This window comes from Halichoerus grypus, chromosome 13 (genome assembly GCF_964656455.1).
Source record: "Halichoerus grypus chromosome 13, mHalGry1.hap1.1, whole genome shotgun sequence".
NCBI lineage: Eukaryota > Metazoa > Chordata > Mammalia > Carnivora > Phocidae > Halichoerus > Halichoerus grypus.
Genome location: NC_135724.1, coordinates 94,790,822 through 94,924,939, shown reverse-complemented (window position 1 = coordinate 94,924,939; position 134,118 = coordinate 94,790,822). Strand labels below are relative to the sequence as shown.

At 60.4% G+C, this 134,118-nt stretch overlaps 1 protein-coding gene and 1 long non-coding RNA gene across 2 annotated transcripts; both read left to right on the top strand.

Moving 5' to 3' along the window:
• The first annotated feature begins 48,484 nt into the window (after positions 1–48,484).
• On the top strand, positions 48,485–128,372 carry GALNT9 (polypeptide N-acetylgalactosaminyltransferase 9). The gene is made up of 11 exons (XM_036108753.2): positions 48,485–48,829; positions 74,744–74,924; positions 89,826–89,992; positions 91,723–91,897; positions 95,489–95,686; positions 101,508–101,625; positions 118,904–119,089; positions 121,839–121,976; positions 122,861–122,956; positions 124,898–125,065; positions 127,423–128,372. Exons 1-11 carry the CDS (start codon positions 48,589–48,591, stop codon positions 127,567–127,569), a joined length of 1,815 nt encoding a protein of 604 aa, XP_035964646.1. The 5' UTR covers positions 48,485–48,588; the 3' UTR covers positions 127,570–128,372.
• LOC144379959 (uncharacterized) lies at positions 108,982–110,890 on the top strand. The gene is made up of 2 exons (XR_013443570.1): positions 108,982–109,057; positions 110,664–110,890. It is a non-coding gene; the product is annotated as an uncharacterized LOC144379959 (long non-coding RNA).
• Positions 128,373–134,118: the final 5,746 nt, after the last annotated feature.

The window sequence follows — 134,118 nt, the reverse complement described above, 5'->3', positions numbered from 1 at the left end:
TTCTCCAGGAGACGCACCTGCTGTGGGGAGAGCCACGCTCCTTGTCCAGGAGACGCACCTGCTGGGGGGAGAGCCACGCTCCTTGTCCAGGAGACGCATCTGCTGTGGGGAGAGCCACGCTCCTTGTCCAGGAGACGCACCTGCTGTGGGGAGAGCCACGCTCCTTGTCCAGGTGACGCTCCTGCTGTGGGGAGAGCCACGCTCCTTCTCCAGGAGACGCACCTGCTGTGGGGAGAGCCACGCTCCTTGTCCAGGAGACGCACCTGCTGGGGGGAGAGCCACGCTCCTTGTCCAGGTGACGCACCTGCTGGGGGGAGAGCTGTAGCCCACTGCAGCTCTTTGGAGGCCCAGCAGGAGTCGTGGGCCCGGTGAAGGCCCCCTCCTCTTGGGTGTGGGGGACTGACTGAGTCACTCCTGAAAGACAGAGGAGGAGCCTTAGCCCTGGGGTCAAGGTCACTTTGGCAGCATGCACCCAAGGTGCCCCGAGGAGAAGGTGCTTCACCTCTGTAGGATGTCCCCAAACCCACACCCCCAGAGAATCCCGAGAAAGCATCAGAGTGACCCAGACAGACTGAGGGCAGTCTGGAAACACCTGACCAGTGCTGCTCGAAGCTGTCGAGGTGAGGGCCGGGCACGAGCCTGAGCCTGGATGGGAGGGGGTGCGCGGGGCCCCGGGCACGGGGCGGGCGCGGACAAGCAGGCTCTTGTCCAGGGAATGCAGTTACTGTGGCCACTCGTTGTTTTGACCGTGGACTGTGGGAGGTGAGGGATGAGCCGACCCACAGACAGGGAGGGTGTCCAGGGGAGCCTGGCGCGCGCCCCCGAGCCCTGTGGGACCACATGTGCCCACTAGATGGCAGCAGCGCCCTGCAGCCTGGACCACCCTCCCGCCCCGGAGGTGCCCGGAGGTCAGGGCCGGCGGGGCTGGGGCGCTGGCCTTCCTCCAGGCGGACATGTGGGGTCGACAGCTATGAAGGGCACCTGGAGGGCAGCGGAGGGCCACCTCCTAAGGAAGCCTGCGCTCTTCAGGGTCAGCACTGCCTGCCACGCTCTCTCCGTCTCTGTCCAGTCTCTCTCTTTCCGTCTCTCTGTCACTGTCTCCCTGTCTCTCTGTTTCTGTCTGTCTCCCTGTCTCTCTCTCCCTGTCTCTTTCTGTTTCTGTCTCTCTGTCACTGTCTCCCTGTCTCCTTATGTCTCTCTGCCTGTCTCTGTCTCTCTGTCTCTATCTCTGTCTCTTTATCTCTCCCTCCCGGTCTCTCTGTCTCTCCAGGTCTCTCTCTGTCTCTCTGTCTCTGTCTATCTCTGTCTCTGTATCTCTCCCTCCCGGCCTCTCTGTCTCTGTATCTCTCCCTCCCGGCCTCTGTGTCTCTGTCTCTCTGTCTCTGTCTTTCCTGGTGTCTCTGTGTCTCTGTCTCTGTATCTCTGTCTCTCTGTCTCCCTGTCTCTCTCTCCCTGTCTTTGTCTGTCTCGCTTTCTCTTCTGAGCTCCCGGCCCCTCTTCCAGACCTGGGTCACTCTGTCTGGGTTCAAGCCCGTCCCCCCGTTTTGGGTCAATGACCGGCCTTCCCATGCATCAGGGCCCTCATCTCCGCACGGGGTGGGAGTGGCCTCTGAGGGCAGGGCTGTTGGAAGCGTCAGACAAGTCGCTGTCGACGAGTGCTTGGGGCCTGGCCTGCGCTGTCCGCATCCATGTCAAGTCACCAAACGACATCCAGACCCACTCCCTCCGTTACGGTGGGGGGTGCTGCCCCTGTGCCCCCGGGTCCCGGGTCTGTGTCTCCAAGTGCACGCTGGGATGCATGAGCACTGCCCTCAGCGCTCCTCCAAAGTCCTCCTTGTCTGGATGAGAAACCGGGGCCTAGCGGGGGATGCCTGGCCCAGGCTCCTCGCTCCCGGTGCTGGACGCTGGAGGCCCCGGGCAGCCGGCCCTCATCCCACGGGCTTCGGCTGAAGGCCCTTGAAGGCAGAGGGCCTGGCGTCCAGCACCCAGCCCAGGGGCCGTGGCCTCAGGGTCGGAAATCCCTGGGGTCCTCGTGCGCGTGCCAGAGTATCTTTGGGACACCTCTGATTTCTCCCTAAAATATTTACTACGCAGCCCTACTGGGAGCACACGTGTGATCGGCCCGATGCCCCCGGCCTCCAGCCTGATGCCCCCCGACCTCCGCCTGATGCCCCCGTGACCTCCACCCAACCTCCAGCCTGATGCCCCCCGACCTCCGCCTGATGCCCCCTGACCCCCCTGACCTCTGGCCAGATGCTCCCCGACCTCCGCCTGATGCCCCCCGACCTCCGCCTGATGCCCCTGTGACCTCCACCCAACCTCCAGCCTGATGCCCCCTGACCCCCCCGACCTCTGGCCAGATGCTCCCCGACCTCCGCCTGATGCCCCCCCGACCTCCACCCAACCTCCAGCCTCATGCCCCCTGACCCCCCCGACCTCTGGCCAGATGCTCCCCGACCTCCGTCTGATGCCCCCACGACCTCCACCCAACCTCCAGCCTGATGCCCCCGACCCCCCGACCTCTGGCCAGATGCTCCCCGACCTCGGGCTGACAAAGCCAGCCAGCAAAGCCCAGGTCCCGGCCGACGGCCTTCCCGGCAGAGCTGAGAGCCTCGTCCACACCAGCCTCCCACAGAGCTGGGCGCCCCAACCTGACCTGGAGGCAGAGGACTGTGGGCGCCGCTTTCGTTTTGTTTGTAATCAAAGCTGCTGTTCTAGAGTTGCGGCCCTCTTCCCTCATGTGGGCCGCAGATTACCTTAAAGTGGAGTTTTTCCCCTGAGGATTCACTTGATTTGCTGTGCTGTGTGTGTAGGTATGTGTGTGTGTGTATTTACCACGTGCACACGTGTGTGTACATGCACGCACATGTACAAGCATGTGCACACATGTACACACGCGTGTGCTCACCGGGGCACGTGCACGTGTGTGCATGCATGCGTGCCTGTGTGTTTGGGGACCGCAGGGGGAGCCATGACCTAATTCTGGGATCTGGGTTGGGAGAGAACCCGATGTGCCCCATGCATCCTGAAGAGCTGCCCACCTCCTCTGCGGCCCTTGCTCATGTCAGGGCACCCGCTGCCCCTCCCCCAGGACACCACCTGTCCCCACATGACCCCTCCTCCTCGGCACTTTCCCTGAGCCCGCACTGTCCCGAGGTGGCGGTCTACGGACAGGGGAGCTGGTGGGTGTGGCAGGGGTCCCGCAAACCCTTGGTGATGCCAATCATGCACGCGAGTGTCCGGCATTCCAGGACGGTGGAACCCATGTGCATGGGAGCAGGGGGGCGGTTTGCGGGGAGGCTTGTCCAGCTCTCCTGCTCCCAGCCCAGAAGTGTGGGTGGCACGTCTCCTGCCGCATGTGCTCTCCCCGGGCGATGAGCACAGCCCGTCTCCCGGACTCGCGGGTTGGGGACTGACGCCCAGGAGCGACACGGCAGGGCAGGCGGCACCCTCCTGCTCACCCGGCTGAGGCCCGCCCTCCGCGCTGCCTGGGTCCACCCTCATTTCCCTTGTGCCGTCGGCAGCGGGGACGGTCCTGCCGGCTGAGCGGTGGAGCCCCAGCGCTGCACTTTGGGGCCTAGGCTGTCGGCGGGTTTGCGCCCTGAGAGCGCTGGCGGGCTGAGAGCCTTGGGCGCGCCTGTCCCCCTGGGGCGGGAGGGGGCCGGGCCTGCCAGGGCCGGTGCTCCGGTGCCCGTCCGCGGCCGTGCACCTGACGCGGGGCGGTCCGAGCGCACCGCGCTTCTGTAATCCACAAGGGACAGGAGTACAACTCAGACTAGCTTAGGAAAAAGGCAGTAAGAGCCCACCTTGCTGGCACAGGTCACTGAAGCCTGGGCTTCCCCACGACGGGTTCCAGGCACGCCCATGATGTCAGGATCTGCCACTCTTTTCCTGGGCTGGTTTCCTTCTCCAGAGAACCTTGAAGGGGGGTGCGGTTGGCTCCCAGCCCCCCAGACAGACACCCCATCAGGCTACAGCTCAGCAGAAGGAGCTCCTTGTTCCCCGAGAGTTCCGGGACATCTGCAAGGGGCCCGGACGGCGGTCCTGTCCATCTCCAAATCAACACTGTGACTTTGATTGGCCTGGCCTGGATTGAGGGGCCACCCTGAGCCTCGGGGTAAGACTGGCCTGGACCCAGGGAGCTGGGGCTACAAGGGGGGGGGATACTGGGCAGTCAGGGAGCAGAGCTGGGCACAAGAAGCCCACTGTCCCCTGGATGCACCTGGGCTTAGCATCAGGCCACCCGGGGAGCCCGGCCCGCCACACGGGGAGAGCTTTGTCAAAGACAGGGAAACAAAATAGTCTGTGGTCTGAACTTCATGTTTTCCACCCAGTGAATAACAATTAGCTAATTCACCTAGAAGAACTTGTCTTCTTGGTGAAGAAGGGCTGCCTGGGGAAAGAGAGGGCTCCCTCAGTTACAGGGCTGGGCGTGAGAAAGGATGCAGAAAGGATTGTCACCCAAATGGCATCCGAGGACTTGGGGGCTGGAAGGGGCTGGATCCCCATCTGCTGGGGGTCTGGCTGGGCTTGGAGAAGACACACTTTACACTTTTGTGGGTTTTCTCTCTCTGGGTTTTCAAGCACCTTCCTGCCCACATGTGCAGAGATCTCCTTCAGAGTCTGGCCTGTGGTGGTCTGAATGTTCGTGCCCACCCAAAGTCATACATTGAATCCAAATGTCCAGGGGTGATGGCATTTGGAGGTGGGGTCTTGGGGAGGTGATGAGGCCTTGAGGGTGAGGGCCCTGCGCATGGGACTGGAGCCCTTTTAAAAGGTCACAGTGAGAGGTCCCGGCTGGGAGCCCGGAAGAGGGCCTTCTCCGACCGTGATCATGCTGGCCCCCGGTCTTGGACTGTCTGTCCTCCAGAACTGTGAGGAATCAGCGTCTGTCTATGAGCTCCCCCCGCCCCGCCCCGGTCTGTGGTGTGTTACAGGACAGACCAACACATGGTGTGAGCTTGCGTTCTGCGTCATGAACAGGGACGGCTCCGTTTTCGGACATGGCTGTGGGGCAGGGTCTCCAATACTCCTCTCCCCTCCTCTGACTTCAGCGGGGCGCCTGGCCACCGGGATAGGCACAGAAGTCCCAGCCTCCCCCCAGCTAGGTGTGGCCAGGTGACTCAGCTCGAGCCCAGTGGTTCCGGGTGGGGTCGAGCTCCTCCTGTCCCCCCTCCTCTTGCAGCCTGCGAGTAGGCGCGGTGGCAAAGCCCTCGGGATTCTGCTGCCTCCGACACCACCTGGGGGAGCCAGGGCCCTCGGGCGACTCTCCGAGTGGACAGCACGCAGCAGCCCTGGGCCTTGACCTCTGCTCTGCTGCTCAAGGTCGTGCCACCTGCAGCCCAGCCCAGGTGGGAGTGACTCTGACAGCCGAGCCCCCACGGGGACAGCTGAGCCAGCAGGCCTTGGCGACTGTCCCCACCCGGCCCTTGCACTCAGGACGCGGACGCCATGGTCTGGTGACAACCTGCACCCCTCCACTGTGATTTTGGGGAGGGCGTGCCCGTGGGGGGCTCCCCTCTGGTCACAGCTGGTGGGTTTTCTTCACCCTAAATTTACATCCTTACATTGAAGTTGATGCCACTTTCTTTTCTCTTTCATTGAAAAGGGGGCTTATTTGGATAATGTGTTTCACTCTGAAATAACAAAAGGCAAAACCCAGGGAATAAAGACATAAGGAGCCAGTTAAGAAGGAGGATTTCTCGGGAGCAGAACTGGTGCCGGGAGCCTCTGACCATGTCCTTTGGCTGCTCTGATGGTCTCTCCTGAGCTTTTGGGAAAGAAATTTGTCGTGCGTTTTCCCCACGCCCAGGGGCTGCCGTTCCCGTATGTGACATTGTGCTGGGGGGGGCTCACGGGGAGGGGCAGGGCTGAACAGGGGACCCGGGACCCCCACTTTTTCCAGTCTGTTGTGATTTTCAGTTATTTTCGCCTCAACAAGGGGACTGGCCTCTCTTGAGAGAAGCCAGCAGCCTTCAGCGCGCCCCCTTCTCAGGCCTCCGGGGCGCTGGGGGGGGGGTTTGGCAGAGACAACGGGGCAGGACTCACCTCCAGGGCGGAGTGCCTGGCGCCCACAGCCGCCGACTGCTCCTGGGCCCTTCCTGCCCCGCCTCTGCTCCTTCGTGACTGCTCGCCGGCCTCGGCCAAGTCACCGCACATCTGTGGGCAGGGATTATCGTGTCCCGGGGGACAGCGAGCCTCTGTGGGGGCAGCATCTGGTGTTTGCAGCCTGCCGGGTGATGGTTCAGGCCTGGGCTGGGAGCAGTCCCCGAAGCCACGGAGCCAGAGGGGCCGCCAGAGGGGCCACCGGCCTCCCTGTGCCCTTTGTCTGCTGGAAGGCCGGCCAGCCCTGCCTCTCAAGGGGAGAGGTGCCCCAGAACTTTCCGGCACACAGCCTCCCTCGACTCAGGACGGGGTTCCATCCTGATAAACCTACCGTGAGTTGGAAATGCATCTGACACACGTAACCTCCGGGACATCGCCGCTGGGCTGGCCCGCCGTAGACACACCGGGCAGGAGCACGGATGTTCGCCTGCCGCTGGGCACTCATGACACAAGCCTAGTTTCTAATAGAGTGGACCAGCTCCCGTCACTTGTTGGACACTGTGCTGAAAGCGACAAGCGAATGGCTGTCGGGGTATCACTGTGGACCCTGCTGACCGTGCGGCCGGGCCCAGCATTCCCGGGGCGGGGCGGGGGTGCTGGGATGCAGACGGCACGCCTGGGACCAGATCCAAATTCAAAATTCCGGTACGGTTCCTACTGGACGTGGGTCACTCTTGCACCATCATAAAGTTGAAAAGTCACAGGTCGAACCACCGTAAGTTGGAGACCATCTGTATTTTGAGGCTCCCCTACCCCCAGGTTGACCATCTGTGAGGCCATCCCCAGTTGGCCAGGCCACCGTGGTCTGTCCCACGTTTCCGGAGAAATCCCACTGGGCCAGCCCAGGGCGTCAGCCACGGGGACCCAGTCCAGCAGGGCTGGCTTCCCGTGGGGGCACGTGGCCAGCCCCCCAGTCACGTGGCTCAGGGATAGCTCAGGGCCGGGACCACATGGCCCAAGAGAGCGAGCCCCGAAGGGGAACGGGCAGTGTCTGGGCAGGGTGACCCCGGGCCCCCACGGCCGGGCGGAGGACACCACCACAGACATGTTGCTGCTGTGGGCGTTGGGTGCAGCTCTCGAGCTGACCTCCGGAAGACGGCTTCTGTGCGAGGGCCCTGCTCTGCCTCAGTTTCCCACCCGCACTTGCTCAAGATCGCATGCATTAAGGATGGATTCGGACCCGTTTACCATCAGGCTGTCTGAACATTCGGACGAGAAGCCCCGGGAGGCATTTGTGGCGGCAAGGGCCCGCGGATCGGGGCGCGGTCCCTGCTGCGTGTTGGAGCCAGGCCAGCATCCCTGGGCCCTCCCTCGGGCAGATGTCCTGTCCTGGCCTGGGATGGACCGCTGGACAAACCCAAACCCCTTGGAGGCTTTAGTCAGCACAGGCCAGGAGCTGGGAGCCCCAGGCCGACCCCTGAGGACCTGCTGACAGGCGGGCCTAGATGCACCAGCTGTTGGGTGGCAAGCAGGCCGTGGGCAAATGCGTCCTGGGAGGCGTGCCTCCCTTGGATGGCTGCGCCTCACGGCGCCTCGTGCTCCAGGCTGAGCGCAGGCTCGGCCGGAGTCCTCCTGGGCATGGAGAGGGCACGCTGGGGGCCGGTCCCCAGAGACCGGTCAGCTCGGCAGGAGGGAAAATGTTCGTACGGAGACGGGAGACGGTGGCTTGTGGAGGTAGCGAAGCCCCTCCGATAATTACAGTTGCACTCGAGACATTTGGGACTGGAGGTTCATCTCCATCTGGGAACGCCGAGAGCAAGCCAGACTGATGTCCCGGGTGACCCCGGGGACGCTCGCCTCTCTTGCGCACGTAGGTGGAGCTGTGGGCAGGTGAGGTGGCCCTGTGTTAGGGGGTGATGGTTTGTATGGGATGAAGGTGGTGGGTGGAGCTGGTGGCTGTGCTCAGGGGTGGCCTTGAGCCCCCCCTGTCCTCTCTGAAGCCTCCCGCTGTGTTGGGCTGCTGGCACGTGGGTGTGGCAGAGCCCCCCAGCGCCGTCTGCAGCCGGCTTCCTGTGGGAGTAGCCCCTCTGTGAATTCCTCATGTTGGCAAGGCACCCCCACTGGTAGTGCGGTGGTTGGACCCTTCGGGGGAAGAGGCTCCCTCCTCGCTGTCCTGATCCAAGGTCATCCCTCTCCTGCCAGGGAGGCTGGGTCGCGTGGCCCCTGTGTCCTGTGAGGAGGTGCGGGGCCACGGTGGCGCGGTCCCATCTCCTATCGCACCTGTCTGCAGGTCGGTTACGGTCGGTGCTGCCTGGGAGGGGGTATGGGTGGGAGGGGTTACGGGGGTGCACAGGCTCTGGGTTTGGGACAGGGTCGGAGTTCAGGTACAGGGACTGGCTTTCTTGAAGAGAAAGCCTGAGAAAACTGTCTGAATAGAGACAAGTCCCAGGAGACCATGAAAGTGAAAGGTAAGAATTTAATGCATGTTATAAAAATCACAAATTCCTCAGCCCAAGTACCCCAGCAAATCCACAAGAGGGAGGAGCATTTCTTACAATCAATACAATATGCATGATACATCCAAGCTGCCTTTGGAGAAAAAGTGCTTTGCCATTGGCCTAGTTTGGGGTGCAGGCTGCCCTTGTACGTGGGAGGATGTTCCCGGTCTGTGGGCTGAGGGGTTCACTGTGCAAGAGGGCTTGCCCTGCACCCCATCCCCCATCCCCCATCCCAGGCTAGTCCTGCACCCCATCCCCCATCCCCCATCCCAGGCTAGCCCTGCACCCCATCCCCCATCCCAGTCTAGCTCTGCACCCCATCTCCCATCCCAAGCTAGCCCTGCACCCCATCCCCCATCCCAGTCTAGCTCTGCACCCCATCTCCCATCCCCGGCTAGCTCTGTACCCCATCCCCCATCCCCCATCCCAGGCTAGCTCTGCACCCCATCCCCCATCCCAGGCTAGCCCTGCACCCCATCCCCCATCCCCCCATCCCAGGCTAGCTCTGTATCCCATCCCCCATCCCAGGCTAGCTCTGTACCCCATCCCCCATCCCCCATCCCAGGCTAGCCCTGCACCCCATCCCCCATCCCCCATCCCAGGCTAGCCCTGTACCCCATCCCCCATCCCCCATCCCAGGCTAGCTCTGCACCCCATCTCCCATCCCAGGCTAGCTCTGTACCCCATCCCCCATCCCCCATCCCAGGCTAGCTCTGCACCCCATATCTCTGAGCTGTGGGCTAGCCTTGTACCGACCGCACTGTCAGGGTCAGGGGGCGGCTGTGTCCATCTCCCACGTGAGGTCCCCAGGGAGATGTTCTGCTGAGGCTCCTCTCACGGCCCCTGATCATGGCCAGGCGGAGTTCTCACTCTGTGCGGTGGGGCTGCCCATTGCCCTCCCCCGTCCTGGACAAAGTCGGGGTTCTATTTGTCAGAAGGAGGGCCGTGGCCACCACGGGAAATGCCACGTTTTCTCCCACCGACAGCACTGTTCACGGATCCTGGACGCTGCCCTCCATCGTCGATGTGTTTCCGTCCTTCCTCCTGCTCAGTCAGGGTCCCGAGGACACGGCCCTGTGCCCGGCTGTCCCACGTGTAGCGGGCCTCACGCCACCTCCACGGGCAGGGATGGCCACGTCTCTGACACTTTGCAGTGCTCACTTCGGAGGGGCCGCCTCCTGCCTCTCCGTCCCCTGCTGCCCCTAGTGTGGCCCCGTGACCTCCGGTCGCTGTCTTCCTGCACCACCATGGGGGGCGGGGTGCGTTCCTTCAGACTCACGGGCCCTCAGCGTCCCCCATCCCGCATCATGGACCCAACCCTGCTCAGCTGCCCAGTCGCAGCTCAAACATCAACTCCTCCTGGAAGCTTTGCGCCCCCCTCTGCCCCCCTAGACTTGTGCCGCCAACGGATTTCAACCCGCCATGCACTCAGTGAATTGTTGAACCGCTGTCCCTCGCCTCCAGACCGGGATTTGTGCGCCCTGCGTCCCCGCTCATGGTGCGGCGCGGGGCCCTGACCATCGGTGGGCACCCAGCCCCCAGGGTCTTCTCTGGCCGCACACGGGGCTGCGCCCCATGGGGCTGGGCGTGCCCGGGGCTGTCGCCGACATTTGCCGACTCTGAGGTTTTTGCCGTCTTCCGGAAGAGTCTCTCTGTTCCTGACCTACTTTGTTGGAAGAAGAGGCTAAACTATACTCACCGAGTAAAAACACCAGGAGAAGGAAAGAAAAAATATGTATCTGTCAAGGACAGTAGTCAGAGTGGGTAATGGCTGACCCCTTAACCACCTCTGTAAGGGCCCCTCTCTGAGCGCAGTCACCTTCTGGGGTGACTTTGGGGGGGCACGGTCGGGTCCTCCGTGCCTCCCTTCCCGAGAAAGCCTCCTGTACTGGGTCTGAGTGTGTTCGGGATGCGGCCACAGAAGGCCACAGACTGGCTCATCAACCAGGAGCCGTGCGGGGCCCGGACAGTCTCCCTCACAGCCTCGGGCGGATCTGGGGCCTAGGGCCTCTGGGCTGTGAGAGAATAAACCCCCAACGGGCCACCTAACGGGGAGCGTCCATACAGGGCTCCGGCCGAACAAGAGACACACCCTTGCTGCCTCCAAGCTGAGCAGACAGGCTGGACTCTGGGGCCTCAGCCGCTAACCTGCTCCGAGAACAAAACAACTTACCGCTGGTCTTTGTCTCGGCTGCTTCCTACCCGCCCGCGGGGTCGGGGCCCCAAAGTCACAAGCCACAGCCGTGCGCCTGGACGCCTCGACCTGTGTCAAGTGTGGAAGCCCGCCCGCCCGCAGGGCGCAGGGCGCGGGGCCCAGGGAGAGGAAAGCTGGGACGTCTGAGCTCACGAAGCAGTTGGCCCTCCTTTATTTCTGAGGCCTGCTGGTTCAGCTGGATCCTCGGGGGTTGGGGCCGCGGGGCGGGAGCCGCTGCGGGAAATGGCCTGGGGCTGGGATTCAGGGTTGCCGGGCGACCGCGCCCCACCTGCAGGCACCTATAAGTTCAGGTCAGACCCCACGTCAACAGCCGCCTCGTGCGGTCGCCCGGGGACAAGTCTTTCTCCACTGTTCCTGCTTCTTTGCGCGTCGACTCTCGCGTGCTTGGACGCTGGATGTGGGGCGCTCCGCCACCCGGCTAGCCATGATCGCCCTGCGGGTGGGGCTGGGGCAGGCGTCTCCTCCCTGCCAACTGCAGGTCTTCCTGTCCTGTCCACGACACGGGCGGCCCTGTGGCCCTCTGCATCCCTGTGTGTTCCCTGAGCTCAAGAGCAGCCATGCCAGACGGAGAGTCGATGCAGTGGGTTGAATTGTGTCCCTCAAAAAGGTAGGTGGGAGTCCTAGCCCTGAGTACTTGTGGATGCGGCCTTATTTGGAGATAAGGTCTTTGCAGAAGATCGCGAGATGAGGTCATCCCGGGTTACCCAGACGGGCCCTAAATCGAACAACTGGTGTTCTTATGAGAGATGCAGACGTGCCGGGGAGAAGCCGTGTGAGGACAGGGGCAGAGATGGGAGGGACACGGCCACAAGCCCAGGACGCCTGGAGCCCCCAGAGGCCGGGGGAGGCAGGAAGGACCCTCCCCTGGAGGCAGCGTGGCCCAGCCTGGATCTCAGACTCGTGGCCCCAGAACTGAGAAAACACCTTCCTTCCGTTCCAAGGCCCCCGGTGTGCCGTAATTTCTTGCAGCATCTCTGGGAAATGAATCGTGCCAGCCACACCCTTGTGTCTCGGGCTCGGAGCTCTGCCCCCGGCCGGCCAGCCTGCCACTCAGGGTCCCCAGTACCTCACCTCAGCAAGCATCTCTAAGGAGCCCCCCTATGGGAGGGACAGCGCTCGACGCTGGACCCGCAGCGGTAAGACACTGTCCTGCCCTAAGGACGCAGCTGGACGCGGAAGGGGCCCACAAACACACGTGGTTGTTCCCAGGGGCACGTAGGCCTTCCAGCAGGTCGAGAACTACTGATGAGATACGGGCTTTATTTATTTACCCATTTTTTTTCATTTTAAACACGCCGAGCCACGCCTTTCTTCCCAGGTACGTTCAGCCCCAGCGAGGCCACTGAGGGGAGGACAGCGCTTCTGTGACCCAAGACCGGTGCCAACGATGGTCCAATCCCCCGGCGTCCGTGGCTGTCACGCCCTTTGTGGTTCGCTGCCCAGGGCCCCTCGCAGACACGCGCAGCTTTACTTGCTGTGCTCGCGCATCTCCAGGGTCCTGCGCGGGAGGCCCCAGGGCCCGGGCGTCCTCTGTCCTCTGCATGGATCCCGACACACGGATTCTTTCAGCTGCTCCTGCTGGGTGATGAGCGTCCAGAGCCCGGCCCTGTCCCAATGGTCCCCATCTGTCACCTGAGACCTTCAGGTGCTCACCTGTCCAAGTCGGCTCAGGCCGCCCCAGCAAACCCTGCAGCCCAGGGCCTTGAACAGCAGGTATTTCCAGAAGCCGGCCCTGGAGGCCAGAGCTGGGCGCCTACGGGTGTGGCCTCCGGTGAGGTTTGCGTCCTGGCTCACGGACGGACGGTGTCTTCTCTGTGGCTCCCTGGCCGGGGGGAGGGAGCTCTCCTTCAGGGGGCTCCACCCTCATGACCTCACCCCTCCCCGGGGCCCCAGAGCCTTGGCAGTTGGGGATCAACGTGTGACCTTGGCGGCACGCTCAGGCCGCCGTAGCACGACCGCGTGGTGCCCTCTGCGCTTGGCCAGTGTGCCTCTCACGGCCTCTGGGCTCCTCCTGCCCTGAGGCTGGGCAGGCTGTGGGGCCAGCGCAGACAGTGTGTCCGGGGGGACGGCGCGGGTCTCTCCGCACTGGTGCCAGGGTGCCCAGGCAGATGCCACCCCGCGGCCCGGCCCCCGTGGGACGTGGAGGCCTCAGCTGCAGGAGGTGTGCGCGCCGCCCCAGCAGGAGGAGGCTGAGATGCGGGGCCGCCTCTTCCCCCGCGGGCCGTCTCCCGAGGCTGCTGCCGCTTTGCCGCCAACACGCTCCCAGATGCGCGAGGTCTCGGGGCAAGAACGCGGACGCCTGGTTTCACGGGGCGGGCGTGAGCGCCGAGGCACCGCGAGCAAGTCCTACGCTTGGTTTTCAAGAAGATTCAGTAGACAAGCGCTGAGAGTAAGCCCCAACCCCTGTCGCTTGTCAGAGTAAACGCTTCAAATCTCCAGATGGGCTTCCGCATGAGCTCTGATGCCCCCCACCGGCTACGCTTGAGGGGACGCCAGACGACCCCGGGGGGCATCCGACTGCAAGGTGGTGCCTGAGTGCGCGGGAGGGGAGCTGGGCTGCCTGACTGTGTGGCCCGAGGTGGCCAGGCGAGGCCAGGCGAGGCCAGATGAGGCCAGATGAGGCCAGGCGAGGCCAGGCGAGGGCAGGCGAGAGCAGGCGAGGGCAGGTGAGAGCAGGCGAGGGCAGGTGAGACCAGGTGAGACCAGGTGAGGGCAGGCGAGCCCAGGCGAGGCCAGATGAGGCCAGGCGAGCCCAGGCGAGGCCAGGCGAGGCCAGGCGAGGCCAGATGAGGCCAGGCGAGACCAGGCGAGACCAGGCGAGACCAGGTGAGACCAGGCGAGGCCAGGCGAGGCCAGGCGAGGCCAGGCGAGGCCAGATGAGGCCAGGCGAGGGCAGGCGAGACCAGGCGAGACCAGGCGAGACCAGGTGAGGGCAGGCGAGACCAGGTGAGACCAGGCGAGGGCAGGCAAGAGCAGGTGAGACCAGGTGAGACCAGGTGAGGGCAGGTGAGGGCAGATGAGGGCAGGCGAGGCCAGGCGACACCAGGTGAGGGCAGGTGAGGGCAGATGAGGGCAGGTGTATGGGAAGCCAGGGGCAGGCGGGCGAGAGCACTGCTAGGGGCCCTTGGCCATTTCTCTGGTGCCCTAGCTTGTGTTCTGAGACGCAAGACTCATCTGGGTATGAGGAGCCTCTCTGCCCCTCAGCCTCCCAGCCTCTCAGGGCCGGTGCATCTCCTTTTTCTCTCCCTTACCTGCCCCCTCCTGGTCTCCTGGCCGTGGGCTCCTAGGAGCCCCACACGCCTTATCAGTGGCCTGAGCTGTGGGAGAAGCTGCAGTCTATTAAGATTTAAAGAGATTTAATGGAAGGAGACAAACAAGAGAAGGAATTTAATTTAGTGATAAAAAAGTAATCAAATCTCAGCTTGTGGACAGAGAGCCATTTCCGGATGGCCAATTGTTCTCGCACGTCCGTTGGAAGCAATTAGCTCAGGTGGCGGCCGGCCCCCGGGGGGAACAGGGCAGGCTGTGGAAGCGCTCGAACCGGTGCAACCTGAAGCCTATTTCTCACGCAAGCCCGAGCAGGCCTGCTGCCCGGGGGCCCAGGCGGGGGGCGGGGGGTTGACACTCCTGGCTGCGCTTTCCAGCCACGTCCTCAGACTTCCGGAAGGACGCTTGGAGGCAGTCCGTGCCGTGCCTTTTCCTCCCGTGGTTGTAGGAAGCCCGACTGCTGAAGGTTTGTTTATAAATGCCCTGCTGACCCGCACGGGCGCTGCCACCTTCTCCCGCAGGGGTGGGGGGTTGCGACCTCTCCCTGCTGGGGGTGCACGACCCCTCCCCTCTTGAGCCCAGTGGCAGCCATGGGGGGGAGGACAGAGGGAGGAGGGAGAAAGGACACATGGATACATGGCCTCACCAGGAGTAAACGGTCCAAATCGCTGTGCAGCCCCCAGCTCTGGGGCTAAGCGTGAGGAGACCCCACTTGCCCTGGGGGTGTCGAGCTCCATGTCTGGGGACGGCGGGAGTGCTGTTGTCACCCTGACCTCCCTCCCCAGATTGGGGCCCGTGCCTGCGGCGGCTGAGACCTTGAGGTCACCTCCCCTCTCCTAGGCCCAGTCCCCCTGCAGGGCGTTTGCAGCCTCGCTGATGGGCCTCACCTCTCGCCCGCCATCCAGGCAGAGGTCAGCGGAGCCCGCAGATCACTTGGCCAGCACCCCAAGGGCAGCCGGCCTCTGACACCCTGTCCGTGGAGGGTGATTCCTGGATTGGGGTGAATCCGTCCAGAGGCAGACCAAGGGAACAGCGGTTACGGTTAGGGTTAGGGTTTGGGTTAGGGTTGGGAGGGGGATGCAGAACAGTGTGAACACCTTTACACGGTTTCTGGCCTGGCGTTAACAACTGTTCAGCTCCTGGCACATTCCTGCCTTTGGAGGAAAGTTCTCTGTGGTTTTTGTCAAAGAAAGCACTCTCATCACAATGTAATCGGAAAAGTCCACAGATAGAAACGCAGGCACCCATCGCAGGGGCCTTTCCCAGAACGTCTGCTGTTCACGCTTGGTGATGGCCTGCAGGTGCACAGGTAGGCTGGTAGGCAGGTGTGGAGGTGCGCAGGTGAGCAGGGGTGCAGGTGCGCGCAGGTGGGCAGGTGCATGCAGGTGGGCAGGTGGGCAGGTAGGCAGGTAGGCAGGTAGGCAGGTAGGCAGGTGGGCAGGTGGGCAGGTGCATGCAGGTGGGCAGGTGAGCAGGGGTGCAGGTGAGCAGGGGTGCAGGTGGGCAGGTGCATGCAGGTGGGCAGGTAGGCAGGTAGGCAGGTAGGCAGGTGGGCAGGTGGGCAGGTGCATGCAGGTGGGCAGGTGAGCAGGGGTGCAGGTGAGCAGGGGTGCAGGTGGGCAGGTGCATGCAGGTAGGCAGGTAGGCAGGTGGGCAGGTGGGCAGGTGCCATGGACATGACGGATTGGACGTGTTTCCAGTCACTTGCTTGTCTCCGCTGTGACGCGAGGGATTCCTTACTCCTGCCCCCGGGACCCGGGACAGACGTCCTGCCCCCCTCCTCCCCGGTGTCATCTGGGACTTGCTCTTTTGAGGGTGGCCGTGCTCGGGGACGACAGGTGCGTATTTCAGATGCTGCTGCTTCTTACAAAACCTGGGTTCTGTTCCGCGCGGTGATGAGCCCAGCTAAGAGCAACGGCCATTATTCACAGTGTTGCCCATGCTGCTGGCCTGGGGGGCCCACTCAGCATCCCCTGCAGAGATTCCCTGGGGGGCCCAGCGACCACCCTCCCATCTCTCCGTGGCCCCGGCTGCCTTGTCGCGAGGCCTCAGCCGGAACGAGAGAAAAATACAAAGATCCCGAGGGTTTGCTTCTCTGGAGATGAAATATTTATGAGCATGTTCAGGACTTCGCTAACTCACCAGTCTTTCTCTGTAAAATCATTTATTTTAGTATCAAAATGGCAAGAAGCATTTGGAGGGTGTTGCTCCAGAGTTATTACAGTGAGTAATTACTGCCAATTCGTCTCTTGGAGCGCATATAATTTCTCCACGTCATTCAGTACCCAGCCCCCGGGCACAGGGTCTCAGTGTGGAGCCCACGGCGTCTGGAAGAACCAGCGGCCACTCTCAGACGGGACCTGGACGCCTGTCTCTGCTTTGTACAAATTCACAACCAGAGCGGCGGGGAGAGGGGTGGAGGCTGAGAACCAGGAGACACGGGCTGGGCTGGTGGTGGAAGACACACAGGTCATTCGCTGACTGCCCCACCCCAGGGAAGGAGGAGGAAGGGACACGGGTGGCACCAGACCCCTTTGCTGAGGATTAAACCACAGATAACAGAGAGCCGATTAGCTACTCTGACGTGAGCGAGGCACGGCGCCCTGAGCGCTGTTCACCCGATCGGCCCACGTCGGCGCTGCTGTGAGCTGAGGGACACTTGTTGACAACTGCTGAGTTTTGGGGGTAACTTGTAACAAAGCGTGATTGGCAGAAGCCGGCTGAGTCCCCGAGGGCGGATGAAAAGGGGCCGAAGCAGGGAGGCCACCCTGCGAGGCCTGTGGGTGCACGGTGAGCATTGGGAGCGCGGAGGCGTCCGGCTGCAGTCATGTGGTGCGTGCACTTTGCCCTCTGCAGGTAGCCATGGAGACCCCCCTGCCACGCAGGAGGACTCCGGGGACCCCGCTGCACGGGGAGCGGTCCGGCCTGTGCATGCGCGGGAAGCTCGGTGAGGCCAGGATCCGCCGGAGGGAACTCAGGTGCTCGGGGGCCACGGCGCCAGCTGGCGGGAGGTGCCCCTGGGCGCATCGTCCACGGGCTCTGGACACAGCGCCGGGCTCCAGAGAACAGGGGTAGCTCCAGCCCCACCCTCGCTCGGCCTCCCGCAGGAGGGGGACCGCCACTCAGGTCCACCCTCTCCCAGGCTGAGGGATGATCTCGGGTTTTATCACTGGGGAAACTCATTCGATTTTAATGATTTTCAGCCTGGAAGTTAGTAGATTTTAGGAGACTCTTAAATACATCGCCTAGAAAGAAAGATGAGCTTCATCTGTCCCGACTATCGCCTTTGCTGAGACGGGCGGGGAGCGCGTGCACGCACGAGGGGGCAGTTTCAGGCGGGGCTGGGGGCTCAGTGAAGGCGTGTGCGTGAAGCTGCGCCCCTCGTGACACTTCCATTACCCTTTGTGTTTGGATGTGCATAAAAGTCGAGCATACTTTTCCCTGATCGTGTTAGGAAACCATGTTTATGGGAGAAACGCCGTGAAACAGGCGTGCGTAGGTGCGGCCCGCAGGCTGCAGCCCCGCGGACGTCCCATCCGTTCGGCTTCCTGAGGAGCTGTACTCCTTAGTCTACAAAATGCAACGTGTCCGGGCCGTCCTGTTTCTCTCCACCTGATTTTAAGGACCGGAGAGTGTTCCCTTGTTGAAACGGGTGCTGCTGGTTAGCCGATGTCTTACTGTCGCGGAGTCACCGAGGCCAGGCGTCCCCACAGGGAGCTGCCCCCACGTCAGTGGCTTCCAGCAAGAACAGGTTATTCCAGCACGGGTCCGCCTTGGCTTACCCCCCTGGACACAGGCTGAGCAGCAAGTCCTGACCGGGCCACCGGGAGCAGCACAGGGACGGGCGTGGGCTCTGCCACTCCCGGGCTCCGGAAGCTTCCACTCACACCTTTGTCCCGAGTGGGACCATGTCTGTGGCCGCCAGCATCGGGCCTCACCCGCAGCGCCAGCAAATACCTGTAATAGTCACACCATCTACCACATGAGCAGTAACACCGTGATGAGCATCCTCTAAAGACCTAATTGTACCACCTGCTGGTCCCGGGAGCTGCAGTGACGAGGCCCACGGAGTCGGGGGCTTAACCCACAGGCACGTACTCTCCTACGGTTCTGGAGGCCGGCAGCCTGAAGTCCAGGTGTCCCCACGGCACCTGCGCTCCTGGCGGAGGTCCTTCCTGCCCCACCCGGCGCCTGTTGGTGGCCAGCCATCCGCAGCGTCCCTCATGGTCACAGGGCCTTCTCCCTGTGTCTCTGTGTCCAAATGTCCCTCTCAATAAGGACGCAGTCAGATTAGGACCTCATTGGAACTAACTACATCTGCAAGGACCCTGTTTCCAAATCCGGTCACCCTGAGAGGTGGGGGCTAGGACTGCAACTGATGAATTTTGAGGGGACACTGTCCAGCCCACGACAGACCATGGATAAAAAAGGGAAGTCTCGTCACCCAGAATGTGAAACGGGGGCCACAGGCCACTGTGCTCCAGGGCCCCCCTGACCGAGGAGACGTTTTCACGGAGGGTGGTGAGCACACCAAGGGTAGCAAGCACCCCAACCTGGCAGCCTGCATGATGGACGATGCCGCACTCACACAGTGTTTGGGCTGGGAACTCAGGAGAGGCTCGGCAGCGGCTCTGGCTTGGGGTCTCGTGGGGTTGCAGCTCGGCTGCCGGGAGGGCCTGGAGGGCTGGCCGGGGGCCGGATCTGCCGCTCCCAGGACGGGGCCTCCGGGCAGTCGGTGGGACGTGGGGATGCCCTGCACACTTGGGGCTGTCACCCCCACCCCAGGGAGCGGTCGCGTGGATGTGGGAGATGGGGAGGGCACTGCACACTGCTGGTCTCGCCATCAGCCGCCCCCAGGGCATGGCCGGCAGGGGTGGGGGCTGAGTTTCACCCCAACAGAGTGCAGGTGACCCAGGACACCAGACGAGAGACGGAAGACAGAGAGCAGATGGCTGTGGATTCGCTAGAACCACCCGCGGTCTGGTCGTCAGCCCCGAAGCGAGGTCGCTGCTGTGAAGGCCTTGTTGACACCCCAGGCGCCCGATGCCCTCAGTGACACCTGGATGTCCTCGCTGCGCTGCATGCTCTCGTCTCCTGGCAAGATGGCAAGCTCAGCTGGTGCCGTCCTTCCTTCTCGACCTCCCCCTCCTTCCCTCCCCCCTCCCCTCCCCCCTCCCTCTCTCCCCCTCCCTCACCTCCCTCTCCTTCCCTCTCCCCCTCCCTCACCTCCCCCCTCCTTCCCTCCCTCCCCCCTCTCCTCCCCTCCCCCTCCCTCACCTCCCTCCCTCTCCCTCACCTCACTCCCTGTCTCCCTCCCTTCTCCCCCTCCCCTCCCTCACCTCCCCCCTCCTTCCCTCCCTCCCCCTCCCTCTCTCCTCCCCTCCCCCTCCCTCACCTCCCTTCCTCTCCCTCACCTCCCTCCCTCTCCCCCTCCCCCCTCCCCCTCCCTCTTTCCCTCCCTCTCTCCCCCCCTCCCCCCCAGGGAGCAGCCAGAGTAGGCGCTAGGGACCTCAGGTCTCCCCACAGCAAACCCTCCATCAGCCTCCTGGTGCTCCCAGCCCACACCGCACGCCTCACCCATGGTTGGGTCCACGGGTGCATCCATCGGGGTCCGCAGGAGAAACAGGACCAGAGGACGTGTGTGCACAGCCGCAGAGGTGTCAGTCCCACATCCACAGGGACGGAGGCAGGACGGAGACCCGGGGGAGAGCTGATGCTGCGTCTTGAGTCTGTAGGCACAATTCCCTCCCCCTGGGGACCTCAGTCTTTCCCCCCCCCTTTCAGCCTTCAACTGATCAGGCGAGGCCCACCCACATTCTGGAGGCTAATCTGCTTTACTCGAAGTCTACCAAGTTAAATGTTAGTCACTTTTCCCTCCAGAAATAGAAACTCTGTCCTACAATTCCTATGGAACCTCAATGGACCCTGAATAGCCAAAAACAAAACAAAACAAAAACCTCTTTTTGAAAAAGAAGAACAAAGCTGGGGGGTCTCACGCTTCCTGATTTCAGAACTTACTACAGAGATACGTAATCTAAACGGCGCCTACAGACAAACACAAAGGCCAATGCACTAGAACAGAGAGCTCAGAAATAAATCCTCAAATCGTGGTCAGAATGTGTTTGACAAGGATGCTGGTACCATTTCACATGGGAGGGATGGTCTTTTCCGCAAGGTGCACCAGGCAGCTGGGTATCCACATGCGAAAGAGAGAAATTGGGCCCTTGCCATACATCATATACAAAAGTTAACCCCAAATAGATCAAAGACTTAAATGTGAGACTTAGAACTATAAAATCCTGAGAAGAAAACACAGGGGAAAAGCTTCATGACATTGGATTTGCTATGATACCAAACAACAGAAAAGAACAGACAAACTGGACTTCGCAAAGAAAAAACCCTTCTGTGCGTCAGAGGACGCCATCAAGAGAGTGAAAAGGCAGCCCACAGAGTGGGAGAAAATATTTGCCAATCACGCATCTGATAAGGGATTGATATCCAGAATATAGAAAGAATTCCTAAAACCTAACAACAACAACAAAAACCCCCAAACAATCTGATTCAAAAATGGACAAAGGACTTGAATAGACATTTCTCCAAAGAAGACGTACAATGAACAATTAGGACATGAGAAGATGCTGAGATGGTTTGTATTTGCACCCCCGTGGACAGACGAAGCATGAACAGAACGTGGGGCGTACACACAACGGACTACCATTCAGCCTCAGAAGGAACGTCCAACACCTGCCACAACATGGATGAACCTCAAGGACCCGATACTGAGGGAAATGAGCCGGTCATAATCAGACGCTGTGTGGTCCCACTAACCCGAGGGCCCCAGAGCAGTCGGGTTCCTAGAGACGGAGCAGGTGGTGGGAGCCAGGGGCTGGGGCGGGGTCCGTGTTTGGTGGGACGTTCTGGAGGGGGACGCTGGCGGCTGACAATGGTGTGAACATGCTTGATACCCCTGAACTGTACACTTAAAATGGTTAAGATGGTAAAATTTTACATTGTGTATATTTTACCATGATTTAAAAAGTGTTACTCGCATCTAAAAGTACCTTTGCAGCAATATTTATGCTGGTTTTGATGCAACACGTCACCATGGCCGTGTCAGGTTAAAACATAAGGTTAGCGGCACAGAGACAGAGGCCAGAGGAGGCCGGAGTCCTGGGGGGGCGGGGAGGCGAGGGCTGCGTCTGCAGAGCCGGCAGGGAGATGCCCGTGTGCGCGCAGTCCCAGCCTCCCGGACGGCGTGTGTCCTGCTGTCTTTCCCAGGGCGGGGCTGGCTGCTTCGTGCACACGGCCCTGCACTGCTCCGTCTGCGTGCACGGAGGGGTTTTAGTTGGGACTCACTCTGGCCAGTCATGCCCTCCCGTCCCTGTATCCCCACAAAGCCCTAGGGGAGTCTGGCGGCCCAGTGAAAGGGGGCAGTGGGCAGTGAGGGAGGCAGGCTCTGGGTGGGCAGCAGGGGAGCACCACACAGGCTTGCAAGCCAGCCACCCCGTCCCCCCTGCCCCACAGAGGGGGTGCCCTCACAGCCAGTGGCCACGAGTCTGCGAGCCACAGAACGTGGTCCTGACTTCCTACTGGGGGTAATGCTCTAGAGGCGTCTTCAAAGCCAGTCTGTGTTCCCGTGGCCAATGGGGTGGTGTTGAAAGCCCAGGCGCCCCCAGTCAGCTCCTCTCCCAACCTCCCCTGGGTGCTGGTGGTCACGCCTGAGCCCGGAAACGTGTCCTGAGCCCTGCTCTCCGTGGGCCTGACACGGGTCAGACCCCTGGGGCCGCACGCCCATGTGCCGTTCCTGACAACCACCCCTTTCCATTCTCAAAGATTTCTCCCCGAGGGGCTGGCCCCTGAGGAGCTCCTCCTTTCCTGCGGCTCAACTGTGCACCCTTTAAACCCACTGCCTCAGGGGTCCTGCTAAGAATGATCGCTTCTCTTTTAATTGAATGTGGAAATGTGTTCCATCCAAGCGGCACTGTTATTATTTGGTGTTGAATTTCAAGTAAAATAAAAATTAAAATTCTCAGCGCTGGCTGATCTGCAATCATGAATCTCATCTCTGTTTGCCACACAGCGAGTCATGCGTTTGAGAATAGTCATGCTAATGGATTCAGAAATGTAATTATATTTATAATTGGAAACATAAATTAGCTTCTTCTTTTGTGAGGCTGGATCTAAATGTTGGGTGGCATGTGTACTGTGTGCGTGCGCACACGCGTGTGTGTATGTGTGTGATGTGCGTGTGTGCATGTGCGTATGTGTGCACGTGTGTGATGTAGTGTGTGTGCATATGCGTGTGTGTGTGGTGTGTGTGTGTGCATATGCGTATGTGTGCGTGTGTGTGATGTGTGTGTGCATATGCGTATGTGTGCATGTGTGTGATGTGCGTGTGCATGTGCGTATGTGTGCGTGTGTGATGTGCGTGTGCATATGCGTATGTGCGCGTGTGTGTGATGTAGTGTGTGTGTGCATGTGCGTATGTGTGCGTGTGCGTGATGTGCGTGTGCATATGCGTATGTGTGCATGTGTGTGATGTAGTGTGTGTGTGCATATGTGTATGTGTGTGATGTGTGTGTGCATATGCGTATGTGTGCGTGTGTGTGCATGTGTGTGATGTATGTGCATATGTGGATATGTGTATGTGTGCATGCATGTGATACACATGTGCATGTGTACAAATATGCATGTTTGGTGCGCGCGCACATATGTGATGCATGTGTGCATGTATGTACATGTGCACGTGTGCTTGTGCGTACGAGTGTGCGTGTTTGGTGTGCATGCGTGTGCACCGGTCCAGCAGGTATTTACTGAGGGAAACTTCTCTCACCGCACCTTGACATAACCTAGGCAGATCAGAGTAAACAAGCAAGACACCCCTCCCTCCCTGGATGGGGTCCTGGGCCAGGCCTCATTCTTCTTGGCGGCAGGGGGTGGGACTTGGGTGGACCCGCGTCCAGGGCAGACAGGAGCCCTCCCCAGGGATCCGCCTCAGGGAGCTTCTGCAGATTCTGCTGTTTGGGACAGACAGAGGGATGAGTGACAGCACCAGGCTACACGGGCTTGGGCCCTGGGTGCCCAGGATGGCATTCTCAGGAGTAACCCCCCGCCCTCCTGAGGCAGCCCCTGGGGCACCCTAGACTTGCCCGGGGCCTTCCCCTCCTGCCCTTGCACCTTTGAGGCCGTGTCCAGCCAAGAGGATGGCAGCAGGTGAGAAGGTGGCTGATGCTATCGGTTGCCAGGCAACCTTCTCCAGGGCTATCCAACCCCCAATTTTGTTCAGGCTTCAGGCAGCAGCAGTGTGCTCAGGGAGGGAGGCCCTCCCCAGCCCCCGGGTGATTCTCAGTCCGGTGCAGCCAATCCTGCAACGCGGTCAGCCATGCTGATGACCGGGGAGCCCCGACCCGGCAGGCCATCCTGCCTGCCTGATGGGACGGGGCAGAGCCTGCCAGGGGCTGCTGGGAGGCTGTCTGCACTCTTTAGAAGGGACAGGAGGAAAGGAGGGGCTCCCTGAGGCTTTCTGACGGTGACACCGAGGGATGGGCCTCAGGGTCCCCGGAGAAATGCTCCCCAGCCCCCCTCAGCACACCCCTCAGCCAGCCTGCTTTCACAGTTATGGATGAGGGATCATCAACCCCTCATCATTTTAGCTGCTTTCAGTTGGGTTTTGTTTCTGAGAGCATTCAGATGGTCCAGACAGGGAGAGCGTTTCATCCAGAGTTAGGGCTTATCATCTAGAAAGCTGTGTGGTTTCATCACTTGTCCACGTTACCATCGAGGTGGCGCTGGCTTGGTCAGGTGGGTTGGGAGACCTCCCTCCTCATTTTCCGGGAAAAGCTCGTATAAGCTGGGAATTCCCTTCCTGCCCACAAAGGGGAAAGCAGCAGCGGGAGATTTCCTGGAGCCTCCCTAGATTCATTTGCAAATTCCTCTTCAGCCAGAACTGCTCCTGGGGCTCAAGGTCTGGGGCTGGAGACCCTCCGGGCTCTCCCCACCCGAGGATGGCCTGGCCTTGCTCAGCCAAGCTCTGTTTGGGCTGCATTTGACGAGGGCTAAGCCCGCTCTTATTTGTTTGCCTGGAAAACAGAGGTTGGACCAGATACAACAGGTGGCACGTGGGGTCACTGGATATGTTTTCATTTTTTCTGTCTCTGCCGTGTGTCAGCAGTAAATATTTAAGAGGTTTCCAGTTTTCTTGGGTTTGGCGGCAGCTGCTGCCTCCCCCGGGGGGCTGCACCCCACACCTGGCCCGGTCGCCCGCACCCGACCCACCTGCCGGCCGTGCACCTGCTCCTGCGCAGGCGCACTCGGGGCAGCGCAGGCGCACTCGGGGCAGCGCAGGCGCACTCGGGGCAGCACAGACCGCGGCCCGAGGCCCGCGTGGTCCACCGTGCTCAGAGTGCCTCGGGCTGGGCTCAAGTCGCCAGGGGCCAGGGTGACAAGACCAAAGCCCCACAGCACCCCTCTGGGAAACAGCACCCCAGTTTTGGGTGAGGAGCCGCGTCTGTCCCCCTTCTAGTCCCGCAGTCCAGGGGACCCACAGGTGTCATGGGCCCGGCCAATCAGAGAGGCCCCTGACTCTGGCCATCTGATTGGCTGGGGAAGGCCACGTGACACAAGCCCAGCCAACCAGGTGCACTGGAGCTCTGCCCACAGTGACAGGAAAGAGGCTCCCTGCGTCCCAAGTGCTTGGATGTTCTGCCGGTGGCCTCCCGTCCCCAGGAGGGGAGAGGTGGCCTGGAAACAGAGCCAGGGAGACTTGGTCTCAATGACATTGGTGGAGCACCTGGATCAAGATGTACCTGAAGCTCATGCTGCCCCCAACTGTTTTGGCCAACTTTGCCAATACATGCCCCTTTTAAATTTCAGTTGGAGTGTCTGCCATTCTCAGGGACTGAACAATCCCGGACCAATATCCTATAGCATTTTAATATGAAAAACTGAACTTGAGAGAAGAGAAGCCAGTGGCCCAGGGGCTCACAGTGAGCTAATGGTGGACCTGGAGGCAGAATGCAGGCTCCCTGAGCCCCTGCTCTGTGCCCTGCTGGGCCCTGGAGGCTGGTGCTTCTACCCAGATCTGTGCCACCTGGGGTGGTGGACTGCTGCCAGTGGTGAGCAAGGAGCATTCAGCTGCCACTCGCTAATGACCTTGGGAGGCCCCTCCTCCAATCCGTGCCTGCACGAGGGACATGGGACGTCTACACCCTTCCTGCTGGCAGCACCTTTCGAGTCTAGTTCAAAGATGGCTTCTTGAAGTCATTTTTGCAGAACTAGCCTCAAAGCCTCAAGGTCAGGCCCCCCACGAGCTGCTCTGAGAGAAGAAATTTCTTCTGGGAAAGAGAGAGGGCTGTGCCCGTCATGTTGCTGGGCTTCTGGGCCCAGCGGGGGGGCTGGGATGCACAAATGTTCCCAGAAAATGCAAAAGTCCCTTTTTGTTTAGGCTAATTAAGAAGTGGGTCTGCGTGCCCGTCTGCTGGCACATCCACACAGACTTGGTGTCCACAGAAGGATCGCTCTCATCTCTGCATCCCACCCTGGTGCCCAGGCCACCAGCATCTGCATTTCTCTTGGGCACAGACCCACTCACCAGCTCTGTCTTGGGCCTTCTTGGATGACCCAGAGGTGGTGGCCAAGCAGCTCCAGGCTGAGCGGGGTACTTTCCAGGTCAAGCTGGAATGAGTGGCTCCTTCCCTTCTCATAGGCGCTAACACCTGTCCTAAAGATCTGCTCTGGTACTTCCTCATGCCCCAGCTTTCTGGAGGACTCCCGCTGTTGAAAGGCTATCTTTTTCTTCTGTTGAGTCTTGATTACTCACTTGGTTGAAAGCCTAAGTCATGGAAGCTCTTTGGCACTGACCTGGCTGCTGATCAGGGGCTGGGACACTGAGGCCAAGGCGTGGGCACAAGGTCATCTACCTGTGTACCATTCTGTGTAGACCTGAGGGGGCTAGTCCCAAAGGCAGTACACATCATTTGGGATTATGTTCAACTGCATCCAACAAAAACCTGACTATAGCTGGTTAAGCAAAGGAGAGCAAATAGGCAGTATAAGGTTCAAACAACTGAGGATGTCCCTGAGACCTCAGACTCACTTCCTGCCCCGTCATCCTTACTGTATGTCTTTTTGACCTCATGGGTACAGAATGGCTGCTGTCCCTCCAAGCATTACATCTACATTCAAAACAGGAAGAAGAGGCAACACTTACGTGAGAAAAAAGAAAGCTCTCCCAGAAATCCCCAGGAGATGTCCCCTTTCGCTTTGCTGGCCCACACACATTGGGGCGAAACCAGGATGGGACAGAGCATGGAACCAAGCTATCCATTGAAAGGGGCCAGGTGGGGAGGGGCCATGAGACATAAAGTGGGGAGACCAGTGTGGGAGGGACTGTAGTGAGTAAATGAAAATCACATTTTTGGGTTTATTTTAAAAATTAATAGTTTTTTTTTTTAGAGCAGTTTTAGGATTACAGAAAATTGAGCAGAAGCTACAGAGTTCCCATATGTGCCCCCCACCAATAGGTTCTCCTATTATTAACATCTCACATTAGCGTGGTACATTTGTTACAACCGATAGCCCCACATTAACACATTGTTACTAACGATTAGGCTCCGCCCTGAGCTGTGCGTTCTGTGGGTTTGGACAAAGGAGTGTCTCCACCATGACAGCATCGTACAGAAGAGCTTCACTGCCCTACACATCTCCCGTGCAGGTACTAACTACCTGTTTATTTAACCCTCACAAAGCCCCACGAGGAAGGTGGCGTTACTGAACCCATTTTACCAAACAGGAAATTGGGACAGCGATGTGTGAACCACGTCACCCCAGGGACACGTGGCTCCCCAGGAGCAGAGCTGGCATCGGGTCAGGCCGGCTGGTGGGAGACCCCCTGCCCTGGGGCACAGTGGGGGAGGCCGAGGAGCGCTGTCCGCTGTTGGGGGGGCGGTGGTGGAAAGAGGGGCCGGCTTGGGACCCAAGGGCCCCCCCTCCCCCCGCACGGTGCTGCCCCGAGGCACCCATCCCACAGCACACCTGTCAGGAAGCAACCTCGGCGGGCAGACCAGCCAGCCCTTCCAAATAGAGAGAAGGCGTCACTGCCCATTCTCTCGCCTGCAGAGGCGGGGGACAGAAATATTTCGGATACAATCTTATTGTTCTCTTCTGCAGCTCCAACGTGCCTGTTCATCCTCGGAGGCAGGGCAGGCTTTGCTGAGTAAACATCCTACCTGACAGTTGCATCAACAACACTTCGTCTGTAATTATTACGCTTAGTCCAGGTGTAATTACCCATAATTCGAGGAGGGGAGTAATCATGTATTTGCCTTGCAATTTGCAGAAGCATCTTAAATTGATGCACCAGCTCTTATAGCAGGGAGCCTCCGCGCGGAATGTGCGGGAGCGAGTGTAGAACGTGGGGTGCATGGAGGGGTGCATCCCGCGGGGCACTCTCAGGGGATGTCCTCGGTCTAGACTTGGTGGCTCTGCTGGAGCTGTCCCCAGGGTGATCCGGCCAAATGCCCTGCCCTCCTTGTCACTGTGGCTGCCTTCACCTGCACATTGTGTGACAGGATGTCTGCCCGAGGGGACCATCCCACTTGCAATAAGAGAAGATTTCTGTGCAGGTGGACAGAACAGGCCAGCTTGGGGTAGGCCACCTCTGCACAGAAGGAATCGCTCCTGGCCTCTGGTTGTGAACGGAGGAAGTTTGCAGGCTGAGAGGCCCAGGGGCAGGTAGGACAGGGTGGCCTTCAGGCGGTGTGTGCTCAAGGCGCCTTGTTGGGAGGATGTGGCGCAGGTGTGTGGAACCTAGGACCTCCAGGACGGAGGCCTGTGTGGGGACGGGTGGGGGCTGTTCTGGGAGAACTGCCACCTCTGGGCTCATTTATCAGACATGGAAACTTTTTAGCAATTCGCACAGATGACCTGCTTTAAGAGACTGAAATGAGAAGATGTGGAGAGAGCAGGGAAGGGGAGGCATCCCGCTCAGCATGCAGGCTCAGGGCGCAGCTGGAGGCGTCCCCACCACCCCGAGGGGCAGGCACCCTGCCTTGGCCCTGTCCCCAGGCCCGGCACGTTGGGAAGCTGGAGGCCATTCCCTCGTCGTCCTTCCAAATGAGCACGGCACCACAGTTTGGGGCCACTGGCTGGGTGTGGGTGTCTGTGAGGGGCCGCTGTGAGCGCCTCCTCGCGATCTGGACCAGTAGCCCAGCAGGTCCACGGGACTGTGTGGGACCCACGTTCTGCAGCATCATCTCTGCCTGCTCAGCTTCCGGAACCGGGGCCTGCTCCTCTGAATGGACCTCTCCACCCGAGTGAGTGAACCCTCAGTGAACCACAGTGAACCCTGTTTCTATCACAACTGAGAGCAGCTCAGCTCAGACTGGGTCCGGCCCAAAAGGGTTCACGTCACTGAGAGTTCAGACAGCCAGCGCTTCAGGCTCAGCTTTCTCCAGGCACTGAGCTATGTTGTCAAGTCTTCTCTCTCCAGCTCTCAACCCGGCCCTGTCTTGGGTTGGCTCCCTCGCAGGCGGGCTCTCTCCAGGAGCCTCTCTTTCGATAGCGGCTGCCTCTGCCGCCCTAGAATCGCACCTGACCTTGCCTGGCTGGGTCATACCCCCTGTCCTGGCCATCCCTGGGCCGGGAGGCGGGATGGTCCCAGGCCCCACCCTGGAGCAGAGAAGGGGACACTGAGGCCTGGAGCCACGCCCCAGAGGAAAGTTGGCTGTTGTCATGGCAGAGGGATGCTCCCTGCGTTCTCGTCGGGCAAAGGAGCAGGCATCTCTTACACAAGGGAAAGGTCAGGCGTGGGACTGAGGAGTCGCCACAAACAAGGGGAAGATGAGATTCCCGAGCTGGGAGACGGTCACGGCTGTGACCTGGGTCTGGAGGCTGTGGCCGGCCTCCACTCTCCGGACACCAGGGGCAGGAGGAGCCTGCTCCTGCCTCTGCCACCCAGTTCTACACCTTCTGGATGGTTCCACGCCTTCCGGATGGTTCTACTCCTTCCTGATGGTTCTACACCTTCCCAATGCCCCCTGATGACAGTGTCCCCAGGGCAGCCTGGGGGCTCCCTCTGCCTTCATCCCTCTGCCAGCCAAGGACCAGCAGAGGTCAGGAGCGGCAAGGAGATGGTGATTCTCCTTCCTGGTCTCCAGGGCTCCCTGGCTGAGCCAGGCCTGCGAGTGTATTCATTAAGGCCAGGCAAGCACCCTGTTCACTTAATTATGGGCTTCATTAAAAGAGAAGATCAATAGTTGGGATAATAAAAGCTCACAGATAATGGAAACAATTAAACTGCTTTGTCCTAGGTGACGCAGGAGATGTCCTATCTGATGAATCCTCCCTTGAAGCCGAGCTTCCTGGCTCCTCCATATGGGCAATTTGGGATGAATTAAAAATGACCATGTATCTGGTACAGTTCTGATACAGTTCGCTCGATTCTGACCATTGCTCCGATTTGGGGGCGAATCCCTTGCTTTGGGACCACTCCCCATGGAGGGAATCATAGAGAGCCAGTCTGTTTCGCCAGCGTCCCAGTGGGCTGTCTGCCCGTGTATCCCTCCTTCATTCATTCAACAAACACCGGTATCTGGAGATATGGTGGTGGTGGGTGGGGTGTACATTTGGGTTTTCGGGGGGCCTTCCAGTCCAGCAGGAAGGAAAGACACTCACCAAGTAGTCACAGGATTACATTTCTATAAACTTTATAAGAGACACAGACCTAGGGGTGACGGATGCTAAGGGGACTGTTCTTTGGCTCATCTGCGTCCAGGTGGGACATTTCTCAGGCCAGCCATGGCTCGAGCAAGATCTCTGATGGTGGGGGAGGTCTGCCCCGCAATGTCCAGCTTCTGTTGTTGCATGTGTCTTCTCTGTCCACACCTGTGTGTTCCTAAGGATGGCTTCCCACCAGGGAAGGGAGGACATCTGAGCCGGCCATCAGGGCATCACCTCTGTCACAGCTGATTGGCCAGGCTGTGTCACATGGTCACATCTTGCTGCAAGGCAGGCTGGGGAATGTAGTCTTCACCTGGAAGCCATGGACCCTTGGGTTCTGTCGCCAGGTGGGGGACTGAGGGGGCAGTTTGGAGGAGGCACAGCCACAGGGACCACGCCTTATGGAGTGTGGGTCTGGGGGCTTGGCGTGGAGGAAGCCAGGGAGACAAGAAAGTCAAGGTGTGAGTTGGAGGGAGGGGCTTGGCGAGACCCATCCGGAGGCTCACCCACCATTCCCCAAAGTCAGATTTCATGAGTTAAGCGAGTTCTAGTTGGGTTACAACAACTTACCACCAAGAGCCTGGACAGATGTGGGGCCAGGGACCCCACTCTCCCCACTCATGACTCCCAGGGACTCCCCCTCTGCCGCCCCTCCCCGGGCCCCACATCTCAGAGCAGCCCCGGCAGATTTGCGAGGGCTTCTTGCTGGCCACCAATGTGATGTGATCCCCTCTGATGGTGCTCACCTGTGACCGTCCTCTGCACCAACCAGGCCCCTCGAAGCTCGCCTGCCGGCAGCTGTCTCCATCTTTCAGGACAATTTCTGTTCTTCCAGAATCCCCAGGGTCTCTCCTCCAGGAGGAAAGCACTTGGCAAAGGCTCTTCCTTCTTTCCTTCTTTTTTTGGTTTGTGTTTTTAAAAGACTGAAGGCAAGCTGTCATGTGTCACAGCAACATATGAAAGGAAGTGCATATTTTCCACACACAGTTGCTCCCAATCTCAGGCCCCAGGAATGCAAAGTTTTAGAAAGTAAACACCAATGGCTCGGAGTCAGAACGTTCCAGATGGTGGGGCTGCACTGGCTCCCTCGGAAGCTGGAACATTCCCTGCTGAACAGAAGCTGCGTGAGTCACTCTCCACAGCGGCTGGGAGGTTCCTGCTCCTCTCCTTCCTCGGCTCCGAATGTTTCCCCAAGAGTCTGACAAAAGGAGGGAAGGGACAGAGACTCAAGTCACCAACATTTCTGTCTGCCTGTGAGCATGAAGTAGGGGTGCGGGCAGGTGCTCGTGCCGGACGTCCTCACCCCTGCTTGAAGGGGGTGAGGTTGCGGCCGGCGGGTGGGCGGGCCATGCAGGACCCTGAGCGTTGGGCTGTGGTGGCTCCAGGGGGCCCAGAAGGGAGGGCGGGGGGATCGTCTGCGTTTAGATATGTGGGGAGACCCGACCACGGGATGCGACTCTATTTTCACATAGTAACTGTGTGTTAGAGACCCTGAAACTAGCCACCGTTTCCAAAGCTACGTTTCTATAAGATTGAGAAAATTCACGTGAGGCTGACAGTGTTGGCTGTCCGCGTCGGGGGGTGTCGCCAGCGAGATTTCTGATTGGGAGTAGGTTCGGGGCGCGTCGGGGAGGAGGGGGACCCTGGGCAGGATCTCGAGGCCAGACTTCAGGGCCTCCTTCAGGACAGGCCTGGCCCCGCACGCCCTCGGGGGTCTGTTCCCCAGCACGTGTCTATGTCATGTAGGGTCACAAACCAACGTGACGAGATAAATCTGCAGCTTGATCACAGCAGAGGAGAAACGCTCTCTGTGGAACCAGCCTGTAGTGTTCCTGGTCCGTTGGCCCCGAGGGCTGGAAAAGCCACGAACCAGCCGGCAGAGGAGGGCTGTGCTGGAAGCGTCCAGGGCAGGAGGGGCTCCGGGACGCCGCGGATCAGGGCCTCCGCCCCCCGTGTCTGATGTCCCAGCATTTAGCTGCCTCCTGCGGCGGGCCCTCCCGTGGACGTGCTCCCAGCGCCTGTCACTGGCCCGCCTCGCTCTTGTCCCCCGTCCCCCAGACGGAACAGAAATCTCAGGGCAGACACAGGCCACTCTGGGTCAGCTGGTGTGGATGATTGTGCATGTGGAGGCCGTCGGCGTTTCCCAAAAGGGGAGTGTGCCATGCGTGCACCCCATATCCCAAATTCTTGCACGGTCCCTCCCACCGTGTCTGTGTCCCCTGGTCCCCGGGAACCAGCAGCGGTGCCCCCATGACTGTCCAGTGACTGAGTCCTTCGGCTGCTGCTCTGCCCCTCCCCCGCCCTGTGACTCTGAGCTGAGGGGTCGGTGTGCCTCAGCCGGGGCAGTGGGGGCCCATGTCCCCCTGGACGTGTGACCCCTCCAGACACAAGGAGAACTCTGGTGACAGCCCCCGCCGGGCATGGCCAGGCACCCCCTTGGCCCCTACGGATGGGAGCTTGGCTGACTCAGAGCCAGCCTGGAGAGCTGCACTGAGACAGACCCTCGCTCCCTGGGCCGCTTTGGAGCCCTGATCAAGCTGTGCCTGGACCCCGCCTGCCCCTCATTCCCAGTTACAGGAGCTAATAAGTCCCATTTATTCTGCTCAGGCCCCTTCACGTTGGGTTTTCTGTTATTTGCCACAGATAAAGTCCTGACCAACCATCAGATATTGACTTAGGGCATTATATCAACAAATGCAAAATAGGCCCACTGTGGGGATAGATACAACTATGCAAATCTCAGAGGCTTAATACAAAAAAATGTTTACTTTCAGCATTAAAATCTCATGCCACTATTCAATGTAGGTCATCAGGGGCTGGCTGGCAGGTGCAGGCTCGACCCAGGCCCCTCTGAGTCCTGCAGCTCTGTCCCTCCTCCAAGCCCCGAGATCCTCTCCACTGAACCGGGACTGGGGACAGCGCTGGGACAGGGTGGGGATCAGGTCTGGGCCTGGAAGGGAGGCCCATCATTTCTGCTCCCATGCCATTGGTCAGAACTCGGTCACATGGCTATACCTTGTGGTTGGGGAGTCTGGGAAACGTAGTCCAGCTGTGTGTCCAGGTGGAAGAGGGGAGAAGGTGGGCTCTGCCTAGCTCTGCAGCTGACCTGCACACATCGTGGGTTTGCTTCTTGCCAGATGCTGGGCTGATGCTCAGAGCTGGACCACAAGCCCTGCCCCTTCTCCACCCTGGATGTGAGATGGCTGGGCCCCGCGTTCCTCACCACACAGCCCTAATCATGCAGCGTTCCACACCTGGGTGGCTTATTAGGTTGATAGGAGCGAGCGGCAGGTTCTGGGAACACCTGATCACGCTTTCGAGGAGACATTCAAGACGTGGCAAAGGGAAGCCGTCCCACCGGTGAGCTAATAGGTCACATATTTCCGAGAGCGGTGTTGGAGTAGTCCGTGTGTGCCATCCGGGACATTCGTGGCCGTCTGGAGAGGGCAGACTAGCTTAGCAACTGAGCCTGGGCTGCTTCCTGATCCTATTCAGGATTACCGTCTAATCACAGCTTGTCAGCAGGGCCACAGACCCAGAGGAAGACCGTCTCTCTTGGGGGAAGCCAGATTTAACGCTGTTTGCCGAAATCCTGCCTCCTTCTCCAGGGGTGGATGGCGTGGAAGAGGGGAACACAGGCTCTGAGACCCCCAACTTGCTTTAGACTCACATTCTTCTCCCATTTATTTGTTTTTTCTCTTCCCGCCTCACCTACTGGAAATACTTGAAGCTTCTTTGAAGCGAAGTTGCAGTGTAGGATGGACAGAACAAAATCCGAGGGGCCTTGGGAGCAAGACCCACAGCCCCTGCCCCCATCCAGGAAGGTGGCTCAAGGTCTCTACCAGGGCTCCACCTCCCTCCCGGCCTGTTTGCCCTCCATCTCCAAGGCCCGGGCTTCCCGGGCCCCAGGGTTCCGAGGGCACCCAGCTCTCCCCGGCTGGGCGGGGAGCACAGCAACGTGCTGTGCAAAGTGTTTGATATTCAAATTAAAATGGAGCTTGTTTGGGAAAGCTCAGCTCCACAGAAGCCCATAATTGCAGCCTATGGGAACATTTACACTTACGGAGAATTAATGGAAGACTTTGTGGCTGCGTTTAAGGAGAAATCTTGGGAATTTTACCACGAGGTGTTCTGAGAGCTCCCAGGCCCTTGAAAGGATAATGAGGAGACAGAGCCCTGGAAAGGCCCTCTTCCCCTGTGGGCCTGGCTGGGAGCGATGCCACCTCCCTCAGCCCTGGCCACCAGGTGACGGGAGGGACAGGGGAGAGAGGTAGAGCCCAGAGGTGCTGGGGGTTATCTGGACGTGCCGGGCAGCTAGCTGGGAGCTGGGAGGCTTGTCCTCGATCCGACTGATGACCGCGATGGCCTATAGGTACTGAGTTCCTCCGTTGGGCCAAACCCGGTTATGCTCCTTTAGAGGCGTTTATTCCTGAAATCCCCCAACAGCCTAAGCTGGAATAGCACTCACTGTTCCTCAGATAAGAAAGGGCCTCAGGAGAGCTTACGTGATCTCCCCAACGTCACAAGCTCTTAACTGGTTATTATGGGTCACACCGTGTCCCCCAAATTCGTATGTTGACATCCCAATCCCCCACTACCGCAGAATGTGACCTTACTCAGGGTCCTTGCTGACGTAATTAGTCACGTGAGAATGGGAGTGGGCCCAAATTCATCCGCCTGTGTCCTTGTGGAAAGGGGAGATTTGATCACAGATACACATATAGGGAGAGGGCTGCGTGAAGACAGTGCAGAAATTGGGGTGGCATCTCCTTTGCTTCTATAGGCCACAAAAACACGGAGGATTGCCAGCTAGTGGGGGGGATTCTCCCCCAGCCCCAGAAGGAGCCCAGGCCTCAGACGTCCAGCCTCCAGCGCGGGGAGGGCGCACAGGCCTGTGTATCAGCCGCCCTGTGCGCGGCGCTGGCTAGGGCAGCCCGGCAGACGCGTGCCGCGGGGGCTCCGGCTGTCCTCCCCCCAGAACGGGGCCGTGAGGCCCTCCCAGGCAGGCACCTCCAGACACAGCTGGGGGCTGGGCAGGAGGCACCCGACGGGGCTTCGCTGCCCTCCGTGCACACAGGTGTCTTCCGTGCTTCCATCTTGTGTGCTGGGGCGGCCCCACTGTGCGCTCACCTGGGAACACGTGTGCGCGAGACACAGGCAGTGAGGGGGTCTGGGCCGCTGACGACCACGGCTCCACACGGGGTTTTGTCATTTGTGCAATGACACCCATTCCTCTGCTTCTGGGGACTGCGGCACCCCCTCTGTCTCTGTCTCTCTGTGTCTGTCTCTCTGTGTCTCTGTCTCTGTCTTTCTGTCTCTCTGTCTCTCTCTGTCTCTCTGTCTCTGTCTCTTTCTCTCTCTCTGTCTCTGTCTCTTTCTCTCTGTTTCTCTGTCTCCCTCTCTGTCTCTCTTTCTGTCTTTTTCTCTCTGTCTCTGTCTCCCTCTCTGTCTCACTGTCTCTGTCTCTCTCTCTCTGTGTGTCTCTCTGTCCCCCTCCTTCTCACTCTGTCTCTCTGTCTCTCTCTGTTTCTCTGTCTCTGTCTCTTTGTCTCTGTCTCTGTCTCTCTCTCTCTCTGTGTCTCTCTGTCCCCCTCCTTCTCTCTCTGTCTCTCTGTCTCTGTCTCCCTCTCTGTTTTCAGTGAGGTGTAGCTGACATGCAATGTTACACCCTCTTCTCTTTTGGGGCCATTGCTTCCCAGTGTGTGAGGTCTTGGAGGGGCCAGTCAGACAGTTTCCTGCCCTCCAAAGAGAAGCCAGCCAGCCTCTTTCTTCTTAGGATCTGGCTCATGTGCAAATACCTGGAGCCTGAAACAGGTGATTCTCCTTCAACCAGAAGGGACAGCCTGAAGCCACTGTCCCTCCATCCCCGTTGCCTCCCAACTCACATCAAGGATGCTTCTGGCTCTTGTCCAAGCTTGGTTCTTTATGCCCCCGTCTATCTCGCTCATGTCTTCCCAGTAAACCCCGCTCCTGCTCACGTTCTTCTGGATCAGAGCCTGCTTTGGGTAGATTGCTGGCCCCTGCACTCCGGGCCTCGGTCTGGCACACTGCGGTTCCCCCGCTCGGACGCAGGACCCCGGAGGCTGGGGCAGGAGCAGCCTCGGTGCCAACAGAGCTGGGAGCCGCCCTTGTGCGCTTCTACACCTCCCTCGCTGTCAGCGAGCACCTTCAGAACTCGCACCTGCTGCAGGAGAGCTGAGGCCCCAGATACGCGGGCACAGAGCCGACGACCGACCGCAGCCGCGCTGTGAGCTCAGCCGAGTCCAAGACCGACCAGCCGCCAGTGAGCAAATGGAAATCTTCCTGTGAGCCTCTGGGGTCCAGCCTAGCCCGGGTGATAGCCGGCGCATCCATCATCCCCAGAGCAGATGGGAAGAACCGCGAGATCCCCGCGAGGTCGGTGACCCAGAGGGGCCACTGAATCAGACTGACCGGAAGCTGCCTCCACCCTGGGGGGTTGCGACCTCTGCCCCGGTCCGTGAACGCTGAGGACGGGCTGCTCCCGAAGCCCCGCGGGCCTCCAGGGGGATGGCGGTCTCCACAAGGCACACGGCAAATCCCAGTGAGCAATTTCCTTTGGTAAAGTCGTTAAGAAAATTATATGTAGTGCTGAAATTATATAACTGTTATTGCAGCTTGTTTAAAAATTATTCGGATTTAATTGATCAATTAGATTAAATTATACAGTCGTGAGGGTTGGCAAAGGCCCAGGCGGGAGCTCACAGGATTTGAATAGCCCACACTCCCGGCCCCAGAAGACCTTGACGCCGGCACGGATTTATTTTTGAAAATGAGGTTTTACAGGTTATTCTCAAAGGTTTGTTTAAAATGGCGTGCGGGTGGTGCCCCCACACCATCCAGGGGGGACGCATCGAGGGGGCTCGTGGTGTGTGCGAGCCGCAGAAGGCACTCTGGGCCCCTGCTCCTGTTTCCCTCCGTTTCCCCACCTCCTCGGGACCCCCTGCCTGCAGACAAGTGTAGAGATCCAGAGCCGCTCAGGGCAGCCGGGAAGCCAGCCGTCTATCGCCTTTATTTAGCGACAGGAACCTGTTCGCGGTTGGCCCGGAGGGGCCCCGCTCTGACCGAGGCACGCCGTGGCACCAGTCCCCTTCGGTGGAGTCTGGGACACGGGACCCACGTTGGCAGGTCCAGGGGCCGTCGCCTGAGGCATCCTGGGCGTGCCGGGAGCAGGAACGTGTGTGTGAGGTGTGTGGGCTGTGGGTGGCAGGGAGCAGGTGAGGTCTCGGCAGCACCAGAACAAACTCATCCACTGGGTGAGGGGAGGGAAGAGCTGCAGAAATGTCTTCTTTGCAAGCACAAAAGAGCATTGATTTCCTCTAAAAATGAACTCGTGGAGTTGGGACAGCGCAGGAGGCCAGGTGTCCTCCAGAGCTCGGAGCATGGCCGCTGCCCGCCCGCCCCCTCTGCCGTCTTCCCCGCGCGCCCGCCTCGGCTAACAGCCTGTAACTGAGGTCTTACTGAGGCCAGCTGGGGCTCACCTTGTCTTTCAGGAGCACACCCAGCCGGCACCGGCCCCTCCTTCTGGCTCTGTGTCTGCAGACACTGCAGAACTCCAGCCCGGGACAAGCCACTTCCCAGAGGTAAGCCCCACCCTCAGAACGACGTCCCCAGCTGCTGCGGGGACCTTGCTGGAGTCTGGTCTCTGCTGCCAGCCTGCACTCGGCGCAGGGCGGTGCGCATCCTTGCCCACTGGCTTCTCCGCAGAAGACGTGCACAGCCCCCTCCCTGCCGTCGGCGCCCTCCCTGCCCTCATCCCTGCCCTCGGGAGGCCGTGTCAGAACTGGAGGCGGAGCACAGAAGCCGAAACACGGGAGCCCCGAGGTGCCTGCTCCTGGGTGATGAGCACCATCACGGGCAGGGGGCTGGGCGCCTCGGGCCTGGGGGGGCCACGACATCTGCGCTGGGACATATGCAGTGAGGAGCGAGTTGTCTAAGAACTGGGCAGCGGTCCCTCAGATCAGCGACCCCCCAGCAGGCAAGGGTGAAGACGGGGTTTTCTTCCAGACATCCAGGTGCAAACGCTTTCTGCATCGGGCCGAGATGAGCCTGGAGGAGCCCGGGGCTGCACCCTTCCTTTGCTCGTGCCCTCATTCCTCCATGCACACGCTCCTGGGGCCCGCAGCGGGGGCTGGGATGCCCCACAGAGCACTCTGGACGGGGTCTCCCCACCCCGCGCTTGGGGGGCCAACCATCCCCACGGGAGAGGGGAGCCGGGAGCAGGGCAGTGACAGCACCTGCCTGGAGCCGCCTGTCCGGGAAGGTGCTCCACAACGTCTGATCTACGAGGAATGTGTAAATGTGGTTTGGGAACAGCTTGCTCCGTCGTACTAAATAAAATGGAAAGGTGATGGTGGGGGCGCCTTGTCTGCAGGCACACTTGTGTATACCCACGACTGTCGTAAATCGTCTGCGTGGTGGCTTTGCTTTGTGGCCTGTCTTTGGGGAGTACGATGAGAAAGCCGGGTTGGAGAGGAACATCTGCTGTAGGTGGGGGTGGCCTGTGTCCGGAGACCTACTCCTGCCGCTCACGGTTCCCCAGCCTCCCTGACAGCTGAGCTTTCCTGCCACCAACTTCAGAAGGGTCCTTGGGAAGTCAAGGTCCTTTTGGGACTCCAGAGGGGACCACGCCTTAGAACAAAGAAGCCACTTCCTGGGACCACGGCCAGTGGGGTTTTGTGCTATTAAGGAAGATTCTGTTTGCAAGCAGCAGAGACCCAGCCCATACAAGCTTAACCTAAACAGGAAACATATTGATTTATGTAGTGGGGATCGTGTGATGGATCCAGCCTCAGGCATAGCTGGATCCAGGGGCTTAAATGATGTCCCCACAGTCTGCCTCTGTGTGTGTGTGGGGGGGGGATAGTATCTTTATTCTCAGTAGCGATACTCTATAAAGTCACTGCAAATACTTACTTAGTGGATACTAAATCGTTGCTCCTAGGGGAAAAACAGGATTAGATTCCTATTAGCTTCTGATCACATCAATTTTCATCAATTTAATGGATACATAATTTTGTTTAATGTGTGTTTCTGTTTCAAGACACGTTTTTAATCACTGTTGATTCGGTAATACTGACCTTACGGCCAATAGCTCCATGGTCACAGCTCAGCCCCTAAAATCCCTCTGTCCTGTCACTCAAGCAAAAATCTTGGGTTTGCTCTGACCAGACCCCATAGCTTGGTCAGGGTTGTCTGAAAGTGAATCGCAGCCTCCAGGGTAATGCGGATCTGATGGGCCCGCCCGGTGCCAGCCGGAGCCTGGACCGAGGACTGAGGCTGAGCGAGGGGTGGTTCCTGCAAACGGACACCCGCTGTCCCCCAGCCCCACTCCCCTGGGATCGCTGTGTGAGCCACCAGACACGTGTCCTTCCAGATGAGTTTCTGTGTGTTCCTCTTTAGTTAAACAAAATCGTATCACAGAAAATGTGTGTGTGGGGGGTGTGCGCGTACATGGCGGAGTGGGGGTGTGTGCGCGTACACGGCGGAGTGGGGGTATGTGCGCGTACACGGCAGAGTGGGGGGTGTGCGCGTACACGGCAGCGTCGGAGGGTGTGCGCATAGAAGGCGGAGTGGGGGTGTGTGCGTGTACACGGCGGAGTGGGGGTATGTGCGCGTACACGGCAGAGTGGGGTGTGTGCGCGTACACGGCAGAGTGGGGGTGTGTGTGCGTGTACACGGCGGAGTGGGGGGTGTGCGCATACACGGCAGAGTGGGGGTGTGTGTGCGCGTACACGGCGGAGTGAGGGGGTGCGCGTACACGGCGGAGTGGGGGGTGTGCGCGTACACGGCAGAATATTATCCAGCTTTAACAAAGGAGGAGATGCTGTCCTCTGCCACAGCACGGGCCGACCTGAAGATGTTATGCTCCGTGGAACGAGCCAGACCCAGACAGACCAGCCGCGCAGGACCTCGCATGTGCAATCTGAAAAGGCCAAGCTCCCAGAAGCCGAGGAGCGTGGCCGTGGCCAGGGGCTGGGGGGCAGGGGAGGCCGGGGCTGGAGGGCTGCAGGCGGGGACTCGCTCTTCCCGCTGGAAGGTGGAGAAGGTCTGGGGACTTGAGTTATTCTCACCACACACGCAGAACGGTAACCATGTGCGAATCACCTTAATTTCGGTGATGGGTTCACGACGTATCAAGTCGTCACGTCATGCATCTTAAGTATCTACAATTTTTGTCAGTTATGCCCAATGAAGCTGAAAAACATAGGTTTACTGTGCGGATGTCCTGCAGCCGCGTCCCTCGGCGGTGACCACGGCACCGATGTGGGGCCAGAGCCCCGGGAGAAGGAGCCCGCCTGGCGCTCAGGCGCTGCCCGTCTGCTGGTGAAGATACAGGCCGGCCGTTCTGCGGTGTGGGGCCACCGTCCACGGCTCACCTGGGCCCGTTCGGTCCCGGGGGCCCCGGGGTGCTGCGGGCCCAATGCCTGGAGCTCACGCAGGAGCGGGACTGCCCCACAGGCTGTTTTGCCGCCCCGAAGGCACGGGGTCTCTGTCTGCTGGGGCAGGACCTCACAAAGACTGGGCAGTGAACGCACGGGGAACCACGTCCCGGAAACACGATGGATCTTCCAGGCTGCTGGGTCATCAGAAACCTTGCAAGGGACACACACGAGGGAGGCAGGCCTGAGTGGGTGGAAATGAAAACCATTTTGATGACTATTTTTTCCTCTGACCAAGGGAAGAGCGTCCAGTAGCGGCCTTTTTCTGGCCGAAATGTTCTCTGTGAGCTTTGAGCTAATTCTCCCTCTAGCAGAGAGGAAATCAAAGATCTCTCTGTGGACGACGGTGATTTCACGTCCCTGATGTGCTGCTTCTCCTTCAAAGATGCGGGTGCTCTTTGATAACGCCCGGACCCAAGGTCACGCCACTGCCCGGCCTGCCAGCAGCGGGAACCCTGCACAAAGACCTTCCGGCCCGGCCCCTGGGCCTCCGACACGGGGCGGGGCCCCCACCTTCCTCACCCCGTCCCAGCAGTCAGGGCACCGGGACGGACGTCCACCGGCTGAGGTGGAGGTGGCAGCCTGGTCCCCCATAAGGGAGAGCCCGCGCTGGGGAGGCCCACGTTTGCTTCCAACCAGCAGAACCTGGACGCAGGAACGTGCCCCCGGGGTCTCGCTGCCTGCATTCGGTCCCGGCCGCGCAGCCTACCCGCCCTGCGCCCGGCTGATCACCTAAAGTCTCTGAGGCACACCCCCCCACGCACGTACACACACACGCACACATGCACACCCCTCACAGACATACCCCTCTCACACCCACCTGCACACACATGTAGACACACACACATGCACACCCCTTCACACACACACCCCTCGCTCATACACACCCCTCACACACACGCACATGTGCACACAGGCACACACACTCCTCCACACACGCACACACGTGCACCCCTCACACACACGCACACGTGCACACCCCTCACACACATACCCCTCACACACGCACACACGTAGACACACGTGCACATACACACAGCCCTTGCACACACACAACACACCCCTCGCACATACACACCCCTCACACACACACACATCCCTCTCACACACGTACACATGCACACACACCCCTCACACACATACCCCTCTCACACACACCACACACACATGCACACACGTAGACACACGTGCACATACACACCCCCCTCGCACACACACAACACACCCCTCACACACACGCACACATCCCTCTCACACACATGTAAACACACACCACACATGCATGCACATGCACACACACCCCTCACACACACACACATCCCTCTCACACACTTACACACACACCCCCTCACACACATACCCTCACACACATGCACACACGTAGACACACGTGCACATACACACCCCTCGCACACACACAACACACCCCTCACACATACACACCCCTTGCTCATACACACCCCTCACACACACGCACACATCCCTCTCACACACATGTAAACACACACCACACATGCATGCACATGCACACACACCCCTCACACACACACACATCCCTCTCACACACTTACACACACACCCCCTCACACACATACCCTCACACACATGCACACACGTAGACACACGTGCACATACACACCCCTCGCACACACACAACACACCCCTCACACACACGCACACATCCCTCTCACACACATGTAAACACACACCACACATGCATGCACATGCACACACACCCCTCACACACACACACATCCCTCTCACACACTTACACACACACCCCCTCACACACATACCCTCACACACATGCACACACGTAGACACACGTGCACATACACACCCCTCGCACACACACAACACACCCCTCACACATACACACCCCTTGCTCATACACACCCCTCACACACACGCACACATCCCTCTCACACACACGTACACACACCACACATGCATGCACATGCACACACACCCCTCACACACCCCTCTCACACACTTACACACACACCCCCTCACACACATGCGCACATGCACACACACATGCACACTCATCCCCTGCCCCCCTCCCATGAGCACATTCTCATCCCAGCACTACGTCTCCTTCCCGTGACTCACTGGAACCTGCCTGGAGAAGGCAGTTGGTGGCTTGACCTGCAGACTTGGACTCTCCTTGCCCCCCAGCCCCCGATCTTCAGTGCACGGCAAACCTGCATCACCTGCCTGAGGACTGATGTGCCCATCTGCAGAGGTAATGGGCTGTGGGCTCACGAGCTGTCACACGGGGCATCGGTGAGGGGGGTCCTTGGCTAATGAATAGATTCCACACACATCTCTGTTGACTCTGTGCAGCTGCTTAAGGTCAGACTGGTGGCCTAAGTCAGAGTCAGGGGAGATAGGATCGAAGTCAGGGTTCTGGGTATCATTAGCACCCCACTTTGTCTTCAGAGTGAGTCCAAGCTGCCGATGGGTTTCTGGAGGTCAATTACTGAGTGAGAACATGGCCGGCACAGCCTCTGACCATGGCTCATGAGGCCTCCAACAGGGAACCTCTGGGAGGAGAAATTGTAGCCATGTGGGAGGTCGACTTTCTGTTCCTGGCTCAGGAACGTGAAGCAGAGGCCCGAGACACAACCTCATCAATTGCGGATGACAGGATCCTCTATGTGGAAAACCCAAAAGACTCCACCCCAGAACTGCTAGAACTCATACAGGAATTCAGTAAAGTGGCAGGATATAAAATCAATGCACAGGAATCAGTTACATTCCTATACACCAACAATGAGACAGAAGAAAGAGAAATAAGGAGTTGATCCCATTTACAACTGCACCAAAAACCATAAGATACCCAGGAATAAACCAAAGAAGAAAAGGATCTGTACTCAGAAAACTATAAAATACTCATGAAAGAAATTGAGGACGACACAAAGAAATACAAAAACGTTCCATGCTCATGGATTGGAAGAACAAATATTGTGAAAATGTCTATGCTATGCAGAGCAATCTACACATTCAATGCAATCCCTATCACAATACCATCAACTTTTTTCAAAGAAATGGAACAAATAATCCTAAAATTTGTATGGAACCAGAAAAGACCCCGAATAGCCAGAGGAATGTTGAAAAAGAAAAGCAAAGCTGGCGGCATCACAATTCCGGACTTCCAGCTCTATTACAAAGCTGTCATCATCAAGACAGTATGGTACTGGCACAAAAACAGACACATAGATCAATGGAACAGAATAGAGAGCCCAGAAATGGACCCTCAACTCTATGGTCAACTAATCTTTGACAAAGCAGGAAAGAATGTCCAATGGAAAAAAGACAGTCTCTTCAACAAATGGTGTTGGGAAAATTGGACAGCCACATGCAGAAGAATGAAACTGGACCATTTCCTTACACCACACACAAAAATAGACTCCAAATGGTTGAAAGACCTAAATGTGAGACAGGAATCCATCAAAATCCTTGAGGAGAACACAGGCAGCGACCTCTTCGACCTCAGCTGCAGCAACTTCTTTCAAGACACGTCTCTAAAAGCAAGGGAAACAAAAGCAAAAATGAACTATTGGGGTTTCATCAAGGTAAAAAGCTTTTGCACAGCAAAGGAAACAGTCGACAAAACCAAAAGACAACTGACAGAATGGGTGAAGATATTTGCAAATGACATATCAGATAAAAGGCTGGTATCCAAGATCTATAAAGATCTTCTCAAACTCAACACCCAAAAACAAATAATCCAGTCAAGAAATGAGCAGAAGACACGAACAGACACTTCTCCAAAGAAGACATACAAATGGCTAACAGACACATGAAAAACTGTTCAACAACATTAGCCATCAGGGAAATTCAAATCAAAACCACAATGAGATACCACCCCACACCAGTCAGAATGGCTAAAATGAACAAGTCAGGATGCTGGCAAGGACATGGAGAAGGGGGAACCCTCCTACACTGTTGGTGGGAATGCAAGCTGGTGCAGCCACTCTGGAAAACAGTATGGAGGTTCCTCAAAAAGTTGAAAATACAGCTACCATGTGATCCAGCAATTGCACTACTGGGTATTTACCCCAAAGATACAAATGTAGGGATCCGAAGGGGTACGTGCACCCCGATGTTTATAGCAGCAATGTCCACAATAGCCAAACTGTGGAAAGAGCCCAGATGTCCATCGACAGATGAATGGATAAAGAAGATGTGGTATATATATATACAATGGAATATTATGCAGCCATCAAAAAAATGAAATCTTGCCATTTGCAACGATGTGGATGGAACTAGGAGTATTATGCTAAGCGAAATAAGTCAATCAGAGAGAAACAATTATCATATGATTTCATTCATGTGAAACTTAAGAATCAAAACAGGATCATAGAGGAAAGGAGGGAAAAATGAAACAAGACAAAATCAGAGAGGGAGACAAACCGTAAGAGACTCTTAATTCTAGGAAACAAACTGAGGGTTGCTGGAGGGGAGGTGGGTGGGGGGATGGGGTAACTGGGTGATGGGCATTAAGGAGGGCATGTGATGTAATGATCACTGGGTGTTGTATAAGACTGATGAATCACTGGCCTCTACCTCTGAAACTAATAATACACTATATGTTGATTAATTGAATTTAAATAAAAAAAGGAAATTAAAAAACCAAAAATTTTTAACAAAGCATCCAAAAAAATGACTGGGTCTAAATCAGGATTCATCACAGTCATTGCTTGCTTTAGGATTCTCTGTTATGCGATGGTTGCATTAAATTCTGATTTAACGATGATCATGCATTGGCTACTCTGGGTAGCCTGGTATCTGGGAGTTGGGGTGAATTTGGAGTAAAATCCTGATCATCTGGAGGGATGCTATGTGGCTCATGAGTGCTTTTCACCAAGGTACATGGTAGAAATTCACTTCCTACCCCCACTGTTGGTGTAGGGGAGGTTCACATGACATTTTACTGGCCAGTAAGTTATGAGTGGAAATAGCAGGGATCACTTCTAGGCTGGGTACTTAATGGCCAGTACGAGGCCCTCCCAGGCTCTCCTCTCTCTTTGGCACAGTTATGGGGACACTGGCGCTGCTCTCTGAAGGCTGGTCCCAGAGCGACTGGTCAAGGATATGGGGCATGGGTGAGAAATGGCCTCGCATCGTTCAAGCGTCTGAGACCTGAGGGTTGCTTGTTATTGCAGCATAACCCAGCCTATCCTGACTGATGTGCTAGGCAGTAAACATGATGTGCCACATGCACGGGCTGCCCTGGGAAAAAGAAATGCCTTGCTTTCCATGATGTAGGAGAGAACCACTTTAGGTTCTGCCGAATTTCAGCTTGTGGTCCAGTTTGGGGCCTAACTTGTGGCCCAACTCAAAGGAAATTCTGTTCAGATCTGAGTGTGGTCTCAAGGCCAGACTCCCAGCAGAGTGGGACTTCTTTAACATTAAAGATCCTGGCATTTCCCTTAACTGGCATCTCTACATTCCACTGCCCCATCTTCCCATCTCCTGTGCCAACACAGCGACTCCCCCAGGACCCATCGATGCCTTCCCACAGGACACCTGCCACCCCAGAGACCTTGTCCTACACCCACAAAGGAGCACTCTAGACCTTGGACATGCTGGGGCTTCTGAAGGGCCGACTGTCTACCTGGGGTCCCCGGGGGGGGGCGGAGCTTTGTGATGGTGGGAGGGGTGTGAGTGTCCTGAGCAGGTGTGCATTCTCAAACACCGGTGTGGTTGAAAATAAAATAAAACCGGTTTGCTGGACTATCAGATGCATTCCCTCCCTGCAGGGTACCCCACATTTTCAATGTGCTTGTATCTGGAATGAAATATTTAGCCAAACATTGATGCATAGTTTGGATGTATTGTTTCCGGCTAAATTTCAGGATACAGTACAATGTATTTACATGAGCGAAATAATGTTTTCTCCTGCAAAACCACTTTCAAATCACTTTCAATAACCATATAATGAAAAGTGCTTGATTTTTTTCTTGAGCGACCATAGCTAATAAATCTGATTCTGGAGCCAAATTGTCTGGGCTTGAATCCCAGATCCATGCTTTGCCATCAATGTGACTTTGGGCATGGCATTGACCCTCTTGGTGACTCAGTTTCCACTGTTGTAGAATTAGACAATACCAGCTTACATGGTAATGTGGTTGCTGTCAGTCTTAATCCATTAACAGCCGTAAGGACCCAGAATGGTGCCTGGCTACATCTTACTGAGCTGTGTGAGTGTTAGCTTTTTGTATTATTATTCTCAAAGCTATCCTTGTAAAATTGGGAAGCATCTTACAACCTGGCATTTTATAAACAGAAAAATGCAGTATTTCCTAAGAAGGGACATGGGATTGGCTATTTGTCAAAAACAGACCAGTGTTTATCAAACTAGCTGCACCGTAAGACTCTCCCGATGAGTAAAAACAGAATTCCCAGGCTCCTCTCAGAACAAGTGCTTTACATGGTAAACACTCTGGAGACAGCTGGCCAAGAGGCCCAGCAGCTGGCTCCTTCCTGCTGGTGGTCCTCTGACTTTCTTGAGACGAAAGTCCTAGAAAGAAGAGACAGTTTTGATGAGGACGAGGAGAAATGGGTGTTTTCGCTTTCACCAGAATCCACCAGGAGGCACAAAACATCCAAGCTGGGGAGGCTGGTCTGCCTGAGGTCACAAAATGTGTGTTGGAGAAGAGAGTACTGGACCAAGAGCCAGAAGACCCTAACGTTCCCTGACACACAGATACAAGACAAACACAAACACACATACAAACACACAAATGTACACACACATACAAATGCACACACACACAGACGTAAGTGCGCACATTAGCCAGAGCTCCCTGAAGCCCAAGGTCCTTGTCATATTCATCTCCGTATATTGGGGACCCAGTACAAAGTTAGCTCTTAATAAATGTTCTATCATTTATTTATTCAACAAATATTTACCAAGCACCAACTAAGTGTCAAGTGCTGTTTCAAGCACCGGAATGCAGCGAGAAGCAGGCAGACAGAAAGCCCTGCCTGGGGGTGCTCACAGCGCCCACTCTGTGGGGCTTGTGCAGGTCTTTCCCCGTCATGACCCAGCTGCCTCATCTGTAAATGCCTGTTTGGGGCTAGATCCGTGGACAGGCGGGGTGGGGGGTGAGGGGGCAGCCAGGTATGCTCTCCCCTGAGGTCTGAGCACCGTGACCTGGAGAACCTGATGCCCAGGGGTCTGAGCCTTCTTCCTGTCCCGGTAGGTTGCCAGGTTCAGTCTGGTGGGACCCCTAGGTCCCGTTGAATCCCAGGCTCCCCGTCCACCCGTCCTTGAATTCAGCTCTTCCTCCCTCTCAGCTCCACGGCAGGGATGCTGGGGACTGAGGTGGTGAGGGGGTGGGGGTGCGGGGATTGGGAGTGGGGCGTGGGGGGCGGGGGGAAGGAAGCCGGGAGTTGATTTAGTTTGGCCTAGGTAAATAGGGAGACCATGGAGATGGCTCTGACCCTGCTGTCCGCCCTTCTCCCCACAAAGGCACCCTCCCACCCCAGGCCCATTAATGCAGACAACGCGGCCTTGACCAGGCACTCCCCAAGGCCCCGCTTCCTCGGGTCAAGTTTCGGGTTTATTCGGAGCTGGGGGGAGGGGGCATGACAACGAGGGTCCGCGCGCAGCACCCCCCACCCCCACCGCGTCCGCCCTGATGCCCTTGGTCTGGGTCTCCTGAGCGCGCGGCCCCGCCCCGCCCGCCAGGCCGGCCGGGCTCGGGGCAGCCGGAGCTCGCCCCGGACCCTGCGCCCAGCGAGGGGGGCGGGGGCGGTCCCGGCGGGGGGCGGGCGCGGAGGCCCCGCGTGCATGCTGATGAGCTGGGCGGCCGCGTCACTCCGCACCGGCGCCGTGGCTGCGGGGCGGGCAGGAGCCGCACGGCCGCCGGAGCGCCCGCCCGGCCCGCGCCTCCCTCGCCTCTCCCGCCCGCAGACCCGCCCGCCGCCCCCCGGGACGGGGCCGCGCCCCTCTGCGGAGGATGCCGGCTGCCCCCTGCGCGCGCGGCCCCGGGCAGCCCCTGCGCAAGGGGACCCCGGGCGGCGGCGGCCGGGCGCGCTGAGCGGGCGCGGGTGGTGCTGAAGGGACAGCTCCCGGGAGCGGGCGGCGGAGCGCGCAGCCAGCCCGCAGCCCCCCGGCCCCAGCCCGCAGCCCCCGGCCCGCAGCCCCCGGCCCCAAGCTCCCCAGGCTACAGCCCCCGGGCCCCGCCCGCAGCCCCCGGGCCCCACCCCCGCCCGCGCCCTTCCCCCACCCCGCCCGCAGCCCCCGCGGCCCCGCTGTCAGCCGGGCTGGCTCATGGTCCCCGAAGCGGCGGGCCGGGCGGAGGCTCCTGTGGCCGCTGGGCCCCCGGGGATGCCCCGCGGGTGAGGCAGCCCCCAGCTTCCAGCCGCGTTCATGGCGGTGGCCAGGAAGATCAAAACTTTGCTGACGGTCAACATCCTGGTGTTCGTGGGCATCATCCTCTTCTCCGTGTACTGCCGCCTGCAGGACCGCTCGGAGGGGCTGGTGCAGATCGTGCGCAGCGCCGACCGCCGGGCGCGGAGCAGGCACGCCAAGGTGGGCGCGCTGGTGGACCGCGAAGCCATCCTGCAGCGCCTGGACCACCTGGAGGAGGTGGTCTACAACCAGCTGAATGGTGAGCCGAGGCGGCGTCCCGCTGGGAACAAAGGGGCTGGAAGGGGGGGGGGGCACACGGCGCTCGGGACACGGAACCCTGGCTGACCCCAGGGCCTGATGGCCAACAGAGGCTGGGATCAAACTCCTTCTGTGTTACTGCGGGTGGAGACTGGGTAGGAGGCAGATAAGAAAGAGAAGGGGTCCCTTTAGCAGAGAGCATTGTCCTGGATGACGGCTCATTCGTTCACTCCCCAGGTGGACACTTGAGAACCAACCCCCCAACCACACATGCAATGTCTCCGACTTATTCCCTGAGAAAACTTGAAAGAACTTCTCCAGAGGGTCTAGGACTTGCTTTAAGAGCAGGCAGTGCCGGTGAGCGGGCACGTTCTGCTTTCCTAGGAGCTGTGGGGGTGGGGGTCTTCTCCTGGAGTCACCCCTCTCCCTCCTGGAGGATGTGGAGACGGAGGGAGGGCAGTGCTGTCCTTCAGAGGTTGTTGATGTGGTGTCTTGAGTGCTGGTGGGGAAAGGTGCCTCCCTGGGACCCCTCGGCCCGTTCAGCCTCCCGTCCTGGGGATGCTCAGGGCTCCGTCCAGAAAGTGTTGCTGTGCGACGAGTGTGAGGCCAGCTGGTGACTACTGGACAGATTGAGTCAGGGGTCCAGCAGGGGCTTGGCAGGTGTTAACCCCACAGAGGGACCTGGGCTGTGGTGCATGGGAGCCCACGGTCCTCGGGAGCTTCCACAGCAAGCCCGGCTCCTGGGGATGGGCTCCTTGTTTCTTCCCCGAAGGCGTGGGCCCCTCGCAAGGGTCAGGGCCAGTGGCCGCAGCTGGGAGGAACGGGTATTTTTCCACTTTGGGATGCAGCAGACGGAATAAAGTGCGTGCTGCTTCCTGGGCTCTCTCTGTGCCGAGGTACAAGGAGGAAGGAGAAAAGTTTGTGTGTTTACCTCATTAGTGGGCTTTTTCCTTCTGTTCTGTGCTATTCTGGTTTCTGCATTGGCAGCCCCAGCAAAGCTCCTCAGGAAGGAAGCATCAGTAACAGGCTCTGGGCGGAGGTGTCTGGGAGCTGGACTGCACTGTGTGTGTGGGGGTCTGCGTGCTTCCTGCCAGTATGGGGGTCTCCTTGGGGCTTCCTGAGGGAGGAAGCAGCAGCTTGAGACCCAGAGGCGTGGTGACACCGTGGATGAGGGTACTGTCCACAGCCTTACTCCCTGTCTGGGAGGGAGCAGAGCATCCTCTGACGCGCCAGGCGCCCCTCGCCCCACCCCCCCCAGCTCCTGTCTCCTCCAGACGCGCCTTTCCTGAGTGAGCTCTGTGGCTTTTCTGATCTGTCCTGTGCAGCCGAAGCCACGAGGGGAGAAAAGTTTAGTCCAACTGCCACTTGGCTGGGTGATTCGTCTCGGAAGCTGTGTGCCCTGGTAATAGCACCTAGCTTTATTGAAGTGTATTTGCCAGGGTGTTATGGTCTGTTTTATGGGGAGAACTGGAGGGTTATATAAAAACATTGGCAGCACATCGGCTTGTGTAACATCCTGACGGCCGGCTCAGCGCCTTGAGCTGCAACTCACCTCACCGTTCCAGGTGAGAGGGAGCCAGGCTCCTTGGTGGCAGAGCAGGCCAGGACCTCCGACTCACTGTCCTGACACTAGCAGGGTGTAGGGAAGGGTTTCAGGAGAGCCAGTGTCAGCCCCTTGCCCACCCGGCCTCTCCCCTTCCTTCACCCACCTCTTTCTCCAAGTGTGTCCCCGTCTCTCTGCCCCATCCCTCTCCTCTGTCTCTCTGTATGTCCCTGTCTCTCTGTCTCTCTCTGTGTCTTGGCCTCTGTCTTTCTCTCCCTCCCTCCCTCCTCCTCCCTGCTCCTCTCAGATGAGGGTCCTGCTCCCCACTTCTAGGCCGTGTACCCAGCACCGTGTCCCACCCAGGAGTCACTCGTGTTTGCTCCTGGAAACGACGAGAGCCAGTCTCTCCCACACCTCGGGTTGGTCCCTAAGGAGGGACAGGACAGGGGTGAGTGGACATCCGTTCACAAGGAGCCGTTTGAAAACAGTGCTGAGCCCTCCAGCCTGGGGCAGGCTTCCGTGTGGCAGGGCGCTGAAGGGCAGGAGCACTTCCCGTGACTGCCTGTCCGGCTGAGAAAAAATCCCCAGGGTCTCCGCCAAGTGCAGAAAGGAGGGAAGACATCCAAACGAAGGGAAACGTCACTGATATTTCCTCGGCCTTGAGTGCTTCCTGGAAATGTCTCTCCTGGCTTACAGGAGCTGGGGGGAGGCAGGGGTGCCCGGACACAGGACGCTCTTCCACACCCTCTCTTCGGCCTGTCCAGTGCCCTTTCTCTGCAATGCCTGGCTGACCTCAGCAAAGACCTAGTGAACGGTGTGTGTAGATCCAGAGTCACAGGACCTGGGAGAAGATGTTCTTTAAGGAAATGCGATATAGTCACATCCTGTATGTACACGAGAGTTTCTTCTAAATTCAGTGCTCAAGGCAGTGCCATTTCTATAGCCAGAAATCATCCTTCTGAATATGTTAAGTTGCACATAAAGTACAGCCTCCACGGGTTTGACTCCTGGGTGGGACACGGTGCTGGGTACACGGCCTAGAAGTGGGGAGCAGGACCCTCATCTGAGAGGAGCAGGGAGGAGGAGGGAGGGAGGGAGAGAAAGACAGAGGCCAAGACACAGAGAGAGACAGAGAGACAGGGACATACAGAGAGACAGAGGAGAGGGATGGGGCAGAGAGACGGGGACACACTTGGAGAAAGAGGTGGGTGAAGGAAGGGGAGAGGCCGGGTGGGCAAGGGGCATGTGTGCACGCACGTGTGTGTGCACGTGTGCATGGGTGTGCGTGCACGTGTGTGTGCATGCATGTGTGTGCACGTGCGCATGTGTGTGTGCACGTGCGTGGCTGGCGCAGGGCATCTCGCGAGCGCCGGTTTGAGAGCCTCTAGCTCCGTGAGAAGAACGGGGAGGGAAGCGTCCCCATTCGGCCGCCTGGTCTGCAAGCCCTCTGCCCTTAGGAACGCGGCCAGTCCTGGGGTGAGGAGGGCGGCCGAGAACTCCGCGTTCGCTCCTCTTTCAGAGCCGAGCCACGGCCAGGCAAAGCGGGTGGCTCCGTGGTTCTGCCCCTGGGCTGGTGAGCGTTACACGGGTGCAGGCGTCCCCTGTTCACAGGGCTCGTGCGCGGCCAGGACGCGGTCTCCCCCGCAGAGGAGAACCTGGCCGCCCTGCTCCTTTCATCCCTGCGGACCCGTTCTTTAGGGGCCGCGGATGGCGAGGTTTCCGTTGTGGGTGGCTCGCCGCTGTAGAGGGAGGTACTTTCTAAAATTCAGAGTGCTCTCACGTTAACCCCGCTACCTCGACCCACCCCTGCCCAAACCTGTGCGGTCAGAGGGCGAGGCCTGGGTCCGGCGTACAGGCAGGCAAAGCCCAGAGCCCGCGGGACAGCGCGGCTTCCGGAGGCCGTGGAGGGAGGGAGTGGTGGCCGCGGTAAAGGCAGCATTTACTTCACAGAGGATCTGCATTTCTACAGTTGTCCAACGGCCAAGTTGAAATAACAGAGGGTCTGGTGGGTCCTAAGGCCTCCCAGGGTGCGGGCAGCCCCCGCCAGCCACTTGCCCTCCCCTGGGACAGAGGTGATTCCAACTCTGCTCCCTCTCGAGCTTCCGAAATCCGGGTGTGACTGGGCCGTCTTTCCCGTATTTGTGCACGACGCCCGCCCTGTGACTCATCTGAGGGTGGGGGTTTGTCTGCTTTGTGCGCAGCCCTAACACCCAGGGTCCTGGGCCATACCGTGCATATTATTAGCGCTCTGCAAATATTTGCTGAATGAGCAAGTGAGCGGATCTTTCTCTGAACAATTCATTGCTTTTGCTTATAGTGAATTTATTTAAAAAGAGAGCTGCAAATCAGCACCCACACCCACAAGCAGGAGGTGACCAGACGGATGAAGCCAAGATGTGGGTTCTGTTCAAGTCCAGCTGGGCGCTGCGGTCGCCCCGGGGCTCTGAGCCCAAGGCCGCTCTCTCTTTGTGCAAAGGGAGACTCTCGAGGGAAAGGCACCTGTAGGGATATATGAGCAGGAAACCCAGACTCTCTCCTTGCAGAGATCAGGAGATCGAGATAAAAGGGAACACTTCTCATGGTAGGAGTCAGTGTTATTCAACCCTGTGTCCTTCTTTTGCCAAAAATCCTGTCCGGCATGTGGCCCCTTCCAGGACTGTGGCTCCTCCTCGGGAAGCCCGGTCTGTGGCAGACTGTGTCCTGAGCGGCCACCTGTCCCTGGAGGGGCGGGGGGGGGGGGTCAGGCGCTAAGGGGTGCGTGTCCACGGCAGCGGGGTCTCCGATTTCTGAGCAGGAGGCCCAAATCGTACCGACAATCTGAGCGCGCTGAGTCTTCATAATGAAACCCTAGTTGAGCTGCAGAGAGGTGAGGCGGAGATGCCGGATTCTGACCCAGCGTTTGCCACAGAGACGCGTGTCGATGTCCCGCCGTCTCCCACCGTGGTGTATGCTTTACCGATTGGCAGGCATCATGGCTGAGAAGCGGAATCGGGGAGGCTGTCCAGAGACCGTCCGCACGCTGTGAACGGTGCACGGCAGGCTCGGAGCCGAAGCCGCGTGAGGACAGCGAGGGGGTCTCACGCCCCCGGTGCATACTGTTTGCATCATAAAAGGAGGGGTAAATCGGACCCTGAGAGCCTGCAGAAGAGGGTGGCCGGGGTCTGAGAGCGCCCAAGGATTCCTGGGGCCGCCAGACACCCCTCGCCCCCGCGGGGCGCCTGCCCAGCGCACCTGCCCTGGGAGCCCCGCGTGTTGAGAAGGTGCTGGTTTCTGGAGAGAGGTTCCGGGCTTTTCTGTGCACAGAAGCAGGTCCGTGTGGGAAATGCTCCAAGATATTCCACGTGTTCGGGAGTGTGCGTTCCACCAGAGAGCTTTCCTGTTCGCTGGTTTTAGTCCCACCGCCGGCTTCCCGCTGGGCCCGGGGGCCTCTTGAGCTTGAGCTCACCGGTCCTCATCCTCCCGGATCTGCTTTGTGAGCCTCCCCATCCTGCGTGCTGGTCTCACTGGCCACGGCTGGAAAGAGAGCGTGGTGTGTCTGTGAGTCCTCGAGGGTCCTGGCAGGTCTGCCTTCACCACGGCAGCGGCGGGTACTTGGCTGGCCTTTCGCCCCTGCGTCCGCGTCCCTCCTGCACTGTGCTGATTTGCTACTGTGAGTGAGAAACTAGCGCATCCTCCTGGAGCCTAGCCTCTCACCGATGCCAGGGCAGGGCTGCGGGCCGTTTGGCGGGAACTGTCCTTTCCGTCCCCTTCCAGCTGCCGTGTGCCCAGCACTGGGCGCAGCCTCCCTCACTCTGAGAGGGTGGAGAGCGTTTGGTTTTGCTTTTCTCCCTCCTCTTTGCCTCTGCTTCTCGGCCTGCAGGCCCCGTCCAACCACGGATGAGTCAGGGCGGCCGAGGCCACTTCCCGGACATAGGGCTTAGCTCCCGCAGACCTGGCCCCTTGTGTTTGGGAGAAGGAGGTGCAAGGACGCTCCACCCTGTGAGGAACACCTCTCTTGGCTCTCAGGGTGGCAAGTGGATCTCACCAGGCCTGGTTCCATGCGGAGACGTGCATCTGCAAATCCGCAGCCGCACTTCTAGGAATAATTCATGCAGGCGGTGATCCCGGGCTTGGGAGGTGCGGGGCTAAGTGATTGCATTTACAATTCAGCTCCGCAATCTGCATATTTCAAAGGCCCTACTTTCTGAAAGGACAGTTTATCCTTCATTGGCTAGAAACTCGACAAAAATAAGTCTCTAGATATTTCCCTATCCTGTGTCCCACCGAGACATTCCGTGGTCTTAGGACCACGGTTCTGCTTCCCCCCAAAGGGAAGGCGGCCAGGTGCTGAAGGAGAGGTGAGAGGGGTCCTTGGATCTCCCTCGTGACTTGGGATTTCCTTTACTGGAACTCCGTGCAGGATGGCCAGGATCGAGACAGTCTCCCCAATACTCTGCATGGTGACCGGCTGGTGTCAGCCATGCGTGATCTCTGCGTGGCCCCACATCACGTGTCTGACAGCAGCTGGTCTTCCGGAGGTGGCTCTCACACCCACAGCCACTGCAGACCCCTCCTGGATCGTCTGTGACGTGTGCCGCACATGCTGGGACCTCAGGACATGTGTAGAGAAGGGGGGAGGCGGAGGGGTGGTCTCTCCGGCAGACAAACTCCCCTCTGCCCACGTGTGAGGCCACAGGCCCTTCCTGCCCCGGCGTTCGCTCTCACAGACCCGACCTCTCCAAGCCGGGGGTCTCCCCCTCCTCGAATGAAGGCAAGATCTCATTTCTCCATGTGTTCTGTGAGCACCTGCTATGCTCCTGATGCCAAGTCAGGATACGTAAGTGATTGGGATGCAGGTTCCTGCCCCATGGGGCTCACACTGGGGAGCACGGCTGGTGAGGGACAATTTCAGGCACGATGATTAAGCCCACGCTGTCCGGGTGCTGTTGTGAGGGACCGTCCCCCCGGCCATCCTCCGTCCCCTTTCTGATGGTACCAAGAAGGCTAACCTCGCCAGTCCCCCGTTCAGACGCGCACGGGCCCTTCCCGGCTCAGGACCCGCAGCAGGTGGCACTTCCATAGCCCTGCGCTGTGTTTCTTCTCTACTGACTGATGTTTTGGACAAACGATACAGGCTTCCTATTTTGGGTGGTGATAAATCACCTGTTTAAGAAGCAAATGTATTTCATTTAAAATGTGTGTCAACGTGAAGGACACTGTTGAGTGAGGTGACTGAGAGGTCTGCAGGGACGCGGATCCCACGGCAGGAAGGGGGGAAGACCAGATCCGGGCGCTGAGCAGCCGACCACGAGGGCAGCCTCCCCGGGGTCGTGGCCGGTGACCGGAATGGATGGAAGGAGGTTTTTAGTCTGAGGACACTTCAGTAATAGTAAAGGCACCGCCAGTGTGAATGTGGCCTGGGAAGCACCGGGGCCTGCAGGATCCAGTGGCTGTCGGGCTTCAGGTGAGGCTTGAACAAGCAGCCTGGCCCTCTGTGTCTCCCCCTCCTCCGGGCATCAGCTTTATTTCATCCCTGGAACTGGGTCAATCCCATCTAAACCGCAGGACACTGAGCATGGGGAAGAGATGAGTTCCCAGAAGAAATCCAGGAGGTAGACGCTGGGACCCAAACTTGATAAATGCCTTCTCCCTGTGGCCCCGCGGGTCTGCTGGGTGGGTTCGGTGCCCCTAGACCGCTGCTGGGATCCGGGGAACTCCTCCCTCAGAGACGCACCTGCCCCAGGGGCCCTCATGCCGCTGCGGTTGGAGCTGCAGGGGGGCGGCTTCTATGCGGGCGGGCGGCCGGACAATGCGTAAGCGGCGGGCAGCCCGCCCTGCTACCGCCCGGGCTCCGTGTGGGCGACGTCGCCTCGTGGGAGCCGGGTGACTGTGTCGAGCCGGGACCTGCCCGAGAGGTCTAGGTGGCGCCTGGGCGTCTGCCAAAGCGGCTGTCCTCGCGAGAGTTCTTGCACAGCCCACATGCGGGAGTGTTTTCTCACACCAATCCACGTCAGATGTGTGTCCCGGGAGCCCGAGGTCCCCGTATCAGGGGCTGGACCTGAAAGACTGCGGAGAAGGGGCCAGGGGGCCCCCAGCAGCCCCGCCTCCCAGGCCCACCTGCCTGGCCCCTGGGTCAGGTCGGGTCTGATGTGCACCTGCCACGGGGGTCTCCCCAGAGGGCTCAGAGGCCTCAGCGGTTGGCGTTTTATTCTTCAGTAAATAAGCTAAGTACCTTCATTCCTTAAAATGCCGGCCCAGGGCCTGGCCCCGTGCCTGGTGTCGAGGTGTCAGGCCAGCAGTGGGTCCTCACGGAGCAGAGCTGTGAGGCCCTGGTTAGAAGTGGGGCCTGGCTGCAGGGCCTGGCTGGGTGGGGGGCCGCGTGGCGGGAGGCGGGGGACACGGGGGTGCCGAGCACAGGGTCGTGTAGGGGAGAGGCCTTGGCCGTGGGGGTGGGCTGCCTTGTCCGGACCGGTCGCCTGGGGCTGCGGTCATGCCGGGTTTGTGAGCTGCTGGGTGTGTTAAAAGAGGGAAAGAGGGAAGGAATCTGAGGGCCGGCTTCCCCACACCGCGGCGCACCTTAGATGTCTGTGTGTGACTCTTGCCGTGTCCGCCGCTCACATTCACAGAAGTGTCTCTGCGGGACGGCGGTCCAGGAGTCGGGGGCACGGACAGTCCCGGTAGACACCATCTCTCAGGCGGGCCGGGTCCTCCGCTGCCCACAAGGGCCCTGGGGGTCACAGTGGAGACGTTGACCTGCGCCCCCAGCCTGGTGTCCGCCCGAGAGTGACACACGGGAGGACGGCGTTGACCCGGCCTGCTCCGGACGCGCGGGGTGCTATCACACACAGCGGCCCCCTGGGCATTCGGAGGTCAGCAGGCTGGGGTGCCACGTGTCCACAGCGCCAGCCCAGGCCCGGCCCCCGTGTGTCGTGTAAACGCAAATAGTATCATTCATGGTGTTAAACTCAAACTTCCAAGAATACATCTTCAGAGCGTTCCTGGGAAGATCATAAGGTTTTCGCTGAAGATGGAGGGAAGGGTCAGTCACGAGCGTGTCCCCAGGCCCCCTGGGGCGGGCAGCAGCGCCGGTGACCCTCAGGGTGGCTCGCCTGTGGTCCCAGCCTCGTGGAGGCCTTCGCTTCGTCTCCTGCTGAGGCCCCCGCGGGCGATCTCTGTGCCGACCCCTCCAGCGTGTTCCAGGCGGAGCCAGAGGCCCCACTGCCCAGCACTGAAGGGCCGTGCGGACCCCCGGCCTCGCGGTTCCCGCGTCCAGTGAGGAGGGACGGGAGGCAGAAAGATAAGCCGATTTCATCTCCTCTTGCTGTAACCAGTTAGCACAAACTCAGTGGCTCAACATGGCGCACACGAATTCTCTGAGTTCTGGAGTCCACCACGGTTCTCTCTGAGCCAAAATCGGGATGTCCCCAGGGCTGGCTCCTTGGAGAGGTGCAGGGGAGGATTCCCAGCGTCAAGGCACCTGCTTCCTGGGCTGGGGCCCTTCCTCCATCCGCGGACCAGCAGCCTGGGCCTCCTTGGCCTCCCTCTTCCACGCTGACCGGCCCCTGTGACTACATCGGCCCCCCAGATAATCCGGGGCCACCCCCTCAGCCCCGGGTCAGCTGATTCTCTTCAGCATATAACTGAGCACGTTCCCAGGCTCTGGAGCCTGTTTGTCCGCTGACCCCATTAGGCAAACTATACGGACTCCTCGATACTGAGAAACACTGAGGAGCAAACTAAGGCGGGAAGGACGGCGTCAGCGGGAAGCACCGGCGTCCTTGCTTGGTGCCCAGACAAGGCCTCGGGGAGAGACCGACTTGTAAGTGAAGATGGAAGTGAGGGCAGGACGTGCAGGTGTGGCAGGAAATGCTCCAGGCCCAGCACGTGCCAAGGTCCTGGGGCAGCGTGTGCCCAGTGCATTGGCAGCATGGCTAGAAAGCTGGTTGGGGGAGTCTGTGCTGGAGACCCATCGGGGAGCTGTGGGCGTCCGCTCAGGCCGCTGTCACAGACCGCCACGGACCAGGCGGCGTGCACAACAGAAGTTCATTGTCTCACGGCTCTGGAGGCTGGAAGACCAGGGTCGAGGTCCCGGCAGGGCTGGGTTTTGGCGGGAACACTCTTCCCGGCTTGTGGACGGCCTTTCCTCCGTGCACACACATTCCTGGTCTCTCCTTCTGTGAGGTCAGTCCCCGTACAGTCCTGCCGCCCGCTCGCAGGGTGCAGGTGGCCCGATGAGGTCAGTTGAGTGGGGGGGCAGGCGGAGAGAAGTTAGACCCCGCAAGCGAGCTGCTCTGCGGGGAGGGAGGCGTCGGCTGGATGGTTCCCCGTCTGGGCCGTCTCCCAGCTCGGGCTGCCGTGTGCGTGGTGCAGGCTGGCCAACAGCACCCCTAGCCTCCCCCCGCGATGCTGGTGGCACCCCCTCCCCACAGTGTCCAGTGTCCCCGGGGGGGCACCCGCTCGCCGAGAACGGGGGAGGCGCAGGTCAGCACGGCCGACTGAAGCAAGGCCGCAGGGGGGTATTTCTGAGACGGGAGGGGCACAGGTGCGGGGGAAGGAGCGCGTCCCCGAGTGCGGGACAGGGATGAGACCCCAGCGTCAGGGGCAGCAGACGGGGCGGGAACTCCGGGGTTCTCTTCCTATTCTTCTGTTTGCTCAGGGAGGCAGGAAGCGAGGTCATCAGCTGGGGGTGAGGGGACACACCACCCCTCCCTCCTTCCTCTCTTTCTAAGGCACAGCCACAGCCTTAAATGGCTGTTTAAGGAGGAAGTGTGTGTTCCGTTGTGTTCAATCAGCGAGCTTCGTCTTAGAAAAGAGGGCCTTACAAAGTGCCTGTTGGGAGATGGGGACACTGGGAGGCCGGGGGACGGCCCGGTCTGCAAGGTGGAGGTGGGTGGTCGGTGGGGGAGGGGGCTTGGGGGTGGGGGTAAGACAGGGAGCGGGTGCTGCTGGGCCTGCCTTGCCCCCCCACATCTGGGGAGGACCCAGTCTCCTGCCTCCACCCCCCACCCAGGGCGGTTCCATCCAGGTGTTTGCTGGGGGGACAGGTGGGGAGGCTGGGGAAAGATGCAGCAGGCTCCCCAGACGGGGTGGGCCTCCTGGGTACCTTCTCAGGGGAAGGGTTGGCCCCCTCCCCACACCTGGCCCCTCCCAGCCTCCACGTTTCTGAGGGAGACCCCAGGACTGGGCTGTTGGTTGGACCTCTGTCCTGGGCACGTTCCTGCGCACCTGGTGTTCACAACAGCCAGGTGGATATGCTGGGCTGAGTGCCCGGGGCCCTGACCACGCCGCCCCCACGGCAACCTGGTAAGGAGATGATCTCCCCGTCACCTGCTGGGCCCGGGCAGGTGAGGCGCTGGAGGAGGTGGGATTTGAATCCAGACACGTCTGGCGCCAGGGCCCCTGCCCTGCGCACCTCCCCAGAGATGGGTGGAGACATCAGCGTAGCTCAGTGTCGTGTATTATAGCTCCTGCCTCTTACAGCAAGAAAAGGGACTATTTTTATTTTTAACAGAATAGTGCGGTCAGACCGGCTCTGCGTGTAGCCCGGGTCTGAAACCAGCAAGCCTTGATTTTATTTCAGAGAAACGGCCTGGCTTCTGCAGGGACTGTTTTCACACCATTTCGAGCAGATTGTGGAAAATGCCTGTTAATAGTCTGCGTGCTTGAGCACTTAGCAGTGGACACGGAAGCAAACAAGCTTATCTTAATTGGTAGGAGGAGACTGTTGTGGTTAGAACACGGGCTGCGGAGCCAGGCCTCCCCTCATAGCCTCGGTCGGGTTTCTTCCTTGTTCGAGTTTCCTCGCCTGCGAGGTGGGCTACGGTCACATTTGTCTCCTGGTGTGGCCAGAAGTGAGCACTGCCCGGCTTGTGGTCTCCACTTAGTAGGAAGACTGGCTGACGTGGCTCAGCCCGCTCACCCCCAGTGCGCCCATCTTCCCACCCAACTCCACCGGACCAACCCTGTACATCCTCTCCTGATGCAGCCCACCCTGCCAGAAATGCATGGCACCCAGGCTTCCCTGGCAGGTTGGGGAGGGACCTCAGGGAGTGGCTTAATCCAATTCACACTTCTTTCACAGAAAGCTGGCTCAGAGCGTGGTGCCTTCCTCTGAGAGTTTGCAGCCAGGTGGAAGGCAGCGAGTTACCAGTAATGCAAATTCAGAGGAGCACAAGAGGGAGGACTGTGTTGATGGGGACGGTCAGGGGGGATTTCATGGAAGGGGAGGTGTTTGAGCTGCACAAGGAGTTAGGTGGCTCTGGGTCCAAACCCCAACTGGGTGGCCTTGAGCAGGTCACTTCTCTCTGAGCCTTGGTTTCCATGTCAGTGAAACAGGCAGGATGGTTATCCTTCCACAGTAGGATTTTTGAGGAGATTAGATAAGACAATGCATACGAATGGGGGCCCCTGGGTGGTTCAGTCAGTTAATCATCTGCTTTCAGCTCAGGTCATGATGTCAGGGTCCTAGGATTGAGTCCCACGTCAGACTCCCTGCTCAGCCGGGAGTCTGCTTCTCACTCTCCCTCACTCCTCCCCCTGCTTGTGCGCACACTCTCTCTCAAATAAATAAAATCTAAAAAAAGAAAAGAAAAGATAATGCGTACAAAGTGTTTAGAAACGTGCCTGACACATAGTTGGTCCTCAGAAATGTGAGCAAAGATGAAGGAAGAAAAATAGTTGAAATTGGGTGGTATTTGGATAGATGGATAGCATGATGCCTGGCACATAATGGTTTCTTAATAAATATTTGTTCATTGGATGGGTGGAAGGATGTTTGAGTGGATGGATGAGTGGGTGGATGGATGAGTGGATGGATGGATGGATGAGTGGGTGGGTGGATGGGTAGATGGGTGGATGAATGTTGGGTGGGTAGATGGATGGATGGATGAGTGGATGGATGGATGGATGAGTGGGTGGGTGGATGGGTAGATGGGTGGATGAATGGTTGGGTGGGTGGATGGATGGATGGATGAGTGGATGGATGGATGAGTGGATGGATGGATGGATGAGTGGGTGAGTGGATGGGTAGATGGGTGGATGCATGGTTGGGTGGGTGGATGGATGGATGGATGGATGGGTAGATGGATGAGTGGATGGATGGGTAGATGGATGGATGGTTGGATGGATGGATGGATGAGTGGGTGGGTAGGTAGATGAGTGGATGAATGGATGGGTGGGTGGGTGGGTGGATGGGTGGGTGGATGGATGGGTGGATGGATGGATGGGTGGATGGATGGATAGATGGATGGATGAGTAGGTAGGTAGATGGATGGGTGGGTGGATGGATGGGTGGATGGATGGATGGGTGGATGTATGGATAGATGGATAGATGAGTAGGTAGGTAGATGGATGGGTGGATGGATGGATGGATGGATGGGTGGGTGGATGGATGGTTGGATGGATGAGTGGGTGGATGGGTAGATAGATGGGTAGATGAATGGATGGATGGATGATGGTTGGATGGATGGATGAGTGGGTGGGTGGGTAGATGGATGGATGAATGGATGGGTGGGTGGATGAGTGAGTGGGTGGATGGATGGGTGGGTGGATGAGTGGGGATGAATGGATGAATGGATGGGTGGATGGATGATGGTTGGATGGTTGGATGAGTGGGTGTGTGGGTGGATGAGTGGGTGGGTGGATGAATGGATGAGTGGGTGGATGGGAGGATGGGTGGATGGGTGGATAGATGGATGGATGGATGGATGGATGGATGAGTGGGTGGGTGGATGGGTATGGGAGATCCTGCACAGTGAGAAAGGCCAAGCATTGAGAAAGGGAAGCAAGTATCCTGAATGGCTGGAGGAGGACAGAAGGCCAGGAAGGCAAGTTGGGCCCAGATGCTCCCATGTGCAGACAAATAGCCTGTCAGGCACAAGTATGGGTCTGAGAGCCTCATGTCCAGTGTGGCCCTGGCAGAAGGGTGTCCCCCCTGGGAGCAGAGACATGGAACCGTAGGCACTGCCCAGGGCTGCAAGAAGCCCTAGCTGCCCCTGAGAACAGGGATGTGGGGCATGTTCTCCTTCCCGGGGCTGCAGAAACTCAGATGAGGAGAAAAGACAGCTAGGTGTTTGGGTCCTGCAGAAACATGTGGCCAGATTCTAGACCTTCCCCATCTCCTCTCTCCTGAGGGTCCTGTCAGCCACTGGAAGGGCGGACACCCAGCTCCAGCCTCTCTATCCCTGACCTGGGGCCTTTGGGGTCAGAAGGCACTCAGCGAGGGCCGGCTTAGATCAGGTGTTCTTCGAGCTGTCCCCACCCCCAGAGAGGCAGCTCCTCTGGCCCAGGATGCCCACCACTGAAGGCCCTGTGGCTGGAGGGGTCCCTGGGGGAGTGTGGGTCCCATGAGGGAGGTGCTGTCACCTTAACTCAGATGGGGAAACCGAGGCTCACGATGCTCAAGTATTTTACCCACAGTTAGGACGTGGGTGAAGGTGGGGTTTGAATTCTGGACTTGGCTCTGGCACCAAGCTGAGCAAACCTGAACGCCTGCCCAGCAGCCATGAGGGACGTGCTGCTGCCCCGTGGCTCAGGTCTGGGCAGCTGTGCGTGCCGATGTGGAGACAGCCTTTGACTTCAGACTCCAGAGTTGGTGCTGGAATGACTGACATCTTGGGGAGTGTGGAGTGCGTGCACTTGGCACAAGAGAAGGACATGAGTTCCGGGGAGCGGAAATGGACCCAAGCGACCGAATGTGTGTGCCCCAGATTCCCCCGTGGGAACCCTCCCACCAGATTCCCTGCAGGGAACCCTCCCCCTCAGGCTCAGAAAGGTTCTCAAGGGGGCCCCCATGGGGGATTGGTGGCCTCGCAGGAAGAGGAAGAGAGACAGATATCCCGTTTCTCGCTCTGAACGCGCACACCAAGGACAGACGGTTGAGGACACAGCACGAACTGCTGGCCAGGAGACAGGCCAGGGACAGGCTCTGACCGGGAGGCACATTGGTGCCTTGGTGTGGACTCCCAGCCTCCAGGGCTGTGAGAAATAAGGGCGTGTGAGCACCCAGTCTGTGTGTTTCCTAGGGCAGCCAGGGCGGGCTGAGACAGGGACACTTTGTGCTTGTCCACTGTTCCTTGTCTGGAAGGTCACTGTCCCCTGGATGGAGCTCTGGGGGCAGCACCCACGGCTCTGGCTCTGTGTCCTTCAGATTGGGAGCCCGCAGTTGCCCACCCTCCGGTCATTCATTCATGCACACATGCATTCTCTCAATGCACCTGTTTGGTGAGCACCGCTGTGCAGCAGGTCCTGGGGCTGGGGCAGCCAGCAAGGCCGGGCATCCCTGCCCTGGGGGTCAGGAGGACAGCTGAAGGAGGGGCTGGATCCTCTGTCCCCACCCAAAGGGGCTCCCAGCCAGAGCCAGCCAGACTCTCAGCTCCTGGGTTCCGGCCCTACATCCCCACATCTTCCCCAGAGCACGGGCCCTCGGTATCCTCCTGTTCATGACCGCCTGCATTTCCCGGGAGATTTGGCAGTCGGGATCTGAGCAGAGAACTCAGCCCAGCGAGAGCACGTCTATCGTCAGAGGCTGGGGACCTGACCACTCCCACCTTCCATGCAGCCGCACTTGGAGCCAGGTGGCCGCTGAGGGACAGGACTCCCAAATGTCCCTGTGCCCACTCCCCAGCAATCAGGAGACCCAAACTGGAGCTGGATGGAGCAGGCCACAGGACACGCTTACAAAGAGAGAGAGAGAGCCAGGAAATCCATTTTGCCGGATATTTCCAGTCACTCCTTATTTTGCATGCTTTGGCCCCATAAATATTCACATGACGTATGAAGATTTATCAAACACTCGACTGGTGTCAGTGAGAATATATCTTACCGGTGTTGCCATGTCCTGCAAAATATTCATGACTTCACGGTTCCAGAAGGGTGGTCCATCTTTGGCTATTAACAACACGACCCCAGTTTGGGTCCCCAGAGATCCTTAACAGACCTGAGAAGTAATTGGCCGCGGCACGTGGGGAGAGTGGGTGCGCGGAACCTGGGGCGGAGCTGTCGCCTACAAAGCCACGCGGGGCCTGCTTCTTTTACTTCCACTTTGCAATCATCAAAATTAATAGCAGGCGTGTTAGATTGGCCTACATTTTTATAGGGCAAAGCAAGAGAGGAGCTGGGAGCTGGTGGGTGCTCTGCTCACTGCTGTTTCCACCCCACTCTCCCCGAGAAGGCGGGCACCAGGGTTGAGGGTGTGGGAGGGTACGGCCTGTAGCCCCGGCAGGTGACCAGCGGTCTGTCCACCGTGAGCCTCGGAGTCCCGCCTGCGGGGCGACCTGAGGAGCAGGAGACGGCTGGTGAGGGCAGCATGGGCAGCCGGTCCTCTCTGCCTCTGCGCGGGGCCCCGGCGTGTGGGACGGGTGTGCGCGCCGTCAGGGAAGCTCAGTCCTCGGCCTCGTTGGACCCACCGTGGACAGGAGTTTTGTGTCTGTCCTTCCGGGCTCCTGGGGCTGTGAGCGGGCCCTCCCACCCCGTCCAAGGCTGCGGCCCCACACAGGGGGCCATCTGACCCCTGACTTCTCCCCCCTTGAGATGTGGAGTTCGCAGTATTCAGGACAACACACACCCCCACTTCGAGAAAGCACTCATCTCAGATTCCCATCTTTCTTCACGTCTGTCCTTGTAAACTTTTTCCCCGTCTTGTCAGATATTTATTGCTTTTTAGCAATTGGTGGTGTTGATTCAAATCTAAGATTCTGGCCGATTCCAGGGTGGCCAGTGGTCCGTCGGCTGGATGCTGAGGGCACCCCCCCTCCCACGGCCCTCTGCTCTGCCGCCCCTCTCAGCTGTGCTTGTGACCAGCGTCTGCACTGGGGCTGTCTCCTCCCAGAACACCGGCTGACGTCCCCGTGACAGATGGAATCTGTGACTCAAGGAAGCTGGGAGCTTGAACGCCGCACCTCCTCCCGCGCTTCCTCCCGCGCTGAAAACTCTTTCAGCCGCCCATGTGTGCCCGGTACCCTGGCTGGAAGGCGTGGGTTGCAGGTGTGACGTGCCTCTTCTGGGAGGGGGGCTGGAAGGGGCCCCGGGACGGCCAGCCCTGGCAGCTGGTCCCTCTGCGGCAGGGCCCACTCCCTCGCGTCTCTGGGGGATGGAATCCAGGGTCTCGTGGCCGCCCGAGAGAGGCTGAAGGAGAAGCAGAGAGGCTGAGGGAGGTTTCAGCCTGATAGCGTGGGGCCTCAAGGACCCAACCGCATTTGGTTCCAGCCCCTCCCTTCCTAGTGTGCGGCATTCGGCCTCGTGGTCGCAGGGTGGCCGCTCCAGCCCTGGGCATTGAGTCCTAGCTCCAGGCAGGAGAAAGGAGGAGGGACTGCAGGTAAAAGGCAAAAACGCACATGCACCGGCTGAGACCATGCCTTTTAGACACATTTCCCAGAAATTCCACCCAGCAAATTCCACTTAGATCTTACTGATCAGAGTTTGGTCCCATGCCACCCCTGGCCACAAGGTCAGCCCAGGGAGGCGAGCATTTTAGCTGAACTCATTTCTACCCCAAACGAACTGTGGTTCTGCTAATGAAAAGGACGGAGACAATAGATGCTGGCCAAGCACCCAGAGTGTCTTCCCTCCCCTCCCACACCCTCCCCCTCTGCCCCTCCGCATTCCCCCTCCCCTCATCCTTCCCCTCTGCCCTTTCTCACCCCTGCCCTCCCCTCCCCTCCTCTCCTCTCCCCTCCCCTCCCACCCACACCCTCCCTCTCTGCCCCTCCCCATTCCCCCTCCCCTCATCCTTCTCTGCCCTTTCTCACCCCTGCCCTCCCCTCCCCTCCTCTCCTCTCCCCTCCCCTCCCACCCACACCCTCCCTCTCTGCCCCTCCCCATTCCCCCTCCCCTCATCCTTCTCTGCCCTTTCTCACCCCTGCCCTCCCCTCCCCTCCCCTCCTCTCCTCTCCCCTCCCCTCCCCTCCCACCCACACCCTCCCTCTCTGCCCCCCCATTCCCCCTCCCCTCATCCTTCTCCTCTGCCCTTTCTCACCCTCGCCCTCCCCCTCCCCTCCCCTCCCACCCACACCCTCCCCCTCTGCCCCTCCCCATTCCCCCTCCTCTCCGACCCCCTCCTCCTTCCCCCCTGTATGAGTGTCCTGTTGATCTGCTATAACAAATGACCACAAACCGGGTGGCCTTAAACAACAGGGATTTATTCTTTCACAGTCTGGAGGCCAGAAGCCTGAAATCAGTATCGGCAGGCTGATTCCTCCTGGAGGCTCCGAGGGAGAATCTGTTCCGGGCATCTCTCCAGCTTCTAGTGGCTCCTGGCAATCCTTGGCGTTCCTTGGCTTGTAGACACCTGACTCCATCTCTACTCCACCATCATGTGGCTTCTCCTCTCTGTGTGTGTCTCTCTGAGCCCCTCTAAATTATCAGGACACTTGTCATCGGATTTAGGACTGACCCTAATCCCGGACGCTCTCATCTTGAGGTCCTTACCTTAGTTACACCGGCAAAGACCCTATTCCCAATAAGGCCACACTCACAGGTTCCAGCTTTTGGGGCTTCTATTCAACCCACCTCCCTCCCCATCCGTCGAAACCAGGGGCACAGCCTCTCAACCTCCAGGCAGCCGTGCGGACGGGCTGGGGGCAGGGAACGGACCACCCGCACCTGTGTAGGGCCCTGTGCCCTACATGCGTGCTGTCGGGCGGCTGGATCCTTCCACAGGAGCTGGCAGCTCAGGCTTGCACATGAAGTGTGTCTCATTGGGCAGTGCCCCTGAGACTTGCTTTAAGCCCCAAGCCCCTCCCGGTCCCTCCACGTCGGCTGCTCTTCTCTGAAATGTCCAGGCCGTCCGTAGAAACAGCTGTTGCGGGCCACCAGTCCGTGGGGCCGGGGACGACTCCAGACCTACCCTCCCAGCCCTGCAGGCGGCCGCTCTGAGCCACCCTGCACCTGCCTGGGGTTCCTCCGTCGCCGGGAGCACAGGGGTCTGCTGCCTCCCTGCCCCCTCCTGGCACCCGGGTTTGGGGAAGCCGTTGGGGGATCACAGGCTGCCCACAGGGTCACTGTGCCGCTGTCGGGAGCCCCAGGGCCGAGGCGGTGTGGTGCAGTGGTTACACACGCAGCCCCCAAAAGGCTGCACCAGGCCTTGGCCCCCCCGGGGTGCTCTCTGCACACTGATGGCACTCTCTCTGCCTGGGTCCCCTGCCCGGTCCCGGGGCTGCTGGGACAAATCATCGCATGCTGATGGGCTTAAAACAACCGGATTTATTCTCTTACAGTTCTGGAGGTCAGAAGCCCAAAATGGGTGTCCCTGGGCTAAAACCAAGGTGTGGGCAGGGCTGGGCTCTCTGGAGGCTCCAGGGTGGATCCTTCCTGCCCCTCCCAGCTTCTGGGGGCCCAGGCGTCCCTTCTGCCCGGGCTCTGCCTTCAGATCTCGCGGTCCCCTCTACTGTGCACGTGAAACCTCCCTCAGCCTCTCTGCTTTAAGGGCATCTGGTGGTGCGTAGGTCCCTCCTGGATGACCCCGGACACTCTCCGAATCTCAGGGTCCTTGTGGTGATCCTATCTGCAAAGCCCCATTTACGGGGGCACCCTTGGGACCCATTATGCAGCCTTCTGCAGCCGGCCACACCCGAGCTCACAGAGGCAGACCCTCTGTTAACCCCATGCTATAGTTGCTGATATTCAGACATGAATCTGTCTTGCTGCCTTCCCTTGAAAGTCTGGAAGATCTGGTGTCTTAGGCTGGGTTAGGTCTGGAGCACGGGAGCACCCACCCCCAGCCCCACGACGCAGGTACCAAGGGCCAGCCGCCGTGTTCTCGTAAATCAAGAGACGATGTCTGGGCAACGGCCCCAGTCCCTCAGCCCAGCACCCGAGTCCGCCCCTGACGGGCTGCTTTCACTCCTGGGCCGGGCCCCACGGGTTCCCACGTGTGAGTAGGAGCTCTCGGGATCTCAGACACAGCCACCTCCTCGCTGAGATGGCTTCCAAATTATCTCTCGGAATTAGAAAGTATGTTCCCTCAGGCCACGTGAAAGGAGCTTCGAATGATTATCCACAGAAGCAAATGGCTGTGGGCTTCAGGAGAACTTTGGCAGAAGTACACGCTCCCCTCCCACCACCACAGGAGGATGAACGGGGAAGGACCCTGTGTTCAGAGGAAGCTGCTTCTCCTCCGGAAAGTCAGGTCCCTGCCTCTGAAAGCAAACCCACCTCACTAAGCAAGAGCCCCAGAGCAGAGAATGTTCTAGAAGCAGTGGGTGCCCTGACCTTGACAACTCACTTTCCATAGCCGGGGGCCCACCTCTGCCGCCTGCCCCGGGACCCCTGGGCCAACTTAGCCCACCTGCGGCAGGATGGAGCGCACCTGAGCTGGAGGCGCCCTTTTGTGCAAAGCTGGCCCTCACTCCCTTTGTTCTGGGCGCTCAACATACCAGAGGAGGGGCGCTCTCTGCTGGTGACGTAATCCACTTGGGCGCATGCCCACCGTCGCCGTCACTGTGTCCTTCGGGATGAAGTGTCTGCTGGAACCCTGAGTGACAACCACACCAGTGCAGGACCGGGCTGGCTGGACAAGCCAACAGATAAACGTACAGTCACACAGGACTGGGAAGCAAATATTTATGCATCCATCCACAGGATATTACGTGGTGCTTTAGAAGATAATTATTAATTAGAATTCAGTCTGAAACATAACGACAGAGGAGACGACATGTTTGACGATAATTTCAAGTGGAAGCAAAAAGCCAAATGCAGACTTCTCCAGCTGGAGGACGGAGGGTGGGCGCATCCTCCTGACCCCCTGCTGACCCTCTCCCAGGGCAACGCCATGTCCAGGGCAACGCAGCACTGGACGATCCAGGGAGGGCTTGGGCATCATGGGCTTCCTGCCCAGCTGAAGAAGGTTCTGGAATGCCTGCTGGAAGCTCACTTTTTGAGAGGCATGAGGCCCCTTTTGGATGTGAAAAGGGGTTCCCCGGATGCCCCCAGCCAGGGCTTCTGTTCAATCTGGGTGCTGTTGATGTAGGAAAGATGAGTTCGAAGCCGACGGCCAAGAAAGAATTCCTGAGGCGTCTTTGGTGCAGAAAGGTGGTTTATTAAAGCAGGGGGACAGGACCTGTGGGCAGAAAGAGCCGCGCCGGGGTCATGAGGAGTGGCCCCTTATATACTTTCAAGTTGGGAGGGGCTTAAGGATAGCATCAGTCTCTAAGGAATTTGGAAGGAAGGGTTCCAGGATCCTGAGGGGGCTAGCTATTGTTGGGAAAAGGTCATTTATTACCGTCTAATAAAATCTGAGACCCTTCAGATGTATATTGGTGGGCCGTATGCTTGGGGGGTGATTGCCGACACGTATCTTGGGGGGAAGAGATAAAGGGAGTTTCCGAAGTTATTTCTAAATGTTAAAGTAGACTCAGGATCCTGGGGGTCCGGCTAAGGTTGCCTTTGGCCTTTAGCAAAGCGTCCACATCGAGGCAGCTGAGCTCCTAGAGGAAGGTCACTACCTGTCTCAAGGACTTGTCAGTGGGCTGTAGGCAGTAAGGAAAGGTAATAATTTCTCTTCTGCCTCAGTTTCCACGTCACCGCGACGTGGCCAGACTCATTCTCCATGGCCAGCTGGCCTCTCCTCACACCACGCTGGCTGTGGGTGTTTGTCTCCAACCCGACTGAGGGGGCCGAGGGCTGGGGAGGGGTGGCCGCATGGACGGGGGCGGCCCTTGCCCTGCCCAGAGGGGCAGCATCCACGAGGTGCATGCGTCCACGAGCCAGTGTCCAAGAGCCTCCCGTGGTCATCTACAGCATGCTCCCAGGGCTCCCCCAAGAGCATGTGGACCTGCTACGGAGGCGGGTGATGAACATGGAGCCAGGCGCTCATAAACTGGGTGCCTCCATTAAAACGCTCTGCCGCGAGGGGGTGTCCCTCCTGCCTTTGCCATAGCACCGCATGAAATGGTGCTAAAAGTAATAAGCAGCTGTAATTAACGTCCTTGATGTCAAAATGGAAAATTGGTGACCTTTACTGGTTCCCTCTAAAATTCCTCGTTGAGGTGATTGGAAGTTGAAAGCACGTGGGTAGGAGGTGTGTGGCCTCGGTGAGCCTCAGGGGTCCTTCTGTAAAATGTGGTGATAAAAGCACCTGGGGCAGGACCCACTGGCCATGGGCAGGCGGGGGTGTAATGACCACCGGCTGTCACGACCAGCCTGTGACCCCCCCCCAAGTCCTAGGGTAACAAGTAGGAGGTGTGGCTTCAGTTTAATTTTCAGAGAAGTCAGCTGGACAGACGTTTCAAAGGCTGAGCTAATGCATGCAAATTTCCCATTGTTCTCAAAATCACTTCTCATTCAAGGGTGGAAGGAAGAGTCTGGGGCTCTGATTCCCCCGCAGGGGGAAGTGGAATGTTTCAAACAGGAAAAGCCGCTCTCCCTCTTGTTCTGGAGGCCCCGGTGCCTTTGTGATCCGACCCGTCGCTGCGCCACCCCCAGAGGGGCTGAGTGCCATCCCACGTGAGGGACGGTTGGCATCCGTGAGTCCAGTCGTCACAGTCTGCTGGCCGCAGGTCTGCTGGCTGGTTTCTCGGGGCCGCGGGGACAGAGCACCGCGCTCCGGACGGCTGAAACAACAGGCATTCATTCGTTTACAGTCTGGAGCCTGACTCCAGGTCGGGCAGGGCCGGGGGGAGGGTGCTTCCGGCTTCCTCCAGCTCCTGGGGGCCCCACGCGGTCCCTGGCTGGTGGCCACGTCCCTCCAGTCTCTGTCTGGGTTGTCACGTGACCAGCTTCTCTTTGCGTGCGTCCGTGTCCAAAATGGACCCCACCCCAATTCAGGATGACTTCATCTTAGCTGATGACCTCTGCAGAGACCCCATTTCCAGAGAAGGCCACACCCACAGGTCCCGAGGGCCAGGACCAGAGCTTGCCACGGTTCAGCTCACAAGGCTGCAGAGCCTGCCTGTCACCCACTTGGCCTGACTCATGAGAGATGAGCCCTGAGGGCGGCAGGACTTGGGGGACATTGTGCCCCACCCCCACCCTGGCACCAGGCCCCGCCGGTGAAGCCAGGATTTCGGGGGACATGAAGACAAAAGCCGGTTCTGTAGGTGTCGGTGTCGACCCCAGGGGCCTTGGTGGCATGTGGCCATCGGTTCAGTGGCCCTCGGGCTGTGGACCGCCCCCCCCGTAACGGCCAGGCCACCTTCAGTCTTTACAAGTTTCTTCTGGTTCCGTCTGCCCTTGTCACCCAGGGATCAAGCAATCCTGCCTCTTTAGAAGGAACTCTTTGTGAAAGAGGCGTGAGCCCACGGTCATCCCGGAAAGGAGGGAAGACGCGAGTCCCACGAGCCCCACAGGGAGGCGCTGATGGGCAGGACTCCATAAAAGCGAACTCAGATCTACGGGTTTTTAATGGTCGGAGCTGTAACAGCTGGGGCTCCCACCGCTCCCCTAGCGGTGCCCCCCGCCCCGGGGGACAGCCTCTCAGAGCTTCTGCAGCTGCTCAGAGGTCAGGGGTCAGGCAGGGCTAGAGGGCACAGGGCGAGGCCCAGATGTGACCAGCCCAGAACCCTTCCCTGGAGGCAGGGGCGGGCTCCACGCGAGGCTCCTGCTCGGACACACGGCTCTCGTCTGGGGCCCCGGACATCAGCGCGCATGGTGGCGCGTGGCTGCTGGCCACGGTCCTGCGTCTGAAACCCGTGCTACATAAAAATTGTTACCAATCATCCTTACCTCTCCACCCTGAAAAGTGCACAGAAAGTCAAGATCCAAGCCTAAAGCCAACCAAAATGCACATGATTTTGGGGAATGAATAGTGTCAAGGGAGGCTGCTGGGCCATTCCATGGAGGGGCGAGCGGTGCGGTCAGGCAGGGCCGCGTGGCCTCCGTGGCTCGCTGATGCTGGGCCCACAGCCAGCAACGGGTGGGTGGTGGAGGTGGGCTCGCGCCTCCTTTCAGAACCAGCCTCCAGACCAGCCGTGGGGAGCTGGGTGGAGGCTGCAGAGCAAAATTAGCTGTTCTAAGTGACTTTGACAACGTTTGACAACGTAGAAACTACGGTGTAGCTATTTCTGTCCTTCTGGGGGTAATTCAACATCTTATTTTTTAAAATCTTTATTGCGGTAAGAACCCTTACCATGCAATCTACCTTTGTGACAAAGTTTTAAGTGCTGCTGACTAGGCACAGTGATGTGCTGCAGACCTCTAGCTTATCCCTGTAAGTTTATACGTCTCTATAACTGAAAAAATATATATATAAATGAAACTTACACCCCGTTGAGCAGAAGTCCGGGAGAATGCTAACTTTTCCTTTAACCCGCTAGGGAGTGGACAGACGCTGTCTAAAGTGACACTTCCAGAAATAGAGCCGAAAGTGTTCCTCCTAAGGTCACAAGGATAACCCCGGAATAACGGAGAATAAAGGCGCGGTGGGGAAGAGTGGAGGGAGGAGGAGGCCGGCGGGCGGACTGAGCCTCAGGCTCCGTGCGGACGTCCCGGGAGGCTGTGCCCGCCGACAGAGCCAGACCCTGAAGTCCGGCGCGTGCGGGCACAGCCAGCAAAAGCCCGTCCTTTGCAGACTGGGGCTCGCCCAGGACACCCCAACTCTGCCTTTTCATAGCTTTCCGCCCCGTCGGGAGGTTCTCACACGGGCGTGTCTCACTTTGACAAGCCAGAAAGTGACGTGAAGCAGCCCCGTGAGTTCTCAGGACCTGACCCCGCACAAGCTGGGTCCTCCGTCTTCTCCAGCCCTGTCCGCCCCACCCGGAAACCAGCCCCCTCGGCGTCCCCCAACCCTCAGGCCCCAGCCCGTCCGGAACCCACCCCAGGCCCCGCCCCCCAACCCGCCCGGACCCCGGACCCACCCCACTCCGGGGTCCCCCACCCCGGGCCCTCATGCCCCCAGCTCCCCGCCCCCCGCGCGCAGCTCCCATCCTCAGGCCCCATCCCCTGGCACTCACGCCCTAGGGCTTCCCCCTTGCCCCTACCCTCTCCAGAACCCACCCCCAGGCCCCACCCCCCGGGCCCTCAAGCCCCCGCCCCCACCCCCTCCAAAACCCACCCCCAGGCCCCCATGCCCGCAGCCTCAGGCCCCACCCCCTCCGGAACTCCCCCCAAACCAACCTCCAGCCCCCACCCTCCGGGGCTCCCCTCCTACCCCCACACCCTGGTCCCCACCCCAGGTCCCACCCCACTCCGGGTCCCCCCAACCCCGGGGTCCACCCCCTCAAGCCCCCACCCTGGGCAGCAGAGCTCCCTGGGGGGCCCGGCGGTGATCAGCGCCAACTGCTGTCCCCTCAGGTTTGGGGGCGCATCTGCCTTTGGGAGGCCGCTATTTACAGACTTTCCAAAGTGGAAAATGCCGCACAGACGTTTAAAAATAGCATGATTATATATGTATTTTTGCAATATTAAAATAAGCGGAAATGATTTATGTGTCATGCAATTTTTCAATTTTACATTCAATGTGTGTCCTGCGGTCCTACATAAATACCAACACAGGTTTGCCGGTTCAAGATGGAATATTCCAGAAAACTCTGAGGCCCATGCGCCCTGGGCTCCCCTCCTGCGCCGGGACTGTAAGCGGGGCAGCAGCGCAGGCGAATGAGAAGGGGCTTGCGTTTCCCGGGGCGGGACATCCGCTCCGCGAGGCCGTGGGGGAGGGGGTGGGTGGGGTGGGGGCGTCGGGGGCAGGGCTGGCCGTCCGTGGGGTTTGTTTTGCAGCGTGAGGCCAGTACAGCTTGGATTTCGGTTTGCGCCCCTCAGTGCGCGGCCTTCTTGTTTCATTAGCGTAACAAACCTAAGGGGGTGGATGGCGCAGAGAAGAGCCCCCTCTGCCCGCGTGCCCAGGAGTCTGCTTGGGGGGCGCACCAGCCAGGCGGGGCCCATCCCGCCTTTCCGAGGGTTGGACTACGGTGCCCTGGGGCCCCACTCCCGGAGCCAGCGTGCCCCAGAGTCACCCGTCCCAGAGAGAGCCAGAGTGCTGTCCCCACGCGCTTCTCTGGCACACGGGACCACTTAGAGGAACGTTCCGGAAGAACAGGCCCCAGGCCTGGCCTTCCCAGGCAGCCCGCGTGCACAGGTGCTTCCTCTCCTGCCTGTCTCCCAGGTCTGCTCCGTCCCTCTCCACCCTCTGAGGCAGGGCCCTGCGGCGCCATGTCCTCTGTGTCGGGCACTGCGGGGCTCCCGGGGGACTGCGGGCTCACACTCCAGGTGGTGTCCCACTGTGGCCGTGCAATGACGTCAGAAAGACCAACAGCCTCGAGGGTCAGGGAGCAGGTGGGCAACTAATTTGCATTCTTAAAGTGAACTTATTTTTATTGAAAAAAAAATGTTAATTAATAGACTTTCCTTGAATTCCCAGAGTTGGGTCTGGAAGAAAGTGGTGGCTGGCCGAGGCTGGGGCCGGGCTGGGGAGGGCAGGAGGGTCGGGGGCCTGCCTGACCGCCCCCCTTTCCCGTTTCCCGCTAGGCCTCGCCAAGCCCATCGGCCTGGTGGAGGGCCCCGGGGGCCTGGGCCAGGGCGGCATGGCGGCCACGCTGCGGGAGGACAGCCGGGAGACGGAGAGCAAGTACGAGGAATACGGGTACAACGCGCAGCTCAGCGACCGCATCTCCCTGGACAGGACCATCCCGGACTACAGGCCCAAAAAGTGAGTACGTGGCACGCCTCGCAGGCGCCCCCAGGCCCAGCCCCCGCGCTGTGGGCTCCAGGAGCGCGGACGTGCGGGCAGGCACCCCGGGCACAGTGCGCCCGCCCTGCACCACTCTGGTGTCTCTGCTGTCGGTGGGTCGCGGGCGTCCTGTCCACGCAGACGTGTGCAGGCCCGAGAGCCGGGCTGCGCCTTGCCGCCGCTCCACACAAGGACACGGGTGAAGCGCGCTGGGACCGCGGGGCTCACTCGCTCGCGTGGCGCCCCCCATCTAAAGCTGTCTGCCATCCGTCCCGAACCCCTGGCCCTCCCGCCCCCAGCCTGCCGCCGGCTGTGGCCTTGCCTCGTGGCCGGCTCTGCAAGCGTTGCATCCTGTGTGGAAGCTCATTAGGTACCTTGGCGGGGGTGAAAGGTGAACAAAATGCCATATTCAGCGGGCATCATTCCTTGAGTAGGTCCCTCCAGGCGGGCACGTGGGCTGGAAAGGAAAGGCAAGCTTGGCCGGGCTCCTCTCTGGCTCTGCTTGCGGAAAGCCTGGGGCGGGGGGGGGGGGACCCTGGGCGCTGGAGGGGCCCTCAGCACTGGGGCCGGGGCCGGGCGGGTGGGCGAGGGGCAGGGCCGGCCCTGCAGCAAACCACGGGGACAGTGGCGGGGGTGGGGGGCGTTTTTAGAGTGTGTGTGAGACTGTGTTTGGGAAGTGGTCCTGGGAGCGGAGCGGGAGGGCCGGCCCGAGGAGGAAGCGTGAGCAGGTGCATCATGGGAGCGGTACGGGTGGGGTACACTTGCGGGCGGGATGCCCCAGGAGGCCAGGCAGCGGGAGCTCACTGCAGACCCCCTGCTCTGCAGGCATCGCTCCCCAGACCAAGGGGTGAGGTGCCCCGGGCGGGTCTCCCGAGTGAGCCATGGCTGCCCGGAGTGCGCCTCCCTGCGGCCTAACCCGGGGTTCCCTTCACCCTGTGCCTTGGGAATGGACAGTAGGTGCGGCCTGTTCCCTGGACGGCACGGGGCCGCGGTGAGAGGCCACTGTCCGCCTCTCCTGTTCTGCTTGGGACTTCATCCCAGAGGAATTCCCCTTTGTCCCGGCAGACCCCGAGCACACGCGCCACACGAAAGAACGCTGCTTTATTTTATGGGTACCATCGAAGAGGCTTTCCTTTCATGAGATGGAATAAAGATTCCTTTCCTGAGTAAAAAATGTGGTTGGGTATAAAACAGGCCAATTTGAAGAAACATGCTAAATGAATAATGCAGGTGATGTCTAGATGTGACAAAGTCATGGACACGGGCTTGAGTGGCTCAGGTTCGGGACGTGCCAGTCTGTGCTCTAAGGGTCTGTGTGCACACGTGTGTGCATGCGTGTGCATGTGTGTGCGCACGTGTGTGCACGTGTGTGGGTGTGCGTGGCAGTTTCTGAGCGCTCCCCAGCGTGCCCTGACCTTTGGAGGGTGACCTCAATAAGGTTCCTTCAGCGACTGGAGTTGAGTTCTTGTCTCTGGGCTTCTGGGCGCCGCGGTGCCTTCCAGAGACCCCCCAGGACCACCCCAGGCTCAGTGACTCACTGAAGGGACTCACAGCCTGGGCAGTGCTGTTTTACTCCTGCTGGGGTTTGTCGAAGGACAGAATGACATCATGGAGAAGAGTGCAGAGGGCAGGGCGGGGGGAGCAGGCGGGAGGGACCCTCCCAGCCACGGCGGCACCCTGTGGAGTATGGCAACGGGGGGCCCACTTCAGCCCTGCTGTCCAGGGTTTTGGTGGCCGACCGACCTTCGTCCCCAGCCCCCAGAGGTCAGGCTCACACTGTGGCTCAGGCTCCAGCATGGACCGCACTGCAGTGTAGACTATCCGCGTGGCCCAAGGCCCCACAGAACCAAGGACTCTGGGGTCGGGCGCAGTGTCCCAGGGACTCAGAAGTCACCTCCCGGGAGCTGGCAAGGGCCAGACCTTTCCTGTGCAGGGAGGGTGTCTATGGACAAGCCAGGCCTGCTGTGTTAACCCCTTCCTGAGGATTTGATGAGTGTGACATGCACAGGCCCCCCACCCCTTGCGTGTGAGGATGACGAACTAGAAACCAGAGAGAAGCTCTTCCGAGCCCTTGCTGTCCCGCCAGTCTCCTGGGCCTCTCTGGACTTGCTGCCCTCCCCCAGTGGACGGCGTCGTGGGGCTTAGTCATGTGGTGACAGCCTGCGTGTGACCTTGGCTTCGAACACGGGCCCCAGCCATCCTGGGGGAGACCCAGACCCTGCGCAGCTCAGCAAGTGGGGTGCCCGATGGTTGCCCTGGGGCTTATTTAGGACCGGTGTGCTGCAGAGCACTGCCCGCGGACCAGCGCTGACCCCGTAGCAGGTGACTTGGCAGGCGAGTGGCGCCCACCTCCCATAAGCTCACGGGGTCCAGAGCTCTGGGCCTCTCGATGTCCAGCCGTTGCCAGCCCTGGCTGGGGGCAGGGCTCTCCTGGCGGCCCTGCTGCATCTTCTGCGTCAGAGCGCTGCACTTATAGAACAGATGAGAGTGTGTGTCATAGATGCTGTTGTTTGCCTCCCTGAAATCTGGTGCTCTTTCTTTGGGCGCCCCGCTCGCACATGGGAACCCGTGGAAACTTTCCGTTCCAGCTGCAGGGCAGGGCACATGACTCAGGATTAAGGCAATTAGAGCATTATGTCCACCAGCCTCAGCCCCTAGCTCAGGGCTGTCATGTGGTCTGGGCGCAGTCCAATCAGACTGCATGTTGGAATTATCTGAGGTCACTGGGGAAAAAAATCAGGCTTTTCAGCCAAAGTGAAACTGGAGTAATGGGAACCTGGGAGCTGCACCATCTTACCATTATGAGGGGAAAGCTTAGAGTTCCCACAGCCCACCCATGGACCCAAGGAAAAACCCAGTGCAGGGTGTGGCAGAGCTAGGAGGTGGGGAGGAATCAGGTTCCAGCGCCATAGTAGCAGCACCTGGATCCAGCTGTTCCTGAAGCCAACATTGCAATAAATTATAAATAAATGGAAAGTCCTCTAGGCTCTGTAGTAAATTAACATACACACACACATATATTTTTAAATCTTTTGCTCAAGCATTTGGATTCTATTTCTTGCTTCTTAATGGGCTCTCCGTGCTCGGGCACATCCCTGCACACCCCTGAGTCCTCAGAGCACTTTATGAGACTGAGACCCAGCCTCCTTCCCTCGCGTGGTAGAGGCTCCCTCTTTAGGAAGGCTCCGTCTGCCCAAATAAAACCCGACAGGAGTGATCAGTTCCCTGTCAGCCTCATGTTACGGAAGACATCAGGGCGAGCTTTGAAAGAGCCGACGTTTACAATAGGCCTTAATTGATAGAAACCTGATTTACAGACACTGATTGGAAGGGGCACAGCTCTCTGCCTCCTTGAAACAGAGAATGTGGGTTCCATTTTGTTACATGTTTATTTATATCCATTTCTTTCCCAAAAAGAAACGGGGAGGATTTGATGAGTGTGACATGCACAGGCCCCCCACCCCTTGCGTGTGAGGATGACGAACTAGAAACCAGAGAGAAGCTCTTCCGAGCCCTTGCTGTCCCGCCAGTCTCCTGAGCCTCTCTGGACTTGCTGCCCTCCCCCAGTGGACGGCGTCGTGGGGCTTAGTCATGTGGTGACAGCCTGCGTGTGACCTTGGCTTCGAACACGGGCCCCAGCCATCCTGGGGGAGACCCAGACCCTGCGCAGCTCAGCAAGTGGGGTGCCCGATGGTTGCCCTGGGGCTTATTTAGGACCGGTGTGCTGCAGAGCACTGCCCGCGGACCAGCGCTGACCCCGTAGCAGCACTGTGAGGACGGACGGTGCCCACGTTTTGCAGACGAGGAAGCCGAGGCAGGAAGGGTCAAGTACCCGGTTTGGGCCCATGGGCCATAGTTTGCTGAGCCCTGCTGTGTCACGTGCATTTCCCCCCCAGAATCTCACCTTCTCCACATAAGCCAAATATGGAAGGGAGACTGTCTTCTAGAATCTGCCCCCTCCCCTGCCGCAAGGGGTGGACTCTGTGTCCCTCCCCTACATTGAATGGGCCTTGTGGCAGGTCGTCCAATAGAGGAGGGCAGAGGTGATGCGGTGGGGCTTCCAAGGCCTCCACCCTGCCCAGCCCAGCACTGGCCCTGGCCCGTGAACCGCCACAGAAGCAGTCTGCCTGTCCTGCAGCCGCCATGTTGGGAGGAAGCCCAAACATGCCCATTCCCAGTGCCGGGGGACAGGCCCGAGAGCACGCAGGGAGAGACATGCCAGTTGGGGCCAGCTGGCTGCACCCCCGTGGCCCCGTTCCAGCCCACCTGACGGCCCAGGCCCAGGACCACCAGTGGAGGCCTTCCAGGAGCTGGGATGGGGACTCAGGTCAGGGTTGCTGTGACCAGGAGCTGGGCTGGAGGTAGTCCCGCAGTTGTTGGTGATGAGCCCGCAGGAGGAAGGCCGGGATGGGCCACTGCAGAATGCTGACCTCTCGGTTTGCGACGCCAGTGGGTGTCTGTGGGAGCCTTTGTGTGGGGGAGCCACACCTGGCGCTTAGTAGGCCCTCAGCAAATACCTGTGGCTGACTAACTGGATAAATACGCAAATACAAGTTCCGTCTATGCCCATCTTAAGCTTTCAGATTTTGATTCCCTAAACGGCCTTAATCCCTGTGGAGCCCACCCGTCCAATGAGAAATGGTCTTGTGTTGGATTCTGACAGGTGCAGCCACTAGAAACACACATGGGATGTGGGTGTGCGTGTGCATGTGCGCGTGTGTGTGTCTGCATGTGTGCATGTGTTAGTGCGTGCACGTGCGTGTGTGTTGATGTGTGTGCACGCATGTGTCTGCTTGTGCATGCTTGTGTTTGTGTGTTCACATGTGTGCACGTGTGTAAGTGTGCATGTTGATGTGTGCATGCATGTGTCTGCTTGTGCATGCTTGTGTTTGTGTGTGTTCACGTGTGTGCACGCGTGTGTAAGTGTGCGTGTTGTGTGTGCATGCATACGTCTACTTGTGCATGCTTGTGTTTGTGTGTGTTCACGTGTGTTCACGCGTGTGTAAGTGTGCATGTTGTGTGCACGCATGTGTCTGCGCGTGCATGTGTGTTCACGTGTGTGCACATGCGTGTTCACATGCGTGCGCGTGTGTGCCTGCCCCGACCGACAATTCTGTCCACTCTCAAACCAAAGTTCTCACTCGCTTTCTCGCATTAGATACATTATTGATTTCCCTTTGTCTGGAGGTAGGTAGCTTTTCTAATTAAGCAGCAGCTTTAATTATGCCACAAAGCACATAACATAGATCTTGATTACTAAGACTGGCCCACAGGATAATAAAAGGGAGACTGGCAAATCCAAATTAAACAGGATCATAAAAACGAGTGGCCGAGCCTGAGCCTGTCCTACATCATGTGCAGTAATGTCCCCCCTGCTACATGTTTGCAGAGACTTCGTGCATATTAACTGTCTGCGCCGTGAACAGCTTGGCTGTCCGCTCCAGTAAGTCAGATCAAGGGGACGGCGTGAGAGAGGCCTCGAGTCCGTTATCTCGTGCCAGGGCCCGGCTCCTCATGCCTCCTGTGTTTAGGGTCTGTCAGAGCAGGCAGGTGTCTCAGACAAGGAGATGGGAAACTGGGGTGTCATCACGGAAGCGTGTGGGGTGGGTGGGTCTTGTGTTCAGGGAGAGGCCCCGTGGTTTCTTTACTCACCAGGGAGCACCGAACTGCAGCCTCAGTGGTGTCCTGACCGGGCGGTCCGTTCTAGCAGGTGACACCCTTCCCTTCGGCCCGCCCTGGAGCCTTCGGTCTGTGCCCAGGAGGGAGGTGTCTATGGGGAGGGAGGGATCCCCGGGGAGGTTGGGCGGGGGGGGGGCTCGAGCCTGCTGCAGCCAGACAGGAAGGGCAGAGCCTGCCTGCCCCCTGGCTCCCTCGCAGCTGGGGATTTGTTGGGATGCGGGCAGAGCCCACTTCACCCCAAGCTCTGGAGCCTGTCGGGGGGGGAGGGCTGTGTCCACCCTCAGAGGCCCTGTGGGGCCGCAGGGGCTGACGGCCAGCAGAAGAGCCCCACTCTGAGCTGGACCCTGGCCCATGGCGGGTCAGTGACCGCAGGGATGCGGAGGGAGAGCCTGGAGAAGCTGGTGGTCACAGGCCCCGGAGATTGTGCACCTGGGCCCTGAAGGCCCAGGCCGCCGATGGCCCAGCAATTCGTGGCAGTCAGGGCCACCCCTGCAGCCTGCTCACTCCACCGGGTGCATGAAGGCCTCCGGGCTGCCAGACGGTGACCAGGCCTTTTGGCATTCGGGGCAGTGACCTCGCAACCCCTGAGACGGTCCCGCTTGGTCTGTGTGAGGCGGGGTGTGGCAGGGGTCCCCTACATCCGTGCCCTGGTCCTGGCGTGTGGGGGTCTGTGTGCGGGTCTGCCAGGCTCTGAGGTCCGAGGGTGGAGTGCATGCCCGTACGTCCGTGAATACACGGTGAGGTGAGTCTGTGCCCCACGGCGGGGGATGCGGGCTGCGTCTTGGCCTGTGGCCTTGTCTCTGTGAAGACAGGTGGGGACAGGTGAGCCGCAGCTGTTTTCCCTGTGCACGTCCGGGTACGTGTGCGCCCTTAGCTCCGCAAGCAGGCACCTCGGATAAACACGAGCCCTGATGTCTTCCTGGGCCGTCTGCTCTGCGGGGAGATGCTGTGTGTGCATGTAGTGGTGTGTACGTGTTTGCGTGTGTGTGCGTGTGCACCCGTGCACGTGCAAGCAAATGTTTCTGGGAGGCCTTGCAGCCAGCTGCCTGGATGGACAGATGGACTCAGGGCTTGCCGCACGTGTCTGCTCCGTGCCGTTTCCTGGGGGGCCGCTCTGCCTCTGGGCCCCCGAGTCCTGCCTCGGCCTCCTCTGCCGTCCGGCCAGTGGGAAGGCCCAGCAGAGGTGTGGCCTCGCTCGTCAAGGATCCGTGACTGTGGACGTTCCTGCGAGGGTGGAGCGTGTCACCCACAGCGGGCAGGTGCCGCCACCAGGAAGGCGTCCACAGAGAAGCAGAAATGCTCGCCGGGTGACGTGCCTCCAAGAGCCTGTGGGCGGCTGTTTCCAGAAACATCCGTCCTGCCCTCGGAAGGTGCAGCCTCCAGGTCCACGCTGAGCCCCAGACCCGGCGCCTCCGGCGGGAGATAGATGTGTGTCCTGTCGTCAGCCGCGGAGCTCGCCGCTGCCCCAGGAGGGGTGCCGCCTCTCCGTCCTGCGATTATTTCTCCAGCGGCACAAAGGGCGTCCCCATAAATTTCCATTAGTGTCGCTGCTGTGGCCCTGTTTCCTGTGAGGCCAGCCGGGATGTGCCTGCCACGTGCCCTAACCGAGACCTTGGAAGAGGCTTTCAAGAGCCTCGTAACCACCCCTGCTCCTCTGTGGGTTTATAAATCCTCTTAGAAACGTCCCTGCGGTTGAGGATTTCTGCTGCTCCGGCTCCGGGTGGGGAACGCGAAGTCTGAGCCGGAGCTGCTCTTGCACAGAGCTCAGCCCCCCGCTAGCGGTCCACCCGCGCGTCGGCAGGAAGCACCCACTGTGTGCCCCGCACATTCCCCCGCTGCTAGCTGCATCGTTAACGGTGTTAACGGACTCGGGGGCAGGAATTCAGATGGGGTGCATGGGGGTGGCCTCTCTGAGCAGGACCTTCTGGACTCAGCTGGGGGTGTGGTGTCGGGGGCCCTCAATGGCTGGGAGCCCGGTGGCGGGGCTGGGGGTTGTCACGCCTGTGGATGCCGACCTCCAGCTGTCCACGAGAGCACCCCTGTGTGGCAGTCGGATTGCCTCCGCGGTACCTCGGGGCCCCCAAAAGAAAGGCTTTCTGCTCTTCATGACTCTGCTCAGAGGCACGTGGCCTCGCTTCGCCGCGCTCTGTGGGTGGAGGTGGCTGTGGCGGGAGGGTCCCAGCTGAGGAGCGCAGGGGTGCGGCCTGCTGCTGCAGCCTCTTTGGGAAGCATGGTGGCCACTGCACCTATTTGAGACCGTGCATCATAGTGTTTAGGTACATGGGCTGGATGACACCCCAGGGAGGAGTGGGGTCCCCCTAAAGAGAGTGGATGTCCTCTGTCAGTGACAACAATGTCAGATGAAAACCCCAACAACTCAGCTAGATGCGGCTGCACAGTGAAGGGACTCCTGACCTCACGTGACCAGCAGGCTGCAGTCAGGGTCCCGAGTCGTTCAACTGGCAGCGGCTGATGGCGTCAGGGGCCCCAGCTCTCCCCAGTTCTCTGCTCTGCCTCATCCATCCTCATGGTCACAACATGGCTGCGGCAGCTCCCAGTATCACATCCTCACACACTCCCGAAGGGCTGAACAAATAGGTTCCTGCATCTTGTCTGTTCTCAAGAACAGAGGAACCTTCCCAAAGGCCCTGCAGACCCCTCCTCGTGTGCCCTGGGCTGTCTGCCCATCTGCCCTGTGAGCTGTGAGAGGCAGGGATGCTTGTCTGCTCCTCTCAGGAGCTTGTGGTGTTTGGTCTGCTCGGTCTCTGGCCTCTCAGGATTGTGGGGACACCCGTCTCAGATCCTGGGGGGCTGGCTGAGAATTCAGCTGACGGGTTGGCGGGTGGCCCTCTCCCTGACCCCCTGGAGCCGAGGCCCAGAGCTGGGATTGTCTGTGTCCTGGTGGAGGGCAGGGTTAGGATGAAGCCCTGTTGCCGAGGGAACCCCAGCTCCCACGGATGGAGCCTTCTTGAGACGGGCGGCGGTCAGACGCATGGCCGTGAGCACCTGAGCCGAGCCCGCTGGCTCCTGCTGAGGGAGAAGCTCACCGCGTGTGCGGGCAGAGTTCTCCCGCCACACCACGAGCTCGGGCGGTGTGCATTCCAAGGCCGGCGCCGGATCAGGACCCCTTCATCACATGTGGCAGAAGATCCATCTCAAACTGGCTTAAGCTGGAACGAGAGATGGGGTGGGGGTGGGGCACGGAGAGCGGGGGGGCCGTGATGGCCACCGCGGGGAGGGTGGAAGCGCAGGTGGCCGGGTCCCCAAGCCGCACAGTCCCGAGAGCGGCCACAGCCCAGCGGCAGAAAGAGCTGGGTGGGAGGGCCGCCTGCCTCAGGTGGCGTGCGGCCACGCCCCAGCACCGCGGCCTGTCCCCTGGGGTGGGGCCGGGTTAGCGGAGAGCCTTCCCTGGTAACAGCCCTTTCCATCGGCCCTGGGTTGAACACACACTGTCTAACGGGGAAGGGGAGTGCATTATGAGTAAAAGAGGTTATTTAATGCAGATTTGTGCTGGGCCAAAATGAACCCTACACATTGCACTGTTTCTAATTCCAACAACTTAGAAGCTGCACGCGTTCCCGGTGGGGTGACTTGCCAGGTGCCGATGAGCGCCGTGGACAAAGATGGCCTCACCCTGCCCGGAAGGGGTGTCTGGGAAAGGCCCCCGCGCTCTGGGAAGTGCTAACTTAAACGTCCCACAGCAGGTGGACAGCCCAGTTGTCTGTATGGCGCCTGCAGGGGTCAGCCCGTGGAACCACATGGCTGTGGACCGGGGCGCCCGAAGCCCAGGACTGCGCGCCCCCTCGCCGCTGCCCGCTCAAGCCCCTGGACGGCAGTCAGGCCCATGGTGTGCTGTCTGTGGTCCTTGGGGGGCCAGCGTCTCTGCTCTGTGACAGGGGCTCAGCCTGGGCTGCCTTGGAGGGGTGCTGTGGTGAGCGGGCAAGCACGGGGAGGGGCCGGCGAGGGCAGGCAGAGTCTTGTTGATGTGCCCACTGGCACTGGCGTCCCCAGGGCTCTCTACCGTGAGTGGGGCTCACACGGGGAGCACCGCATGCCCGGCCCGGCCACCCAGTATGGAGATGTGAAGGAGGCCCCGAGCCATCCTGGTGTTCCCTTCCTGTATGGGGGCAAGGCTCACCCTCCACTTGCATGGAGCCCACTGTCCCCATGGGGGACACAGTCCTGGGCAGTGGCGCCATCCCTTCTGCCCCCAGACCCTCCCATCTTTTCTCCCTTTCTTCCTCCCTAAGCGAACCCCAAATCCAGCTGGGCTCAGGCCCATATTAAGGCTGCATGTCCTGCATCCCTCGCAGGGGGTCGAGCCGTGGCCAGTGGGACATATGTGGACGTGGGGAACATGCGCCTGGTGGGGAGGGCATGACCTTTCCCTCCTTCCCTGCTTCCTGCGGTGGAACTGGGGCTGCCAGTGCAGACAGGCTTGGGGACCCCACGCTTGGCACAGTGACGAGGCAGAAGGGCCTGGCCACTAACACCCCAGCCTCCAGCCGCCCCAAACCACATCTCCAAAAGTGCACAGACACAGAAACCAGCATCCGCTTTGTTTGTATCACTCCTGTGTCCCCCCAGCTGTCCCCGCAGCTGTGCTCCCCCCGGGCTGTGCTCCCCGAGGCTGTTTCCCTAGTATGTCCCCTCAGCCATGCTTCCCCAGGCTGTCCCCCAGTGTGTCCCCACAGCTGTGCCCCCCTGGGCTGTCCCCACAGCCATGCCCCACCCCCCCAGGCTGTCCCCCAGCTGGGCTCCCCCCAGGGATCCCCCCCAGCCACGCTCAGACACATTTGGGTGTTACTGGGCTCAGGGAGGGGACAGCCCGGCGCGGAGATGAAGCCAGCTTGCTCTCTGTCACATCCAGAGTTACACATGTCCGTGTCTGCCAAGCTCTGTAGAAATGTATCCCGTGTTCTACAATCATGCTGACCGCAGTTGATGCACTATTTTTACAAAGCGTCGGGACAGCACCAGATCCCATAATAGACGTGACCCTGTCGATTTTCTAGTCCCCAAGTGGGACTTGCTCTTGCTGGAAGAACTAAGTGAGAAGAATCTCAAGAAGCAACATCACTTTGTGTGAAGAATTCCTTCTAGACCATGGTTTCTGAGGCAGAGATGGAAAGATGGAGAGATTATCTGCCACAGCACAGAGGGCCCGGCACGGAATCCAGGCTCAGAACCAAATTCATGAAAAACGACTGGGCTTAAATTATTCAGGGAACTGGCCTAACCCAGCAAGACGTGTGTCCAGGCTGTGGAGAGCTGAGCTGGGAACACCGGCCTGCTTTGTCAGTTAGAAACTCGGGGGCATGTTGTCTGGGCCCAGGGAGTGGTGCCCCGGACACGGGCTCCCTGTGGACTCCCCGTCTGGGTCCTGCCTCTCCCATGAGTTCCATACGGACCGTTTCCCTTCGTGGCCCCTGGGGCATCAGGCAGCGCAGGTCTGTGATGGCACCCTGCTCGCTCCTTGGTCCTCCCCCTCCCGTGTTTGAGCAGAGACCACATCTGACCCGGGCCCTCTGCCCCTGCTCCTCACACTTGCTGGGGCGCAGCCCCCACGACCCCCCAGTGCACCTCGTTCCTGGTTGCCCCCGGCAGAGATGAATGGGATGGACTCTCACCCCCAAAACACCCCTAGACTTGGCGTTTCCTCGACGCCGGCCGTTCTCGGATCTGCCTGATGGGACAGGTGCCCGAAGACCCGTAGTCGTGACCAGGCGAGCCGACCTCGGATGGGGTAGTGCTTGTGCAGGCCTCGCGCAGGTCCGCCCGCAGACCCGGCCCTGACTCCGACCTCCCTCTGCCCTTTGTCCTTACGGGCACCTGTCGTTGGAGTTGGGGCCACCCCGAAGGCCAGCATGTTTTTCACCTTGAGATCCGGGACATAGGAACACCCGCAAAGTCCCTGTTTCCCAAGGTCACCTTTGCGGGCTCTCTTGTGGAGGAGGGCGACACCTTTCAACCCACAGCCAAGGGAGGGCTCTTCAAAGTGGAGGCCCTCGAACACACCACTAGCCCAGCGGACACTCTTATCTGCAGGAGAACAGAAGGAAAGGCGGGGGACAGAGTCTCCACTGCGGGGCCGGGCCGTCAGGGTCCCCCGCCTTCCCGGCGACCAGCTGCCGGTCCTCGGCTGAGGTCCTCGCGAAGCCCCCTCCCGACTCCCAGACTCAAGAAGTGACGTAATCCACGGGTAAGCCAATCAGAGCGCCCCATCTCCTCGGGCCACCGTGATTGGTCCACGGCAGGGCGCGCTGTCCAATCAGAGCCAAGGAGACGTACCGTGCTTTCCCACCTGTGCTGGGAACTGGACTGCCCTCCCCAGAGCATCGCCCAGCCCGAGGAAGGCGTGGAGCGAGAAAAGGCCCTGGGTCCTGCCGACATCTTGAGCCCCCGGCCCATTGGGCCCGAAGGCACACACCCCTGGACTTCTCACCGAGGCCGGCCAGTGAGTCCCCTGCACCACTCACGTTGTTCCTGCCTGATGGACCTGCGGAGCAGAGAATGGAGAGTGTATCCGGACGGTTCTATTGCCCTGCTTTCCCGGGAGCCTGTGCTCTCCCCAGAGTGGCCGGCAGCTTGGGAGCTCTGTGTCTGAGTCAGGAACCAGCAGGGGCCTGAGCTTGCACAAAGAGCATTTTCCATCTGTTGAAGGCGGCGTGTCTCTAAGGTGAGTGGCTGCCATGACCCCTAGGGTGAAGCGCAGGTGGCCTGGCAGGAACGTCTACATCACGTGGAAGGTCATGAGAACAGGCACCTCGCACGGGCCACCCGTGTCCAGCTGCTGCCTCCTCCAATGCCACACCATAATAAATCCCGGGGACTCATGGCCAGAGCTGCAGGGGGGAGGCCAGCCGCGTGTGTGTCTGCATTGTGGAGGGTGGAAAGGGGCTGAGTGTCCACTGCGGCAGGGGACGCTGCCCTCCACAGCCTGCCATGCCCCCACAGCCCGCCTCACCAGCACAGCCTATTTCTCTTCATGCCCAGTGCACCCCACCTGCTGGTTCTTTGTCCCCTCGTCCTCCACATGGCTGGTTCCTCTGTTCTTTGGGTCTGTTACAGGCTGAACTGTGTCCCCCCAGGTTCATACATGGGAGCCCTGACCCCCACACCTCAGGATGTGACTGTGTGGGGAGACAGGGCCTTACAGAGGTGACAGGTGGAGTGGGGTCCCCCGGGTGGGCCTGCCCCCTACGACTGAGTCCCCGCGGAGAGCAGAGCAGGGTGCAGACACGCACAGGGCACGACCACTGAGGACACGGTGGGAAAGTGGGAAGACCGTGTCTGCACACCGAGGGGAGACCTTGGGAGGAGCCGGCCCTGCTGCCCCTGGATCTGGACTCCCCACCTCCAGACTGAGGAGCGCACTTGTGTGGCTTAGACCATCCCGTCTGTGGTGTTTGCTCTGCAGCCGAGCTGAGCAGGGCAGGGCTAAACTCACTGCCAGGTTGCTCACGGCTCTTCCCTGGCTACCTGGTCTAGAGATGGCCCCAGGGTCCCCACCCACGGCCCTGTTTTGTCCCTGCCTCCACCCCTTCCTCTGTGAAATCATGCTGCCGTGTCCACTGTTCTTGTCTGGGCGCCACCGTGAGGCCAGAGACACTAGCACGCAGCCCCTAACACTGGGCTAGGAGGGGCTCACCGGCGCTGTCCTGTGCACGCTAGGGCAGCACCTGGCCCTGGGCGCGGCGGATGGCTGGGGTTCAAAGCCCATCTGCACTCACTCTGTAGGAGGGGAGTTGGCCCTTTGGAGCAGAGCTGTGAGTGTGAGTATGTGTGTGAGGGTGAGCATGTGTGTGATTGTGTGGGTGTGAGAGCGTGAGTGTGAGCATGTGTGTTAGTGTGTGTGAGTGAGTGGGTGTGAGCACATGTGTGAGTGTGAGCATGTGTGTGAGTGTGAGCATGTGTGTGATTGGGTGTGAGAGCGTGAGTGAGCATGTGTGTGATTGTGTGGGTGTGAGCATGAGTGTGAGCATGTGTGTGATTGTGTAGGTGTATGTGTGTGAGTGCGCATGAGCATGCGAGTGTGTAAGCATGTGTGTGTGAGTGAGCATGTGTGTGATTCTGTGGGTGTGAGCGTGAGTGTGAGCAGGTGTGAGAGTGAGTATGAGCATGTGTGTGATTGGGTGTGAGAGAGTGAGCGTGAGCATGCATGTGAGTGTGTAAGCATGTGTGAGTGTATGTGTGTGATTCTGTGGGTGTGAGAGGATGAGTGAGAGTGAGTGTGAGCATGTGTGAGTGTGAGCATGTGTGTGAGAGTGCGTGGGTGTGAGCGTGTGGGTGTGAGAGCGTGTGTGTCTAGCCAAGTCCAGTGGCCTCTGCCATCTTAAGGAAAGATTTGGTGAGTTTATGTTTATTGTGGCAGCAAACGTTCGTGGACTCCTCCAGGTGTATCTTCGTATTTCCTTTACTCTTCTTTCCTCTTTTTTCCATCACCTTATTTTTGACTGTTTGCTAAGTTCCTGTTCATCTCCCTTTGCCCCCTGATGAATCTATTCCATCACGTTATTACACCAACAGCCCGTTGCCTTCTGCGGGCTCCTTAGCAAACATGCATCATTTAATTACATTGAAGAACCGGACATCCCTCACCCCTCGCTCAGCCCCCATGACCAGCCCCTATGCCCATCCTCTGCAACGAGACCCCTGGGAGAACCGCACATCCCCCCCGTGTGCCCCTCAGTCCTTAGGTTTAGCCGAGGCTGTTACCTTCAGCCCCGATGATGAGGCCGTCCCTGCAGACTTCACGTCCACTGCAACAGCCTTCAGCTGACGTTGGCCCGGCCCCCCTGCAGCCCATTGCCCACTACCCGGGCAACACCTGGGACACAGGGCTCACTGTAGATGCTACCCCACAGCCCCCCACTGTGCACGTCCACTGCAGATGGAACCAGGTGTTGACGGCGCTGGGCTCAGGGCTGGGCTCAGGGCTGGGCCCCACCCACCACCCACCACCCACCACCCACCACCGGGCCACAGCCTGACATGACCGCCATTCCCTGACTTTCAGCAAGGATGCAGTGAGCTGAGGCTCGGAGCACATGAGCCCATGGCTTCTGATGGATGCAATCACTGAGTCTGGGCGTTCCTCCCACGGCCTTGTTGTTGCTCTTCCGCTGGTTGTAAGATTTAGAACCAGCTGAGCGGGCACGCCCCACACTGACCGCTGACCGCGAACCGTGTCTCCTGCAGGTGCCGACAGGTGACCCATGCCGCCGACCTGCCCCAGATCTCCGTGGTCTTCATCTTTGTCAATGAGGCCCTCTCCGTCATCCTGCGCTCCGTGCACAGTGTGGTCAACCGCACGCCCTCGCGGCTCCTCAAGGAGGTCATCCTGGTGGACGACAACAGTGACAGTGGTAGGTGGGGGCAGTGGGGCACCCCCACAGCGCAAGCGTGCTGGAGCTGGGGGCCGGAGCCTGGAGTCGGTGGGCCAGGCTGCACACCCGGGAGGTTCCAGGCCAGAGTCCTCCCCACCTCTCGCGGCTCTGGGGACTGTTGGCGTCCTTTGTGCTCGGCTGGGGTTGCATCCCTCCCCCCTGTATGTCTCCTCTTGTACGGACACCTGTTGTTGGACTAGGCCCACCCTAAATCCAGGGGGATTTCATCTCAAGATCCTTAACCGGTTACATCCACAAAGACCCTACTTTGAAATAAGGTCCCATTCTGAGGCTGTGGGTGGACTTGAATTTGGGGGCTCAATTCATCCCCTACAGATGTCACCCAGAAAAGCCCAGGCAGGCTGAGTTCCCCTATCTGCTGATCATACCTCTTGCTTCTTGCCAGTGACAGGGGTGGGGGCTCCCGTGAGGGTCTGCTGCGGTGGAGCTGGGCTGGCACTCACAGCGGGGACCCTGGGCACATCCCACACCCACCAGGCACGGAGGGCTCACAGCCCCTGCCAGGGGTCCAGAGGTGCCTGGGCACCAGCCGAGCCAGGAGCCTGAACCCACCGTGGGCGGCCCCCAGACTGAGGTCCCGTGGGCTCCTCATCCTGGCCTCTCCTCCGCACCTCAGCAGGGAGGGAAGTGGAGGACATTTGGGGGATACCTCCGGAGCCCTCTAAGGGCGGGATGTGCCATGTCCAACCCAGGGTCGGTCTGGAGGTCTACGCTGCAGGGCCCGAGCTGACGCATGAAAGGAGCGAGGGTTGGGTGGCCACCTTCTCTGGAAAGGGCAGGATGGGGCTGGAGGCTGTTCCTGGGAAGGACCGGTGGCCGTCCCTGGCTCCCAGGGACAGGTGGCTTCCGCCGGCAGGTTGCGGGGGGACGCCCCGCCCAGCCACCTGGAGAGACCCCACTGCCTCTCTTCTCCGCCGGCCCTGATCTGCTGTAGATGCGCCTGTTTGGGTGCACATTCGGTCTGTGGTGCGTCCTCAAGTCCCTCCTGGTTTTTCACCTGTGCCTTCACTGAGTTTTTAGTGATTTATGGAGCTGAAATTCTCAGAACATAAAATTAGCCATTTAAAACATCAGTGCTCAGTTCAAGGGCATGAAGCACACACACTGTTGTGCAGCCATCCCCACTGTCCGTCTGCAGGGGAGAGGCCGGGTCCCCGGGGAGTGTTTCCATCTTCCCAACCTGGAGGTCTGTCCCCACTAAATGCTCCCCCAGCCCCTGGCACCCTCACCCTGCCCGCTGTCTTATGAAGGTGGCGTCTGTCGGGGCCTCAGAGAAGTGGGATCACACCGCATCCTCAGTTGTAGTGGGTGTCACGGCTGAATACCCCACGGCGTGGACTGACCACGTGTGCTCGCTGTGCATCCATGTGTGGACTTCCTTCTTCACAGGGAAGGAACTCGGTCCTGGGGTCTCCTGTCTTCGTGACACACGTCTCTGTCCACTCAGTCCCATTTGTCTGGTTTTGTCTGTCGTCCCCCCGACTGGAGGGCCAGCCTCACGGGGCGGGGTCTTGTCGCCCCGCGGTCTCCCCAGCCCCTTGAAGCATGTCCGGCTGCAGGTGCCCTTCAATGGCTGTGGAGTACGGGCCCAGGGCACACAGCGCCCCAGCCTGCCCACACCGACCTGGGGCGACCTCAGGGCCCTTTCGGGGCGCAGGCGTGCTGAGGCATCTCTGTGTCCCCTGCAGTGGAGCTCAAAGCCAGCCTGGACCAGTATGTCAACAGGCGGTACCCGGGCCTGGTGAAGATCGTCCGCAACAACCGCAGGGAAGGCTTGATCCGGGCGCGGCTGCAGGGCTGGAAAGTGGCCACGGCCCCCGTGGTCGGCTTCTTCGACGCCCACGTGGAGTTTGGCACGGGCTGGTGAGAGTGGGGCGCGGGGGGCAGAGCTGGGGGTGGGGCTGGCTTCGGGGACTCCCTGCAGGGGCCAGCAAAAGATGAGCCTGGGGCCCGGGGCATCCGAGTCCAGCCTGGGGCTTCTCACGCCCAGCTCCTGGGCCGGAAGCCGCTCGGGAGGCGCAGACCGCAGGATGTTATGTGTCCAGCAGGTCACAGCACAGAGCGAGCATGTGCGCGTGGCCTCCAACCAGGGCACACACACAGCTGTGGGGCACTTGCCGCGTGCACGTGCCGCCCGCGGGGTCCCGATCCGCTGCTTGCAGCCCAAGCCCCCAGCACCAGTTGGAAGCAATTTCTTGTCCTGGGGGGCCCTCTCGTCCACCGTGCAGGGGCAAAGTGGGCCTGTAACGAGACACCTGCAGGGGGACGTGGCCAGGGAGTGGCGGGGATACACGGTGACTCAGGAGCGGGTGTGCAGGATGACCTAGCGTTGTGACCCCGCACCCAGCACCCCAGCAGGAAGGCGGGGGCTCCAGCCCTGGGCTCGTGCTTGCCCTGCAGGCCGATGCTCCGTGTGGCCTCTGGGCCAGCAGCCCCTGTGGGCTGCAGGAAGTGCAGGTCTGCGTGGCCTAGGGTCTGCAGCGTGGGGCCCGGGGTCCTGGCGCATGCCGAGGATAGAGCCTGGGCCCCCTGGAAGCTTCCTCCAGCTCTGAAGCAGCCTTAAGAATGGTGTCAGTTGCCCAGCCAGTCGAGGGGGAGGCCGGGTCCCCGGGGAGTGTCGGACCCAGGGCTGGTCCTGGCGCCTCTGTCCAGACCCCGCCGTCCAGACGCAGAGGGGGCGCTGATATCCTCAGAGCCCGTGTCCAAGGACGCCTTGACCGAATAGCAGGACATGCTTCCGAGTTTTCTGGAAAGCGCCGGCCGTTCCCTTAACTTCTCTGATGGCTGCACGTGGGGGGTGCCCTGTGCAGATGAGCCAGGGATATATCGTGGGCGGGGAGGGGGCGGGGGCTGCGATCCCGCGGCAACGCTGTAGGTAAGGGAACGGGTCGCGGCGGGACGTCCCACTTGCCAGCATGGTGCGGGCGGGGGAGGGCGAGGCGCGCCCATGTCCTCGTCTTCAGGTGGGATGCTGGGAGCGTGCACGGGGTGCGGGCTGTTGCCGGGACTGCGTGAGAGACTGGCGCCTGGCTCCAGGCCCTCGGGGTTGGATCAGTACTTGGGATGGCAGACCGGGCCCCCAGGGGACAGCCGGGTTTGAGGTGGCCTGGGAGCTGAGCGGACGCTTTGGACACATGCGTGTGCCTGGGAGCGGCCTGTGGGCAGAAGGAGGGTTGACCTGGCGTATCAGCGTCCCGGGGCTCTGACCACACAACCCGGGTGGCTCTAAACAACAGAAACTACTCTCGTTTCTGGGGCCCGAAGTCCACTGAGGGGACACCGGTGTCAGTCGAGCCACACCCCCCAGAGGCGCCCGGGGTGTCCTTCCTTGTCTCCTCCAGCCTCCGGGGTCTGCGGCGTCCCTGGGCTGTGGCCACAGCCCTGCAGCCTCTGTCCTCCCCCCGCTTTTCCACCGAGTGTCCGTGACTCTCCTCTTCTGTTTCTTGGTGTGTGTGTGTGGGGGGGTCCTCGTCGTTGGCCTTAGGGCCAGCCACATAATCCAGGTTAAAGCTGCAGTGGGTGGGTCTGCAGGGGCCACAGCGAGCAGGGGCGGCCCACAGTGCCCACCCGCGGAGCCGCAGGGAGAAGTTGGCTCACGGGGGCGGCTTGCCCCATTTCAGTAGAAACTAAAACTCACGATTTTTGTATCAAATCTCCCAACGCATATTTTTAAACGCTGAGAAGTCTAACGTAAGACATTCCCTGGGATACCAGCCACAGGAAACGAGGGGTCGGCGGTGGCGGCTCCGACTGAGGACTGGTGGCCTGGCGCGGTCCTGAGTCTGCGCGGTCCCTGTGCATGGTTCCCGCGTCCCCAGCTGGTCTGCGAGGGTCTGGCCCCCCCGGGTCTCCAAGGTCGTGGTTTCCCTCCAGCTACCGCTGGCTCCAGCAGGGGCTCGGCGTCTCCTAGTGGAGCCTTCTCCTTCCCCACTCCTGGAGGGTCTCAGCTGCCCCAGCACCACGCGCTTGTCACGAGGGTCGGTTCTGTCCCCGCACGCTTGGCAGAGATGCGAGTTTCTTCTGCTCGGCTTCCCCTCCTGGCCCCCGTTTCTCTCCGCTCTGCCACCCTCGTGAGACAGCCCTTCTTCTCGAGAACCACAGTGTGTATCACCTTGTATCCTTCATTACGGATCACTGCCTGCCCCCACCAGGGTCACTCCACGGGGCTGTGTAGGCTGCGCACTGCACAACCGCACTTGGTAGTGGTTCCTCCCTCGGGCATTTGGAAGCCGTCTGGGAGAGGCGCGAGTCTGTCACTCCAAATGCAATTTTAAACGAGTGTAACTTTCATTTTCACGACCGAAAACCCAGTTATCCATCTGCAAATAGCCCTCCCCTCCCAGAGCAGCCCCCACAGGGATGCTGCCTCATTAGCAGATGTGGCATTTACAGAGGGCTCTCCATCTCTGGGTGCTTTACGAACAGTAATTAATTAATCCTCCTCGTGAAGCTGAAAAGCAGGTAAATACCAGGCTGTTGCTCAGCAGGATGGGGAAGAGGATGGGCCACGAGGCAGATGTCGCCAGGTGGGACCAGAGGACCTGCCCCCGTGGCTCCCCCCCCTCCCCGCGGCTCCCGGCCTCTCTGCGGCTCCTGGTCACGCGGGCAGCGGGCGGCCCATGGCCACAGCTGAACTCCAGCTCAGAGGCCGGGCTTCTCGTCGTGTCTCGTCCTTGCGGGGGATGGGGCACGTCCAAGGGCGAAGCCGCACCTGCTTCCCCGTGGACTCGCCGCACAGTCTGCAACTCACGCTGCTGTCCAGAGAGGTCCCCCGAGAGCCCGCGTCCTCGGGCTCCTCTGCTCGCTGGCTTCACCATGTCCGCTGCCCCCACTTCTCCACTCCAGGCTCACATCCCAGGGCCTCAGCGCTGGCCGCGCCCTCCCCATCCCCCTGACACCCACCGGCCCCCCACCTCCTCCTGCTCGTTGCCCAGGGCAACCTACACTGATGCCCTGTTTAAAACTGCAACCCCAAGTCGGCCTTACCTTGCTCTCTTTCCCGCAGGATACCGGTCACCTTCTAACACACCTTCCCTTATATGTTAATGGCTGCCCGCCCACCCTCTCAGGGCCACTGCGTACGGCTGTGTAGGTTGCACACTGCACAACAGTACCCAGTAGCCTCTCTCGTCCTTCCAACAGACCATAAGCTCTCTGAGGCATGGATGTTCTTTTTAAGTTTATGGAAGTATTCCAGTTTGTTAGACCAGGGCGTGGCACATAATCGGTCCTCAAATTAGGGCCTGTGAGGGGGTGTACCTTCCACAGGAGCAGGGAAGGAGGGGCAGGGAGTGGGATCCGAGCCGGAAGGGGAGGGCGAGGCCCCGCGGCAGGCTGGCGGTCTCGCTGGCCTCCCGACGCCACCCTGCCTGTCGCGGCGGGCCCCTCCTGGGGGCGCAGGCTGCGGGGTCCCCGCGCCCCTGCCCTTCCTCACGGGCGTGCGCCCCCCCGCAGGGCCGAGCCCGCGCTCTCGCGGATCCGGGAGGACCGCCGGCGCATCGTGCTGCCGGCCATCGACAACATCAAGTACGACACGTTCGAGCTGCAGCAGTACGCCAGCGCGGCGCACGGCTACAACTGGGGGCTCTGGTGCATGTACATCATCCCGCCCCAGGACTGGCTGGACCGCGGGGACGAGGCCGCGCCCATCCGGTGAGCACGCCGGGGGCGCTGGGGGGCGGGCGCTGGGGGGCGGGCGCTGGGGGGCGGGCGCTGGGGGCGGGCGCTGGGGGGCGGGCCCTGCGAGGGCGGGCCCTGCGAGGGCGGGCCCTGGGGGCGGGCGCTGGGGGGTGGGCCCTGGGGGGCGGGCCCTGCGGGGGCGGGCCCTGGGGGGCGGGGCGCTGGGGGGCGGGCCTTGGGGGGCGGGCCCGGGCGGTGCCGGGGGGGGGCCCTGAGGGGCGGGCGCTGGGGGGCGGGAGCTGGGGGGCGGGGCCCTGGGGGGCGGGCGCTGGGGGGCGGGCCTTGGGGGGCGGGCGCTGGGGGGCGGGCCCTGGGGGGCGGGCGCTGGGGGGCGGGCCCGGGCGGCGGGGGGCGGGGCGCCCGCTGCGGGGGCGGGGCTTGGGGCCGGCGGCGCGTGGCGGGACTGCTGACCAGTGGGGGGCGCACAGCAGGGGTGCACGCGCAGGGAGGAGGAGCCAGGGGAAGCTGCGCGAGACAGACTGGAGCGGCCGCCCCGTGGGAGCCGCGGGCGTGGGCCGCGGGACCGAGAGCCCAACAGAGACCCCACAGCTGTCCTCAAACGCACGTATTTAAATCGGTTCCTAAACGTGAAAACAGATTTTTACATGTTAAAAATACACAGATCCCGCACCTTTGGGGAGGTGGGAAGGCCCACACTCTCACAAGGCGGCCATCGCCCGAATTGAGAAGGGGCTGCGTCTGAACAGGCGTGGGCCTCCAGCGGCCGCAGTCACCACCGCTCCCCGTCGCCCCCAGATCCTCTGCCACCTGCTGATCCCTGTCCATCATCAGCTCCGGTCTGCAGCCCCGTCTGCGGAGCCCTGGGAATCCGGGCTTCCTAACTAGGTCCTGGGGGTGCAGCCAGGAGCCTGTGGGACTGGCTGACCCCCGGGGGCCCCCCACAGGGGCTTGAGATTTCAGGGGCTGGGAGCCGCCTGCCCCCCACTCTGTTCAAACTGGCATGTCCCTGCCGAAATACTGAAACTGCTCGCTGTGCCCAGGAGCCACGGGGGCTGTGTGTCACTGTGCCTTCGAAAGCTCTCTCCCCGCAGAGGGCCTTGCGGGGGCTTCCAAGCACCAGCCCTGCGGGCAAAGAGCAGCAGGGACATCCAGCCTGAAGGCAGCGGACACTGGGGAGCAATAGCCCGGCCCGAGCCCTGCACCCTGCTGATTTTAAGGAGAACCACTGTCAGCACAGAGGGCTGCTCTGAGCAGTAAGACCGGGAGTCCCCAGAAGCCGGGGCAGCAACCCCCTCGGGCTGGCGCTGTCCCGGCAGCCACATCCTCAGAGACAGGCCCCGATGCTCTGAGAGCCGCAGGGAGCACGAGCTGGGGCTCTGGGGCCTTTGCTGTCGAAACAGGGCACAGAGCCACCCATGTCCAGAGCGGACCAGCAGGTCCCCGGCTCGCTCGGAGTAGCAGCTTGAAAGGTATTGTTCTTCATTCAGGTTGCACTCGATAATCCCTCATTAGGAGCAAAAGCAAAACAAGGGCCTAGTGGTTCCCGTTTTAGGAGTCAGTGAAGTCAGAGACCCCAAGGGGAAGCACCTGAAATTTTTGGTAACCTCTGGATGCCCCGAGCTGCACGGGAAGGAGGATTTTCTGGCCCAACTCTGTCTTGTCTCAAACTTTGCTCATCACTAGCACCACCTGAGAGCTTTTGAAAACCCTGATGCCAAAACTCCAAATAAAACACAGGTGAAGCCTTTAAACAGAGTCAACACCGAAGGAGATGGGTAGGGCCGGCACATCATGGAGATGCCCGCCGGCCTCTGCCAGGAGGGAAATGCGCACGCAACCGCCAGCAGGCGCCCAGGCCCATTGGGAGGGCCGCGCCGGGCGCTGCTGAGGACGCGGGCAGTCGGAGCTCCCACACGAGCCCGGAGGCAGAACTGGCAAAACTTTGGGAGACCGTTTGGCGGTTTCTCCTCACGGGGCAATCACGTCCTGCTGGGCACGCCGTCCCCGTGGCCATGGGCCTGGAAGCCATGGAAGCCTGGGTCCACGTGGAGACTCACGTGGAGGCTCCCAGCGGCCGCACGGTTCTCAGTCATGGAAATGTCCCAGACGACCGTCAGGTGTGAACAGGGAGGCCGAGGGGCATCTGCCCGGCTTCCAGCTCACTTTGCGGAGCCCAAGGGACAAACTGTCATCCATGTAACAACACGGGTGAGACTCAGGACCGTCGGGCTGGGCCAGCGAGGGTGCAGGTAGGAGACATGACTGGTTTTTGGGGTGCTGCATGCTGGCTTTGAGCTGGCACTAACTCCTGGAGACCCCGTGTCACGGGGGCCTCCAGGCAGATGTGGGGGACGGGGGCTTTGCTCAGGGCCACGGTGGTGGGGCTCGTGGGTCCCTGGGGCTGTTCCCCTGGTTCTCAAGGGGCTGGAGTCACGCACTGAGTACTGAGCCCTCGGTCCTCGAAGCCATTGCACCTCGTCCTTGTCCTCACCGGGAGGATGCCCTCAGGCCCCCCACCTGGACAGGGCTTCCCACCGCCGCCCGCTGGGCAGACCCTTCAGAGGACGCGCTGCACCCGGCTCCCGGCAGAAGACGCTCTTGGAGGTCGTACGACCCACCCCGCCTGGACGGATGGCTTCCAGCCCAGCGGGGGGTGTCTCCTGGAAAGCGCTCCGAGAGCTCTCCCCACCCCTGCGTTGCTCGGGGGAAGAGCTGCTGCCCTCCCCATGGACTTGCCTGCACATTGGAAGCCGGGCCGGGAGGGGCTGGTGTTTGAGGATTTACTTGAGGGAATTTTTTTGCTCTTCATTATACTTGAGGCTCAAGCAGGAGGGAAGAGTGGATGGGAATGATGGAGCCGGGACTTCCGGGAGAAAGTGTGTCAGCCCGGCGGCCGCCTCGTGCACCCAGGAGCGGCGTGTCAGGCTGCATGCTGCACGTCCCACGGCCATGAGCCCACGGGCAGGGCTGGAGCTCCCGTCCCCAGGACTGGCGCAGAGTCTCACCCATGTGTCCAGGGGACGGCGAGGGCCCTGTGGGTGTGAGCCGGCTTCCAGCGGGCACGGGGCCCCAGGACAAGCGTCCAGGAAGGGAGACCTTCGGGTCCGGCTGGGGGGTCCTCCCAGCACCCTGCCCCTCCCACAGTCAGGAGTGCGTGGGGGGAGGGCCCGGATCTCACACACACACATACCCACATGTGCACCTGCAGACCAGCACAGAGATCCACTCCCACCTGCACACACCTGCACACGTGGACACAGACACACTTCCAGGCACACACACAGGTGCTTCTCTGGTCCCCGTGGAGGAACAGTGACCGTTTACTCTCTGACTTTCTCGCTTGTCTTCTGAGAGGTGCCTCCCGTGGTGCTGGGTGGTTCCCACAGCCACAGGCGCGGTGGCTGGGTCCCGACGTCCCCCGAATTCACTCCGGCCTCCGCGCGGATGGCCTCCAAGCTGACCTCCTCTGTGCTGCAGCTTCCTGTGGATGCACCGGCTTAGCCCCCGGGCCAAACGCCCACGGCGGGGTCGGGAGCGCAATCCTGGCCAAGGCTCCCGGGCTGCAGACACTCGCTGCGTTCACGGGCCGCGGTTGTCTGCACGGCAGTCCGCGGGAGGTGGGGAGGCCGCGTCCTGCCCTCGGGGTGCAGGTGGAGGAGCCGAGCACAGGGAAGGCCACCCGGCCCGTGGGCTCAGAGCCCACCGGCCCTCGCCGCCCTCGCCATCTCTCGGAGCGCACGGGGTACTTCCGGCGGTCGCTTCAGAGCCTTCCAAGCGGGCCGATCCCGTCCACGCCGGTTTCTGCACACACTCGCGTAGAATATACGCAAAACGGCCCCTCGCACCCCGTGTGCTAGCACGCCGCGCGTTCCTCCCAGGGCCGTCCCCTCGCGTGTGCCTGGCCACGCCCCTGAGCACCTGTTCATCACGCTGCCAGAGCAGGCTGGCTCACCTTTGACCTTTGTCGGACTCCTGAAGGCCAAAGGGCGCATTTGGGGTCTTCATTTTATCAGCCGCCCTCTGTGCGGGGCTCTGGGGTTACGTGGCTCGGGAGCGTGTATCTGTGCGTCTGTGCGTCTGTGCGTGTCTGCACGTCTGTTACAAGGCAGGAGCCTCGGGGGGGCCCCCGGCCGTGGGTCGCGCGTGTCACACAGCAACCTGGATGTAAGGTGCCCCACGGCGACGTCTCCCCGGAGCCCAAGAACCCCTCAGCCACAGCAGCCCGAGCCTTGCTGCGTTCTGTAATCACGGCAAGAACTTCCCAGGCAAACAAACTCAGCGGCCGCTGATTCCGTCCCCATCACCTCGTGAGTTTAAGTTTATTTTGGAACTCTGAGCAATAATAAAAAAATCATTACCAGCTATAATAGACTTGGCAGGGAATTTGGCACTTTGATTCACCAGAGATCACCCTGAGATTGTTCGTTGCTATGAAGAAAATGAGAGAAGCGTGTGCAGTATGTCGGTGAGTTATAATTTAACCCGTCAAACACTTGCCATGAAAAGTCAAAGGCAGCATTAAAATTTCGTTACCATTAGATTTGTGACCAAAATCTAATGACAGAACAGATTGAATCTTTGCACAAATAAAAGGATAATCGTTTTTTAATGCCTCTGTTATTCTTGGACGACCGATGGGCATTTACTTCTGACTTCCCACTCACTGAGCAGAAATGTTTCTCTTAAATTGTGATGGAGACCCGTTTTTGCCATTGTTTTAGTGAAGAGGGATGTAGTGTCTGCAACAGCAGCTGGAAGAGGAGGGAGCAGGTCCGGCCCCCACCTCGGTGCTGGAGCGGCCCCGGGGCCTCCGTGGACGCCGGGAGGCCTTTGCTGGCTCCTCTCAGGGCTTGGAAGACACCAGCCCCTCAGCCTACAAGCAGATGGGCTTCGTCTTTGTTTTGAGGCAAAATCTTTCACCAAAGCTTAGACGTCCTGCTTCCTTACGGCATCTAGACTGTGCCTCCTCCTTGCGAGAGACACACTTTCAGTTTCTTTTTATGCTTACCGCCTAGAAGACGCTCACTGTTCCCTAAATTCATGACTGAATGAATGAGTGAATGAATGCATGATACTGTGCACGGTGATGCTGTCTCATTGTGCCCTGATTTACTCTTGGTGCTCCGTGGGACTGCTTCCCAGGGACCCACAACACTGGTCGATTTGTAATGCGTACTAGAAAAAATATAACTAGCACACAGATGCCTGAATTCACAGATACAATTTCTGTAGACGAGGCAAGATTTACTGATGGTTTTTAAATGTGTGGGTGTAGATAATTATAGAAATAATAGAACAGATGGCGGCCTGTAGTCTATAGCTGCACAGGTTGTGCACTCAAAAACTTCAGGGTGTGTTATTCAGAAAGTTTGATGTCAGTAAGGGTCCATAGAGTTGAGCAGTGCACAACCTGTGCTGCGGCCCAGTGCAGCCCTGGGTCCTGGCCTACAGACGGGACAAAATGCTGAGGGAGGAAGGCAAGTGACTCAAGCTTGGGAAATGATGGTCAGGACAACCAAACAACTCTCTAAGTAAACTGATGTCTTTAAAATCCCTACACTAACTCGCCTGAGTTGAGTGCTGGTTTTTGTCATCTGCTGATGTTCTTCGGTTAGCGTTTGGACTTGGCTTGTGCTGGGTGCTTTCCCAGGCTCTGAAGGATACAAGCACGACGCCAAGGGGGGCCCACCTGTATCCTGGAGGTGAGAAGCAGCTGTCCCGAGTCCTGGGCTCTCCCGGCCACCGCCTGGTCTGCGCTGTGCGCCCACAGCAGGTCGGGGCTCGGGGTTACGCACCTGTGACCCACTCATGCGCTGTCTCTGCTCCCCGCCAGGACCCCTGCCATGATCGGCTGCTCATTCGTGGTGGACCGGGAGTACTTTGGGGACATTGGGCTGCTGGACCCAGGCATGGAGGTGTACGGCGGCGAGAACATCGAGCTGGGCATGAGGGTAAGTGGTGCTGCTCGGGGCCACTGGACCCGTCCGGAGAACAGAGGTGGGGCGGGCAGGCCCATGCGCTGCTGGTTCCTGGCCGGTGGGAACCAGGAGTCAGCGTGAGAAACCACCACGGTGATGCGCGTCTGTTCCACTGTGAACACCACTTGCTCTCGGTGCTGCAGGGTGGTTGGAAACATTTGAAGCTGCTCCTTCAGCACAGGGAACTGAGTGTCCACAGTGGGACACCGCCCTCGGGCTGTCCCGCCTGCCGTGCACACGGTTCTAGGTTTGTCTCGGTTGGATGTGGAAGGCAAGGGTGCAGATGGGGGTCGTGGGCACCGGAGGCCCTGTAGCTGCTCCTGGTGCTCGTGCAAAGGCCCCAGGCAGGACTGGGCCACTGGGGCCCCACTGGGGAGGGCATGGGGCTGCACAGGCGGGGGCACCCCTGAGGGAGGCCCTGAGCTGAGATCCACGAGCCTCGGCCCCCACCCCTCCCACCCTCTTCCCTGCACCCCAGGGGCCCCTCCTGGTTTCAAACTTCCTCGCCTGGCAGCTTGGAGAACTAATGGAAAGTTCTGGAAGAATCTTGGTTGCAAATCAGGGACTCTGGGGTGGCAGAGCTCCTTCTCTCTTGGATGTCCGAAGCTGAGGTCCAACCTAGCCCCCGGGGAGGGCACTTTGTTGCTCAGGGCTTTGGGGAATGTCGGTGGCTGGGAACACAGGTCCCCTCAGGGATAGCGCCCCCGACAGCCCTCAGAACCAGAACCCAACACATCTGAGCAGGCGGCTTTGGAGATCTTAAGCGCTCAGAGAGCCTGCTCCCCGCCAGCACTGGGCGAGACCCTCTTCCCCGGAGCCCGCGTTTCCCCAGGGGGCTGGGCCTCATTTACCACATGCTGTGAGCGCCGGCTGTGCGCCAGGCCTCCAGCTACGGAGGGAACAGATGCAACAGCTCTGCTTCCAGGGAGGAGGTGAGAGAGAAACTGTGTCACTTAGTGAGAAGCACCAAAGGGAGAAAGGAGGCAGGGAGGGGCCGGAATGCAGAGGAGGGGCAGTTTTAAAGATAGCAGTCTCCCCCCCCAAGAAGGGACATCTATAGAAAGACCTCCAGGTGCCATGAGGTAGCTGTGGATGATCAGGGGAAAGGAAGGGTGTTCCAGGCAGAGGGAATGGCAGGTGCAAAGGCCCTGGGGCAGGATCATGCCTGATGTGCCCCAGCAGCAAAGACATGTGTGCAGCAGGAGCTCAGTGGGGAGGGGGGAGGAGGAGAAAGTCCGGCTTCTGCTCTGAGGGAGCCGGGGCCATCGGAGACTCTGAGCAGAGGCCTGCTTCTGTGTTTCCGAGATCCCTCTGGCCCCTGGGATTCGGGGTGGAGGGAATGAGGGCAGAAGCAGGGAGGCCAGGGCTTCTGGAACGATGCAGGGAGATGAGGTGGTGTGGACCAGGGAGGAGGTGGTGAGATCCTGCGTGGTCTGGGTGCATTTTTGAGGAAGCGCCCCCAGGGTTTGCTGGGGATGGGATGGGGGCTCAGGGAGGTCAGAGCCGCCTTGCTAGTACTTGTCCTGAGCAGCTGGCGGGTGGAGAGGTCCCCGTGGTGATGGAGACGCGGCAGCCTGCAAAGTCCCGGCCGTCACCTGGAGCCCGGGGCTTGCAGAGGCTGGGGCCACACCCCACCGCCGGGTCGGCAGGGACTGACTCTCCTCTGCAGGAATGGCTTCGAGAAAAAATGATTCAGTGCTGCATTTTGGTTTGAAAAAAAACGAAATTGGGTTTTGATTCGGAGCGGACGGCGCATTCGAGGACTGGTGTTCCTGGCGGGGCTGGGTGCGGGCTTTCCACGGCCAGGGGCCTGCAGTGCCAAGGCCGCCACTCCTGAAAACCAGCGTGGCTTCCAGGGAACGGGCTGGGCCCTCTGCTCAGGTGCATCGTTGTGACCCGGCCCCCACGCCCCTGCCTCCCACAGCATTCACGCTCCAACCACATCCCTGCCCGCCTGCCCGCCTGCCCGCCCGCTGTCCTGAGAGCAGCTCCCGCGGGAACTGAAGCGCTCTGCCCGAGGGCGCGGACGCCTTCCTCCAGCGGTTCTGGCCTGACTCGGTCACGGGTCCAAACTGTGACGGGTTCTGCTCACGTGGCTTGGGAACGGGGTCCTCTCTTATGGGCCCAGCCGGGACAGGAGGCCCTCACGGGTCTGCAACTCCGTGACTCCAGGCAGTGGGTTGGTCATAAGCGGGCAGGGGCAGGTGCCCAGGCCTGGGTTCTCAGACTCGGGCTGCACCTCCATCCTCTAGGGGTTTCCTTAAAATGCAGACCGCTGGGCTCCACCCCAGAGACTTACACTTGGGGGGGGGCAGGGCCTAGGCGTCTGCGTTTCCAGCACATTCTCAGGGGCTGTGGATGCTGCTGGCCCAGGCCACCTGCTCTGGGAACCAGCCCCGTGCACCCCGCCAACACCCAGGAGCAGAGCCGGGGTGCCTGGCTGGGGCTCAGTAGGCTCAGTGGTGCAGCCCAGCTGCGCTCCGGTTGGGGTTGGGTTCTGGGGGGGGGTTTGCTTGCTTTTGCTCTGGAGCCTTTCTTCACAGAGATTATTTAAGGCTGGTCTTGAAAAGTTGCCACACAGTTTGTTGAAGTTACACGTTTCTAAATCTATTTGCTTCAAGCTTTTAAGTTAAACCTAGGGGCTCCGATTATTATGGTTATAAATCTAATCCAGTAAGAACATTCACCTTCCCTTCTTCTCTGATTAATGTTTGATTAACTCGGGTTGAACAGATTAAATGCCATTCAACAACAATCAGTTCCATTTCTGCCTTGAGTTAATTAAATTCCCTTGAACCTTTTAAAATGACACAAATATTATGTGTTTACTCTCCTGCTTAAGCACTTTGAATGTCTGATATCACAGCAGAAATCCCCCCCCCCAAGTGCTTAGAAGGTTCTAGTGCATCCGATACATTGAGCTTCTACCAAACCTCAGGTTCTCTGAAGCATTTCAGAGTTGCTGGCAATTCTATTTAATTCTCTGACACGGTCTAATTTTAAATAGAAAATTTAGAGTCAACCTTCAGTCATACGTGTTGAAAATGGAATCAGGAAGTTATTCTGGCAGATTCTTCAGGATGCTGACTTTTCTCGACTGTGTTGATCATTAAATACGAATCCTTCACTAACGGTTCCCGATCCTTCTGTGACAAGTGAGCTCTGTGTGTGCCGTGCTCCGGGCCTGACCCCCCCGTCCCCCAGGGAGGCCGCTGCGGGTCTGTGCGCGCACACGGGGGTCCTAGGAGCCGTCAGCCCACGCTGCAGACTCCGAGGGGGCTGGGGAGCCGGGCTGCTATCCCCTGACCCTGGGGCTGGGTGGGGGGGAGTGGGAACCCGGTGAGGACAGCAGAGGACAGCGCTGGGGAGGATGTGTCCACAGCAAGGCATCCATGCAGGGGCAGCGGGAAGCCCCGAATACTCTCTGCTCCCCTGTCTCCTTCCAAAGCAAGCCTGGCTGGGCCGAGGGCAGGAGGGTCTGCGCGTGGCCCTGACGACCCCCGGGCTCAGAGCAGAGGCCCCTCCAGGATCCTCCCCGGCGGGCAGAGGGGGGTTGGGCCAGCCCAGTGGGACAGGCAGGGAATGTCAGCCTGCGGTGGGAGGAGGCCAGGCAGGGGCTGTGCCGTGGCTTCAGGGGGGCTTGCAGGGTCGGGCAGAAGCTGGCCTGGGGGACAGGACAGGGAGGGAGAAACGGGGCAGAGAGATCCAGGCGTGTGGACGCACGGGGGCCGGGGAGGCAGACAACCCCATCCCCAGAGGAAGCAGGAGGAGCAGGCTGAGCCCCCCACAGTGGTGCGATGTGGTTCTCCCAAGACTGGGGGTCCCCGCCAGGAACTGGGTCCTGCACGGACAGCAACTCCCCTGGGAGCCTGACCTAGCTGGGCAGAACTTGGCAGGAGGGCGGAGGCGCCGTCCCTGAGAATCTGGCAGGTCAGAGAAAGGGAAAGGAGCTGAGTCCCACGAGGGGGGCTCTCCCGGAGGATGGGCAGAGTGCTGCGTGTCGGGGGGCCGTGGCACGGGGATGCCCTGCTGGGAAGGGGGCACCCAGCAGAGGCCACACGTGGCGAGTGACCACAGGGAGGGGGCACCCTGCATGGTGGAGTCCAGAAGTGGGGTTGATGCCTGGTAAACGCAAGGTCACGGGGTGACAGAAGGTGGCAGAGCTCGCCCAGCCCCACAGGTGAGGCGTCCCCGTGGACAGCCAGCAGCCACTGATGGTTTCGGTGCTCAGACAGTGGAGGAAGGACGGGGTCGGGTCTTACCTGGGGGGCCGATGCGGCATCGGAGGTGGGCGTTAGCGTAGACAGGAGCCCTCTGGGGTGTTTGAAGAGGGGCGTCAGCAAAAGGAGACCCCGGTGCCTGGCTGTGCTCAGTCCCCGGCGCTGCGACCACGGGTGGGACCCGAACGTCCCCACCTCTGTCTCCACTTTGCACAGTGGGGTCTGGGCACAGGGCTGTGCAGGGTCCTGCCTGGTGAGGGGAGGGCTCTGGGGCTGATGCTGGGGGCGGTGGGGGCTCGGGGGTGGTTTGCGGAGGGAGGCGACGCGGTGTGGATACAGATATGAATACGGTGTAGACGTGCGAGCAGACGCCAGTGTAGACGCTAGCGGTGGACGTGCTCACACGGCATCGCTTCACGTGTGTTATGTATTCTTTACGCATCTAAACCGCGTAGACGTGTGTGTTCATACGTATTCCCTTCTACTTCTGTTGCTGCCGGGTTCAAGGTAGCTCGCCGGGAAACAGGAACAGCCCCACAAGGTGACGTAGATTATAAATACAGAGGGAGAAAGGGAAATGTGGGGCGGGGACGGGAAAGAGAGGGTTGGGGCTACCGGGCCCTGGCGAGCCAGCGGGGAGGACCAGCGACGCGGCCGCGCCCCCACTCCCAATGCGGTGCGGGCAGGCCCACCCGCCCGCCCTGGTGCCTCCGCAGCCGGGACTCTGGGGGCAGCTCACCTACGCCCACCAGCCGCCTGGGGCCCCGCCCCGCCCGCAAGTTAGAGCAGGGTCTCCCCACAAACCCACCCGCCGGGGGCCGGAGACGGGCGCAGAGGGGTGAGGGCAGGGTGACCAGGCGTGCTCCATCTGTCCCCAGAGCAGACACCTGCCACTGTTCCGTGGAGACGCTGATGACTGGGGGCGGTCTGTGGCGGCCCCTCTGTGGCCCTCCTCCCACCCGGCCTCGCCCCGTCCCCCTTATCCACTCCATGCAGAAGCCCAGAGAGCCCCAGGGCTCCCCCTGCCCTGAGAACGAAGCCCAAACTCCTTCCGGGATCCGCGGGACCCGCAGCCCCGCCCCGCCCAATGCCCCGCCCACCTCCGTGCACTGTCACCTGGTGGCCTCCCCTTCCGTGGTCAGGCCCAGCTGGCCCCTCTCTGGCGGGACCCCTCCCAGCCCTGCTGCTTCCAGCCCCTGCTCTCGGCCCCACGGCGGGTTCCTCCCGCCTGCAGCTCTGTCCGTGGCCCCTCGCTGGCGCCTCCCCCTCCCCACCCTGCTGGCATAGGACTAAGTCTGTGAAGGCCGGGGCCACGCTGCCTCGTCCGCTGCCGTGGGCGACCCTGTAAGTCAGTGTTGCGTGCGTTTGTAGAATGAATACAGGAACCACCTGGAAGGGAGAGGGCCTCTCTGTGACCTGCTAGACAGCTGAGCTGGGGGGGGGGGAACACGTCCAGGGAGAGCGAGCTATCCCTGTTGAATTTCTTACTGGTGTCTCCCACGCTGTCCTAGGTGCTGGGGATTCAGCAGGGTGTCTGCTCACCTCGGGTACATGCATCTGGTGTGTGGCACGCTGTCTCTGGCAGCTGTAGAAGACCACGGGCAGGGAAGGGATGGGGGTTGTGGTTTTAGATGGGACAGTCGGGGCAGGAACACCACGTCGGAGCAGGTGTGAAGCCGTGCGGCCGCAGGGAAAGGCATTCCCAGCCGAGGGGCGGCACGTGCAAAGGCCCTGAGGCGGGAGTGTGCCTGGCAGGCGTGTGGCCCCCATGGCAGAGACCACAAGCGGTCCCGTGGCCCCGTGGTCTTTCTCCCACCTTCCCACACAGATAAGCCTTGCAGCCACGCTGTTTCTGATCTGTCCTTAGCACAGGTGGCCACGCAGCACGGCCCCCTTAGAGGAGTAAATCTGTGGTCCTGGGGCCACGTTCCACTTCTGTGATTGTAGAAATGCCAACGGTTCCTCCCCTAATGAGAGAGTCCGAGGGGCCATTAGGGGGAAATGAATCCATCGCCTCCGTTAGGTTAATAAAGGTCAAGACAAAACCAAGCGGCACGTGTCTCGGCTGGGAGAGCCATCTGCAGAACACAGGCCGGACATCGTTTGCTTCTCTGTTTTGAGACTTTCAGCCTCGCCGCTTCTCCGTGGTGTTTCAGGAAAACCCTCACGGCGCGGGCGGCAGTCACCGCGCCTTCAGACCCGGCTCTTTGGGGGGGTGCATTGGTGTCAGACACCTGGGGGCCAGGTGGTGGGTTTTTCCTCGTCGTCCCAGAGGGGAGTTCGATGCACTCCTGTCTCGCCAGAGCAGAGGGGTGGTGCGGTCACTCCAGGAGGGCTCAGGGGAGGTGTGCCCACGCTGCTCCACACTCCACGCCACCCTGCGCCCCACGCTGCCGCCGGACGTCAGAGGGGTGCAGGGTGTGCCTCGGGCCGGTCCTAGACCCTCCTCCGTGAGCAGCGGGCACCGGGCAGCGTGGGGAGCCGACGGTGAAGTCCTGCTCTAGCTGCTTTCAGGAAGGGCTTGTTCTAGTTGCAAGTGGTGGGCCTGCCTGACACGGTGAGGGTGCAGCCCCACTCCCTGCAGCCCACAGGGCACGGTCCACTCACCTGCCTGCCAGGTCCCCCGAGCAGAGGCCTCCGGGCGGGGCAGTGCCTCCTTCCACTTGAACGTCTTTGTGGAAAAGCCCTTCAGAAGACCCCTCTGCCGGCTAGCTGGCTGGGCCTCTGTCTGAGCCTCAGTTTCTCCATCGGTCACGGGGCGGGGGTGTGGTAGGACTGCATGCCAGGGCTGGCGGGGATTTGGTGAGGTGGAAGCTCCTAGTGCCTGAAACACGACAGACACGCACTAAGTGCCCGGTAGTGTTTGTGCAGGCATTTCTGAATACCGTTTCTCTTTCCTTCAGAAAACCGACTTTTATTAGAAAAACACTGAGATAAGCAAACCAGAACGGAATGAAAGTTACGGTAATTATCTGTCGGCGCCCAGATGCGCGTCCTTTCAGAGACATTTTGCACACAGGGGAGTGCTGTCCACGGATACGCGTGCACACGGGGGAGCGCCGTCCGCGGATACACGTGCACACGGGGGAGCGCTGTCCGTGGATGCTCGTGCACACGGGTGAGCGCTGCCCGCGGATGCTCGTGCACACGGGTGAGCGCTGCCCGCGGATGCTCGTGCACACGGGGTGAGCAATGTCTGCGGATGCTCGTGCACACGCAGGATGTGTCCGCGTGCCTCGCCATGAGCCGTGGAGGCAGATGTTCCCTGAGGGCTGTGCCCCGTGCACGGCCTTTGTCCTGTGGCGCGAGTCCCCGTTGCCGGTGTCGTCGTGGCTGCAGGCTGGGGACAGCGCCGGGCTCACGCCGCCCGGGTGCCTGGGTTTCACACACTCGCTCCAGACCGTCCAAGGGCTCTGCTACGTCGTGCCACGCACAAGTCAGGGCCCTGTGTCCGCGTCTGCTTCGCGGCTCAGCCGCGTCCCCAGGGTGGACGTCTGCAGACCGGATCGCTGCCAGATGGAACGCGCGTTTTCATGGCGCTTGAGAGCTCTCGCCGAATCCCCCTTCTGTCCCCCCTGCCCTGTGTGTCCGTGTGTCTGTCTCTGTGAGTGTGTCTGTGTATCCGTGTGTATGTCCATGTGTGTGTCCGTGTGTCTGTGTGTCCGTGTGTCTGTGTGTCTGTCTACATGTGTCTGTGTGTGTGTTTATATGTTTGTGTGTGTGTGTCCATGTGTCTATGTGCCTGTGTTTCTGTCTCTCTGTGTGTCTGTGTCCATCTGTCCGTGTGTCTGTCTGTATGTGTCTGTGTGTCTGTGTGTCCGTGTGTCTGTCTCTGTGAGAGTGTCTGTGTGTTGTCTGTGTGTGTCCGTGTGTCTGTCTACATGTGTCTGTGTCTGTGTGTGTTTGTATGTCTGTGTGTCCATGTGCCTGTCCATGTGTCTGTGTCCATGTGTCCATGTGTCCATCTGTCCGTGTGTTTGTCTCTGTATGTGTCTGTGTGTCCGTGTGTCCATCCGTGTGTCTGTGTGTCTGTCTCAGTGTGTGTCCGTGTGTTGTGTCCATGTGTCTGTGTGTCTGTCTGCATGTGTCTGTGTCTGTGTGTGTTTGTATGTCTGTGTGTCCATGTGTCTGTGTGCCTGTCTCTGTGAGTGTGTGTCCATGTGTCTGCATGTGTGTCTGTGTATCTGTGTGTCCATGTGTCCATGTGTCCATGGGTCTGTGTGTGTGTCTGTGTGTTTGAATGTCCGTGTGTCTGTGTGTCTGTGTCTGTGTGTCTGTCTGTCCATGTGTCTGTGTATTCTTGTGTCCATGTGTCTGTGTCTGTCTGTGTGTCCGTGTGTCTGTGTGTGTGTCTGTCTGTTTGAATGTGTGTCTCTCTGTGTGTCCGTGTGTCCGTGTGTCTGTGTCTGTGTGTCTGTCCATGTGTCTGTGTATCTTGTGTCCGTGTGTCTGTGTCTGTGTGTCCGTGTGTCTGTGTGTGTGTGTGTCTGTTTGAATGTCTGTGTGTCTCTCTGTGTGTCCGTGTGTCTGTGTCTGTCTCTGTGCGTATTCTCACCAGTGGTGCATGAGGGAGACAGTCTTCCAGGCCTAAATAGCACACAGATCTAATTAAATAAATGTTTTTACTTTTTTTGCAAATGCGGCAGACACAAAGGAAGCGTCTTTGTTGGCTTAGTTTACGTTTTTTCACTTGCTAACGAGCATGGACGTTTTTTGTACGTGTGTTAACCGTATGTTTCTTCCTTTGCCGGTTTTTTCTGATGGCGTTCCTTGTTTTCCGGTTGATTTTAGGGACACTGGCCCTGTGGGGTGTGATGCAGGTGCCATCCTGTCCGTCACTTACACTGCTGGCCTGTCACAGAGGCTTCCCGTGTCAGCTCGCGTGCCCCGGTCCTCAGTGTCTTTGCCGTCACGCTCAGAGAGGCCCGTCTGAGCAGCTGCTCGACCGTAGCTCCTTCTGGTACCTGCAGTTCCTTTTCCTCGATAAAGGCTTGAGTCCGTGCGGGACAGATGTTTTATCCAAGGAAGGTTGTGATCTTTCCTTCTGTTGTCTGAAAATAGCAGACCCAGGCTTCTCACTCCACTCATCAGATACCCCATCCTTCCCCGCTGACGGGAAGGGGCACCTGCTCACGACCTGAGTGCCGCGGGGCGCGCGCACCTGTCCTCTCGCTCCCGTGTCACAGGACGGGTGGTGCTGGCAAGCGCGTCCTTCCCTACGTCACCGTAGGGTTTTCTTAGCTGCTGTCTTGTGTTTCCCCTTTCACGCGGACTTTGGAAACATTCGAGCAACTCCTGTTCCATCTGTGTGTCCCTTGAGCGGGCCGGCGGTCAGCACGCCACCAGCAGTGGCCGCAGGGGGGACCGTCCGGGCCCCCAACCCCCTCGCATCGGTGCATCCCTCTTCCTGTCTTCTCCGCGGGTGCTGGTAGACGGTGTCGACCGAGGCTGATGTCTTTTCACAAATGCAGAGAACGCCGGGTGCTTGGCACGTGGCCTCACGGCCTGGGCGTCCAGCCACATAGCTGGTGGGACGTCCCCGCCCCCAGGCCTCCACACCCCGTCCTGGCCCCATTCGGCCCCACACTCTGGGTGATCTCCTCCGTCCCACGTCCCAGTGAATGAGTGCTCTCCTCAGCCATGTCCAGATGGCTGCCCAAGCCTTCCTTAGCTTTGGTTCTTAGTCCTAACGAGTGCATTTTTCATATTTACGGCATGTTCTGTTCGTATTTTTCATCTGTGGCTGCTCTTAGATCTTCGTGCTTTGATTCACGCTCTCCTCTTTCTCGATGAGCGGTTCTCGCTCCTTCCCTCCTCGCTGGAAGGCCTCACGGTCTGCGCACGTCCCTCTCTGCCTTTTCCCTCTCCTTCCCAAACCCCGTCTTGGGTTGGTGGCTGACTCGTCTGGGGTTGGGTTTTCCCCATGTCTTCGGTACATCTGTTTGAGATCTCATCTCTACGGGAATCCTGTCTTCACGCTTACCCGTCCTTGGCTGGAAGTCTTAGATTACTGTGTGCCGGCCCCCCAGACCCTGGCTCGAAACCGAGTGGCTTAGCTTTCACCCCAAGACCCCCCGGCTGTCACACGAGTCGCCTGGTTCCAGGTGCCGTGCATCTCTGCTTCCTCCTGTCTCACGTGTCTGGCTGCACCCTGTTCATGGTCGGGCGCCCAGCCCAGCCCCAGGCCTCACGCGGGGGCCCCGCACTCAGTCCCCAGCCGTCCGTGAGGCTCAGGGGCCCGCACCCCTGAGCTCCATCCCCACGCACACCAGCGCGTCCCCACTCCTTCCGAGTGGCGGGGAACCATACATGCTTTTAACTTTTAAATAATGTGCTTTCCATTTCTGTGTGTTCGGGGGAGACAGGGAAGATCTCCACATCCCTGGTATTGACTAGATACCTTCTTTGTCACTTCATCCAGCTACAGGGGGCTTGGATCTGGGGGGGGGGGGGCATGACCCAGGAGGCGCAGCCTCACCCCTGCTTGAGGACAGACCATGCAAGAACATGCAGCCCCACCCTCAAGCAGTGTCCAAGAGGATCGTGCCCAGCGCCCACGGTGCTCAGAGGGTGGACGAAGGGGAGAGAGGCACTTAGCACAGCTGCCCCCACACCCCGCGAACATCAGAATCCCCAGGAGGCCTTGTCGAACTACGGACCGCCGGCCCGAGCCCACCCAGAGTTCCTGGTTCAGCAGGTCTCGAGCGGCCGACCGAAGTGCTCCAGGTAAGGCTGCTGCTGGTCCGGGGATCACACTTTGAGATCCACTCGTTTAGAAGCAAGGAAACCATTTCTTTCTTTCTGTTTGTTTGGGGCGTTCAACACGTTCAGGGAAACAAATGGCAGGAGCCTGGAATGAAAGCCCAGCTCGGAAGTTTCTGGGGTCTGGCCCCGGGAACAGACCACGGAAGCAGCCATTCTAGCGCATATGTGTGTGTACACAGAGCATCCCAGAGAGACGTTTTCTTGTCAAAAATGTATGAATTGAGCCCAGCTGAGCCCCAGGACATGGGACTTGCCTTTCCAAAGCTAAACCCAGTCCATTCTGACCCTGGAGCTGGATCGCTCCCGCAGAGCGAGGGGTCCAGGTGACAAGGGGGAGACATCAGCCCGCGGCTGCTCCGGGCCCAGGCCGGAGGGGCATCGAGCAGATTGTAAATCTTTTAAATTAGGTTCAGATGCAAAGTCTGTAAAAGTCATACGCACAGTTTTCTCCTGAGTGAATATGAAGCTGTGGTTGTTTGTTGGAGGGGGAGATTCGCACTGCTAAAAGGAAGATGGTGGCTTTGCACCAGGTGAGATGTCCTGTGGGGCTGGATGCCTGGTCCCTGCCAGCTTCCAGCCTTTGGTCTGGAGGCTTGGGCCAGGGGGCTGAGCTTATTCACCTCTCCGCTTGACAGCCTCATCTTCCTAGTACAGCTCTGCACCACGCCTGGATAGTCAGGCTGGCTGTTTGGACTATGCAGATGGATGGATGGGTGGGTGGATGAATGGACGGATGGAGGGACAGATGGGTGGGTGGATGGATGGATGGATGGACAATGGGCAGATGGATGGGAGGATGGGTGGGTGGATGGACGGACAGGTGGATGGATGGTTGGATGGATGGGTAGATGGATGGATAGGTGGGTCGATGGGAGGATGGTAAATGGATGGGTGAACGAATGGATGGGGGAAGGATGTGGGGAAGGACGTGTCCTTAGGAGGGCTTATGGCGTACTCTCAGTCAAGGCAGCTACTGACAAAACAGCGTCACCAGGAGCTGAGCGCCGTGCTCAGAAAATCTTTCCTACCTGAACTCATCAGGGCACATGGAGATGCACTCCACCCAGCCTGAATTCGGACGCTGAAGGCATCTGCACATACCACGATGCATCCCCGGGCAAGGAATTATTTTTGTCCCAGAAAGCCCCTGCTGTGTCACCTGCAAATCCTGGGAGAAAGATGGGAGGATCCTGGGCAGGTCGCGGGTGAACCCTAACTACTTCTGTTCTGCCACAGTGGCTGGGAAGGCACCAGGCCCACGCCCCCTCGGCCTGCAAATCCCAGGCCTTTGTGCAGCATTTCCTCCCAAGTGCGATTTCCGTTGGCTGGGCCAGAGTGCGTAAGGAGGATGCAGACGAGCTCGTTCACACCAGTGGACGGCTCCTGGCTGTCGACTTCCTCACCCTCAAAGAGCACACTCTGATTTTGCCCAGGCCAGGAGCTCCCTCCCCCCAGCTGTAGGATAATAGTAGGGGCGCCTCTGTGAAGTGGTCACAAAGAGAATGGGGCCCAAGGCCCTGCGGGTCGGGTCGGGTGCCCAGGCTGCTGTCAGCCCTGCTGTTATTCCGGTGTGGTGGGGCCCGCAGGTCAGGGCTCGGCCACCACCGAGCTTGTTCCTTGGAGGCCAGAGGAGGGGCACACCAGGCTGCGCGGGGCATCCGGGGACCCAGAGGAGGGGCACACCAGGCCACGCAGGACATTCGGGGAGCCAGCAGGGTTGCTCAGGGTCGGAGGCAGGGGTGGAGGGGGCTGGGTGGTTTACACACAGAAGGAGCCCCTTGGGCGGGTTGCTAGTCCCGGGAGGGGCCGCCCCTCCAGGGTCAGCGAGGCCCCAGATGTCAGCATCAGATACAGATATTAGAAGACGTGGTTAGTGTCCAGGCCCAGGTCCCGTCTTCCCTCCTGAGCCCTGAGCTCTGCAGACCCTGCAACCACAGACACAGTGTGGTCCCCCCACCCGCCTGGCCTGTCCGTGCAGCGCAGGAACCTAGGACCGGCCCCTCCGAACGAGCCTGGCGTGGCGTCACGGCCGCCTGCGGCTGAGCGCTCCAGAATCCACCCCCTCTTCTCCACACCCCCACTGGGGCAGCCTTCCCTCCTGAATAATCCTTAGGACAGGTGTCCCCGGCCCGGACCCACGGCCCAGCTTGTCCCTGCTTTTCCAGGGCTGCTGGGCTGGCCTGGTTTTGTGGCCCAAGCCGAGGGGGCCTGGGAAGTGAATGGGGGCTTGGCCCATGCAATCCCCCCCCCCCCACTGCTCTCTGTAAGGTCACAATGCGGGATCTGTGGAGGAGGGTCGGGGTCTGACCGTCCGCGCCGCTCGCGGACCAGGCTGCTCTGAGTATCCAGGAGCTGTAGCACTCTCTGCCCCTCTCCAGCTTCGACACCGACCGGTCCTCCCGTGGACCCCCCTCCCGCAGAACGCTCAGGAGCTCAGTTCGGCCAGAGCTGGTTGCCTGCGACCAGTGTTTCTAACCGGGTCTTCCCAGAGGTGGTGAGGCCTGCGGGGTCAACTGTGAGTCAGGGGAGCGGGCGTCTGGACCCCTACCCCTCCGTCCCCTGCTGAGACCACAGCGATGCTGCGCGGGGCCAACTCGGAAGGTCTTGAGAGTCACGGGTCTCTGAGGAGGCCCCGGCCTCCTAACTCGGGCCTCCCCGGCTGATACATGGAGCTGCCTCTGTTCCAGGAGGCCGGATGCAGGGCCCTGGGCTCCCGAGTGTCCGCTCTCCAGGGCGGGAGGGCTGAGACAGACACAGGAAAGACCGGGAGGGGTGCGTGTGAGTGCGGGTGTGCGTGTGTCATGTGGGTATGCGTGATGTAGTCCATCGGGGGTGAGGCCTGGACCACAGGATTCTAAATTCCTCCCATTCTGATGACCAGCAGCATTTAGGGGCTCCTGTCCCAGCCTCCCTGACAGCTCTCCGGAGGCCCCACTCTGTGCGCTTGGCCGAGGTGCCCCTTCTTGGGTCAGCTCAGGGCGGGTGAGGACGGACAGGGCCGCTGAGGGGTGGGTGCCCGCTCCTGGCTGCGGGGCGGCCGAGCTACACATTAAATGAAGTCAAGAGTCCAGAAAGCGACTCCGTAAGGATGATGGAGGGCACATCCTCCGGGCGCCCTGCATACGAGGGCGGAGCCACGCCGTGGTGCCCGTTCTCCCTCTCCTGTGCCGGCACAGGAAGCGCTGGCCTTTGAACAGCGGGCACTCCACCGAAGTGCCATTTTGGTTGTGCAGGGGCGCGGAGAACGGAGAAGCAAGCGAGAGGCAGGGCACCTTCTTCGGGTGTTGTGTGTGCGCCGATGTGCTGGCCAGGCCCCTGCGGTGCTCGGTCCCAGCCCCGCGGGCTCACACTGCCCTGCGGAGGCCGCGAGTGCAGTCTGACCTGGAGAAGCCGCTCCCTGGCACCTGGGCTGACCCGGCACAGTTCCCGGGTTTTTAAGCAGTAGGTCTCGCCTGCAAGGGCAGAGGACGGCTCTGGAACCCACCTTCAGACCCTGGCTCCGACATCCGAGGAGCTCTGCTCTGGGGGGGCCCGGGGCGTCCCGCACCCCCGAGCTCCCTCCCTCAGCAGCTGCCTGCAGACTGACACCTGGTCCTCCCCTTCGTGTTTGCTGTTTCTGTTTGGGTGCCAATTAGCCAAGCTGATTGAGATGATTAGTGGTGGAGGCGTGGGGTGGGCGTGACGGCCCATTCAGGCCCTGCGACTCTGCTCCCCCACTCTGGGTGAAGAGGCAGCTTTGGGGATCCCACAATAGTTCTGGCTCCCTGCCCCTCCCCCCATGAAGCCGCAGTGTGACCTTGGGCCCGTCTCGTGACCGCTCGGTGCCTCGGTAACGAGAACGCAGTTAACCACCACTGCAGGTCCCAGCACCACTTTCCAGTCCAGCTTCCTCCGTTCGGAACGCTGTGATGGAAAACCCACTAAGGGAGGCTGGACCGGATGGGGATCCGGGCCTCTCACAAAGCACACGGCTGATAGGTGCTAACTTTCCATCGGCGGTCCTTGGGGGACAGACCTCGTGTTGCCTCATGGCCACAAGATGGCTGCCACCCCTCCGGACCTCATGTCCATAATCGTAGCTTTCCTGAAAGCCCCACGCTGAGATGTCTGCTTTCATCTCACTGAGCAGAATGATCTGGCATGGCCACCTCTAGCCGGGGGGGCGGGAACATGGGGTCTGTGATGCGACTTGAGCCAGGCTCTGGAGCCGTGGCGCCATCACCTCCACGTGCCTCATTCCTGCCCCACACAGAAGTTACCCGTGTGGTGATGCCCAGAACCCCCGGGGCCGGGCTCGCCTGCTCACTTCCTGCGCACTCTGTCCTGGCTCGGGGCCACACGGCGCCCTGCCACGCGCCCTTCCCTCCCTCCACAGCCAGTTTAACCCAGAAAGGGGTGAGGATCTGAAGGGGTCCTGAACTCCCCCATGAAGCCACGAGCTGTCCTCACGTGACTAAAGCTTGAAGCCACTGAGCCAGATCCGGCGGGACCTCTCCAGCCATCCCGTCCCGTGGCTACACGAGCCGCACGTGGCTCCGTAAATCAGTTTCAAATCTGTTAACATCTAATAAAGACGCCGGCTCCTCGGCCATGCCAGCCACATTCCAAGGGCGCAGCGGCCACCATTTTGGCCGCCCAGGTCCTGTGGGAAGTCCTGTGGGGCAGCGCGGGGCTAGCAGCTGCTAACAAATTCCTAAGAGGGAATCCATTCATTCATCGAACAACCGTTTCCTGAGCGCCGGCATGTGTGGGCTGTGTTCTGAGTGCGGCGGGCCAGGCAGTGGTCCTGGAGCTCACACGTTAGTGGGACGCACAGACCAGCACAGCGAGGAGGCCCAAGGGGCAGCAGCTTCAGAAGGGAGGGTGAGGAGAGCTCCACGAAGGGGTGGCATCTGAGCAAAAGCTTGTGGGCGGCCTGGCGCAGAGATCAGGGCAGGGCGTTCCCCCGGAGGGAAGAGCAGGTGCACAGGCCCTGGGGGCGTGGGGAGGGCAGAGGGAGAGAGGGCAGTGAGGGTGGGGAGCCCTGGGAGCACAGGGCCGGCAGGCAGGGACAGCAGCTGAGGCGTGGCGGCCCCTCCAGAGACCCGCGGTGCTGGTGGCGGCCGCAGGAGGTGTGTGGGAAGCACAGTGCTGTCCCTGCGAGGCTGCAGGCCTCCCACTCTTGTGCTCCGTGTTTGCCTTCTGGAAGATTCCTGGCTCACCACGTGTGCACCTGCGTTCCCAGCCTCCTGGCAGTGCGGCCGGAGGCTTGTGAACAGAAGTGGTGGAAGTCTCCTCCCCACATCCGCCCCCCCCCCCGGGCTAGCTGCACAGAAGCCCCCTCCTGAGTCCTCCCGGCGCCAGGCTCTGGAAGCAGGACACGGGGTAGGCCACTCGGCGCTCAGCACGGAGAAGCAAACTTCAGCCCGCGCCCCTCGTCCCGGGGCAGGGTCTGCACCATCATGGTGAAGGAGCTGCCCCTGGGCTCTGTGCACCGTCTGCAGAGGGGTGGTCTAGGGCGGGCTGGGAGCCCGGCAGGGGGAGCCGGTGGCCGCAGCGTTCTGGGAATACCGTGAGGAACCCACAGCCTCTCCCCCCGCCCCCAACACAGGACATCCGACCTGCCCAGACGTGACTTGTTCCGGCTGTGGGTGGTGTCCGGAGGGGCCCCCAATCCTCAGCTGTGAGATTCCCCCTCCTTCCTCTGCTTCCTGAAGGCGAAGTCGGGCAAGGGAGGAGGCAGAGATCTGCTGTCATCTTCCCCGAAGGAGGACGAGGCTCTGTAGTGAGGAACGGCAGCCCCAGAAAGGTGTCAGGATGGTCAGGCTGTGCACTGAGAAAAGACAGACCAGGGCAGGCGTCAAAGGGGATCGTGGGCGAGGGTCTTCAGGGATTTTTGAGGAAGCAGCTGTAAGACACTTTCTTTAGCCCGAGATAATGTGTTTGGGGTGCTCGAAGCAGGGTTTGTGTGGTAAGTGCTGGATTGGAGGTGTGTGGCGTGGTTGGCGTGCTCTTTTCAAATTAGATTGCAGGTCTGTTCCCCCGCTGGGGGGCAGCTGCTGGTGTGTAAGCCCCCGGGGCCAGGCCCCCTGCACTGAGCAGGCCCTGGGATGGGGTGGGGGATGAAATTTGGTAAGAAACCCAAAGGGGCACGTAACCCGAGGCCACAGCTCCTGTTGGGCCGTCTTCCCTGGAACAAGCCCCAGGCCGGCGCCCTCTGGAAGCTGTGTCCTGGGGCCTGTGAGCAGGGGCGCGGGCCACCCAGCAGCCTCGGTGTCCCCCCCCAGGTGTGGCAGTGTGGCGGCAGCATGGAGGTGCTGCCCTGCTCCCGCGTGGCCCACATCGAGCGCACCAAGAAGCCCTACAACAATGACATCGACTACTATGCCAAGCGCAACGCCCTGCGGGCAGCCGAGGTGTGGATGGACAGCTTCAAGTCCCACGTGTACATGGCCTGGAACATCCCCATGACCGTAAGTGGGGAACAGCAGGGGAAGGGGCGGGGCCGAGACGGGGGCGGGGCCGAGACGGGAGGGGGCGGGGCCGAGACAGGGAGGGGGCCGGGTGAGCCCAGGAGAGGACGGGCGGAGACAGGGGACGGGGAGAGGGCGGTGCTGGGGTGGGGCGGAGCCTAGGCGGGGGTTGGGGGGTGGGGGAGGAGAGTGGGGCCGAACCTGGGGGCAGGGCCGAGGCGGGGGGGCGGGGCCGAGCCTGGCCAGGGCGCAGGTGCACCCCGGGGCAGCCTGAGGCCACCCCTGCCCCTGTCCTGAGTGGGGCTGGTCTGGGACAGGACTCCCCGAAAGCGGGCCCAGCCAGTTAGGTGCCCCACGCTTTTTGGTGTATGTTTTCCCATCCACCAAAGGCGCTGCGGTTGGCTGGAAGTGAGGGTGGGCTCTTCCCCACTCGCTGCGCATTGTGCTGACCCCACCCACCTAGAAATGCACCCAGAAATGTGTTGGCAAGGCAGCGCGCCCACCACGTGGTCGGTTTGGGGCACAGGGCAGCCCCAGCTCACTGCCCGCCAGCCCGCAGGACATGCGTGGGGTCTGCTTGGGTTTTGTGGTCAATACACATGATAGAAAGTACCACTTCGGCCCTTCTAAAGTGTGCCGTCCCCGGCGCTGAGCAAACCCACAGAGCCGTACAACCATTGACACTACCTAGTTCCAAAGACAGCACCCCAAAAAGAGTCGCTGTGCCCAACGAGCGGCTAACTCCCGTTCGCCCGCCCCCAGCCCTCAGCAACCACCAGCCTGTTCTGGACACTTCCCATAAACGGAATCCTGCAGTGTTTCCCCCTTGTGTCTGGCTCCTTCGCTGAGCATCATGTTCTCAAGGGCCGTCCACGTTGTAGCGGGCCTCAGTGCTGCTTCCTTTCTGTGGCCAGCTCACATTCCAGGGTGTGGATGGCCGCAGCTGGTTTACCCCTCCACCCGCCGTGGACACCTGGGGTGCTCCCTGTGTCTTTGGTTTTGGTCTATGCAGTTCTGACCCACAACCTAGTTAGGGAATACCGTGAGGAACCTTTGTGTTTTTTGTTTACTTTGTGATCAACTAATTTCCCGTAAATAGCCCGTATTCTGGCTTTTCTTGGGAACTTAGAAGACCCGCTCCCTGGCCTCCAGAACAGTAATGAGGGCAGAGAGAGGCGGCCCCTTACGTGGGGCGCTGTCGAGGCTGCCAGGCGCCCCCCCCACACACCCGCTCCAGAACCAGCCCTCACTCACATGCTGCTTCCCCGGCCACGGGGGGTGCGAGGCTCCAGGCCCCGGCTGCAGCCATCCTGGAAATGATTTTTATATCAGCTCGCAGTAAGAGCTCGATATTCTGTCAGACCGTGTGCACATGCGTGTGCCCGTGTCCGCGTGCTCACCTGTCAACAGAGAGAGCTTCAAACACATACAGAAGTTACAGAAACAGCACTCATGTCTTACGTGCATTTCTCTCTGCACCTCCTAAACCCTGGCAGGGCGTGCCCAGCATTTGGGTGACGCTGCCGGAGCGCCAGGCTGGGCCGCCGGCTCACAGGACCCCTCTGAGGAGGGAGCAGGGGCCGCTCAAGGCCCCCTCCTTCCCCGTGGGCTCCTCACACAGCAGTGTCCAGACGATGAGGAACGCCATGGAAACACGCACACACACGTTTATCAGAGACGGAAGGAGGGCTCACCGTCTCTCGTAAAGCCTCATTGTCCACCAAGGGAACGGATTCCGGAAACGTCCCCGTTACTACTGGGAAGGGAACCCGGGCTCTGTCCTCGTGGGCCTGCAGACCGCGTCCATGAGGGGTCACCAGCTCCAAGCCAGAGCCCGGCAGATGCCCCCCCACATCTCATTCTCAGGGACCTCTAGGGGCCCTGCACGCCCATGACTCACCCGATCCTCGTGTGAAGGCTGGGAGGAGCTTCTCTGTGGCCGTGCCCACCACGCGGATGAGGGAGAGGGGCTCCCGAGGGTGGAGCCACAGGCCCCCTGGCCAGGGGAAGGCGCTTGCTCAAACCCGCTCACACCCACAGAGCTTGGTGCCCGCCGCAGCGTCAGGGACCCCAAGGCCACCTTCAGGTTCGGTGTTGGGCTAGAAGGACCCAGAACTCAGCAAAGCTGTTGTGCTCAGGGTTACGGGTTCTTGCAGTGAGGGGTACAGAGGAGTCGGGCAGACAGCACTTACCCCTCACGGTGATGCCGCGTGACACTGCCGACCGGGCACACCCACCCGAGCCTCAGTTTCTCCTGGGGGCTCATCCACGCACACATGCCAGCCTCCCACAGGGCTGACCTTAGTCTCTAGCCCCTGCAGAAGTCAAGCAGGTACCCCACCACGGCCCCAAGCCCCCCCAGACATCACCCTGCAGCCTAGACTGTCCAGCCCAGATCCCAGGTAAACAACACTCTAATCAGGCGGGATGTTCCAAGGGCTTAGAGGTCACCTCCCGGGGCGGGGGGCCAAGGGCAGGTCTTTTGTGCGGGGTGTGGACAGCCAGCCCACAGTCAGGGGCCGTCCGTCCAGCCTGGGGCAGAGCAGGCCGGCTGGAGAAGCAGGCCCTTCCCATCCGGAGCAGCTACCCCGGCCTCCAAGGGTCTGGGGGGGGCGGGCAGGAGGCCGAGGAGGCCGCCCCTAGCCACGCCCTGGGGGGTGGGGCTGCGCCCGGTCCGAGGCTCCCCCACCTTGGGCAGAGACCCGGGTCGTGGGGACTCAGCAACGCCAGCTCGCTTCCCCGCTCGCAGAACCCAGGGGTGGACTTCGGGGACGTGTCCGAGCGGCGGGCCCTGCGCCAGCGGCTGAAATGCCGCAGCTTCAAGTGGTACCTGGAGAACGTGTACCCGGAGATGAGGACCTACAACGACACCCTCACGTACGGAGAGGTACCGCCTCCGCCGGGAGGGCCCCCAGCCCGCACCCTCACCCGTACCCACGCGCGCGCTCACGGGCTCAGCCGGCAGCGTGCGCGGGCACGTTCGCACGTACCTGGCGCCAAGTAGAGGAAGAGCATAGACTCACCGCGTACGTGCGTGCAGAAACGCACGCTAGTAGATGCAGGCACGTGCGCACACGTGTGCACAAATGAACGCACGAACGTGCACATATATTCACACGCATGCACGAGGATCCATATGAGTACGTGAGTCTGTACACACATAAGGACAAGCGCACACAGTGTTGCTCGTGTGCACAGAGCGACTGACAGAGCCTCACTCGTGCACACAAACCCAGAGGTGCCTGCCTGTGCACACGGAGACGTACAGACACCGTCGTCCAGACCAACTGTCAGGGGCCGGTGCACCCTAACCCCTGAGACGGACGCACTGACGCACTTGCATAAACGTAGTCGTGTTCGGAAGCTCCCGTGCATGCGTGTAAGTGCAAACAACACGCACACGGGGGCACGTCGGCTGCACGGAGACTCGCATGTCTGCCCAGCCCCCACGTGCACGACCACTGTCACCCTGGTCTGTGCTGGTGGAGGGGGCGGCCTCCCTCCCCTCGGCGCTCCAGCTGTTCAGGGGAACCCAGGTCCCCGTGTGGAAGGAAGGTGTGCGCATGGTCCTGGGCTCGCGCTCAGCGCAAGGCTAGAAGGGGTGCCCGGGGTGGACTGTCCTGGCTGGCCTAGCCATTCCTGCAGCTGACACTTTCCCGAGGCGCTGGCCGCCCAGCAGGCCCCTCTGCCCCTGAGTGGGGACGGGCTGGCCTTGCCCTGGCCTCAGGGACCCCCCAACAATGGGGTTTCTCCTTCGGTTTCTGGTTGTAGGTGAGAAACAGCAAAGCCAGCGGCTACTGCCTGGACCAGGGAGCGGAGGACGATGACCGCGCGATCCTCTATCCTTGCCACGGGATGTCCTCCCAGGTAGGGGCGTGCAGGTTGTGAGTGGGCTCTCAGGGGCGGCGTGCGGACCCTCGGGGAGACCCCCACCCCAGGTGGACTAAGAGCAGGGCTTCTGGTGCCAAACAGGCCTTGGGCAGCTCGCGTCACGTTGCTTGCCTCAGTCCCCATCCATCAGATGTCACGATAATGGTACCTGTCAAGGCTGTCGTGTGGACCAAAGTGAATCACGTGGGAAAGTGTTTGCCACCATGTGACGGAACCTAGAAGTGTTACCTAGAAGGGTTAGCACTGGTTCTTACTGGCTGAGCTGCTCCCCAGTGATGGGGGCTTTAAAAATGTCTGTACCGATGTCTAGATCCCAGGCCCGTGGAACCAGATGGTGCAAGGGCAGGTGCGTTTTCAGAGAGCTCGGGGCAGGACTCTAGTCCCAGTGAATTCCCTGCTGATAAAGGCAACACTTCTTCTTAATGAGTGTTGGGGTCATTTAAATTAAGGCCCAGAGTGCTTTCCCCAAATTACCCTCGGCTCCCCTCCAAGCACTGTCTGGGTCTGAGCCTCACTCACGGATGCCCATCCAGTGGAAACCCGCAGGGACCCGTGCCAGCCCTGGGCACTGAGAAGCTGCCGAGTCCACACGGCCCGCCCGGCGGTGCATGGTGGGCGTGAGGGCTGAGCCTGTGATGCTGGAGCAGAGGGTGTGGCCCCCCCACACCTCCCGCAGCCTCGCCCCAGGACCCCCTCTGGGCCTCCCGTTGAGAGACAGAGTCTTAGTGGCCTCCAGGGGGAAATCCAGTCTCCTGGGCTTGTCACACTCTGTGGACGATTCTCTGGCTGGCACCCCCCGTGAGGGGCTGCGTCCTGCTGGGTTCTCTGAACACACCCAGCGAGCAGCCACGGGAGGTGACCGGGCGGCTGAGGTTTTCCCCCAGTCCTGCAGCGCGAGAAGAGACGCCACAAACCATGTGGACTGAAAGACCTCTCTAGATGTGGCTCACACGTGTGCAGTCTGGGCTCATGCTGGCCACCAGCTCAGGAGGGCCTCGGACCCTCCCCATGTGGCCTCTCCCCAGGCTGCCCGGTTCTGAGGGCAGGCATCCCAGGAGAACCAGACGGGCCACGACCGTGTACGCCCAGCCCCAGAAGTCAGCGGCGCGTCCGTGTTGCTCCCACGCTCCCCAGAAAGATCCAGGGGAGATTGTAGACCCTCACCCTTCACAGGGGCGTCCAGGTCACTGTCCCGGAGTGAGCAGGGTGGGAGGATTGTGTGGGGAAAACCCAGCCTTGTGCACTGGGAGCTGCCAGTGTATTCGGGCGGTGTGTGTGCACGCATGCTCGGACAGGAGGGGAAAGGAGGGATGGGGCACAGAGAGGAGAGACGTACAGTGACACCTGCTTGTTTATGGGGCTGTGCTACTTTTAAGCACTTCTGTATCGTGTCCCCTGGATCCTCACCGCCAGGCAGGTGCTCTCAGGACCGCCTGCTTACAGATGAGCATCCCAGGCACAGAGAGGTGGCGTGACTTGACCAAAGCCACACAGCTGGGAATGGCAGGAACTCTCTAGGGCTGGTCATGAGCAAACAACGTGAAGTAGGATCAAGGCGTGCGTGAACTTGGGGTTGCTCTCCACATGGAAATAAGCGTTCACCTCGTGGTTGTTCGAGGGCAGATGGGGCACCCTAAGGGCGTGTGTGAGATTCTGCTGCTCTGGGCCGAGAGGCCAGGCTCCAGGAGCTGGGCTGGGAGCAGAGTTGTGGAAAAGAGTCTAAGGCGGTCCTGCTGGGGGATCTTGGGGGAAGGAGCGGGGCCAGGGGCGCAGGGTGGTCTGGAGGGCATCCCCAGGTGGCTCTCTGTGCGCCGCTCCCCCGGGCCTGGCCCTCCCCAGGAAGCTCTGGTGCGTGGGCTGGCAGGCCCGGCGGTGCCCGCCCTCGTTCCCTGACACCCGCCCACGGCCCTCTCTCAGCTGGTGCGGTACAGCACAGACGGGCTGCTGCAGCTGGGCCCCCTGGGCTCCACCGCCTTCCTGCCCGACTCCAAGTGTCTGGTGGATGAGGGCAGGACCCGCGCACCCGCCCTGAAGAAGTGCGAGGACGTGGCCCGGCCCGCGCAGCGGCTGTGGGACTTCACCCAGGTCAGCGGGGCTGCTGGGCCCCTGGGGCCCCCAGGCCAGCCCGTGGGGGGGACACCCGCTGGTCTGGTCACAGCACTGTGACTGCCCCCACACTCCGCGTCCTTGGGCCTCCTGGTGGAGGGGGTGTAGATGGAGGGGATGGGGGTGACGGGCACCCAGACGGCCTCGCCACCGTGGCTGGCCGAGCTCTGCCGAAACCACCCCCGCCCCGGGCCCTGGGGATGCTGGGACGCTGGTTTAGAAGTTCCAGCCCCGAGAACAAACCTTCAGGCTGGGGAGTCACAGGCGGCCCCTGCGCTGGTGGGAGCAGCCTGGGTGAGAATGGCACGCGGATCCCCAGGGTGCAGCCAGCGCCCAGGGAAGGGGGCTTCCAGCGCCTCCCAGTCCCCGCTGGCTCTGGGCCTGTGAGCAGGGTCTGGCTGGCCTTCCTCCGGGTGGCCCTCTCCGCAGCCCCTCCTGCCCTCTGTCCTCCCTCGGCTGCCCCTGCACCGCATCCATCCACATACCGCACGCCCTTCTCTGGGCGTCTGGAGGTCGCCTCCCCACCAGCTCATCCTCCATGGTGTGGCCTCCTGTGGGTCCACCCAGGTTAGCCAAGGACATGTCCCCTCGTGACCTCGCCTGGAACCCCATCTGTCTCCAGCCCTGAGCAGCCCCCGGCCCCTTTCCCTAAGACCCCCCTGTGTCCTAAATCCCCGCGGTCTCCCGGGTCTCCTGCAGCAGATGACCACAGACATGCAGGCTCTCACCGTCCTCGTGAGCGGGAAGTCTGAAACCAGCTGTCTGCAGGGCGGTGCTCCTGCCGCGGGCTCTGGGGGGTCCTTCCTGCCTCTCTAGGCCCCGTCCCTCCTCCCGCCACCTGCTGTCCCCGTCTCTGTCTCCGAATCTCTCCCCTGGCAGGGACGCCAGCGTGGGCCGAGGGTCAACTGCTCCAGTGTGACCTCATCCTAACCAGTCACGGCTGCGCAGACCCTAAGGTCGCACTGCTGGGTTCTGGGGTGAGACTCGGTGGGTCTGACCTGCTTCTCCAGAACTCTCTGTCCATGCTACTCCGTTGCAAGGCTCTTGGGACTCTGAGGCCCGGGGAGCTGCTTCCAGCATCCCCTCTCCCTGCCATGGGCAGGGAGTTCTCCTGTCATCCCCGTCTCCATCTCCAACTTCATCCCCACACGCTCTCTGCCATCGGTCCCAACGAGCAGACCCGTGACAAGTAAACACCGTCAGGTGACCCTGCCCTCAGCACTGGGGTCTGGGGGCTTCTGGTTGCAGAAGAGGCTGCAGGAATGAGGGGTCATGGTTTCGGGCATAGCCAGTAAGGGTCAGAGGTCCCCAGGAGGCCAGGATTGGGGTCGGGACAGCAAGAAGGACCTGTTTGGAAAAGAATGGGGGTGTATAGTGTACAGTCCTGGGGTCCTCAGGCTTGGGCCAGAGTCCTTGATGTCTGGGGGACCAGCGGGCCTGCCGGGGTGACTGATGGGCAAATCAGATATGACAGGAGGTGGGAGGCACCCAGGGGAGCCCTCCATCTTAGGGGCCCTGTGTCCATTGTGCTAGTCACTCCTCAGACCCCAGGAGCAAGGCAGGCAGGTGACATGGCTGATAGGATGAAGATGCCTGAGGACAGGGGACCAGGAGGGGACAGAGGAGCTAGGTGGGGACAGAAGGACCAAGAGGGGGCAGAAGGACTAGGTGGGGACAAGAGACCAGGAGGGGGCAGAGGGACAGAAGGACGAGGAGGGGACAGAGGGACTAGGTGGGGACAGAAGGACCAGGAGGGGGCCGAGGGGCTAGGTGGGGACAGAAGGACCAGGAGGGGACAGAGGGATAGGGGACAGAAGGACCAGGAGGGGGCCGAGGGGCTAGGTGGGGACAGAAGGACCAGGAGGGGACAGAGGGATAGGGGACAGAAGGACCAGGAGGAGACAGAGGGACTAAGAGAGGACAGAGGGACCAGAAGGGGACAGAGGGACTAGGTGGGGACAGAAGGATAAGGAGGGGGCAGAGGGACTAGGTGGGGACAGAAGGACCAGGAGGGGGCAGAGGGACTAGATGGGGACAGAAGGACCAGGAGGGGGCAGAGGGACTAGGTGGGGACAGAGGGACCAGGAGGGGACAGAGGGACTAGGTGGGGACAGAGGGACCAGGAAGGGACAGAGGGACAGAAGGACCAGGAGGAGGCAGAGGGACTAGGTGGGAACAGAAGGACCAGGAGGGCACAGAGGGATGGGACAGACAGTCCCCTGAGTCTCGGGTGGCCATGCAGTGATCTGCATGGGGCTTGTCATCAGCCCCACCCCGAGATGCTGTCAGGACGGGAGCCCTGGGCGTCCATGCTGACCTGGTCCCCCTCCCCACAGAGTGGTCCCATCGTGAGCCGGGACACTGGCAGGTGCCTGGAGGTGGAAATGTCCAAAGACGCCAACTTCGGGCTGCGGCTGGTGGTGCAGAGGTGTTCGGGCCAGAAGTGGACCATCAGAAACTGGATCAGGCACGGGCGGCACTGACCCCCAGCCCCACCCCGCACCCCTCCCCTGATGCAGACCCCGAGGACCTGGGGACGGTGTCGGGCTCACCCGCTGGGCCGGGTGCCAGGACTCAGGCCCCTCCCCACCTACCGTGCCACTGGACCCCAAAGGGCTCTGGCCATGCCCTGTGCCACCCCCAGCCGGGACCTCGCCTGGGCTGCCCGCAGGCCGTGTCCCTGAGACAGCGGGGGCCTCCCTGTGCACTCCGGAGGCAGAGGCCAGGGACGGCCACCCCACCAGGAGCACAGAGCCTGAAGCCAGCTCCATCTCCAAATCACGTGCCTTTTCTATGGTGTTCCAGTCCAGGCCGCCGGGACGGCCAAGTCTGCATGTGCTGAAGCCCCCTGTCCATTCCCCCCTCGCGGAAGTGACCCCCATGAACTCAGAGGGCGGCCGAGCTCCCGTCCGCTCCAGGCAGGACTGGGCCTCTTCCGTCTTCTGGCCATCTAAGGCAAAACCCAGAACGCAGAGCAGCACCCTCCCCGAGGCTGGGGAGAGGGGGAGACAGGAGACGTGGCCGCAGTGGACCCCACGACGCCCCAGGCAGGGGAGACGAGGAGATTGTGCTGCTTCCATCCAGCACAGGACGGATCAAATGGGACAGAGCGCATCTCGTCCACCGGAGTCCCAGCTGCCGGTCGTCCGGGGTCGGGGGCCCTGTTCTAGCGTCTCGCCCGGGGCCAGCCGCCTTCCCTCGCTGCTCTGAGGCAGGCGTCAGCCAAGGATGACCCACGGCCCTGCACCTGTTTTTATAAATAAAGTTTTATTGGCACACAGCCACACCCATCTGTTCCTGTATTGTCCGGCGCAGCCTTGTTGCTCCAGGGCGGGAGCTGAGAGGCTGCACGTGCCCCACGGGGCTGTCCCAGGGGCTCCAAGAGGCCGTCTCTGGGCAGGACGGTGCTTAACGATTGCATGGAACATTGCAGGGCCCTGGGAGGGAAGCCGGACCCAGTCCTGCCTGTTCCCGTCCCCCATCAGACTCAGTGCCCGGCTGTACGCAGCCCCAGGTGCACCCCAGCACTGGCCCCTCCCTGATATGACCAGCACCCCCATGCCAGCTGCACCTGTGTGCACCTAGCTGCTCCCTAACTCTGGTGGAAGGCCTGGGCTGTCGGGTGACAGGACCCCGGGGCTGGCCTGGCTCACCCAGACGCCAGCTCCTGCAAACCCAACCGCCCAGTCCTCCCAGCAGGGGGTCCCGATGCCCTTCAGGGGTCTCCCAGGGGCAGAAACCGTGGCCCCACCCGTGACTTCCCATTCTTGTCGAGTTGCCTGGCGCCGCTGGCAGGCTTTCTGGACAACAGGGCTTCACGCCGGGGGCACGTGGGACTTACCTGTTGTCCTTGTGCTGGGGCCAGGCAGCCCACCTTCCAGGGAGGGCCGGTCCAGGGAAAGCATCACAGCCGTCGCCCCCGCCGTGTCTCCTTCTGAAGAGGAGGGCCATTCTGGGAGTGCTGGGGGTCTCAGCCCTGAGACAGCAGCTGTTCGCCCTCTCTTAGGGTCAGTCTCTGGGGAAGGTGGGGGCTCTGACCGACCCTCAGGGTCAGAGGGGCACGTGGGTCGTGCATTCACTGTTCTCTGGGCCCGGAGAGACGCAGTGAGTCTGCACCTCACTGTCCCCCATCCCAGGCCCCTCGGCTCGTGGCCCTCCCCCAGCGCCCTGCACCCTGGGCGCCCACCCCACCGCCCCCTCCTCCCCTGCTCCTTCCTGGGCCCCAGTCCCTGTTGCTGTGGAATCCCTGACCGGCCCCAGCTTCTCCCCAGAGAATTCCACCAGCTCAAACCCAAGGCCACCAAAGCCCTCTCTATTTCGGATCTTCCCCAAATTTTAAGACCATAGTGGAGGCAAACGCCTGGCCAGAGTCCATCTGTCGCCAAAGACCCGAGTACACACACCTCCAGAAGCTTCCAAGTGAAGGCGAGACACGTCGCAGACTTCGGCACGCAAAGCGGACTGCCCGTGGTTTAAAATGGGACGTGTCGCCGCTCCAACGATAAAACTCACGGTGCTACAGTTCATTAGGCAAACTGACAGTCCCATGGAAGCCCCTGGTTGTGGCCCCACAGCCTCAGGGACGACGGAGGTGTCTCGACCAAGCTCCCGTCCTCGCGGGAGGCGGCACCTTCTGAGAGCCTGCTGTCTGTCAGGTCCTGGGTGGCTCCGAGGACACGGTCACCGGGGGACGTGTTGCGAGGCGGAGGCTCTCTGTCTGCCGTAAGCACGGGACAAAGCCGCCCTCTTCACGAGGGGCGGATCACGGCGCTCTCTTAGCCCTTACCGCCTCGCGAGCAGCCCTTTCCCCGAAGAACCGCCCAGGAACCCCGGGGCACAACTCAATCCCCAGAGCCCCAGCCCCACGCCGCTGCAGCTCCCGCCAGGTGCAGGCACTGTGGACACGGTCCTGCGCAGTTCTGCGGTCACCGCGTGGCATGGCCCTGGTCGTGGCGGGCTGGCGTCCCCACTGGTGCAGATCCCTGTCTGTTCTAACACATGGTGACACGCACTCCCCTGGGCCCCCACCACCATCCGTCCACGGGCTGTCCTCAAGAGAACCCAGCCCCTGAGACCCTCTGACCTCCTGTTCTCGCTCCTTGGCCTTAAAGCACAGTAACTCTTCTTCTTTGTCTGTGGTTGAGGCCACCCCGCTGTGCCAGGAAGGGTCCCATCCATCAAATGGGCCTTGAATGCAGGGGATGGATCACGTGATGGAAGTGCCCAGGCTTTGAGGGGGGCACTGGGGCATCCCAGGGACTCGCCTTCCAGCGGCTGAAGGGACCCCAGGAGCCGCGGCCACTTGAGGGGCCGGACCTACAGAAGGAAAAGTGGGAGCGTCCCTGCCATCGCAGACCCCCAGCTTCCCACCCCGGCGCAGCTAGGGAAGGGAGGCAGGAAAGGGTCTGCCCACCGCACGCGAGCAGCCAGGGCCCGTCCCAGAGCAGACGGACTTCCCTCGCACAGACGACCCACTTGCAAGGGTCAATTTTTACATTTTCAGGAGTTTTGTGAACCAGTTGTGAAATACAGCATTACTAAAAAGTAAATTATATGAACCTACAATTAAAAATTACACTGAAAACAAAGGTAACAGTCAAAACTCACCACTTGCTATTTATTATCACGTCATTACGACCTGCGCTCTAGCCATGGTCTGTCCTGGGGAGGAAGTGAGGGCGGCTCCGGATGGCAGGCTGGTGGCTGGCAATGGTCCACGGTGGAAATACTCGTCAGCGGGAGTGGTCGGCACCACAAACCAGGGCGCACTTTACAGAGAGCTGCTGCTGGACACCGACCAGCACCCCTGTTTACGTTGTCCCAGCCCCCCCCCACACACACAGTATCTTCCCAGCCCCGTGACACAGGTGGTTCTTTTCAGAGCGAAGAAGGTCTCCAGCCATGCAACCTCCTCTCCCCACCTGCCTGGGAAAGTGCTGGTGAGCATTCTGGGAAGAAGGAGGAGGAAGAGGGGGAGGGAGGAAGGAAAGGGGAGAAATATGTTTAAAACTGCAATCCCACTTCCTCCTTGAAATAAGCCTGGTAGTGCTGAGAACCTCTGTGCCCATTTTATAGGTGGGGAAGCAGAGGCTCAGAGGATGGAAGTGACTTGGCTGCAGCCACGTTCTCTCCCCGGGGCAGGTCCAGAGGCTCGTACTCAGATCGGCTCCACCCTGCCTGGCTGCTGGGGATGGTTTTCTTTCTTTCTAAACAACTGTCATGTTCAAATGGCAAAGATACAAGCAAATAGAATTTAATAAAGCTTAATAGCAGGCCCTCTTCTTCCACTAATTCAATTGTAAATTGGCTGTGCCACGAATTCAGAAAAATCCATGTTGTTTGTTTAAAATGGTTCATTTGTAACCAAACCTAATAAGCAGTCAGGGCTTTGGGCGGAGCTGTAAACAGGCAGATGCTTCTGATGAGAGGCAGGGAGCGCACAGAGCTCTTTCCTTTCCTCTGCTCTTGACAGAGATAATGTGCATCAGAACTTAATTTTGTCTAATAAAAATGTTCATTGCTTCAATGAATCTTCATTTATGGTTGAAACCTGTTGGGTGAGTGGACCCTGTGGGAAGCAGGGATCTGGCCCAGGGCTGGGGTCCCCAAGAGGAGGGCAGGGGAGTGGGCTGGAGAGCAGGTTGGGGGGTGCGTGGAGCAGGGCAAGGGAGTGGAGGGGAGGGTGCTGGGGGAGGAGGAGCACAGCAGGGGAGCAGGTTGGGGGGAGTGGGGCCTGTGGGGCCAAGGAGAGGGGAGGGGAGCGGGTTGGAGGGAGCTGGGTAGGGAGCGGGGCAGGTGGGGGAGGGGGAAGGGGAAGGAGGAGTAGGGCAGGGAGCGGGTCAGGGAGTGGGGTAGGCCAGTGGGTTGGGGTGGGGCTTGGGGAGAGGGAAGGGGGAGCTGGGTAGGGGAGCGGGGCTGGACTAGGAAGCCTCCTCGCAGGCCCCCTGGCACCCACCCGGTGCTGGGGTCCCTGACCCAGCCACAGGCACAGGGAGGGGCGGGGCGTGTGGGTCCTGCCTCAGGGCTGAGCCCTCACCCCAGGCACACCCCAGAAGGATGTGCGGGGCGGTGCTCAGCGGGTGAGACCTAGTGTCCACAGCCCCTGCCCCAGAAGGACCCCAGCTGGAGTTACTACTCACCCGATTGCCAATCACGCTCGACCGGAGTCCTGTGAGTTGCGGGCGGGTCCTGCCCACACGCCGCACCCCGCGGAGCCTTGCCTGGCCTCCCCTGCTCACCGGCTCCAGAAGCACGTCCCAGCACACCGCCTGGAGCAGGGGGTCCCGAAGGCAGCCGGAGCCCCCCAGCTGGCAGGGCCTCCCCCACCGTCCCCACCCCCTCCCGAGCCCAGAGAAGGACCCCTGAGATGGCCGGCCCATCGGACGTTACACAGAACTTCATGTGTGACATGAGCCTGAAGCTCGCTCGGGACCTGCGCCTGGTTCTCACGCGGCGGCTGGGGCAGCCCCAGGGCACGGAGCACAGCCCTGGCGGGAGCGGGGTCCTGCGATCAGCTCCAACCGGACCGGCCTCAGGGGAGCCTGGCGGTCCCTGCATTTACCCCACGGGCCGCTGTTCCCTGGAGGGGCCGGTTCTTCAAAAGGAAGTAAGAGAGCCCCACTGCATGGCTTTCTCATGTGGCTCCAGGCGAGTGGTGGCCGTCACCCGCTGGACGGCCCGTCACATCATCCCGGGGCTTGTGAAGTTTGCCTGGGACGGGTCCTGGAGCCTCCCGGAGACTCGGAAGAGGGCCGTCCCACCACCTTGGACCATCTTGCCCTTGCTTCAAATGCTGTTGCTTCGTGTCCCAAGCGTGGGTCCGGAGCCCTGCGGCCTGGGGACGGGTGGCCGCGCGGCCACGCAGAAACAGCGGGAGCCGGCACAGTCTGCGACTCCTCTGTGGGGGGCCCAGCAGGAACCAAAAACTGGGGGGCGCTCCTTCGGGCCCCTGGGACCTCAGGCAGCAGAGTCCCCACCTTGCCTCGGGGAGCGGCTTGTCCCGGGCTCCACGTCAACGCGGGGCGGCCCTCCTCAGAGCCCAGGGGAGCATCTGCAACAGCTTCCGGAAGGCCTGGGTGTCTCGCAGAGGAACGGTCACCCCGGGCCATGCGGCAGGGGCAGGGCAGGCCTCGTGGCAGGGTGTCGTGCTTGGTCACGCTGGCCCCGCTGCCCGGCGCCCTGAGGAGGCACGTCACGAGCGCCCACGGCCGGCCTGGGAGCCGTGTCACCTGCCCACTGGGGACCCCGATCCCCGGGCGGCTATGCCCTCATGGCAGCCTGCCCTGAACACACAGGCCTTCCTTCTCACTGTGCCTGACAAGGAACCTCAGGCCGGGGCTCAAAACCACGGAGGCGTGTTCTCCCAAGGTTCTGGGACCAGGAGTCCAGAGTCAAGCTGTGGCCGGGACGTCCTCCCTCCCGGGGCTCCGGGGAGGGTCCTCCCCGACTCTCCCAGCCTCCGGTGACCACCTCCCTGCACCTCGGCCTCCGTCATCCCAAGCCTGCCTCCTGGTGTGTGCTCTTCATCCCATTCCCTCTTCCCACAAGGACACGGGCCATGGGATTAGGGCCACGTGCCCCCGCAGGTGACAAAGAGCTCAAGCCCAAGTCAGAGGGACGGCTCCCACGGTGGGTGCCCTGGGGGCATGGAGCGAGTTTGCAGGGGCCACACTAAGCTCTCAAAACGATTAATGTGGAGACGGCTCTGGAGCCTGCTCCCCTTTCTCCTGGGAGCCTCCCGCAGGCTTGAGCAGGGCTCACCTCCAAAGTCAGAAACTGTCCTTGGGGAGCAGGACTCGCGCCTGACCCACACTGGCTTGACCCTCTCCCCCCAAGGTCCCGAGCCCAAGGAATCCTGGCGGACACAGACTCCCAGCAGCTCCCCGCCCTCCCCCTGCTCCTGAGCGCCCACCCCGTACCCCTCCCCAGAACCCACAGAGAATGGCCTGTCCAGTGAGCCGAGGACAAGACCGGGATCACTTGCCAAAATGGCCGGAAGGCCATCAGAGCGGCTCCCTCTGCAGCGGGAGGGG

Excerpts from the sequence above, each read along its gene's own strand:
- GALNT9 (XM_036108753.2), top strand. The coding sequence starts at position 48,589 with ATGGCGGTGGCCAGGAAGATCAAAACTTTGCTGACGGTCAACATCCTG. Across the intron at positions 74,925-89,825 it reads CCGGACTACAGGCCCAAAAA|GTGCCGACAGGTGACCCATG; the intron begins GTGAGTACGTGG and ends TGTCTCCTGCAG. Across the intron at positions 125,066-127,422 it reads GGCTGTGGGACTTCACCCAG|AGTGGTCCCATCGTGAGCCG; the intron begins GTCAGCGGGGCT and ends CCCTCCCCACAG.